Source organism: Crocodylus porosus, unplaced genomic scaffold, assembly GCF_001723895.1.
Source record: "Crocodylus porosus isolate Cpor-Errol unplaced genomic scaffold, CroPor_comp1, whole genome shotgun sequence".
In the NCBI taxonomy this organism is placed as follows: Eukaryota; Metazoa; Chordata; order Crocodylia; family Crocodylidae; genus Crocodylus; species Crocodylus porosus.
The window spans coordinates 30,007,693-30,134,185 of record NW_017728917.1 but is presented as its reverse complement, the minus strand read 5'-3'; the positions used below and the strand labels follow the sequence as shown (position 1 = coordinate 30,134,185).

At 43.3% G+C, this 126,493-nt stretch overlaps 4 protein-coding genes across 7 annotated transcripts; 2 read left to right on the top strand and 2 right to left on the bottom strand.

Moving 5' to 3' along the window:
- Positions 1-859: 859 nt before the first annotated feature.
- TSEN2 (tRNA splicing endonuclease subunit 2) lies at positions 860-19,547 on the top strand. 2 transcript variants are annotated; one of them, XR_002101491.1, is made up of 11 exons: positions 860-1,155; positions 3,613-3,694; positions 3,796-3,832; positions 8,166-8,694; positions 8,896-8,973; positions 9,631-9,681; positions 12,107-12,245; positions 15,893-15,929; positions 16,506-16,617; positions 18,682-18,745; positions 19,257-19,277. XR_002101491.1 is itself a non-coding variant. In XM_019536979.1 (11 exons), the coding sequence occupies exons 1-11, from the start codon at positions 985-987 to the stop codon at positions 19,314-19,316; spliced, it is 1,386 nt and encodes a 461-aa protein (XP_019392524.1). In that variant the 5' UTR covers positions 867-984; the 3' UTR covers positions 19,317-19,547. The 2 variants fall into 2 exon arrangements, 1 of the variants encoding a protein (XP_019392524.1); XM_019536979.1 differs by having other exon boundaries at positions 867-1,155; positions 18,656-18,745; positions 19,257-19,547.
- Positions 19,548-23,909: 4,362 nt separating this feature from the next.
- MKRN2OS (MKRN2 opposite strand) lies at positions 23,910-30,638 on the bottom strand. Its single transcript, XM_019536984.1, has 4 exons — positions 30,348-30,638; positions 29,607-29,656; positions 28,036-28,198; positions 23,910-24,243 (listed from the first exon to the last, which is right to left on the bottom strand). The coding sequence occupies exons 1-4, from the start codon at positions 30,563-30,565 to the stop codon at positions 24,000-24,002; spliced, it is 675 nt and encodes a 224-aa protein (XP_019392529.1). The 5' UTR covers positions 30,566-30,638; the 3' UTR covers positions 23,910-23,999.
- A 215-nt stretch (positions 30,639-30,853) lies between these two features.
- MKRN2 (makorin ring finger protein 2) lies at positions 30,854-49,445 on the top strand. Of its 3 annotated transcripts, XM_019536981.1 has the most exons (8): positions 30,854-31,009; positions 31,104-31,232; positions 32,272-32,450; positions 33,989-34,293; positions 36,508-36,722; positions 37,071-37,181; positions 48,201-48,345; positions 49,138-49,445. In XM_019536981.1, the coding sequence occupies exons 1-8, from the start codon at positions 30,984-30,986 to the stop codon at positions 49,279-49,281; spliced, it is 1,254 nt and encodes a 417-aa protein (XP_019392526.1). In that variant the 5' UTR covers positions 30,854-30,983; the 3' UTR covers positions 49,282-49,445. The 3 variants fall into 3 exon arrangements, with proteins under 3 accessions (XP_019392526.1, XP_019392527.1, XP_019392528.1); XM_019536982.1 differs by lacking the exon at positions 31,104-31,232 and having other exon boundaries at positions 30,860-31,009; XM_019536983.1 differs by lacking the exons at positions 30,854-31,009; positions 31,104-31,232 and adding an exon at positions 31,856-31,947.
- A 3,519-nt stretch (positions 49,446-52,964) lies between these two features.
- On the bottom strand, positions 52,965-113,815 carry RAF1 (Raf-1 proto-oncogene, serine/threonine kinase). Its single transcript, XM_019536978.1, has 17 exons — positions 113,805-113,815; positions 111,585-111,817; positions 103,315-103,427; positions 101,591-101,693; positions 99,446-99,603; positions 97,182-97,280; positions 92,916-93,069; positions 87,088-87,115; positions 86,876-87,003; positions 84,602-84,719; positions 74,205-74,289; positions 72,578-72,754; positions 71,552-71,598; positions 68,549-68,667; positions 57,980-58,111; positions 56,065-56,199; positions 52,965-55,317 (listed from the first exon to the last, which is right to left on the bottom strand). Exons 2-17 carry the CDS (start codon positions 111,789-111,791, stop codon positions 55,177-55,179), a joined length of 1,944 nt encoding a protein of 647 aa, XP_019392523.1. The 5' UTR covers positions 111,792-111,817; positions 113,805-113,815; the 3' UTR covers positions 52,965-55,176.
- Between the last annotated feature and the right edge of the window lie 12,678 nt (positions 113,816-126,493).

Here is a 126,493-nt window from a genome sequence, read left to right as displayed (position 1 = left end):
GGGCTGGCAGCCGTGCTTATTCAGAGGACAACTATTGATGGGAGCTAACAGCTATTGATAATGCATTTTTAATAATATTTCTAACAGTGTAAAAAGCAACTTTGTTTTTTAAATGTTCAGTCAGTGCCCCGACAAAGCACTTGCTTCCCCCTCATTCTTCATCTGTGGCATATTGCAGTTTTTATCGCCATGCATGATGGCGACTATCAATTCTTCCTGCTCATGCTCATGGTGTGTGTCTGGGAGGTCACCCAGCCCCTCACGCACGCCTAGGCGGGAGTGCGGAGGAGCGGAGGCTGCCCAGACCCCGCTTTATGCCACTAAGCCAGAACCCACAGGCCAGACGGCCCCGCAGACACTCGGTGCCTCCAGCTGCAGTTGCACAAACCCCCGGGAACCAGCGCGGGTCAGTGCAGCGCGCACCGGTTCTACTGCAGGGGCCTTTTCCCGCGGGCACCTCCCGCCGCTCGGGCTGCAGCCCTCCGCTCCGCGCTTTTTGCCAAGGCCGCTCCTGCCTTCCCCTGGGGCCCTGGCGAGCGCGTGCGGCGCAGGCCACTCTGCCCAGGTCACGGCTGCGGCGGGGGAGCCGGCAGCACAGCCCAGAGGAGTTTCATGCCGCTTGCTCGGGAACGGGGCTGGGCCTGCACCGGCTCCCGAGAATCCACTGCGCAGGCGCACACCCTTCCCCCTGGCGCCACAGAGAGGCTGCGGGAGGACGCGCGCCCTCGCTCCGCTGCTTTACGGCCCTGCGGTTGCTGTGGTGACGGGAGACCGCTGGGGAAGGGGGCCGAGCCACGGTCGCGGGTGATGATTGAGGGCGGGGTTGCCGGCATCCGCCTCGCCCTGGGCCCACTGCACTCCCGCCCCGCCCTGGGAGCCCGCCCGGCGCGGCCTAGGGCGCAGCCGCAGGACCTGGGCTCTGGGTGGGCCGCGCTTTGACTGGATTTGTGCCCTGGGCCTCAGGGAAAGCGCCGGGGCTGAGACATGGCCGAAGCAGGTTTCCGGGCACCGCGAAGGAAGAGGAGAGTGTACGAGCCGCTCCGGCCGCCCTTTCCCCTGCTTGCTTCCCGGCACTTCGGGCCCTGCCGGGCGGAAATGGTGAACAACCACGTGCTGGTCCGGAGCCCTGAGGACATGGAGCAGCTGTACAGCCAGGTGCCGTCGCCGGGTCTCCCCGGGAACTGCTGCCTTAATGTTCCCCGTCAGACTGATGCCCTGTTTTCTTCCTAGCGGTCGTCACATTCGTGTATATTCACCCTCCCGCATGTCAGAATCAAACTAGCTTTAGTTAAGCACCGTTGCTGCCATTTTGAAGCTCTGGATGCTGACTACATTGATGCTGTGGCATTTTATTTAGAGCTGCTGTCCAGGAGCTGCTCTAATTAAAATGCCACCCCCCCACACACATGTATAGACACCATAAAGTTCTAGTGCCATGGTGCTCAGCTGGGTTGCTGCCTGGGCAGAATGAGTGGCCTGAGGCCGGCTTCCTTCATGGGGTGAGTTTGTAGGGTTGGGCCCCACCCTGTCTGGATCAGGCTGGGCCCAATCTAACACACAGGACCACACTGTCTGGCCTGGCAGGTTCCCCATGGGTCCAGATATTTGGCAGCAGGGGAGCAGCAACTAAGGCACCACCAGTTTCCTGCAGCCAAACTTCTAGACCCCTTGGGAGCCGGTGGGCTGGATAACAAAGCTCCATCGGCTGGATCTGGCCTGCTGGCCAGGGGTTGAGGACCCCTGTTTTAGTGCAGATGTCATACAGGTTGCAGTCATATCATCTGGCCCACTGAGCTCCCAAAGGGGCTGGGATTTTGACAGCAGGGTGAGTAGAGGTGGCATTACATTCTGTGGTTCCCTGAGCTGAAATAGTGACTCAGGCAGCCTCGGGTGTTAACACGGCCACTGCCTGCCCCACTGCTGGAGGTGGGTCCCAGTCTGGCCCATGAGGAACTCTGCAGCCCTGAGTCAGCTTGTGAGGCCAAATGAGCTGGTTACTTGTTAGAATAGATCATCAGAAGCTCTGACATGTAATAGATAGTGTTTGGTTTTATGCCTAATGCTGAAGGATGCACTTGAGAAACAATACAAGTTCACAACATATAGCTCTGTCTCCTTCAGATAAGAATATGCAAAGTTCTGGAATATCACTTAAAGCATCATAAATAATAAGGGTAAAAAAACATAGTCTAAAAATTGTATAAAATGTTAATAACACTTTGAATTTAAAAAAAAATGAAATAATTAAAAAAAAAAGGTGTTGATCCATTTGCCCTATTTACATTTTATATATGTCTGTGACTAGTATCCTCTTACTTTTTATTAAGGTCAGAGACCTACAGCATCTAACTGGCTAGGTTTTATGTACTTTAGGTACACACATGGAGGTCCTTTCACTTCAGAAGGACTTTTTCTTGAGTGATGTGTGTCCTTTTTAGGCCATTGTGTTTTTGGGCATTGTTTTATCATGTGTTCTCTTATTGGATGACTCTATCCCTATATTTATTTCCTATACTGAGATCAAACAGGACTAATACTAAGTATCTGCTTTTCTGCCAGTTGTAATTAAAATAGAATGCTACAAATGTTTATGATTAATGAAGGAAGCAAGCCTAAATCTCTAAACCAGGGGTGGGCAATTATTTTGGTTGGAGGGCTGTTTAATGAGGTTTGGAGACCTCTCTCTTGTTTTACCTCCCCCACTCTTCCAGAACTAGGCCAGAGGTATAGTGTGCCAGGAGCCCCAAAGCTCAGCTGTGGACCCAGATAGGGACTTTGGCAGTGGGTAGGTGGTAGCCTCAGTTGCAGGTTTAATCAGCAGGTTCTGAATCCCGAATGTGGAACCTGCCAGTGGTGTCCACAGCTCATGCTGATGGCTGCCTGGTGTGGCAGAAACTCCTACCTGGGTCCATAGCTGATGCTGCTGGCAGGCTCTGGGCAGGACTGCCATGCTGTGAGGGTGGTGCTATCTGAAAACCACCAGCAAGTTCTGCGCCTGGGCTCTTGAATTTGCCTGCAGCATCCACAGCTGATGGCACCACCTGCCTAGTGTGGTGGAAGCCCCATGTGAGTCCACAGCTGATGCTGCTGGGCACAAGCAGTCCTGCCTGGCACCATGCGGTAGCCGCACATGGGCCAGGTCCAGTGAGTTGGCGTCTGTCCACCCGAGGGCTGGATTTGGCCAACAGACTGTATTTTGCCCATCCCTCCTCTAAACTCTGACCTGTCTTATATTCCAGCTATCTATTGAATTTTGGATGGAATTCTGATTTACTCTATTTAAGCTTTAATTCACTTGGTGCCCTGCTATAATTAACTTTCAGGGAGACACTAAAGCTAGCTTCCTCACTATATAGGAAAGAGAGGACTATTGTAGAAAAGCATTCATTGTTAGCAACCTTAACCTCTGGAATAGGTTTGCAACCCCTATTTAAAGTAGCCCAGAGCACTGTAAGATATGTCTGTATAAGTGGATTTTTATGAAGTTGAGGCTTTGTGAGAGTTCACATATTTTGGATGATTTCCTTATAGTTTAGTTATATATGGGAGGGGTACCTAGCTCATGAATAACATTTAATCAGATAATCAGCCATTTTATTTCTTCCCGTGTAGGGCTATTTTGGGAAAGGTATTCTTTCAAGAAGCCGACCAGAATACAGTATTTCAGACCCTTTATTGGTTAGTAAATGGCGAGGTAAGTCGCACCACTTTTTATTTTCTTGACTGTTTTTATACTAAGTGCTTGGTATTTTTCATAACAAAAAACCTTAAATCTTTTTTTCTCTTTTAATGCAGATACCCAGATAAACATGCCCATTCTAACATCAAAAAAGTAAGTACAACTGTAGTACTGTATCTTGTATTTGTGAAACAACAGTAAATTCTCCGTTCTGTTTTTTTACTCAGCCATTTCCAAACTGGGCCTTCAGATAAGTTGATGCTTCACAGAATTTGGTTTTTCTTCCTTGTTTTAAGTTGCTGAAACACAGTAAAAACAGCTAAGAATAGGATAGGTAATAGGGCTGTGCGAAATTTCGCTGGCTGTTTTGTTTCAACACTGTTTCGACTCATTTCGAGGTCAAAACAGCAAAATCAAAGCACAAAAAAAGGGCGTTGAAATAGCCTTGAAACAAAGGCTAGTCAAAACATTTTGACCATAGCACTGGGGTTGGGAACTTAGCCCAGCTGGGCTGAGTTCCTTTCCCTAGCCCCATGGTCAGGCAAAACGTCAAAACAGTCTCGCTGTTTCAGCGAAGCAAAACAGTGAGGCTGTTTCGACTTTAAATTAAATTTGATGCAAAACACTGTTCTGTCCAGACCTTGAAACTGAAGTCAGAGTGGAACAGTGCCATTTTGCACAGTCCCTAATAGGCAACTGTCCTTGGGGTTGTGAGGTTTTTTCCTCATGTGAACAATTGACAGAATTTATTTTTAATTAAGCAGCTGGAGTGAGAGCAAAGAGGATTAGCTGTGCTGTACATTACTGATGATGTTATTGATTATAAAGCTTTTGCATTTCAGCAACAGGAGAGGTGGAATATTTTATGGCTTACTTTTTTTTAAATAGCTGTCTTGTTTGTTTATTAGGATCATTCAGAATGGGCTAACATAGTCAGTGGTGTTTAGAAAATATTAACATTTTATTATAAGATTTAAATTTTACATAGTGATTTTTTTTTTCCTGAGTGTGCCTGCATGATGGTATAGCACTTACTATTCTGTAATTAGGAAGTTAGGGGCCTTTTTTATATAGTTAAACTAACAAGTTTATGGAAAACCTCTCTGGGCATTGTTATACTGTTTTTCATAACTATAGGACCACAAGTGCAGTCATTTAAAGTGAAATGTATTTTTATTAAAAAGACATGTGCCAAATGACATTCGTATTACTGCTGGATGTAGTGTGATTCATAGTGTTCCATTTGGATAAATAGTGTACAAAATCTGTGAATCGTGAATATGTATTGTATGGTAATTAAGTATGGTACAATACAGATTTAAGTCTGTTCTGTGATTAGGATAAGAAATGCATTATACATCTTATGATTTTTAAGGTAACTCTTTGAAGGTCCTGTTTATATACTGTTCTGTTCTTACAATACTTTGCTTTTACTTATAATTGCTGTCTCTAAACTTCATTGTGAGAAGTAAAAAATATTTTCCAATGATGTCAAAGTTTAAATGATATAAAATTATAAAATATATCATTGTAATTGTCTTCATTATTATGGCAGAATTAAGACTTACGTCCTAAATTAGGTACTGAAGTTAGCTTCTAACAGGAAATGCCATTTGAGGGAATACTGGCTGTGTACACATTTTCAGATGGTCTGGGGGAATTCTGGTGGGTTTGTTTTTCTGGTAGAAAAAACTGACACGGAGATGCCTGAACAGACATTTGAATGCTGATCTCCTGAAGAGCAGAGAGCTTGCAGTGTTGACTGCATAGCAAAGGGTGCACAGATCTTAAGAGTGCTCTGTAGCCCTCTGCCTGCTTGAAGACAGAATGGCAGCAGTGAGGGGGAGGGAGGGAGGTAAAGGAGGAAGGCCTGCAAAGCACCTTGGGATGCTGGAGGACTGTGTTGTGACTTTTCTTTCAAAAGGCAATATGTACAGACATTCACTCTTCCAGGAGAAACCCTCCCAGGAATGATTTAACTCTAGTTGTTCCTGTTTGTTTGATTTTTTTTTTTTTTTTTTCTTCCTGAGTTGCCATTTTTGCTCTAGGAGAAAAATCCTGAACATATGTACTCTTGTAGTTTCTCCTGGGAGAGCAAACATTCTCCCAGGAGAAACTCAATGTCTTTACTTGGCCACAGTCAATTAAAAAAATCCATACTTTTCTGAAAATTCAGTGCCTAGTATTTTTATAAGTAATTCTTCTCATTACAATAACTGAAAGTTAAGAGACTATTTTGAACATAGTTTTGACATTTTCCCTTTACAGTCAGTCAGTTCCCTCCTGCTTTTATGAATGTTTCCAAAAAAAGAGAAAACATATGTGAAAAATAGAGAAATATGATGGCAAAATCTCATCTTTAGCTCAGAGACCTGGATGGCTGAAGCCATCCTTTATTTGGATATAGATATAAGGTATTTTTTTTAAATAATAGTCCCACATTCACTTCTGTACCTTTGGGTCATATTTGTATTGACATCTGTATAGAGGATATTATGAAGTTTAAATAGTCATCTTTAGCTAATGATGAACTGTATCCTCTGCAAAGTCCAGGCTGCTAAGTGTTAAAGAGAGAGAAAGAAACAGAAATCGTTCCTAGGGTTGCCAAAGGCTTGGTAGGAAAGCTCCAACTCCTTTGCTTTTGGAGGATTTCTTGGCTGATTTTGGAATATGTACGCTAGGTTTCCTCATCCCTTTATGAAGAATTGTGGAATGGCTTTTATCTAAAGTAGTCTGGCTTTTTGCAAACAATAATTTAAATAAAGTTTCCATATGATATCTTTGATGTTATAGTCCTCTACCTTTTGGAATGATACAGGGTTCTAAGGCTCTTTTTATATCACAGAAGAGAGAGGGTGAAAACAAGCCCAGTATTTTTGCTTTCTGCAGGTAATATTAAGATACACTACTCGGTGGCCTTTATAAAGTACCTTCGAGCCTAATTTTTTTCAGTGTGAAATGTGAAGGCTGTATGCCACAGTCCTGTGGGATGTAAGTGTATAGAGTTAAAAACATTCCAGAAGGGATTAAGTACCTTGTCTACCATTATGTTAAAAAAATGTAAAATGGAAAGATGCATTTAGGTCTTCATTATGTGGTAAATTACTTCTGAAAAAGTGTCAGTCACATTTACAAGACATCTTAACTGAGAACCAGTTACAATAGTATTTTAATTATCTTAGAAGTGCCTTTGGAAAGGTCATTCAAAAATAAGATGTAATCATAGTTGTTTACATATAAACATATCCAAGGCCCAGTGCCTTCGTATTTTCAGGGTTTAAAAATGAAATGACATTTTTATCAATATCAAAGTGTACTGATGCAAACTGTTGCAATGCAGCTCTTATAGTTGCATGATCCTGTAGGGATAATAAGTCTAGGAGGATCAAAGGTAGGGCAATTTGGCTACTTTGTATAACTAACTACAGGGTGTGCTGGTGTGACAGTTGCGGTGTAACAGCAGATGGGCATTCCCAGGAAGAAGTTCCTCCTCCCTTTTTTTAAGGTGGCTAAAATACAGATTTATTTATTTATCCCCACCCTCATGGAATGATTTTATGTGGGGAATTTGCAAAGATCCTGAGCCCTGTTTCTAGCTGAAAATCTGATCAGAATTTGACATTGGTGGTCTCTGTCTCATCATTCCCTGGCTGCTACTTAAATCAAGATCCTTAAATCCCATTTTCACCTATCAGTATAAAATATAAAGAACATGAATGCTGTTTCTAGAAGGCTTTCACAGGAGTAGCTGATAATCATGTACAACTTAATCAGGAAGTCTTTTCATGGCAATACTTATGTTATGCTAGTACTGTGTGTATTCACACTTTTACCCTGTCATAAATTAAAGCTGTGGTAATGGTAATTTATCCTTTAATAAAAGAGAGGTAGTGATATTGTAATGATGGCTGACTTCAATAAAATAGAAGTCAGCCATCACAGATCAGCTGTCATTTACTGTGGTGTAGAATTGTTTAAAGTTGCATTTCCTATGTAGCTGATATGCTGTATATCACAGCCCTTACTTACCTTGTTTATTTGTTCATGCCCTTAAAAGGTGAATTAGTTCAACCTTATTTTTTAGGCTTTGTTTTTAAGTAAGTTTGTGTTATTGAGATATATGTTAAAGGGGCCATCTGTTTTTCACTCTGTTCTCAGCATCCTCTTTTGGAGCCAATTTTGTACCTAGCAGTAAATATGCAGTTACTTATAACAGCCTTAAAAATGTAATGCCATGATAATTGTAGGTTGTTTTCTCTGTTCACTATCAGAGCATTATAACATAAGAGTCTAAAAACAAGGCAAACTCATTCAGAAACTAGAAAATGATCAATTAATGTAAGAACACATTTTAATGGCATAATTAATCTTTGCTCATTACAGAATCATTAACACTTATTTCTATGCTGTGTGTTGTGTTGTTTTTAAGACACCAAGTGAAGGATGTTGGATCCTAGAATCTTCCACTTGTATTTACATTATCTAGGTACCATTGTCATGTAGAATGGGCTAAAAGCCTTATGCAAGAGCAAGGACTTGATGACGACTCAGTTAAAATTCTTGAAAATTACATTAAGCCAGTTCCCCTGCCATTTATGAAAGAGGAAGGAGAGGCTGACCAATGCAGTGAAAAAATGTCTTCAGAAATAGAAAATAAAGAAGATAGAATGGAACTTGCAAAAGATTCTTCCATAATTAATGGAGATGTGATAGCACCAAATGTTGAATGTCATAAGGAGAGTCTAGTGTGCAAGAAACCCTATTTGGAAGGGGATCCACTTCATGATCCATTGGCTAAGTACGGCTCTAAAGAACTGGATGCAATGGAGTCTACAGCCATGCTTACAGAACATTGCCAGAAACACAGTGACTTTACTATATACACTGGTTGCAAGTCAGAAGGCGACACTGAGCAACAAGTATCTTCCGGATTGGCCAGTTCTATAGAATATGTTCTGGTACAGGAAGAAGAAAGTAGCTTTTGTCATGATGAAGCTGCAAATGAGCAATCAAATGTAAGCCAAATATGTCCCTTTCTCTTGGAGAATATATTTAGCTAAACACAGATTGTTTTCACCATTCAGTTTTTTTGCCTACTTTAATTGTTAATACTATCTAAGATGTTTAAAAAGTTTAATTTGAATGAAAAATATGTGGATTACCTTTAATATTTGTTTGCTTCTTTACAATTTATTTTGATACTGCTCTTCTTTTAGTCAATCAAAAAGGAAAAATTAGTATGCAGAAGAAATCCATTTAGGATTTTTGAATATTTGCAACTCAGCCTGGAAGAGGTATGTGTATATTTTAAATACTTTGCAAGTTTTTAACTTCAAAACATTAACGTATGCTATAATGTATTCTAATTCCTTTTCCATAAATGAAGAGCAATCTTTTGTATTTACAATCTTTAGAATGTTTTGTTAAGTTTACTTATTTTAAAATAATCCATAGATTGCATGGATATGGTGAAAGGAGTTAAAGAGCCTAATCCAATAGACTTTAGACATGTAAAAAGTCCAGTGAATTCAGAGGGACTAATCACATCAGTAAATGATTGCAGATCTGGGCAAATAACATTTCAGGCAGTTTCTCCAGAAATACATATCTTGTTTTAATTAGAACATGATGTCTTTGTCTGCTCCAGTCCTCAGAGTAAATTACAGTCTGGAAGGGGATCCAGTTTATGATCCATTAGCCAAGCAGAGCTCTAAAGAATTGGATACAAAGGATTCTAGCCAAAGTACGTTGTCAGAAATCTGATGATGATGGCAATGCAGTTTTAATGGTTAGATTTAAGATTGTAGTGAAGTTTCAAAGGTAATTCTCTGGCAATTTGTTGCTCTGCTAGTGACTTTCAAATTGTTCTTATGGTACATGCAAGATAATTTTATATCGAGAAATCTCCATGCAATATAAATACAGTAATGTAACTTGCTATTTTTTTTCAGGCTTTTTTCTTGGTGTATGCACTAGGATGTTTAAGTATTTATTATGGTGAGGTAAGATGTTATGTTTTGTCACATGACTTGTGTCCGATAAATGTGTTGTTGATCTGAGTATAGTTCACTGACTTAAACTGCCAACTACTGTGGTAGCATCATGTGCTACTAATCCCAAGGCAGCAATTGGACAAGATGAAGGAAATTTTTTCCCTCAAATAACATTATGCATCTGGTTGTATGGATATAAGAATATTGGCCAGAAATTCTCATTCTTGTTATTAGGAACACCCAGGCAGATGAGCAGATTCATTCTAGAAAAGAAAAGTGTTGGTGGGGAAAAGTGGAGAAAAATGGGTTTTAGAAGAGGTGTCACAGCACCCCAGGGATGGCTGTGATGCCCCAAGGGCTTCATGACTGTGCCAAGTCTTGTTGGTAAAAATAATGAGTAGGGAGGCTGCCCACCAGTTTCTGTGTAGCCATGGTCCTGTTGAACCCCACTAGACCCTCCAGATTCTTGGACCCCTTGCTGGGTCCTGCTCCAAGTTGGTGTTTCATGAGACACCTTAAGCCTTATGGGATAGATGCATGGCTCCAAGACCTTCCCTTTACCACACCCCATGCCTTGCGGGTGTTATATGACTATTGTTCCCTCTGTTGGGGTCTCAGCCAACTGAGCACTGAGCTCTACACAATTGTGTGTGCTCCTCTGGACACTAATGAGGCCTCCACCTCCCCTTATTGGCTCATCCCAAAACCACTGGTGCAGATGACAATGCAAACATAAGCCCCTGGGCTATAAGATAACAATAACTGGAGGCCACACTCTGCCCCTTTAAGAAGACAAACTTCTCCCCTAGCATTGTGTACCTCCTAGCCCTGGGTACCTTGTGAGCTCTTGGAGCGCTATTAGTCTTGCAGGCAGCGGATCAGGCAACCAAACTTCTCTGGGTAGCTCTTTCGTGCAGGATCTCTTTCCCCTGCTGGCTGCCAGAGAACAAACCCCTACCAGCCTCAGCCCTGGGGCTTATGTGTGCCCAGGGCCCTGTCTCCATTCAGTCAGCTGGCTGTGCAAAGGTGCCAACTAATTCCCTCATTAGCCTGCTGCCTGGGCAACCTGTAGCTGTGGAGTTCTACCTCACTTGCAGGGCTCTCTGGCTAGGCTGCTTCTGCCCTTAAAGGAGCAGGCATGCCTTCATGCCCTGCGACAAGGGGCACGTCCAGATGAGCGCGCATATGCCTCTTGCAGTGTTTCAAACCCTGGGGGGAAAATTTGCAGTGTGGGGGCAAAATTAGACCCCTGTATATCCAGAAGTCAAACGATACCTCGGGGGGAAAAAACGGGTCAGGGCACATTCCCGGACCATGACCTGAGGCAACCAGAGGCTTGGTCCTCCACAGAGACACTCTGGTAGCCTGCCAGAGCATCTCTGTGGTTAGCTCTTACTCTGGTGCTGAAGGGACTTGGACTGGCCTTGTGCCAGGTAAGTAGTGGGGTGGGGGCTGGAGGAGGGGGAAGATGACCTTGGCTGAGGCCCCGCCTGGCCCCAGCCTCCATTTGTTCCCCCAGCTCCCTGTTCGTTCCCCCCATCCCCCATTGGTTCCCCAAGCTCCCTGCTCGCTCTCCCAGCACCCCCCCACACTCATCAGCAGTAGCAGAGAAGGAGCAGGAGAATGAGCAGGAGGCTGGAAACAGTAGGGGAAGTCTCCAGCTTATTTCCAGGGGCTTGTGTCCAGCCTTCTGCTTGTCTCCATCCCCCTGCTCATTCTTCTGCTCGTCTCCAGCCTCAGGAGGCTGGAGACGAGTGGGGAATGAGCAGGAAGCTGGAGATGGGGGAATGTCTCCAGCACATTTCCAGGGGCTGTCTCTAGCCTCCTGCTCATTCCCCTGCTCCTCTCTAGCCCCCTGCTCCTTCTCCTGTTCTTCTTCAGCCTCCCAAGGAGATCTGGGAGGAGCCAGGCAGAGTTATTTTGCCCCAAGAGGCACAATTTGCTCCACAACAAAGTGCATGTCTGGGCATATGTGCTGCAGCAAAAAGCCCTGGCTCAAATCTGCTCGCATGTGTGGTGTTTAAGGAATGTCCTTCCCTTTCCCCCCCACAAAAAAATATTGTTTGAGTTCTAAGTGTTTTGTATTCATGTAAAAAATGTTTTTATTTCCTTTGATATATGTGTTCTTATTCTTGAGTCCTGAACTACCAGCCAGGAAACTTAGCAAAACGCTCCTACCTCAACAGTTTTAAAGTTTTTAAGTTGTTTTTTTTTAAACCACTCTTGCTTCCTCAAACTGTGTGGACTTCTGTAGTGTTTCTTTCAAGCAAAGTCAGACTATAATGTTTGTTGTTTCACCAAAATAATCCAGTAAACACAGTATTTGATGTATAGTTTTCTAGGTCTTTCTCAGTTTGTAAGAGCAGCAGGTTGTTATGTTAGTGTAATAATAATATTGGCCATTGGTTAATAATATTTCTGGTTGTGATTTCAGGAGCCTTTAACTGTCTTGGAACTATGGAAAGTTTTTGGTGAAGTGCAGCCCAGTTTTAGAACAACATACATGGCATATCACTACTTCCGCAGTAAGGGATGGGTCCCCAAAGTAGGACTGAAGTATGGAACTGACTTCTGTGAGTACGCTTTAAAAACAGAATAGTTACAACTGACTTTCAGGTGTGAAAGCCAGTGCAGGATTTTTCACACCACTTAAACTTCCTGTTGGAGCTTCATGAGCAGATCAGTCTTTCCCATCTCCTGTGTATAGTAGAAGACATCTATGGCTTGATTGTATACTACCACAAATGACAGACATTGTTGCCCCTGTACGGGTTGAGTGGTGTCAATACATCATTCAAGCAGTTGAAAGACTTGCTTTTCTGGCTTGTAGGCATGATACTGGTGTGGGACTACGCTGGAATTCACTTCCCAGACCCTTACATTGGACTATACTTCCTTTGCTCTTAGAACCTAATATAGCTCCCCCTGCTGTTTCTGCCATTCTTTCCGCTAACTTCAGTAGAAGTTGGATTGGACCCTACAGAACATACTGAAGTTGTAGTTAATATTAGGGATGCATGATGAAGAATCTGTGGGCCAATACTGATGGCAGATTATTAATGGGCCATACCAGGCAATACCAATCCGATTGCCAATAAGCAGCCCGGCATCTTGGACAGCAGCGTCCAGCTGGTATATCTGTTGGTGGGGAAGGGGAATGGGGGGGATCCTGTGGTGAGGGAGTGGGGATGGGGCAGGCGCTGCCCAGCTGGGGCAGGACTGGGCACGGGGCAGAGTCCTGAGATTGTTGTCTGGGGGGCATGGGGAGGGGGAAGGCTGCGCATGCCCCTGGGGCAGGCATAGCGGGGGCGTGTGCCCCCCTATGTGTGCGTGGGGCAAGGGCAGACTGCTGCTGCAGGGTGCAGCTGGCGGCACTGCCAAGCTCTTCCCAGCAAGGGGTTGGGCTAGGACTAGACCTGGGGCAGGCAGCAGTGATGCTTAGGTGAGGGGGGTTACTGGGGATACAACCACCCCAAAATTCATCATAGCCTACCCCCCATAGACTCCCCTCCCAGTGCTGCTGTCGCCTGCCCCAAGCATAGCTCCAGTGACCCCTGGCAGCTCACTCTCGCCCCACACACAGATCAGGGGGTACATGTCTTCCAGGGCTCCCCCAGGGGTATGCATAGCAATGTTCCCTCTAAGGTTTAGAGGTCCATGAGCGTGCTGGCGGTGCATCGCTTCAGTCCTTTCCCAAATTGGTTCTGCCTTCCCCTGTCAGTGTGTGCTGCTTTGATCCAAAGCCTTCATCAGTTGCTCTAGTGTCTTGAGCCTCTTGGAGAAAAACATGTTTTCACTCCCTTTATCTCAGTGGTAATGGGAAACATTTTACCTTCATTTTCCCATCTGTGCATGCCATTATCAGCTGTGTGTCCATGGTCATTCCTTTCTTCCACTGTTTCCTAACTGCTGTCAGGACCTTGGAATGGAAATCGGAGTCCCTCCACACTGTCTGCTTTTAAATCACATGCTCTTCTCTGTGATTTCAGCCATTGCCCCCCACAGAGCCCTGTGATAAGAGAGCCTCTGTTTGGGCTATAGCAACCTGGATCTTTATTTTAAGTGCTGTGGGCTCAGTGCTGCTCTTCTCAACTGTTCAGATTTGTTGCAAAGTTTCCCAAGCACCTGGCGTTTGTCAGTGTCACCTTCCAAATCATGGCTCCACCCAACCATTCAGCTTGTGTTCCAACCTGCAGAAAACCTGCAGAGTTGTTACACAAAGGAGCTACTGCGGGGGCAGCCAGCACCAGGCTGTCTGTGCAGAAGGTGCAGTCAGGCCCTGCAGAGAGCCTGACCAGCACCCTGCCCCTACCGCACTCCCTCCTGCCCTATGGGGGTCTCAATCTGCTTCCCCCTGCAACGCCTAAGCCCAGTGAAACTTACCTGCCTACGGCTGCGATCCTGGCTGGGAGTGCGCGGGTATCTCAGTGTGCCTGCCCCTCACCCCTCCTGCAGCTTCCTGTGGCCAGATTGGGGTAGGTGCACAGCATTAAAAAGTTACTGCGCGGTAAGATTTTTTTCTTGTGTGCAGCTGCGCATGCATGCAGCTTAGAGGGAACCTTGGCATGTAGCAGTGGGATCTGCCCCCCTTCCCCATGGCCCCCATATCCTGCCCTGGCTGGTCAGTGCCTGCCTCAGTCCTAGCCCCAGCCCCACCCCCTCCCTTACCATGGTGGCCTCAGTCTGCCCCCATCACACCCCTTCCCTCCCCCCAACAGACTTACCAGCCGGAGGCTGCTAGGCTGGCTGTGTATTCTGTGGCTGCGCAAATGTATGTGGCATTTATTAGCAACATTATAGGCCACATCAGCCCAATTGCTGATAATGTTTATTTTCCTTTTATTGGTGCTGATATAATATGGACCAATGTATCAGTGTACCTCTAGTTAATATTACCTATTTTTGGTTTAGTTTAAGATAGCTTTTTATCTCTTACAAATTCCAATATTCAGTAGTATCCCCAGATGTGAGACTGCATAGCTCAGTTGGGTATGGTGCTAATAAGACTAAGATTGGGAGTTTGATCCCTGGTTGGACTAAATGATCTCTTGAAGTCCCTTCCAACCTTACTTCTCCATGATTTCTGTGTTCCTATAGTAAATAACTTGACTATTATGCTAATTTTTAATTTCTTGATTACAACATTTTTATGCAGTCAGAAAGAACTGATGATACGATGGTGCATGCTTTATGACCAAAAATTGCTGTATAAATAGCAATAGCATTACTGTATGACTCTTAAAGGCATGGTTTTCACAGTACAGAAGCTGCCCCAGAATTCAGTTTCTTCACTAAAATATCCCAAGTAGTAGATGAGAGACTGGCATAGGATTTATCTGCTGGTCTAAATGTTTTGGTTTTCATGGCACTGACTCTTGATGTGTACCACCCAGTTAATATCTTTAGCTGAATACTTAGAAACGTTCATCCTTGCTCCTCTGTTTCTGAAGTAGCTTGTTTAAATAACGAGCTGGTATATTTGTTAATTATTTATGACTAATTTACAAACTACTGTTACAGTGAGAGTGAGGTGCTGCCTGTCTACTCCCTCCCAAAGGCTGGTTAAGCAGGTTGTACACAGAAGACTCCTTACTGGTTGGGGACCAGACATCTCTCGCTCCCTCAAGCCTGTAGCCAGAGTGGAGAGATACTGTGCAGTCAGCCTCCGGAAGTTACCTCAACCCAGTTGTGGCTTTATTAAGCGGACCTTTTTTATCAGTGAAATGGAGAGAATGAGACTGATAGAACCACCAGTCTCTGCTCTTTACCTTTGTCATCTGCCCTCCAGTGTGGAACTGCAGTAGTTCCATGGCATTTGGGCTTTCTAAGAAACACAAAGCGTTTCCCTTACAGATGGGAAAAGTAAAGTAGTTAGACAACACTTGGTTAGTTCTGTGTGTAATACTCCAGTGGCTCAAACAACTTTGTCAATGTTAACCTTTTACTTTTGGCCTTTTAATCCTTCTCCCCTGCAGCAGTTTCCATCTGTTTTGCTGTTCTTGTCTTCCTCTTACTGTATCCCTTCTTCTTACTTGAACCCTTTTTCTCTTCTCTGCCATCTCTAGGACAGCTTCGCTGTAAGTGGAGTTAAAAGTTTTGAAGTTTAGTAATGTAATTAAGATTTATGAAATGTTTCTTTAAAAAGTGAACCTTGGTACTGAGACAGAATTGGGGACCCCATGATCCTTTGACTAATAATATATTTCTTTTTTTATTGCAGTGCTGTATCGAAAAGGCCCTCCCTTTTACCATGCAAGGTTTGGAGCTCCACAGTTTTTAATATAAAAAGTGTATCTCCCATTTCACTGATGTGCATTAATCTTTCTTCGTTCCAGTGAATTAATCTTCCCTATTTCATGTTGATGTACTTACCCAGTGCAGATATTATTCTCCTGGCATGTTTCTTCTAACCTCAGCTCTGTCATCTCCCACTCTCCACCCCCACAAAAATCTTGCCAGGAATGTTTGCTTAGAATGCATGGTAAACATTTTTAATAAGCATGTCATTTTAATTTGAGTTCATAGAAAAGGATATAGAATTTAAATGAAGGAAACAAATAACCATCATGTATACCAAGTGCAATCAAGAAAAGTAATTTGATCTTGATAACATTGTCCCTTTTTTTAGGGATTTTCCATGTGATTTGGGGAAGAAAGCCCATAACTGATAAGTGGTCTCTCCAATACCTCCTGCTTGTCTGATGGAAATAACCCATTGGTTTCATGACTTGTCTATGTCCCACTCATTTACTATTAGTAAATGTAACCTGTAACCACATATTAAAGTGATCATAATTTCTTTTAGTTAGAGATCCATTGGGTTTATTTTCTAGTTATTCTGTCATGGCTGAATTAGTTAATGATGACTTCGAAGGGTCACTGCGCAGACCATTTAGTTGGAAGTCTTTGTCTGGCTTGAATAGAACAACTACCAATGTGTCTAAGGTAACATGGGATATTTATTCTGTTTCTGGCAATAGTTTTCAATGATAAATGTAATAATTTAAAATCTAGTATGGAAGAGTGGCGTTAGAGTTTGGAACTTCAGCATGTGTCTTCTCTAGGCTGAGAAGCACAGAACAGTGCTGCTGTCAGGTGAACGTACCCTTTCCTATCAGGACTAATGTTGACACATTTCGGAAGGGGCTACTCCAAATTCATCTCGGAGAGATATTCGTAGTCAGTGTTCCCAAGCCTTATTCCAGCCCATGGCCCAAAAAAGAAAAATATTTTGGATACTTTGGCTTCCAGAAGTTCATGATTAGTTATGTAAAAAATGTTACTTTGTCAATCATCAACTGAATCTGAATTGAAAGGGAAGGCCCCAAAACATCTCCGAAATGAAACAAAGCATCCAAAACGTTTCGGAAATGTTTCAGAAAATTTTGGAATTTTAGAACTGGCCTTGCAGGGAAACAGATGTACACTGTTGCCCTGCCATGTGCCATGGCTCTGCAGGGAGCAGAAATCCATGCTGAAGGTCTCCTCGCGGCTGCTAACCACCCCATATTGCTCTGGAGACGCAGGGCTGCACGGGGTGGGCAGCAGCGGTGAGAAGATCCCCAGCATGGATCTCTGCTCCCTGCGGAGCCAGGTCACATGGCAGGGCAGTGCCGGTTCCTGCCACATGACCTGGCTCTGCAAAGAGCGGAGATCTGGGGCAAGCAGCAGCAAGGAGACCCCCGGCGTGGATCTCTGCTGTCTGCAGAGCCAGGTCGCACAACAAGGCGGTGCTGGTCCTTGTTGCATGACCTGGCTCCACAGGGAGCAGAGATCCATGCCAGGGTCTCCTCACCACCGCTGCCCACACAGCTCCATGTCACCAGGCAGCAGGGGTGGGCAGTGGCACAAGGAGACCCCCAGCACGGATCTCTTCTCCCTGTGGAGCTGAGTCATGCAGCAGGGACCAGCAGGCTTGCTCGCCACTCTGCGCTGCTTCCCTGCCCTACGACCTGGCATGACAGGGATCAGAGATCCGTGCCAGGGTCTCCTCGCCTGCACGGAGGGCAGCGACCCTCTCCCGAATGAGCCATCCACAGCCCTATCCTGCTCCCTGCTGGGATTTCGAAGCCCCAAGCCCTGCCTGGCTGGGCAGTAGGACTGTGCAAAGCTTGGAGCCCATTCAGAACAGATTCGGAGGAGATTCAGCTGAAGTGAAACAAGATGGTTATCCAAAACACCAAAATGAATCACTGTCCTCCAAAACGGCCAATTCTGAAACCAAATCAAAACACTGCTGTTTTGCATAGCCGTAATGTCTGCCTCATGGCAGCAAACTCCAGATATATTAGTGGATATATTTTCTCTTCTTAAGCATATCTACTATATTTACTCAAATCTAAGATAAGGTATTTTTCCCCCATCAGTGTGGAGAAAAAAGCCCCTCATCTTAGATTTGCGTAGCAAGCAGAAGGGGCAGGTGGCAGACAACTGCTTGGGGTCGGAGTCAGGCCCACAGTAGCTGCCTACCTTCTGCCCTCTGCAGTTTCTGTGCCTCCTCTGACCCTATGTCCCTGCTTACTGTCAAGTGTGCCTTGGCGCTAGCTTAGGCTAGATTCCCTCTTAGGCATGGACCACATGGAAACTCTGTCCCCTGCCTGGCCATTCAGCAGTGCTGATGCTGCTGTGTGGTCAGCACGAGCTGTTCTTCTATGTGCTCTGGTCCAGGAGTGAACAGAGCCCAAGCAATGTCTGACAGAAAAGGGAGGAGAGGGGAGGGGAGGGGAGAGAGGCAGACACTGTGTGGAATGGGGTGAGGGGTAAGAGGCAGAGAGACTGCAGGGAGAGGTGGGGAGGAGCAAGGATTGTAGGGGGTGGGTAGGGAGAAGAGGCAAAGATTGTGGGGAGTGGAAAGTGAGGGGCAGAGGTTATGGGGAGCTGAGATTGTGGGAGTGGGGGGGGCAGGAAGGCTACAGGGGAAAAAACATAGGGGGCTACCTGCCCCCTAGCCAACTCATAGATAGACATATTTATCTACCAACAGGAGCTTATATTATGCTATTTGATTAAACCGTCTGATATGACTGAAAAAGAAATGTCATCTCCAGAATGTATGAAAAGAATTAAAGTTCAGGTAAGTAAACTTTCTTCCAAATGTGATTATTTATTCATGTATGCTAACTGAGCTGTCCCTGATGGAGTGAGAGTGCCGTCTCTCTATCATAACAGCACCCTTAAATTGTTGCTCATTCTCTGGCATGCTTTATGTTCTGGAAAGCACAAAACTGTGTTATGGATTTTGGAGCATTATAGATTCTTTTGCACCCCGCGTTTGCAGAAGTTCACGGGAGGTCACAGATGCAGCTGGTCCCAGAATTAACCTTTAGTGCTAAGTTGAAGACATGAGGAGTAATAGTGGGCCTAAAGGAAAGTATGAGAACAGGGAGGCCAGAAAGGTAGTGGGTATAAAGATGTGAAGAGAGAAAAGTGGTTGCAAGTAAATCCTCTGTAGTGCCAAAGATCCCTGCCTCAGTTCCCTATGTAGAAGACTATACATGTTTCCTTTAGATAAAGACCTGGCCACTGGGAGATGGCTTCAGTTGTTATCAGTTGTTTTTGTAATAATTGATGTTGTTTTATTTCAGGAACTAATTGTAAATCGATGGGTCTCTTCTCGTGAGCGCAATGAGCAAGATGAACTATAATGAAATAAGAAATAGTGTCAAAGGAACAAATTATTGTAATCAAATTAGAGTATAATCTTATCATGATAGATCTGTTCCACAGAACAGTTACCTTTCCCTGCTAAAATGCGATGCATACTTGTATCAATGCTGTTTAAAATTATACTGAGCAAAGACTATCTTGTGTACTAATACACATAATTGGTAACTGTTTTGTCCACGTGGAAAAAATTAAAGCTTCTTCCCCTCCAATTCATTGTGCACTAGTATTGCTATAGTGCTTCAAAATATGTTCTTCTTTTTAGTGGCTACACTTCATTCACTTCTTTAGTGTAAAACTGTAAATATTGAGGCAGGGTAGATTTGCATCTTTATAAATTAAATCACACATGTATAGCATAAGCTTTTGTAAGCAGAGGGCTTACTTCATCAGATTCTGTCTAACCTGCCTTCTGCCTGCCTTCTGACTAGCACAGATAACTACCTCTCTCTATGGCATTGGGTATCTTTGCTGTGAAAGCACAGGCCTTCGCCACTTGTCTTATCAGTGTTATCCAGGAGAGGAAGAATTATGGCTGATTGTGGCACAGGCTTAGGAGTTGAAAGACAGTTCAGGTTCCTCTTCTGTCATCAGTTTTCTATGTAACCTTGTAGATCCAGAGCAGGAAAGGGACTGGTGCACTAGAACACCTAATGTCTAGGTTCTTGGGCCCCAGAGTGGAATCCAGAGCCCATGCAGTGTATGGCAGGAGTTAGGTGCTTCAGGATGGGATCCACAAAGACAAGTGAACAGACTAGCAGCTGCTCAGAGCTGGCTGGTGGGAAATGCTGAGGGGACAGGGGTATTTTTAAATCCCATCTTTCTATAGGACTTAAGTACCAAACTCTGCTTCAGATTCACAGCCAAGAACCCTCCCTTGAAAGTATATGCTTAAGCTATTTCTTGTGAAAATTGAGAAGGAACCATTCTTGAAATGTGGCCAAGGGTAGTTCCTGCCTCTTGTCATAAAAGAACTTGGTGATTAGAGCATCCATCCAGAACGTAGGAGATCTGCATTCAGTTTCAAGTCCCTCTCTCCCACCTTCAGCATGAAATCCTGAGCATCTGGGTGTAGACTAAAGGGGGTTACTCTTCAGAACTCTTGTGAAGCTGTACCACTGTGCAGAAAAGAATTAAAGACTAGTAGGATGGAGAGATGGAGTGGAGGAGCCCTGAGTTCCAGCCTTGCTCCAGGACAGCTTTTGCACTTTAATGACAGTTAAAGTTAAAAAAGCAATCACGTGTAAAATATACAAATATATTTTATTTATATATTATGATTAATAACACTGATAACAGCACTACCCTACTTGATAAAGATGTGAGGATGAATACATGGAAGATTGTGAGATGCTCCCTACTGCAATAACGGGCATTATATGTACCTTAGATTGTAAAGCTTGTAGTTCTGGTTACTTGTGGCAGAGGAGTTCCCAAACTATATTAAATTCAGCCCTTTAAGGTGCATCTCTGTGGCTTACTAGTGTAGGCACAGTGCTTCAGTAATGTGACTATACTAGTTTGAGTTCCAGAGCTGGCATGCAGTGTTAGCTTAAAGGTCCTTGTACCTTGCTGCCCTGAACCACATAGCAATACCCTGATTGCTTTTAACTTATATTTAAAATTATGGAAAGAAATAACACAGGAAATGTCCTTTCCCAGTTGTATAAATCATGGTGTGTTCAGTAAAGCTAAAAGAATGTGTGTAGAATTACTCATTCTCTTTATGGTTTTTACAATGACTTGCAATTAATATAATTTTTCCCAAAAGTATCATAGGCATGGTCAGGTTGTCCTTGGTGGCACTATGCATATTGTAAGTCGTGGACAATAAGTTGGATAGGCAGTTTACCCACGTTTTAGGGGATAACGCATTCTATTTGCAATGTTTCTGCTTAGCTGGTTCTTCCATGTTGTTGACAGATTTCTAAAACTGCTTTTAATTGTGCCAGTTGGTAACAGGCCTCCTTTGGAAACTGTCTGCTGGAAACTGTTGGGTACGATATGCTTCTGCTGTGTCTCCTCTTGGTTTAGCAGCTTTGCAGTAAAAGACACCATGTCATTACTGTAGGTTATATTATACATGAAAATGCAAGAAAGGAAAAACGTTCTATTGTTTGTATTTTCTGTCGAAAGTGTTTCTTATTAGAAGTGAAAATGTGGCTGGATAATGGTCTCTTCAAGCTGAATGTCAAGGTTTTTATAGAAAATAGATATCAAAAGATTTCTTTTCCTAGTGGCAAACTACACTTAATATTTTCAGTACTTTAACTTCACATTATCTCCTTCAGAAACGTATAACTAGGGATACCACATATTTACTTTTTTATTTATAAAGTGTACTCTGGTTCATAGAAACACAGGTTCTTGTGATCAGATCAGAAATATCTTGGGGTGTACAGTTCATCCATGTAGGGCCTCTGCTCCACTTACATTCTCCTTATGCCTTCAAATAGGATATAAGTGGTACAGATGGTTTTTGCTGACTTGTAGCCTAAGATGAATTTCACTGTAGTGAGAACTGATCTTTCTGTATTGTGATGTCATAAATACCTCCCAAAATGATGATAGGAATGGAATACATAGGCTAAACTATTAAAAGAAAGTTGTGTTTATGTAAATGGCATACCAAGTACAAAGGTATACATTAGAAGCATTTATCAGAACAGCCGAACCTTGGAAAAGCTAATCTTAGCTGAGTGGTTTTGTTTTGCTTGTTTGTTTGTTTTTAGACTGGGAAATAAAGCCAAACTCTGTTCTGTTATACTGTTGCATATCTGAATTAATACCCGTGAAGTTTTATAGGATGTAACACCAGAATAGTGACAGCAATTAGAATTTGGCCCACAGTATATGTCAGTCTGTTTCTGCAGTAGTGCATATATTAAAAATAGTGCATCATTTTAAAAATAGTTTAACTTCTTGTTTGGGGAAATTTTGATGAGTGTTTCTAGTTCTGGGCTGCAAAATCCTCTAGCTAACATACAGTAGTACCCTAGCATTTTGGGTAAAGCAGTACATCCTTCCAGATTCTTTTAAGAAAGACAGAGAGGGAGATCTAGCAAGGAGCCTGGTTTCACTTCAGCCATTTATTTTTGCAACAATCAGTTACAAACAACTTGAGTAACAACATATCTAGGTACAGTAAAGTTAAGAGAGACACCATATTTTCTTGCATACCACACCTTTTTCTCCAAAAATCATCCTCCCCAGATTGGAGTGCCTCCTAAGCAGGAAGCTAATTTTTCTGCTTAAGATAGAACCATCCTGCTTTAGTACCTGTTCCAAATACAACAACCCTGCAGCAGCAGTGGCTTTCTTTTCAGGCAGTGGAGGGAAATCAGTTGACTTAATGGCCCATTGTTCTTCACTCTCCAAGTATTAACAGTAGTCTTTCAGTTTTAATGGTCTAGATCAGGGGTTCCTAAAGTTTTTATGCTGCAGCCTGGCAAACCACAGCCCAGCAGTCACAGCAGACCACAGCCAGAATTTCTGACCAAAAGACAGGTAAGAATACACCCATCGCCTGGGCAGGGGGGTGGACCAAACCCTGCGCTGCCGCGGGCTGTGCAAAAGGAGCCGGGGCCTCTCTGCCCAACTCTGGGGGGCAGCAGTTTGCTGGTCTGCGGCCACTTCTGGTCTGGCAGCTGACTCACTGCGGCCTGGTGCCAGGCCGCAGATGGAAAACCCCTGATCTAGATATTATACCAATCAAGCTAACCTTTCTTCTAGCAGCTTTGTCTGGTAGCTCTTGCTGGTCTCTTTCCTATTTCACAGCCTTTCAGACTCTTTAGCTCTGCCTCTGCTCTGTGCATACGTAACTCTGGAAAAATCTTTTTTTTCCCCTTACATTATTCCTTCCCGACAACAAGTTATGTATCTTACTCTGAGCCACGCTGTATATGCAAGAAAATACAATGCTTTACCAAAAGGAAGTAAAGAAATACTGCTGCCTATTAGTAACTTCAAAATTTTCTTCATAATCTGGTATCCCATATGGTTCAATTTTTAAATGTTTTACCCTTGAGAAACTACATGTTGCAACCAATGTAGAAGATAATGAGCATGTGACCAGTAATCCCAGTGCTGTCTTACTGTTGTTTTTTATCACACATTAATGCACAAGTGCAAGTGTAGTTATACTAGAGGTCAGCAATATTTTTGGGCAGAGTGCCAAAAACACCCACAACCTTGACTTAGAAGATGTTGGCATGCCAGGGGCAGACAACATGTGGGCCATGAGGAGCCCAAGCCATGTTATGGCAGCATAGTCCTGGTCCCCTCCCCACCATCCCCCTCAAGGTGCACATGCCAAGTAAAATGCTGCCTACCCTTGAGTTATAACTTTACTTGAAATAAATGTTATACTATAAGTTTAAATTTGCTACTTTAAATTACTATAGTTATGATCTTTTGCCTGAAAAAACAAAGTGCTGTATGGTGAATGCACATAGGAATATATTTGCTTTTCCATATGCTTCAGAAAATTAAGCAGTTCCAGAGTTTAAAATTTTGTGACACCCAGAGCATCTTCATTACACACCTTAGTGTCATTAAAATAATACAAATTAATATTTTTCATACATGCAGCAGGACATAGCTGTTTTCAAGCATGCCATGAATCTATATTTTGGCTTTGTTTGTATTTAATTCTGTGGTGGTTTTTAATTTAACAATTTGTCCTCCTCACAAGCATCATTTTCCTGATCAGAAATGTCAACAGTGTAGAAACAGTTTTCTGCTATTGCCTGGTAAAGAGTTATATACTTGGAAGCTTTCCTTGTCTGTGGGATCACAAATCTTTCCGTGAATTCATTTTTGTCCATTTGTTGCTTTCCCTGTGCAGCCAATACGCAGTTAATAAATGCCAGTGCATAGGTATAACAATTGTGGTTATGTTCATCATACCTATAAAAAAGATACTGGGTTATTTAAATGATAATTGCATGTGTAAGGCAGGTAATCATTTCTTAGATGAGAGGAAGAAGCACATATCCTTCAAAAGTTGTAAAATTCCCTTCATGCTGGTACTTAAGTGTGTGATGCCTGAAATAATTAGGTTCTCTAACTATGCTGAGATGTTGCATACTGTGGGTATCAAGATACAGGTACCAAAATCCCAAACCACACAATGACAAACTCTGATTTAAAAAATAATTAACTTAGTAAACCAATATTTTCTTAATTTGATATGTGTCAAGGGTATCCTGTTCAGCCAATGGTATCTCCTACAGCTGTGATGAAAAATGTCACCAACATATCTTGAATGCAGTGCTAATTCAGCTGCTGAACTAAGAATCATTTTTTTACCTGTGAAACTTCAGGTGGTAAATTCTACATGTGGCCAACCAGCAGAAATGCTCTTAAGCAAATAATAATATGGAGGTGGGGCACTATGCGGGGGGGGGGTGTAAAATACAGCCCAAGTGGAAGCGAACTGTAGCCACCTGTTCTTTCATCTTGTAAGGTTTTCCACATTCTCCTATATGTTTCACAATTATGTATTTTAATAACTTACTCTTACACATACAGCACCACCTGGCGTTTCCTATCCTGCCCCAGACTTCCGCCATTTTGTCTTGATATATCACTGCACAGACCTTTATAACCACCTCCCACCATCTTACTTGTACAGGAATCTACTCATCCTAACCTTGTGGCTGCTCTCCTTCCCTATGTATAGCTGACAGCTCCATGTTGTATGCTGTACTACCTATATCTTAACAAAGAGCTCTGTAAATGTGCAGGAGTTCCATGTAAATGCTGGGGACTTACAAAATACTTTTGCAATGTCCAGTCTTCAGCAGACCAGTAACATGGAATACCGAGTCTTGTTCAAAGTCTTCCACTTCAAAGCTCTTCTCCTTTTATGCTCATTATGTTTACAGTGACCTATGACTTTTGATTTGCTAAGCATGCTATTGCCAGAGTGTACTTCATTTATCACACCAACTGTTTTTCTAAAGTGATTGTAAGCATATGCCAGAGTAACTGTCATCACTGCATTGCAAAACAACTGGAAGATCGTCTACAGTTTCTCACTGGAGACTTGCACCAATGCTAAAATGTTTGAATTGTCAGGGTTCATGTGCTTAGTGCCAGTTCAGCAAAGTGTGCGCTTAAATGCTTTGGTAAATCAGGACTATTATAGAGCTAACAAGAACTAATAAAAAAGATTTCCTTATTGCTTGAGCATAATTTTATAGACTTTAGTCTGCCATTACTCTATTTATTACACAGATGACCCTGTAACTATCTCCTCATTATCTAATATGTTGTCAAATTACCTTTGCTGAGTATTAAGTATGGCTCAGTATTCAAGTGTACAGGTGAAAAGACAGAGCTGCCAATAATTTAAGGTGCCACTGGAAGGTCTCACTGATTCAACTCAGCTGCTACCAACTGTAGCTCCACTTATTTTTTTAAGTTAGCAGGATGCATTTACTTAATCCATTGCATCTAATTTTACACATTCTTCCAATAGCTATGAAGATATAATTCAGTGCTCCTATGCACAAAACTTAACTTAGATTAAACATCAATAGAGATTTAGAGTAGGTATGTTGTAGCCTCCTCTACATTCTCAGGCAACAAAATAACTATATGGACTTTACTAAAACACTACACAAGAGATTCTCTACCAAGTGTTTTATGGTCTTTAGACACAGAGCTGAGAAATCATGGCTTATTTAAAAAATAGGCTTAGAGCCAGTGGGTTGATTCTTAAATCACAGTTACTCATTGGAAGACATTTTTCACTTTTCCCTTGCTGCCCTCCTAACAATGAGGCCAGCAGCAATGATTCCTGGGATCTTAGCTGTACTTCTAAACTGAAAATCAGATACAGATTTCATTTCAGGTCTTAGAAAAGGATGCCTGAAATCAGATTTTTTTTGTTGAAGTCCAAGATCCTTTATGACCGATAACATACTGTAGCCCTTAAACGGGGCCTGTTTATGAAAGAGAACTAAGCTCTCAGGTTATAAAACATAGTGGCTACAGAATGAAATGCTGTCTTTGGAATCAGGAAGATAAATCACAAATATTATCTATCTTAAACAAAACCAGCTGCTTATAGTTACTGGAGCAGTCAGCACAGAATTTGACAGAGCAGCAAAATACACATCACAGCTCTGATTCAAACAATGACAAGGTAGAACAACCATCAGAGCTATTTTCACAATTCACCCAGATGTTACAGAGGTTTTACACACCAATCTTAACAGCTTGAATTTGGCCAGGAACAATAACATTTTCATCAGCAGATGAATATATCTGCTTCAACTCGAGGTCAAGCCTTTGATTGTACACTTCTGAAAACTGGGAGGCAAAAGAAAGAACTAGAACAGACTTGGCCTGATCTCTGATGAGGATCAGAATGCAGAATTAAAACTGGTTCACTATATGCCTGATTTTTTTTTTTTTTAATCCACAGAATCCAGCTAAATGATCCTAAAAATTGTAACTAAACCTGTATAGCTGAAAAGCTCCAACTGCTACTCTTAGTTTGAGTATGTATTCACAGTAGGTGCAAACATGTTTTGGGCAAGCTGATCACTTGCTTTCATGAACAGGGTATCTTGGAATTAAATATTCTTGAAGTATACAGAGAAAGCTATGAAGTAGTTTTCTGGGGGAAAATGTAAATACCTAACCCTCTTCCCTCCATTATTCTGTTTGACATCAAATTATTTTCAAGAAGTAAGTGTGGAAACTTAACAAGTGCCAACGTTATTAAAAATCAGTGGAAATTGTGCTCCTCAGGCAGGCACTTTGAGAATTCCATCATAAATCAAGTCCTTTTGGCTTCAATCAAAATATGGGGAAAACTATGCATGTTGAAATACATGGCTGCATCAGCCAGAAACACAGTGATTCAAGTTGGGCTTAAAACTAACTCCCATTCACTTCAGGAGTCCTCATGATTGGGTCCAAGCAGGCTATTTCATAAATTCACTTTATCCAATGCATGTGTAAAGCACTGGTCTTCTCAGTGAGTTTATTAATAAACTTGGTGATGTGGTGGTGTATATTCGAGCCTGGCCACATCTCTTGTTATGTCTGCATCTGACATCCGCCTCAATGGAAGCTAAAAGGAGAAATGACCCCACAATGATGGCCATGCCAGATTTGCTCAAAATGTTTTGGCAGAAAAAAAAGTATGGCATTACAAGCCAGCTGGAACTAGATGCAAGTCAGATTGAGCATTTTTTCCAATCCTCACCATTGACATGGAATAAGTCATCAAGATGTATGCTGCATACTCTTAGATTTCAGCATGATCAGGAATTTAGCTTGTAGAGCCAGGAGTACCCATGAGAAGTGAATCCCACCAGCTGTAGATTTGACTAGAGTTGTGAAGAATCGGGGCTTCCACAGTTAGCCACAGGTACTTCCAGAGCCCTGACTCAGGAGGATCTTACTGCTTCTGTACAAAATTCTTCTGTTGTTGGAGCAACTGGCTCTGATGTAAGGGCTCTGTGTTCCAGCAGGCATATCTATTCCTTTGGCCACTCCCTCAAAACATATCACTGTTTAACAAAGCTGTAGATTTTCAAGCTGCTAATTGTTTGAAAGGACCTTACAAACTGTTGCTATGTGATCCAAGTATATGAAACCAGCAGTGAGCCACAAACTTAGTACAATTCAATCCTGAATTAACTCTTTCACCTGTTAAAGTTATCTGCTGAACTTACATACCTGTGAGGAAGCCAGGCCTCTCCAGCAGAGAATTCTTCTAGGTACTTATCCCACCGTTGAAGCAGCCCATACATGCCTGGCTGTACTAGTGGGATACTAATGCATTGTTCCCACCCAAATTCAACTCTGTGAATGCCCGTTTCATTGTAATTGTATACAAGTCCTGGAAATACAAACAGCAACATGTTATTAGCAAGAGCTGGAGAATTAGAAGTAAAGTTACAGTTCTGCTAACAGAATGAAGCAGCTGCTTTCCATAATGGTACTTACTCCTCATTGCAATAGAGCAGTTACCAAAGCGTGTAAAACTGTCCTCTCACTCCCTCCCCCACCAAAAACATCATATTCTGTCCCACAACTAATCTGGACTATGAAAGTTCTTAGATGTTGTAATTTGAGTCTCAGTTGATTAAAGGGACAACAAGCAAAATTTATTTATTTATTTTTAAATAAGCTCTCAGAACATGCTGAGTAGTTTTTAATTTCAAAATAAACAATCCAGTGTTGTACCTGCAACACAAGTGCTGCCCCATTCTGTTAGTGCAAAATAATTCAGTGAAAGTGGGTTGGAAAGTGAAACTAATAATCTACTTTCATTGTCTAGACTGAGAAAAATGCAAAAGATGAACAACACATTAAATTCAATTTTTAAAATTCTATCAGATATAATCAAAAAGGTTGTTATAATCTGATAATGTCCTGTTAAGGAAAATGTATTTAAAGTGGCAGTAAAAATAACTGTAAAGCAAACATTTTCTAGTATGTCTTTCAAAGGCTGCCTACCTTGTTAGCATTTTGTCCTGAGAATAGACAAATAGGGCTGGGTTTGGTTTCCAACATGAGTTCCATTTTATTGGAATCTTAAAAGTTTAGGATTATAATGATAGGTGGTTTTGGTTTGGGGCTCTCTCTGGTCAGTGCTGAGATGTTCAGACAGAATCCCATGTTGAAACTGTCAACCTCAATTTCCTTTGACATTAGCAGAGCCCAGATTTCACTGTAGATCTCTGGTAGTAGAGCCAACAGGTTTGGAGAGGATGTTTTTCAACAGCAAATCTCAGACACCATGGAGCTATCCAATTAGTTAATGGAACTGGCTGGCTCCTAAATGAGCACTATTCAATCCTAACCCCTAAAGCACTGGTTCGTATCTTTTTTTGTACCAAGACGCATTTGTAAACATCAATGGCCAGTCCCAACCCAGTGCTCCTCACTCCCGACCTGCTGTCCTATCCCATGTGTGGGGCAGAGGGACCCAAGCAGCCCCTTGCAAGCTAGATCTCTGCCAGCCTGCAAGGGAAAAGCCATGGTTCCTCATGTTTTTCTCCTTTAAAGGAGAATCCATTTAAGTATGTGGATCCATTTTTAGAGTTTGTTCATGACCCTTTCATATATTCTTGTGACCCACTTTTGGGTCATGACCCATGTTGAGAAATGCCCTCAAGGAAGATCAAGAAGGTAGAGAGGAGTGAAAACAAACTTGTATATATAGTTTAAATCCCAGAAATGTACTGGAGATACACAAAGATGTTGCATATTTAAGGAGAGATTAATTACAAAACTCTTGTTACCATTAGTACTGGTTATTCCAACATGAAGATCAGATTTCCCATCATACTCTCTGAAAGAAAAATGGTATAAAGTTTTTATGACTGAAAAGACCTTCATGCAGGGGCTGCTTAGTCACGTTAAAAAATACTCTGAAAGGTCTCCTTCCCGAATTGCTGGTACTTTTGACTCCAGCTGAGACTAGAACGTGAGGGAGCATGGATGCAGACATCATTACACACATCGGATGAAATTTTTAATTTTCAGAAATGGCTGTTTAGATTTTGTACAAGTGTCATTTTCTTTTCACCCCAAACACCCCCCTGCTGGACCAGAACAACAGCACAGCAGGGCACAAGCAACAGGAGGGGGAGACCACAGGGGGCTGGGAAGGACAGGCCACGCTGTATGGGAGCTCCAAGGATGAAAAATTAATGCCCGGATTTCCCCTCTCTTACCACAAACCCACAGGACAAGAACTTAAATGAAAACTCAGCTTTTAACAGCAGTCCATGCGCGCATACAGTATATGCTCGCACTTCTCGTCCACTAAGGAGACAAACGGGCCAGGTACATAGGTCGCTACACACCCCGCACCCATTCTGTCAGATCGGGCTGCGCCCAAGCGACATTTCGCACCAACTGTTTTACAGAAGACAAAGTGCAGCAAGACCCGAACTGGGGACCAGGCGGGACACGCGCGCCTGAGAAAGGCCCGGGGCCGGAGCCGGCGAGGAAGGCCGAGCGGCGGAGCGCGGCCGTACCCCAGGAAGGTGCCGGCCGTGGGCCGCAGCAGGAAGGCGCAGCGCCGCGTGTGCCCGTTGACGAAGGGGCTGGGAACGCTGACTGGGGCCTGCTCCAGCCCGCGGTATAGGAGGTGGCGACCGCAGGCGGGGCAGTGCGCGGGCACGTGCGGGCCGAAGACGAGCTTCCCGCAGTGGCGGAACCGGACGACACCGCCCGCCGGCTCCCAGGGCTGCATCGCGCCGGCGGTCAGCTGGGACCCGGCTCGCAGAGGGGGCGGGTGACGTCATGCAGACTGGCAGCCCGCCCGGCCAATAGCTGCGGGAGCGCGCGGTGACGGGTGCTGGTGTTCGGGCGCCACCGCTCCGTCGCAGGCCGGGCGGGAGCAGGCGCCTGCAGTTTGAGTCCGCCGGGTCGCACGTCCCGCCCCCACCAAGAGCGGCGCTCTGCCCCCAACCGCCTTGTCTCGATGGCTCCCACCCGCTCTCCCTGGCCCCGCCCCCCGCGCGGGGCGGCTCCGGTCCGGCGGGGAACAGAATCCCCCCGCGCCCATTCCCACCACGGCACCGTTCCGCGCGGCTCTGCCCCTCCCCCCGCGCGCGGCGGAACTGAGGGCTCAGGCGCGAGCGGGTCGGAGAACGGGAGCGAGGCCGGCCATGAGTACCAAGCAGGTGACCTGTAGGTGAGGCCGCGCTGCGGGGGCCGGGGCCGGGGACTGTGAGAGGGGCTCCTGCGGCCTCGGCCGGCGTGTGACGGCGCCCGTTTCCCGCCCGCAGGTACTACGTGCATGGCGTGTGTCGCCAGGGCAGCCGCTGCCTGTTCTCCCACGACCTGTCCGCGAGCCGCGCAGCCGCCGTCTGCCGCTTCTACCAGAAGGGACAGTGCGCCTACGGCGCGCGCTGCAGGTGAGAGCCCGCGGGGTCCCTCCACGGCCCGGCCCAGCCCGGCCCGGCCGAGGTGGGCGGGAGCAGTCAGGCCGGGCCGGGCCGGGCCGAGCCGAGCTGTGCTCCGCGCTGCAGGGATTTCCGGCCTTCCGGGCCTTGCCGCCTGCCCCCTTGCCGCGCCGGGGGGTGGGGGTTAAGCCTCCCTCAGAGGCGCTGGTGTTAGCTGCAGCCCAGGCTGTGGATTTTGGCAGGGCTGTGCCAGTACTCCTGCTGGGACCAAAGCTGGAGGTTCCTGGCCTTGAGCAGAGGGACAAGACCCACTAGCCAGAGTGATACCATATTTGGGGTGAGGAAGGAATTTTACCCTGTGGTCAGATTGGCCAGAGCTCTGGGGGCTTTTGCCTTCCTCTGCAGCAGGGGCTCAGCCTCTACCCAGGGCCTCTTGAGCATATATTCACAGTATTTTGTGAATTCCTGCTGCTGCTGTGGTTCCCCTACTTTGCCTACAGCAAATCAGGTGTTTGGTGTGTTGTGTCAGGATTGAGGGTACTTTTACATAGAGTTTAGATTATGGTTTGTATGGGATGGTTTGGATAGGAATGATCCTGCCTCAAGTGGGGGTTGAACTAGGTGCCTCTGGAGGTCCCTTCAAGCCCTGCTTTTCTATGATTCAGTGACTTGCCATCTTAACTAATATTGCCAGAAGCAAAGAGGAACTGGAGCAAATGGTACACAGGTACATCACTGGAGGAATGCAGCCCCCATCTCATCTGAGCAGGTGCTATGAGAGGGGACCTCGTACAGGATGTTGGCAGGATTTTCGGTTCCCCCACCTTGGGAGGAACAGTTTTCCTGACTGCTGTCTAGACTAGTTTGGGGGACTGTTCTACACCTGCACGTAAAGCTTCATTGGCAGAATGTATGGGCAGGGGGGATATGAGAGTGATCCAGTCTGGACTGTCTATGTGGAGTCCAGTAGTTTCCCGAACAATCCTAATTATGCTTTCAACCAGAGCTTAGTCCTTGTAGCACAAACTTTTACTTTGCTTTCTCTTTTTAGATATGATCATACCAGGCTTCCTGCTTCTAGTGGTACAGTGGGCGCTGCACCACCCAGCCTCTCTTTACCAGTGCTCCACAGCCCAAACCCTCCATCAGAGCATAGCACACCTGTAATCAAGAGCAAAACACGTGAACCTGGCAAGCGTGAAAAGAAAACATTAGTGCTGAGGGACAGAAGTGAGTTGAAATAGTTACCGTGCTTATTGATGCTGGTAGTTTTATTGCTTCCCTTCTTCTCCTTGTCTCTTTCGTTTATAGATGCCTAAGCAGAGGCAGTTACCTTTTGTAACATAATTCTGCAAATGCTTACATTTGTTAATTTTCTAGGGGAAAACTTTCCTTCTGCTCCATGCATTCCCCAAATGATTCTTCTGTGTCTCCATGTGGTCCTTTCCTGCCATCTTCCAAGAGCAAGGCATGAGTGGGGATTTGGGGTGGTGCCAGGGGATTAGCACTTGGAGGACTGACCCAGTATACTTGGGCACAAGTATTGGGGGAGTCCTGCATTGCCTAATGCTGCAGAACGGGGGTCAAGCTCCCGCTCTCAGCAGTCCTCTGTTCCTACATGCATACCCAGCTTGGTCTCCCCAGGTCCACTATAAATAAACCCTTCCCTTCTCCATATTGCTTTCACTATCCTTTGTGAGGCTGCAGTGCTGGGTTATCTTCCTTCTTCTTCTCTCAGCCCTGCACAGTTGCCCTACCCTGTCAGTGCCCCAGGCCACTTACTGCTCAGCCTGTCTTGGCGGGGTCTCTGGGCTGAACCTTGATGGATGCTGAAGAAGTTGGGTGGCAGCTTCGGAACAGTGTGTGTGACCAGAACATAATCTGTCTGTCTCCTTTTCCTTTCAGCAATAAAATTCCAATAAAATTCCTTTTGGGAGTTCATGGTGAAAGTGTGACATAATGGCTGCTGACAGACATGGAAAAAAACCCAGAAAACCATCACTTGACCAGAAGAGGAAGTGTGTTAGTTCAACTCAGCTCCCCAGTGTTTGTATAGACTGCACACTTCAGTGGGGCTTTTTGACACTTTTATCTAATTAACGGCTGATTTAATCAGCTGTTAGAAAAAAGTACCAAAAAGCCCTGCTAAGGTGCATGATCTACAGACATTGGGCAAGCTGGGTCAAATTAATGCAGTGTTTCTTCTGGGCATGTGCTGCAGCGAGCTGAAAGTAAAGAGCTGGGGGGGTTTTTCCAGGTCTTAAGCAGCCAATCTGTATGTACTGCATTTGAAATATTATGCAAAATCAGAAGTTTCTAATAATACCAGGTCTTTTATTTACAAAATATTATTCAGAGGGGAAATTTCCAAAAAGGGTCAGGGAAATCTGTTTTGGAGCAATTCTTTATGGGCACACAAATGCAGTAGGCCCCTGAATTGCCAAGAAAAGCAGTTGTGGAGAACACATTTATTCATTAATTTAGTTAAGAATCAGGAGGATTTTAGCCTTGCTTCAAGTGCAAATCTGAAAGCAGTTCGAAATGTGTATGTACCTGGTATTTTCAGGCTTTGCAGTATATAATTTTGATTGTAAAATGCTGCTGAGTTTAGGCATAGAAGGAGCTATATATGTGGATTCAGCTGGTGAGAGGACCATGGTTAAACGGAACCCTTTAATTCATCAGGTAGCCTTTATATTTAAGAGAGATTCCTTTGTGGCTTTTATGCCTTCATGATCATTCAATATATTGTGCTTTTTTCTTTTAAGATTTACGTGGTTTGAATGAAGAAAAGACGAGACTCGGTGCAGCAAGTGACCTGGCTTGTTGCAGTGACAAAACTGATGATCTGGAAATGAAGCCCCATTCATATCTAGAAGCTATTTGCACTGGGCTGGAAGATCCAATGCCTGGAAGTTCCACTGCTGATGGACAGCAGCTGTGTCCCTATGCAGCTGCTGGGGCATGCCAGTTTGGTGACCAGTGCCCTTACCTCCATGGAGAGGTGTGTGAGATCTGTGGATTGCAAGTGCTTCATCCCTTCGATCAGGAGCAAAGGAAGGCTCATGAGACGGTAAAGATTAACAGTATTTTAAGATGACTCTTAAATACCATAAAATTCTTGTTCTAAAAGCCACAACCATTCATGTATTTACAAGGAAACCATGGGGCATTTGAACTCAGATTTCAAATTTGCTAAGGCAGTGCTTGAGTTATAGCTGTTATAGTCTTGCCACCTGTTCAGCTTTGCCTGTATTGTGTGGCTTCTGTCATATAAGTATAACTTTTCTGCACACTTTTTCCATGGCTTTAACTACTAAATACAGTGTGAATTTTGAAAATGTAATTGAACAAGAACCACAAAACGTAAGTTAAATTGTTTGTAGTCTTATTAAGAGAGCCAAACTGGTGACTTCCTGTTTATACCATTAAATATATTTTGTTTTTACTGCATTTCAGCAGGGGGGGTTTCATTGCCATCATACTGGAAACCCTGAACATTGAAATCCCAACTGCAGCATGTACTAGCATAAATTTCTATTGCTCTTTTAATTTAATTCTTTGTAAAAGTTGGACTGTCCTTCCTGTTTGATGCTTACAGTCACCTTTGGAAACTCCTAAACTATTTCTCCCAGGCTGTGCTCGCCCAAGACAAGCGGGTGTTGCCCACAGCCACTGAAATGCTGCTGGATGGGTAACTTCCCATCATTACCAGTCTCGGTATTTAATCTAAGGAACGTTGGTCCATTTTGTAGCTGCTTTTTTGAGCTATCCAGTCTCAATCCAACTAAAACTGTAGGCTGTGTTCAGTTTACTTCTGTGTAGACCTCTGTAACTGCTACTGTTTAATTATGGTGGCACATAAGGTTCTCATCCCCTTGGGTATATGTATTTACATCAGTGTTAAAGATGAGGACTGAGGTGTGGAATAGAGATGAAGGCAAGTAAGTGGTGGGTACTGTGGGGGTGCACAGGGGAAGAGGATTGAGGAGGAGGACACCTAGGACCGGCGAAGGTTGGAGGGAGAAGGGGTAAGAGTGTAAGCAGTGAAATACAGGCCTTTTGGACCTGGAATCAAACTTGAGGTTCTTGGGTCTCGTAATTGCTCTGCCGATCTCAAATATTGTCAAATGTGTTAGCAGCATCTTTTCCCCCCTCTGCTGCTGGTCCATAATGGCCATCTTCTGTCAGGTTTTGGATGAACATATACTTGCAGCAGCTTCAAAAGGCAAGCAAGTGTTAATCTGCAACTGTTATGTATCCATGAGCCTTTAGTGATAAGTGGATGAATTCAGGTCAAAGCTGGAGTGGGTTTGCTACATTTATATTGCTCCAGGTTTAATACAGGGGTAACTGCTACAGGGTGCATCCGCACGAGACACTTACTGCAGATCTGACCAATGAGCTCCACAATAAAGCATACATGTGTTTGGCAGTACTATCCTAGGGCAGAGTTAATTAGTTTACTCCAGCTTAATAGCACCACAAGTACTGTCTTACAGCGGAGTTATTTACTTCACCACAACGCACGTGTAGATGCTGATCGGGGTTGGCTGGGTCATAAGAGTGCTGCAGCCTGGGGCTGCCTGCTGGCTAGCCCTACACCATAGCACCCTTGTGGCCCAGCCAGCCCTTAGCTGCACTGGAGCAGCCCCAGGTTGGCAGGCTGCCCCCCACCCCAGGCTCTGTGCCAGCCAGGGCTGCTCCATCCTGTTTCAACATGCTGTCATTTTTGGGTGCACATGTAAATGTTGTGCAAAAGAGCAATAAATTCTGGTGTGAATTGTACCGGAGTTTCTGTCAAATTAATTTCATGTGTAGATGAGCTCACAGTGTAACAGCAGCTGCATCTCTGAAGTAGCTAGTCTTCCTTCCCTTTTTAAGTTGGTGTCAGTGTACACGCTACCATCAGTTAACTTGGGTGGCAGAGGCTTGTGTGTTGCTCTGAAGGTTCTGTTCTGCTGATGAATCATGGGTGTCATTTTGGTAAGTGTTACAGAATTTAGGTTTTTCAGTGTTTGACTTTTAAAAAACCCCCCAAAAAAAACTGAATCCCAAAACCACATTAAAATCCAAGGTAAAATCCTATGTTCTCTTGAGTGCTAGAATAGTTAACGAAAGTTGTTTTCTGGCTGTTACATAGAAGTGTATGGACTAAGCCCTTTACAGAAATAGATGTACGTGTACTCATTTCTTTCTCCTCACAAGCCTGTTTCTAGTTTATAAGATACCAGCCCTGTACAAATGTGAAGTGATTTTTTTTTTTTTCCTGTCCTGTTTTTGACAGATGTGCATGGCAGCTTTTGAACATGAGATGGAGAAGGCTTTTGCCTTCCAGGCAAGTCAGGATAAGGTATGCAGCATTTGCATGGAAGTGATATATGAGAAACCATCAGCCTCTGAACGGAGGTTTGGAATCCTTTCCAACTGCAGTCATACATACTGTCTGTCCTGCATCCGACAGTGGAGGTGTGCCAAACAGTTTGAGAATCCAATCATAAAGTAAGTGAAGTTCTAACTGGTCACTCTGTTCGCTTCTGCAAGTGACATGGTCCCTTCAGTAATCCTTTGAGAGAATAAATTTTATGATCCTACATTTAAAGGTAGCCTTATTTAGATTTGATTCAAGAAAATTCATATCCCAAGGGCCAGGGAGTTGCAGAACCTCAGATTCAGATGTCATTAGAGAAAATATGATTGGGCTGAATTGGCTTTCTTCAATGGAAACTTTAAATATTTTATTTGCATTTGAAATGTGTACTATTTTGGTCTGAAGTAGCTGTTTATGGCTAGGAAATGAGCTGTGTCAGTTGTTAATGTGGCACATACTTCTGTTTCAATTCATTTAAGATCCTGTCCAGAGTGTCGAGTTATATCGGAGTTTGTAATTCCCAGTGTATACTGGGTAGAAGACCAGAATAAGAAAAATGAGCTCATTGAAGCATTTAAGCAAGGAATGGGGTAAGTTTGCAAAATTATAAATTTTACGTATTTCTTAGATTAAAATGCTGCTATAAACCAGGATCTTTGATAGTCTCTCAACTATCTTTCTTGTATACTATACAAATAAAACTGGAAAAATATAAACCAATATTCATAGGTAATGAGAGCTGAGAGAACTTACATCTGACTCCAGTCCTCTCTGGGATAGTACCTACAATTTCAGTGGTAATTAGATAGACCCAGTGAAAAAAAATCTTCTTCAAGACTCCAATATAGAAATTCTTCTAGCTTCCATTGGATCATTAATTCTTCAACTTTCAAAATGGGCTGTTGAGGCTATTTAGACTCAGTGGCTAAAACTGCACCCAACTGCCCTTTCCTATTGAATTGTTACAGCTGTCTGGAATATTGCAGTCTTATATCACTGGGCATGCAGGACGTTGCATTGCTGATCTGAACTTCAGGTTTCTCCTTTCTATTCTCTCTTCTGTAAAATGGAACAAAATGTTACAGGGTGGTTATAATTAGTTATAGTGTCATCTTTTGAAAATGTAATGGTTTTTACATATATTGTGATCTTGAACAATAAGACATGACTGGTGATGAAAACTGCTGAGGTGCGTGATGAACAGGGATCTGGGTTTTCCATTTCCCATGAGAAAATGAAGTAAACGTCAGATTTTTGTCTTTTACCAGAGGCAAATGTGGATTTCTCATTTTACCAGAGAAAACCATGGATATTTCTGTTTTGCAATGAGCTCCCTGGAGGCTGGCAGAGTTCCAGGCTGCAGGGAGCTGGGAGGGAGCGGGAGGAAGGCGGAAAGACAGGGGTGCCATGTGCATAGGCATGCATGTGGCCCCAAGCAGCCTGCAGAGCAGCTCTGGCAGGTAAGTGGGGGGGGGCCAAGGGCCCTGTAGGGAGAAGGCTGGGCAGGGCTGGGGCTGCTGCCCAGGTAGGTGGGGCTTGGGGCCCAGAACTGCAATGCGCGACTGTAGGTCCCCAGCAGGGAGCAGGATGGGGCTGCAGGTGGATCATCCAGGGGAGGGGGACGGCTGGTTCCCTGGTGCTGTGCACACTCCTGGGGGGCAGGGGAGATCCACGTTCCCCAGATCTGTACCTGTGGCAGGCACAGCCTGCAGGCTTGAGCTCCTGTCCTGCTTCCCTCCCCCGGGGCCTCTGGAGCTGACGGACACGACTCAGCACAGCTGGGGACAGCGGGGCCATGCAGAGATTCCTCGCTGGTGTGAGCTCCATGTGCCCCCCCTGCTGCCCTCGTGACACGTCTTCAGTGCCTGCAGCTGCTTTGAGGAGTGCAGGGGGAAAGCGAGGACAGGGGGCTGCGGATCCGGTTCCATACCCCTGGCAGCTGGGAGTCCCTTCTGGCAGGGCTGGGGGGAGCAGGGGCTGTGGATGGGGGGCAAGGAGCATCAGCAAGGCTGTGGGGGCTGTGGGTAGGGAGTGAGGTACAGCAGCAGGACCAGAGGGGAGCTGTGGGAGGGCTTTTAATTTTAATTCCAGTTTTGGAGGCTTTTAGAAGAGAATTTGTGATTTCTTTATCTAGGAAAACCAGGATTCCTGGTGATGAAGGATAAATACTGTTACAGCAGTCTTCCAAAGCCCTCTTTGCCTGGGATGTGTTAATTTCCATACCCCCCTCAACTCCCAGTGGGAGAGTTGAAACATTGATATTTTCATCATTGTCCTTGTAAAGGGCAAGTGTAGGGGGAGAGGGAGTCATTTGGTGGTGGGCGTGGAGTTTTTTTGTGTGTGAGCTGGCAAGTTTTCCTGACCATTCTGGAAAGCTGTGCTGTTACTGCTTGAAATGCTTGTATTTCCTGAACTGGGTGAGCCCCATTAAGGAATGGATATGTTTACTTGGCACCATCAGCAAACCTATGACATCACTCAGCATTTTAGAAAGCACCTGGTCTCCGCAGCCATGTTATGTAGCAGAAAGGATAACTAAAAATAGATACTGCTCCATTGCTGTTAAGAGCTGAGTCATCCATTTGTGTTCTTCATATTTTGTTTCTTTTTCAGAGAAAAAGCATTCAAATGGTTACAATTAAACATTTTAGAACTAAAATACTCTTGCTACTTTAATATAACTCTTATACCCTCTCTTTGTGTCCTCACTGCCCTGCAGCTGTAAACCCTTTTGAGTTTAAGCTGACTTTGTGTTCCACACTGAAGCCATACAATTTTAAAATAGCCACAGTCTAAACAAAAGGCTGAGGTTATTATGAAGACAATTGGGGAGGCTTAATTAGGATGGTGCAGCCAGGGGGCTCTCTTGGCATTCCACATTTAGAAATACCTTGCAGAGAAGAATTAGAAAACAAAAAGAGGTTTCTATTAAGCACTCAGCTCAAATTAATGTGTGGTGCTGTATATAGAACTTGTGCCAAAAAGTTTTCTATAACCAGAACTACCAGCAGCTTGTTGAACTTGCTGATGTGGCACTTCATAGAATGAAAGAACTGCTTCATGAAGTGTTCATTAAAGAACCAGAGTTTAAGAGAACCCAGTGTAAGCATGCTTGGACTACCTGTGCCAATTCTATGGGCTTCCTTTTTTCAAATGTATTTTTAAGGTGTCAGAATAAAAGGAAATCAAAAACTGGAGCTTCAGAATCCCCAAAATCTGATACTTACAAATGCCATCAAACTAAGATCAGAAAATGTAAGAGAATTCCTTAACAGAAAGTATTTGGATTTTATCCTCTTAGAAACTATTTTCTACTAAAAATATTTAGTTAAAGACTTGCAGTAAGCTTGGTGTAGTAATAAAGGTTCATTTTAGATATGGATGAAAGCACCATCACTGCAACTCTGCCAACTTGATCTTGAATATCAAGTTTGATATTCAACTTTGATATATTATATACAGTACTTGGGTATATGAAGTAATTGAAGCCTTAATTTAGGAAGCGTTTTACATCCAGTGTTTGGTTTTAAAGCATATGATTTTTGTCATTCTTTTATTGAGTTCTAGATGGTAGCTTCTGTGTTTGCTTCAGCAAAATGCCTCAATTTGAATTCTGACTTGCATTTTCAAAGCACTGATCACTTTAGCACTGGAATGTCAAACATACCAGTTGCCCATGGTATACAAACAACAGGTTGGCCACTACTACTATAAATGGTTACATTAAACAGTTTGGAGTGAGAAATCTATGTCACGGAAATCACGTTAGTAGACTTCCTAGAGATGACCAATAAGTTTTTGAATTTGACTCATGGCCTTTTTTACAGGGAAGTAATTATTTTTTTCCAGAAAATACATTCAGTAAGCAAAAGTAGAAAAGCTTTTTAGAACTTGAATCAGCAGAGCTGACAGAAATATTTCTTTTGACAAATATATGTGTAGTTTCACAGAACTGTCCAGAAAGGACAGACTGGAATCCCTCTGTCTGTGGTGGAGCTGAGGGGGTGAGAATGGGCCTCCAGACAGGCAGAGTTAAGGCTGGGGCTGATTCTTCATGAAGTGTGATTATTTTGCTGATTTGTTTCAAGGTGAGGGATGTCCTGTTGCTAGCCCTAGCAAAGGGGTGGGCAAAATACGGCCTGCGGCAGGTCTTTGTTTGGCCCAGGGCGGGTCCCTTGGTTCTGTCTGGCCTGGGCACCATCCAGCCATGTTGCATCCTGCTGCCCCGTGGGCACACAGCAGGTGCTGGGGCGGCTCTGCAGCTGGACTGCCTTTCTAGGCAGCCCAAATGGCAGTGTCTCCTTCTGGCTGTCACTGGTGGCCCCAAACCCCACAGTACCAGTAGGGACCCAAACTGGACAGCTCTGATCCTGCATGCCCTGCGCCTGCTCCAGACTCACTTGTCCAGGCTGAGCAGCGGTGGCACAGGACAGAAGCTGTTACTCAGTGGGGGGGGGGGGGGGCCCCTCCCCCCCACTGCTGCTGGCCATTCCTTCTGCAGTTGCCAGGAGCCTGTACCCAGACTACTCTGCACTGCCACTGCTGTCCCACTGGGCAGCTCAGAGGTGGCAGTGACAGTGGCATAGATGCAGAGCAGTTCAGTGCAGCATGGACTTCAAGCAGCTGCAGCAGGAATGTCAAGCATCAGCGAGGGAGAGGGGCCACTTTGCCTCCGTGCTGAGCAACAGCATCTTTCCCACACCGCTGCTGCTCAGCCTGCACAGGTGAGTCTGGAGCAGGAGCAGGGCCAGAGCTGTGCACTATGGGTTCCTGCTGGTACCATGGGACTGAGGCCAGTGGTGTCAGCGGCTGGAAGGAGCCGCTGCCACCTGGGCTGCCTAGGAAGGCAGTCCAGCTGCAGAGCTGCCCAGCCCTGCTGTGTGGGTGGGCAGCACACAGCAGCCACAGGGCGGGCCAGATTGGGACTGTGCTTGGGTTGTGACTGATCCACTCCAGTAGTGGTGGGGGTGGGGAAAGCTGGGGGTTGCACACTCTTGGTGGTGGCAAGGGTGTGTCACAAGGCACATGGGCTCCAGGCTGTTGCGGGGAGGGGTCAGGTGCTGACCTGCACAGGGGGATGCACGTGCAGGGAGCTCCCATGCACACCCCACTGTACCTGCAGACCCCATAACCACACCCTTCCCCATGTATAATCATACACCCCACAAATACTGCACCCACCCACGCCCCTCCCCACATACCCCCCCCCCACACACCCCTTCGCACTTCTGGGGGGAGCCCCACTCACTGCTATGCCTGCACATCCTGCCACACACATGCGCCCACACCGTGCACCCACCTACCCGCACATCTCCACAACTCCACAGCCTCCCCCACAAACTCCAGACCCACCCATACCCCCTCCCCCTCCACACACACCCTTCCCCACAATATACAAGAATAAGATTTCTTTTGAGCTATTATATGATCACCTCTATAGACACCACACAAATTGGGATAAAATATTTTAATAAAATTAAAATATGCTATTGTCAATGTTTGATTTTTAGTATATAATTTGGTTTTTTTTCTAGTTCCAAGTTGGCAAACCTTCCCAAAAGGAGTACTTCTGGGGGCAAGGGGAGGGACTTCCAGTGGCAAAGGTTAGGGGGTAGGACTTCCAGCCCCAAATTGGCAACCAGGGGGCGGGGTAGCTGTCAAGGGGCAGGGCTACTCTTGCAGCCCTTAACAGCTTACCAAAAGAAATTAAGCGACCCTTCATCTAAAATAATTGTCCCTGCCCTCGCACTTAATCTTTTTGGCTATTTTTAGCCTACAGCATAGTATTAACATCACAGTTAGGTATACATTTAGTAACTTGTGGCATCTGTCCTTTTCATTAGATGGCTTTGCTTGGAGATCAGCATTAAGTTAGGGGAAAAGGCTGTAGTGTGATGTTTCCAAACTTACAGACCTCCCAACTTGGGAAAATATCTTTTTCCATCTGTGCCTTGAATGTTCTGACCTTGCAGTTTTGTGTACTCCTAGGAGCATAAAAAAGACTATTCACAAATGGCATGCACCTTGCATTTAAGCAGGAAAGCATGATGTCCTAGAGCAGTGTGGAATGGTAGTTTTTGTTGTCTGGCATTTTGTCAGTGTCGTTGTTGCTGTTGTCCTTGTCAAGTGTTATTGATTTGTTGTGAGTGCTGAAGTCTCAGGAACTGCAGTGTTGACAAAGTCAGTCAGGAGATCCCAACACCAGTCTTGCTTTAAAGAACAACCACACCAGAGACATGGTTTGGTGGCAGAGATTCAGCCAAGTTTATTGCCTACAAGCACAGCCTGTTACCTAGATTGCAGGTAACCTTGTTGGGTAGGCTGCTGATAAGAGGCAGAAACAACTTTTTATTTGCTTGTACCTTAAAACGTGAGAGCAAACATTTATCCCAGAGTGTCTCTGGCTACCTGCAACAGCACAACATAGATTCTCACCTATTCCGGCTGGAGAGATTTGCAAGGTGGGAGAAGGGTGCCACACGGATTGGCAGCAGGTCTTCTTGAATTTGCTGAGTTCTCCAAATTTCTCTCCAGCCTATAGCCAATATTTATAGATGACTGGTTTTAATGTTCTAATAAATGAGTTCTGATTTGGTTTTATTTAAATTTCTCTTCACTGAACTGGACTGAACCAGATCTCTTATGGACTTCAATATCTTTGCGGGACAGGGAGGGTTTCTTATCTCCTTTCCTTTTCCATTGTTGAATGGTATTTCTGTTTCTTCTTTACCTTACTTTATGGTCTTCTCTAACAGGCTGCTTTCTACAAATTATCTGAGCATTTTAACAAAAAGATATCTATTATAGCAAAATGACATCTAATACATTAGGTTACATCAATCACTACTAGTACTTTAAGATAAAGCTATGATATAGCGTATATGGATTATTTAATATATAATTTTAAGGCCTTGTGCTTTGTTTAATTGTTTGATGGTTTTCTTTTACTTTCTTACCCAGGTATTTGTCACATCTTCAAAGGTTCACACTGTGGTTACTCAGAAACAGGTTCTGGACCTTCTGTTTAGCACAGCCCTTCTGCAACTTGGCCTAGGCCCCTTGAAAATGACCAAGGCTCACAACAAGCCCTGACGTGTTTTGGCCTAACAAGTACATTTGTGCTTATGACAAAGCAGTTGGCACAACACCATGCAGGTTCCCCTAGGCTGCTACAAAGTTCCCATGTTTTCTAGCCCTCCTTTTATACAATGGTCAAAACAAATTATGTATTGCATTCCATTTATATCTTAAATGTCTCAAACTGTCCTGTACCATGGGTTTGTTTCACATCTTGACCTGGGTGTTCCTGTTCTAGTCTGGTCTTACGCAGGCAGGGGACTATCCTACAACTTGTACGGTCATCTCTCCCTCCCATCTTCTGGCAGGCGTGCTTGTCTGGCCCACATGCTAAGTTTTGCTTGTGTAAGGAGCTCATGCATCAATCAGGTTTGCTGGTAAGGACTGCTCTGGCCAATGCTTTAGCAAGCCTTTGTGTTAGCAGTATATGGATTGATCATTGCTCCAGGAAGGCCTACAGCTTCCATTCCAGCAGCATAGAAAGCAGCAATTTCATAACTGGAGAGTTATTTTAGAGCCAAATCTTCAGTTACTTTGTTGGATAGCTGGAAAAATCTCTACTTCAAGTCTAAGTGCAGGAAAAGGAGGAGAGCTATGTTTAAATCCACTGTAAGACTCACAAGGCCAGTAGTTTTACTTTTGTCTGAGCTGACTGTGATCCATATTTGTCAGAAGTCACTAATCTAGTCCTATAACAAACACGTGATCAAATACTAAAGTTTCTTGTTGAGGTTTTGGTGATGATCAATTTAAATTTTGTATTTGTTTCAAAGAATGCCACATTCTCATTGTTTACATTACTTCCCTGCATTTATGTCAAGCATATGCTTATCAGTCTGTTCTATTAATATTACAGGAGCTTGAACATACAGCTGCTGATAGTTACAGCTAGCTCCATGTTTCTGCCTTACTCTGTATATTCAATCTGGTTTTCTGCAGGCTTAATCATTTCTTATTCCTGTGGAATACTGAAATGTAACAGTTAGGGCTGTCAATTAATCACCATTAACATGTGTAATTAATGCATTAATTGGTTCTTGAGTTAATTTTTTTTGTGTTAATTGTGCATGTGGTTTTGGAGCCCATGTCTGGGCTCCACTCTTCCACTGTCACCACCAGCTCTGAGGTACTCAGCAGGGCAGTAGTGGCAGTGCAGAAGAGTTGCAGGGCAGCCCAGGTGTGGGCTCCGGACTCCTGCAGCAGGAAGGCTGGGTGGGAGTGGGGGGGGGCAAGAAGGATGTATGTGCACACACATAGCTGTGTACCAATATATCAGGACGCTGCATGGAGCCCCACAGCATGTAGAGCAGTGCCCAGCAGGTAAGTCTATGGAGGGAAAGGGGCAGGGGGCAAATTGAGGCCCCTGTGGTGAAGGAGGGAGTAGGGCAGGGCAGGGGCTGGAGTGAATGGGACCTTGGGGCTGGGGCAGGTCATGGGATGGAGCCACAGGTGGCTTGTCCAGGGGCATAGAGGTGGGGACTGCTCCTTGGTGCTGTGCACACTCCTGATAGAGGCATGGGGTCATGTGTCCCCTGGATTTGTGCATGGGACAGAGGCAGGCTGTCCACTGTGGGCTGGGGCTCTGCATCCTGTTGCCTTTGCCCTGGGACCCATGCAACACCATGACATGCCTCCCACTATGGGGCAGGCAGGGGACACACAGCCAGTGCACAGCTCTCAGGGAAGAGGCAGCAGGGTACAGAGCCCCAGTGTTCAGCAGGTAGCCCACCTCTGCTTCATGCACAAATTCAAGGGCACATGCCTCCGCCAGGGGTCTGCACAGCAGTGGGGAGCCGTACCCCCACCCACGCCCCTAAACGAACCTCCTGTGGCTCTGTCCCGCAACAGGCCCCAGACCTGGAGCCAGTTCATCCCAGACCCTGCCCCACACCCTCCTTCACCATGAGGGCCTCCATCTGTCCCACCCCACCACAAACTTACCTGCTGGAGGCTGCTCTACATGCCACCAGGCTGCATTGCTGTAGGGTTACAATACTTCCAGTTTCAAAAGGGACACCTGTGGCAGGAGGTAATATGATTGTGGGGTGGGGAGGGGCAGTGATATTCCTGTGCCCCTCACTCCCAAGCCACAGGCCCTCACTGACGTACAATACTCCACATCCTCCCAGGGTGTGTGGGGGGCCCCCCCTGCCTGGGCTTCAACCCCCCACACACCCCCATATTCCCCCACACCTTCACAAATTACACACACACATGCACACACCAACCATACAAAGTACCTGCATAATTTTGAGTTTTTAGCTGTGTGATTAAAATCACAATAAATTACAACTAACTTTTTTAAATCATGCAACTAATCGCGATCAAGTTTTTTAATCACTTGACAGTCCTAGTGACAATATGAGAATGTTGTTTGGGGAAGTATAAGCAGAGGAATAAGCCAGTTTGGCAATAGCCCTCCTGACCTCTGGTTCTGTGTAAGCGCAGATGTTTGAAAAAACAAATGCTTCCAGGCATGCATTTCTGCCCCACAAATAGCTGGATAAAGTAAAACTTGCGTTTACCTTTCATATATGTTCCTTTGTACAGGTCTGTGCTGAAAAGTGTCTTTTTTTTACTGTCGTAGGGTCAATTCCTGTTGAAATGGTTGGAGTCAAAGTGCTTAAGGGGCATATAGTTCTGGAGGGATCCCTTATTGTTCCATTAATGAAAATTTATTTTTGGACTGGATTATGGCAGGTTTTTGTTTTAGTCTCTGTGTTCCTGTCATCTGAGTTCTCATCTTCTCTTAGCTTTGGAGATGATTGCTTCCATCCAGGTAGAAGGATCTCAGATAAAGGAGTAACAGGAGTGAAGGCATCTTCTAATTTATATGGGGAAGTGCTCATCCACAGAATGCTTCTGTAATCCAGATAGGAATTTATTGATTGCTACTTCAGCCCTGGACTAAAGTCTGTACCAGAAGGGGTTAGCTGAAAACATCACTCTGCCAGGTTCTGCCTGGTTTCATTCAGCTAAAATCAAAACACAGGTGAAAGTTACTCCTGTGTGATACAGCAGTGACCTCTGAGTTAAGCGGTGTGCATGCATCTACTACGTACATCCTAAGGGCTTGTGATTACACTAATGTGAAAAGTCAGAGGTTAGATTGGGAGGATTTTCCACTTGAAAATGTTTCCTCTGGGGACAATTCTCCCCTTCTTGACCATGCTCCTAAGGAGAGTGGATCCACTCTCCCACTTCATTCTATCTTCTGTTGGAGGTCTGGATCTTCAAAGAAAACACTATGCTGGTTTATTTTCAGTTTGTTTGAGAACTGTTTGTCCTTGACACTTGTGAAGACAAGCACTCTGATTGATAGTTTATGTTCCTGAACATAGTTCTCATTAGGAAAGGTTGTTGCTTCTCGCCATTTCCAAGCCATAGAACAAAACTACAGGTTTTTAGAATACCTAGTTATGTCCTTTTAGCTTACAGTGTGGTCAGGCTAAAAGAAAACTTCCTCCCTATCTATCCAGTGTGGGATGAGTTCCCAAAGCAGGAAGCATTTAATCATAAGGTGAGTGGGACCCATGGTTGGTTAGTACTCTTATTACCTAGGTTCCACACAACTTCTGCTCTTGGTGTTAGCATGCATCTCACCTGAGGCTCACCCAGTCATTCTTGCAATTAGAAGTCAAATGCCACATCTTTCCACAAAAGGAAGAAAAAATAATGAAAAGTTTGTCCTCAGTTGGGTCCTCTTGTTTTAATTTTAAGTGAAAGATTAAATAGTGCTTTGAATTCCTTCCTCCCCAAGGTGCTCACTAGGCCTGTGCAAGTCAGCAGCGATCTGATCTGGCTTCCGATCCGGCCTAGCCATCCCTGCTCATCGTAGTCCAGGTCTCCGAGCCAGGTGATTCCCACCCGGACCATCCCCTGGCGAGCCTCGGGCAACACTGCTGCCAGGACCGCTAATTGCAGGTTGTAGAATAGTGGCTTGGCCAGTAGGTCGCTGTCCTCAGCCCCGAAGTGGCTCTGAAGTGCTTCAGAAGCCCTGAACTGCTTTGGAAAGCCTAACAAAGGCAGCACTTTGATCCAGAAATGCTGTTTTGGATGCTGAAGCGTCCAAAGCTTCCCCGGATCTGAAGCCTCGCGCAGCCGTAGCGCTCACAGCTAGCAGCTTATGAATAGACAGCAAAGTAACATTTTGGGGAAGGCAGGCTTAACCCTTCCTGTGAAAGTTATGTTAGAGAGCACAGCAGAACTAAGTTACTGCCTCAGTTCAGTTCTGTACCTGTGTGTGTGCTGTCAGGAGTGCAGCTGAAGTTAGTAAAATCTAAGCAACAGAAGAGGTGGTGACAGATGGAGAGCTGTTGCTTCTAGACAAGGTAGTGGCTGCATTCTCTGGCAACCACCAACTAATGTGTGTTCTTGCTTGACTGAGATGAGTCAGTCTGGTGCAGGGTTTTTCTCCAAGAGTAAAAGAAAAAATTGGGTGGGTAGCACAAGAGTGGGTGTGTGTGTGCATGTGCACAAGGACAGTAGGAGTTTTTTCTAATTTTTATTGACAGTATTTTCTTGTCTCTTAGGAAAAAAGCCTGCAAATACTTTGAACAAGGGAAAGGAACCTGCCCATTTGGAGGGAAATGCCTTTATCTTCATGCCTACCCAGATGGGACAAGAGCTGAACCTGAAAAACCACGGAAACAGCTCAGCTCTGAGGGAACTGTGCGGGTAAAGGGACTCTTCCTTCGCTTCAGAGTCAGGCACTGTTTCTCTGCTTGGAGGCATGTTTAAAACAGACCAAGATTAAAAACTGAGCAGAAAACAAGAGTCCTTGACATCTCAGTCACGTTTTAACTTTGCCATGTGGTAACAGTGCAGTTGTGTGGGATGCAGCTCTCTCAGTTAAGAGTCCACAACATGCAGCTAAGTGAGTTCACACAAATAGTTGTGGGACCAGGGCTTTGATTAGTGCTGTGAAGTGACTTCAGCTCTCTAACATCTTGTACCAAAGCTGTTGTGCAGCTGACATTTAAGACCAGCCTTTGGATGATACTCAGCAGGATGAGATGGCCAGAGATTAGGCAAGTACATTGGCTCATAGTTTTGATTTTTCTAATAGGTTTACAGTTCATCTTAACTGGAGCCAGTTAGCCCAAAGAATATCTGCTAACACTAAAACCTTCAGTGGTGGGGGCAGGAGACATGCTCTTAGCTCTCCCAGGGGGAATTGTTCCTTTAACACTTAAGAATGGTCCTATTTGTGTCCTAGAAGCAGGACAGCTGTAGTCTGTTACTCAAGTCACATGGATAACAGTGCCACTGTTTTGCTGTAGTCACACATTCCCTTCCAGAGTTGCTCTGTACTAGAGTAAAACAGCCCAGTCATCTGTAGTAAGAAAATACCTTTTAGGTTCATACTTTCGCCTGGGGAAAAGCTGTTACCGCAGTGTTGAAGCTGCAAGAACGTCATGCTTCTCCAGCAGTCAGCAAGGTGTTCACTTGTGCTCTTTTCTCTTACAGTTCTTCAACTCTGTTCGGCTCTGGGATTTCATTGAAGATAGAGAAAGTCGGACTATACCCAGTGCTGCTGATGATGTGGCAGAGCTTGGGGAGCTTTTCATGCACCTCTCAGGGGCAGATGAAGAGTCTGCTACTTCTCAATGAGAAGACCTGAAGATGTTTTTTCTGTACCCATCTAGCTATTTATTTAGCAGTTTTACTTTTTACTGTAAACAGAATGTGTGGCTTGCTGAGGTTCTAGCACAGTTTTAGTATAAGTCTTTGTACTACAACAAAAATACTAAAGGCTATTAAAGGTAATTAAGTGAGATGCATGGAAAAAAAAACTTAGTGATCCATAAGTCCTGTAGGGGGAGGAGGTAACTTTGTAAGCACATCTTGCTTTTCTTTTCCATTTCAGAAGCCTGATTTAGGGTGGTCTCATCCAGCCCTCTAGGCTTTCTAGGTACCTGGAAATTTGGTGGTGGGGGAAAGCTTTGGCAGTTTTAACTGCCTCTTCCTGATGCCAAACCTCTGGATCTGCAGGAACCCTGCATGCCATATCTGGGCATGCATGGCTTCATCTGTGGATCAAAGCTGCACTACTTATCTGTCCCACAGAAACAGACAGTGACAAACTCTTAGGAAGGCTAGCTCTTCATTTAGAGAGGGACTGCCTGGTGGATGTGTTGGAGCCACTGTTGTTGCAGGGGTGGTGTTGGTTTGCTTTGTAGGTAAAAATCTCACTACAGGTTAACCAATGAGGCATTTTAGTACAAAGCACAAGAATTCAGAACAAGTACAGGAATTGTATGTTACTGCATTATTCAAGCTGTAATATCGTTCCTTCACTGTAGCTAAACACTGGGGATTTTAAACTGTGGGAGCCAGTGTGACATTTCATGTAAAGATGCACCTTCTGTATCTGCTCTCCATCTTGGGGCACTGGCCAAGGGAATTCTAGCTAGATGCCACTGGTCTTAGCCAGCTGTGCAAGGTACTGTGGTTGCGTTGTGTGATTTATTGCTGTAATTCCTAACTGATAGTGCAGGATCATCTAGATTGCAAGGTGAAATGAGGGAAAGCAAATGGAGGAAAAGAATACTTTTTCACATTAGACTCTGATTCAGAACAGTGTACATGATACAGCTGAAAAGTCACAGCCTAGTTCTAAACTGCAGCAGTGAATGCCAAGTTTATTCAGACTAGAGCATTAAGTTCAAGGCAAGTCTTTATCAAAACATTCTGAAGAACAAGCTTTGATTAACCCACTACAGCATGTTTCTAGGGCTCAGGTTATACCTGGTTCAGGTACCAATTGCAAGATACAGTAATGGATCTTATACTTAAAATCAAGTGCAACTTCTACTTAGTGCCATTAAGACAAAAGTTAATGATATTGTAAAGCTCTCCCCACTTTACTTTCAGCATATTTAAGATGTAAAACATGCTGCCCCTGCCCCCTTCCTGCAAAGGGAATGCGTTTCTCCACCCCAGCTACCTGGAGCCTGGGACAGTACGCTGTACATCACTGATAAAGAGGCTAGAGAAACTGCCATTCTATAAATAATCTCCTTGGCATGGTCGTAACGGAGACCTTTGCTCCCGACACTGCATTTATTATGCAACCTATCCCCCAGCAGTTTTCAGATCTGTTTCCTTGTTCGGTTTCAGATCACATTTTTAGCATTGGCATCTGGCTTTGCATATAACAACTTCTTAGTCTCCTAGGAGGACTCTAATTACTTGCACAAAGCCTCTGGCCCCTTAGTGCAGATTAAAGGCTTTCTGTAACATTCCCAGAGCTGTAGGAGGTATTAAAATGGACTGCATTTCTTCCTCACTCCAGGTTACTAAATTGCTTCTCCATTAGTCATTGCTGTTGTGCTCCATGTCTTTTAGTTTTCTTTTAAAACTTTGGCTTCTGTTCTAGCTTGAGAGTATGTTGGAATAAGGGATAGCAAATAGCCCAGCACCTGGGCATGGGTACCCTTCCTTTTAAGTTGGTTGTTATGGGAGGTGGGGGGCAGGTTCCCTTTAGCTAGAAATATCAACCTAGATTCAAGAAACTTCACTATATATACACATGTGTGGGCTGAATCCATCTCCTTATTCTATGGATGTGTAACACATAGTATAACCTGATACCTGTGGTAATCACAATCTAAACTACAGAAAATAAGTGGACAATGGGAGAGAAGATGAAGGAAAGAGCTGTACTACATTCAGCAAGATGGTCAAGGGTTTTTTAACAGTGTATTCAGATACCCAGACAATGCCAACCTTTTCAGCAGGCATGCCACAAGTTAGCACCACATCCTCAAGTGGCACTCTGATCCCCCTTCCCCTGCCTAATCAGGTGCTGTTTTCTGTTCCCTGCCCTATCTGCCACTATGCTGCCTGTCCCCTCCCCAACTGTGCCACTTGTGATTTAAGCAATAGACATGCACTTTAAACACAAGCAACAACTGTACTACTAATTCTCCCTGTGGCTTATTTCCAACGCTGCTGCACTGCATTTGACAAAGGACACTCATGTTACTTCCAAATATTAAAGAATAGAAGCACAGGACAAGTAGCTGAGTTTTGGCATTGTCCTGCTTTTGTCTGCCTTTAATTTTGAACTCTCACATGCAAGTCAATTCTACAGTTCCTAGTGTCAGTAAGGAGCGAGTCCCCTTATCATACTGGTACTTTAAAAACAAGATGATTCTGGTTAAGATTTTTCAACATTCCCTTTTAGGGTAGATTTATTTAAATTGCAAGTAAAACCAAGCTTACTCATTTTGGAAACAGGTCAAGCAGATAATACATGATTCTAGTCCTCTTACAAGCTAATTGAACAAAGATTTATTCTTAAATTCAAACATTTTATTAGTGTATGAGTGATGGTTATAGTTAAGTGATCAACCTGAGTTCCAAATGTGTGTTAAATCATAAGTGTGACCAGTAAGTTCATTTCCCTGCTTATTCAGTTTAATGCATAGACTTTATAGTAAAGCTGGATTTAAGGGTCATAAATTATATCAACCTTAAGATAGTGATGTTGCTGTGATGGTCCAGAGGTGAGAGGCAAAAATGCTTGTGGGTGATCTCTCTTGTTAGACCAACTTTATGGCTTGAGGCCTGAGAGAGGGTACAGGCAGTCCTTGACTTGCAGCATTTTGAGTTACAGTGTTTCGCACTTACAGCCTTTACAAATTGACACCGTTTCAACTTTATGAAGTGAGTTTTGACTTTACAACACTTGATCTGATGCCAGGCCACACCAGCCAACAAGTTCTCCAGGGAGATGGGTGATGCAGCGAACATCTGTCCAAACTTCCTTGGACATTTTCATTAAGGCGGCAGACGAGATGCCAGAAAAACTTGCAGCCAAGACTCCTGAGAAGACTCCAACCAAGAGCCCTTCAAAAAGTCTAGCAAAGTCACCTCAAAGAAGTCCTTCCAAATCAATGTGATTGCTATTTACAATATAAATACGTTAATGTAGCTATATTACTCATCTATAATTGATAGGCTACAAAATTCTGAGGTATTTGTGGTGAAAATAGGGTATCGGGCCTTGGTTCAGGAACTTGTCCCCCATTTATAACATTGTTTCTTACAAGAAAATTGTTTCAGGGTTACAATGTTTCAACTTAAGACACTGTTTTCAGGAATCTATTGCATCATAAGTCTGAGGACTGCCTGTACTGTGATACCCAAAGGCTTGCTTAAGCCTATGCCAACCATACACTTGGTCTAATAAAAGATATCCTTTTCAAGAATTCTTGTTTCTGGCACAACCACCTTAATGATAAGTTAACATGGAGAAGAAGAACTTTGCTGGTCTTTAATTTTTTAAAATTATTTAAATACATTTTCTTCTGATAGGCTCCTTTGCTTTGTGCTTCAGTAAGTTTTTACCTGTGGCCTTTTCATAGGTAACAAAGGAAGGAGTCTTTGGGCAGAGAGAGCTTTGGTACTATAAGCTCTTACATCTGTCACATCCTCCATGATTCTACAGTGATGCAAGTGTAGAAAAAAAACATTTCAAATTTAACTTTACTTAATGCAGGTCAAAGTTAGGGCAATTTAGTCAAAGTGTTCCAGTATAGGATCATGTGAATGTAATAGTTAAAGGGTAACAATGGATTCCAACACCCATACCCTAGGCCCTATGCTTCTAAAGAAGCATTTTTATGTATATTTGCTCATAGTCTTTGTCTGCCAACAGTTTGTTGAATACAGTTTTGAACAACTCACAGCAATATATTCAGCACTTGCCCTACTGAATAATTTTAGCTAAACTGTAGCTCAGACATCTGCTATCACACAAAGAACTGATCCGGTTTACTGTCTTCAAGTTATATTATGGCTATTCTTCTGGACTGAATGAGGTAGTACATTTTGGAACAGCTGAAAGTCAAGGTAGGAGAAAAGATGGGAGCTATATAAAATACACAGACAGCTCCTGCCACTTCAAGCGTTTTTGTTAAGGAAGACTAGAAATAAACAGGAGAGAAATAACGAATGACCTATGGTTTGAGATTGGGTTCTTTTGCCATTCCTAATCTTTGCCATCTTGAGTTTACTGGCCACACTGTGCATCTGCTTTCCAAGGGAAGAAAGACTAATGGAAGAGCAGAAGTGGGCCAGCTAATGCTTCTTGAAAGCATGAGAGACAGCATACATTCCATGGACTTACATTTTTAATCAATGCTGTAGTTGTCATCAGAGGGATAGTATGGAAGTAGAAGTCAACGAGGGAGGGAACTTTTAGGCTCTCTTGCCATCAAAGGTCAAAGTACTGCTTTACAGGGAGCTCCAAGTTGCTAAATGTCTAATGACAACACAGTACAATACAGACATGCATGATATATGAAGAACATGCAGATGTTTGGAAACTTATGGCAACTCTTGTTCCTGCTAGTAAAGAGCATCTGATGTAATAGAGAATTGCTGTAGTGTCTTTATACTGCCTATATGGGCAAGTGAACAATTTTCTTGGATGTATCCATCTAAATAGACTTCTTGGAACTGTAAGATGCTGCACTAAAGAATGACTCTGAACTTAAAAGCTTAAATTTAATTTATTTTATTAAAATAAGATAATCAGAGGAACCTGGACTTACAATAAATGCATTTTTGTGGAGCAATAAAAACAATTAAAACCCAAATCAGCAAGAAAAACTGTATATACTCAGTTTCTGCCTTATAGTGCATCTCTCGGAAGACAGCTTCAGGTGGGTTGAAGACCACGTTTGTTTTGCAGAAATACACTGATTTGTTACTTAACCACTTCTCTTCAGCAGAAGTCTGTCGTTCTGCACTTGATACCTCATTGGGCTGCAAGAAGCAAGTCCAAAGTACCAATATAAGCTGCTTAAGTTACTAAAGATGACCATAGCGAGACTGTGCTAGCTTCCTTCTCTGAGCAGCACTGTTCATAATGCATTCCACCCCACTGCAGTTTTTTTTCTTCAACGTGTAAAATCAGATGCCCAGACCTGGCATTTAGTTTTGATCGATTTCATCTGCTTGATGAATGTTATTCACAGGAATCAATTCCAGGCTTTTCTTTGTCTGCTTCCCTCAGGCGAGTTTATAGATGCCCATTTTAGTCAAAATTCACTCACTGTGAAGTAGCACATGGCTTGGGACACTCAAAGAACAGCATCAAATCGGCATTATTCCTCAAATGGTGAGCTATCCTTGCTATAAAATACCAATTTATTCAACAGAATCAAATCAAGACAGAAACACTTCCACAGAAATGTCCCTCTTCCACTTATGGGAAAGTAAGGCTCAAGTGCATCTATTAAAAAAAATAGTAATAGATTTTCTTGATTATAGTCTCAGTTAACTCTATCCCAGTAAAAGACACTGTAGAAAAAGGCAACATGGAGCCATGTCCCTGCAGGACTAGAACCAGAGCAATCCTTAAGCAGCTGGTTCTAAAACCTGGGATGTAGAGAATCTCACTTGCACTGTGATCCTGTACACTGAGGCATTAAAAAGCACAACTGCTACAACTTTCTCATTATTGGGGAGAGCAAGGGCAGTAGCGTGCAAATCCTAAAACACAGGTAGTCTTGTGGATGTTAACGTGCATGAATTGATGTCCTCTGCATGGGCTGCGCGATGCAGAGAAGGTTCAGAAGCACTTCGGTTAATTTTGGGTAAAGAATGCTGCAGCAATTCAATGGAAGACAGAATCTGGAAGGCAAAGCAGATATTTGTTGAAATCAGAGGCTGTTATAACAACCTACGTGCACTTTTTTTTTTAATACTTAATTTCTGAATCTTTGAGAGCAGTTGCCTGGCTTACTGCAGCGCCAGTTAGGAACTACCTTGGTTCTAGTGAAATGCCAGGAAGGGAATCAGAATTGAGCATGAGCATGAGGTTGGAAGGGCTGCCTTTAAGGCAGACAGTTTTTATCTTAATTAAGTGGAGAGCTGGAGAGGGCAGTGGGGTTCATCCTTGTTATGATCAGCCATTTTTTCCAGAACGTGCCAAAAAGGTAGGACTGCACACTGCACCTGCAAGCTTGTACATAAGGAAGCTGCATTTAGAGAGGAAACCTCTCTAAAACTTTTCTTCTGAGCAGAAAAATGGCCTCCTGTTTCTAACAGACAACAAGGAAAGGATATGGAACTCCTCATGCGCAGGCTGGACAGCATTTCTGTCAACATGTGGCTACATGAACAATGCAGGCTCCCTCAGATGTTGGGTTTTTTTTGCTTTTTTACTTTGAATATCACCTCTAAAAAGTAAACTAGAAATGGAAGCAGTAGAGCCCATCAATTCTACAATCAGCCAGTTATTAAAAATGAGTAACTGTGTGAAGACTTGTTTTCCCATCTTTGACTACTAATTTGATATTTTTAATATTCCCTGGAAACTGAAGCACAGAATGCAAGAACTGTTTCTAGGATTTAATAATAAAAAGACAACACACTTACCTGTGGAAACAGAGGTCTTTCTTCCCTAACTTTCTTGACACAGTCTGCTACAAGCCTCTTCATAGCTTTGGGACAGCTCTTGTACAGTTTACTGAGGTCTGGAGACGCGTAACCTCGACCAACCATAAAAATGATCTAAGCAAAGAAGTACAAACAGTTTGAATACCAGTGTTAGATACTATTTTACTGGCTGACAGCTTTGCTGTCCTGCAGTTATCTTTAACATTGAAGTAATGAAGGCAAAGAGTCTACTGTTCTTCCAAGATTTGACAAAAATCAGTAAGCTGGAACAGGCCCACTTTTCTGATCTGTAACACTATCTGTCCAACTGCTAAGTGACACTGCAAAGTTATTCCATAATTTACTCATTTATTATCTTGCATATAATTTATCATAGCAACAAGCCCTCCAAGGCACTTTCTGACTGATAACTTGCTGGAGTTAAAGGATGCAAGTTCTAAAGAACCCTTAAAACAAGGTCATCATTAGCAGCCAGAAGTGCTAAACCCATCTGACTGATGCTTAAGTTACCACCATATTGACTGGCCAGTCCCAAATTGCACTTGTATGGTCTGATCAAAATCCCTCACCAGAACACATGTCCATTTATCATCTGTGGGCATAAAGGGAAAGGCAGTTTCTTATGCCATTCAAGTGCGTCTTTGATAGTTTGCAGTTTCCTTATATTGCCAGCTAATGAGGAAAAAAAACCCGGTAGACTGACTTCCCCCACCATCTCAGGTAAGAGAAAATGTACTACTAAGATTTTAGCAAACCACCACTATGGTTTGCTGAAGGCATTCACGAATATTACTGAAGTAATTAAGATGACTAATGGACTAGTGAGATCTTGACTGTGCTTAAGCTAATGTTTTAATTCCAAACTTTCTGTATACGCATTAATAAAAATATTACAACTATGCTACATTTATTTTGTAACTTCTGAAAGCCCCACAGACAGCCAACTGCCTAACAGTAAATAAAGCTGCTGAAATAAATCTGCCAACAGCACATATGGAAGTGTACCGACTCATCTCAGAAATATATATTTAGTAGACAGCTCAGATTCCTTGTAAATCAATGTTTTGCACTACCAGGAATGGCTGTTCAAAGCACAGACTTCCAGTATTACGGAGAGGAATGCTGAGTGTTATGCATTTAAAAAAAACAAAAGAAAACCCCACACACTTCCCAGTTCTCAGATTTGAATCTTACCTAAAATGGCAAAATCATTTAAAAGAAACTAATAGAACTGGTTTGACTACAGCATATGAGGTATTATGGGACTTTTTACCAATAAACTGACCAGCTTTTCCCACTGATCATTACTAAAAATAAGGAAACAGTAAAATTAAGTTAAGGAACTGCCTTGGAGGTACAGCATAGAGGAAAACACATTTAAGAAAAGTAATACTACACTTCAAAGAAGTCAAGGAAAGAGGATTTCCCCTCTTTTTAAATTTGTTTAACTAAAAATAGTTCCAAAAGTTGTAGGTGTTCATGTCAAAATTTTTACCTTGTGACAACTACAGTTACTTTTAGTAAGATGCACCAAATAGATCCATATCAGACCAGAAGTCCCATACTTGATTTCTCAAGTTGCTTTAAGTTCTTTAGACCACCACATGCAAATAGAATATTTCTTAGTATGACAGCACTCTGCCAAGTGAATTGCTCAAGTACCAATTACATATTTTTTCTGCAGAATAGATACTTGATTGCTTCCAGGTATATTTGTCTCCAAAAATACACAAAGATGGCATCAAATACAGAACCAAGCAGTAACCTATTCAGAAGAGTGATGCTCTTAATACATATAATTTACAAACATGCAATATAAGCCACGTCTTCAGGAAAACCGAACAGATTTTCCTCAGAAGCCACAAATAACATGGTACTGGAACGTGTTTCTCACCTGATCTCGGTCGTTAATGTGAGAGTATGGCAGCTCCCCTGTCATTAGTTCGTATAACACTATTCCGTAGGAGTAAACATCTGATTGAAAGCTAAATGGGTTACTATCCTGCATCCGGATCACTTCTGGTGCCTTTAAAAATAAAAACAAAAGTAAAAATCCTACAAGTTATGAACTAAATTATCTGTAAGGAGAGTAATAGACATACAAGATAGATAAAATGATGTGCATCTGTTGTTAAGGCCTTTACAGCTATAACAAGTTTTGGTAACTGCCCTTTTCACCCAAACCCATTACACTGATAGCAACTAATACAGAAATAACATTTGTATTTGTACTTTAGCCTTAGGTAAAATGTAATAATTATTGCATACATCATTATACTATGACCAAGTAGTAAAAAAGTGTTTTGGTTTCATCACTGTGAATTGAAATAACCAGTAAAACAGAATAAATAATCTGCCTAGCTGAAATAACGTGTTACGGCCTAGGACCAGCAAGATGTATGAGGCAAAGTAAATCTCTTATATTGAACCAACTTGCACAGGAAATGGGAGACAAGCTTTTGGACTGCAGAAACACTCCATCAGCAGCCACAGTACAAACTAAGTACAAGTTGGAACTTTCCAAGAACTGACGAAGGGCACTTGCAGCCCGAAAGCTTGTTCCTCTTCCCCAGTTATGCATGTTGATCTAATGAAAGATATTCTTTCCCCTCACAAAACCTCTTCATACTGCTGCACCAGCATAACTACCAAACTACTATAAAGTCCAGACAGGCATGTGAACATGTATAAATTACATCCTTGTATAAATAACATCTTTGAAGTGTTTCTACCTTTTCCAATATAGCTCATCAATATTATAACAAGATGCATAAATTGGATAGACCTGGAATCAGAAAGGAATTTGCACACAGGTTCACATCAGAACCTTGCATGGGACTTGGGCGGCTAGATAAATCTTAAATACTGGCCAGAGTCCTAAACTCCACAGGCACTTAAGTTTTTGCCAGTAAGTTCCACAACTGCCGAAGGATTTGCTTCTGCGTTTGCCCAGACAGGAATAAGGAGCTTAGAACTAAGCCTGCATGGAATCTTTAAAGCAGATTGGCACCATCTAAATCCCCTCAGAAACCCCATCTAATCGACATACTAAGAGCTCACTGAACACACCCTGACAGAAGGAAACTCCATATCACCCCCCCAGGCCATTTTTACTCAAAGCCCTGCTGGGGATGGTGATGGTGACAACAGCAATGATGGTAACCCTTTATTATCCAATAGGTGAGTGGTGAGTGGTCATAGGAGACCAGTATTCAATGCCAACCACAGCCTAAGAAAGTTCTAACTCAAAGTTTCTCACCAAGGCAATGCCCCACCTGCCAGGCTACTGGCTGTGCTAGAGTGGAATTACTGCAGTGGGACTCTGCCTAAGTTGAGAAGGGAGGTCATTCAAAACAGGTCTCCTACATTCTAGGTGTGCATTTGTCACCAAGCTGTTTTATAAAGAAAAGCACCACCATTATTTTTTTTAAAAACCTACAACACAACACAACCCTTCCATTTTTTTTTAAAAAGGAACGATACAGGAGCCTAGCTCCAACCTGTGAATCTTGATCTCTCACAAGCAACTAAACTCCCAGAGGTGAGGGATGAAAGAATAGTAAGGCATCTCCTCTCCGTAGCATTTTATACTTGCTAGTTCAGGCAGTCCTCTGCCCTCATTCATTCCCCCAGCTCAAGGTACTGGCTGTTTTGAATATCTGTAAGCACCTAACTCTCGCTGCATTGTGTAAGAACCTTAGGTACCTAGCTCAGGCACTCCCTTCCAGGAGCCAAAGGCCTGAAAGTTTGGTGCCACCAAGCTAAACACCATGATGCCCAGGCTTTCTGTGGATCTAAGCATGCTTTTGTACAGGTGTCTATTATACTTTGGAGTACAATCATGTAATGCATCCAAAGCAGTACATGCATGCAGAAGATTCACAAATAAAAAAAAATGTAATGGTTAGCTGGCTGTCCCCCGTCTTCATTCTCAGAATTCAAATAGTCTTCAAGAAATGGCTTTTCTACCTTCTAGCCCCCAAAAATCACATATCAGAAGTTAGTAAAAGTTGTGTCACCTATTTTAAAAAGAAAAAGGCTGAGAGTCTGGATAGCTTGCAGTTCGAAAAAGCACTGTTGTTCCCTAGCAGACTGCAGGCTGCAAGTACTTAAACAAACCAATAATGTATGTAGAATACTACAAACTCCAGGTTGAAAGATAAGAGAGTGTTCTAGGATCACTACAAAAACAAAGGAAAAAATCAGCTTGTATTCCAACAAAAGCAGAGACTGGGAAAACTTAAAATGATTCTCCTCTTGTAAATCCAGATCTAAACTATCAAAATAACTGTTCTTGATCCATTTCTTCAGCACTCTTATACTAAGATATGTTTGACACAGTTTCTTTCCCTCTCTTTCCTACTTCAAATCCAACCCCTTCCCCGCCTTCCCTCCCCTCCAGAAACTCAAAATGGGGTACTAATAGGCATAATAGGCAACAGTGCAGAGAAAGAGCACCATAAATGAATATCCGAGACATCAGAGATGGTTTTGAACTTACTGAAAGAATTCCTATTCCTTATGCAAAACATTTTTCGATCTGCTGTCCTATATAGCTATCCCACTCTAATACTGTATTGGAACTATTCAGTATTAGGGTGGGGATAAATGTATTCCTATCCTAATACTTTACTGGTAGCCTAATTGTTGGACCCGTATTGTAAACACTACGTGAGTTCAGGTTCAACTTAGCAAAGACATCTTTCCCCCTAACCAATATCCTTTTTTAGATATGTGGGGAGTCAAAGGAAAAGCAAGGGCAATAATGGACCCCTGCTAAATCTAGACAGGACAACTGACAACCAATGCCCAGGAAAAAGCTAACTTGCTAAATGGGTACTTTGCATCAGTTTTTCACCAGTCCCATGGGATACTTATGCCCATTACAGGATGGGAAGGCCTGGGTGAGGGAGATTTCCTGCCCTCCATCAATGCTAACCACGTGAAGGAACACCTTGACAGGCTGGACACCTTCAAGTCAGCCGGTCCTGACAATCTACACCCCAGAGTACTCAAGGAGCTGGCAAGCATCATAGTTCAGCCCCTGGCATGGATCTTGAGAACTCCTGGCGCTCTAGTGAAGTGCCCAAAGATTGGAAGAAGGCCAATGTGGTGCCTATCTTCAAGAAGGGAAGGAAAGTGGATCCGGCAAACTACAGGCCCATCAGCCTAACCTCTATCCCAGGGAAGGTCTTAGAAAAGATTATCAATGATGCCATTCTTAAAAGACTGGCTAACGGCAGCATCCCAAGGGATAGCCAGCACGGGTTTGTTTCGTCTTGCTTGACCGGGTACGTCTTGCTTGACCAATCTTATTTCCTTTTATGACCAGGTGACCTATCACCTGGACAAGGGAGAGGAGATTGAGGTCATATATCTTGACTTCAAAAAAGCCTTTGATCTGGTATCCCACGACCAGCTCTTAGCAAAACTGGCCAACTGCGGCCTCAGCCTCACCACAATCCGCTGGCTGGGGAATTGGCTCCATGGTAGGACCTAGAGGGTGGTGGTTGATAGAAGTCAATTGTTGTGGTGCCCTGTGACCAGTGGGGTCTCTCAAGGCTCTGTCCTTGGGCCTATGCTATTCAAGATCTTCATTAATGATGTGGACAATGATATCAGAAACAGACTGGCTAAGTTCACCAATGACTCCAAACTCTGGGGTAAAGTGTCCACACCTGAGGAGAAAAGGATGATCCAGACTGACCTGGACAGGCTCAGGAAGTGGGCGGACAAGAACCTGATGGTGTTTAACACCAAACAATGCAAGGTTCCCCACCTTGGGAGGAAAAACCTGCAGCATGCTTACAGGCTCGGCAGCGCTACACTGGCTAGCACTATGGACGAAAGGGACTTGGGGGTCATGACTGACCACAAGATGAACATGAGCCTCCAATGCGATGCTGCGGCTAGTAAAGCAACCAAAACACTGGCTTGCATCCATAGATGCTTCTCGAGCAAATCCCGGGACGTCATTCTCCCGTTGTACTCAGCCTTGGTGAGGCCACAGCTGGAGTACTGCATCCAGTTTTGGGCTCCGCAATTCAAAAAGGATGTGGAAAAGCTTGAGAGAGTGCAGCAGAGAGCCACGCGCATGATCAGAGGTCAGGAAAACAAATCTTATGATGAGAGACTGAGAGTTATGGGACTCTTCAGCCTGGAAAAGCGCAGGTTCAGGCATGATCTGGTGGCCACCTATAAGTTTATCAGGGGTGATCACCAGGATCTGGGGGAATGTCTGTTCACCAGACCACCCCAGGGAATGACAAGATTAAATGGTCACAAACTCCTCTATAACCGTTTCAGGCTGGACATAAAGAAGAACTTCTTTACTGTCCGAGCCCGCAAGGTTTGGAATAGACTGCTGCCAGAGGTGGTTCAAGCACCTACTTTGAACACCTTCAAGAGACAGTTGGATGTTTATCTTGCTGGAATCCTATGACCCCAGCTGACTTCCTGTGCCTGGGGCAGGGGGCTGGACTCAATCTTCCAAGGTCCCTTCCAGCCCTAATGTCTATGAAAAGTAAACCACTACTCTGGTGGGATTTTGTCAGGGCTAGAGGCATACCTGGGCACTGCTGCACCCTCAGCAATGGTGCACAAGGCAACAGTGGCTCAGCTGAGTTGCAGGTGTCCGCAACGGTTGGGCCGTCACTTCAGCAACTACAGTTTTTGCACACCTGTTGCTCCTTAACTATGCTACTGCTACTTCAAATGTCAAGGAAAGGCCCCAGGTGTTAAATCTATTAAAAACTATACTGAAAAAAATTCTGATTTGGTGTTTGTATGGCGTGTGCAAAATATTGTAAGTATAAAAGTCTATACTATCAAGGGCCCAGTTGTAAGCGAACTCTGTAGGTCAAATGCAATTCTTACGGTTCTTTTGGATGAGAAAAGTCTAACTTATAATTGTAACAATACAGTACATTTCCTTCAGCTTTGCATTGACATCTCAGGGTGTCACAGAATCCAGTCACAGAGGGCACTGAGATCCAAGAAGTCCTGCTGCAATGTTTAGGATCCTGTGGTGCAGAACATGCTGGGAAGTCTAATGGGCAGCATTCATTTCATTTTAGTTTGTTAAAGTTAGCTACTGATATTAAATAAATTCAAGGGAAGACTGGGTAACAAAAGCCCCTGTACTCTATTAGAGTCTAAATTCTATAGGGCTGTCCTGGAACTTTGCAGCACTTTTGGACAGGGAAATTCTATGATAATGTTTAATTAGATATGAAGATTATATTTAGTTTGGAAGACAGCCTTCATGTTTTTAAATATTATGTAATTGTTTCACTTTTCTCTACATTTACACTTTTCAATATCTTACAAATTTTGGTAAATTTCACTGAGAATATTTTAACAATGTATGACAATACTGACAACGTTTTGTTCATCTTACAGAATTTGGCAGCTACACTGGTAGTTTTTCCACACTTGAAGAGGGGTGGGAAATAGTTTGGAATTGTAGCAAACACCAGTCATGCCTCTCCTACATCAATCAACAGTTAAATAGTTAATTTTCACATTTAAATTGTTAAAAGTTTGAGTTAACTCATTCATAACAAAAAAGACCAAAACAAAATTCTCTAGACTGTTTCAAAGCCATCTGCAACAGGTCAAGAAAAGTATTGATTTATTCACACTTTCTGTTCTTTCCTTCACAGCCATGACATCTAACGATATATGTTGGCAAGTATTTTATTTTTAAAAAACCCTCAGATTCTGTGGCAGAATTTTGTGGCAAAGGCAAATTAATATGCATTTTATGTGAAACTGAACATATTAAAATATTTTCCAAAAGTTAAATCTGCATTTCTGAAGGATGTAAAAATCAGCTAATCTGCAGCATTTATGCCCTCCACAAACTCACATGACAACAAGGAATTACTTGTTTCACACTACTGCACAGAGTTGCAAAATAAGTATTTCCTTACAGATGAAGCTCAGTTACTTGCATACAGAAATACTGGCTGCTACAAAGGCCAGTGTAACAGGGAACAGAAACATGTTTCTCAAAGCAAGAACAGGTCTCACCTAATCTAATTGAAGGAGGAATCTGGCAAATTAAGAGTGCTGACCTGACTGAAGAACGTTCAGTGAATCTTGACAATAAGGACTGCCAAACTGACGCAAACAACTGTCGGTACCTTTTACACAAGGTGTTGCTCATAAAGCTACCAATCCCAACACACAATGCTCCATATTGATGAAAATAGTCCTCTATTTGGTGGGAAACATTCTACCATCACTTTTCTGTCAATACTATAAAATCATTCATTAGTAAGTCCAGACAAATTATAAAAGTCTACATATCTATTAATAAAGTTCTTCCAAGGAGTTAATGAGTGCTGCTGCACTTTGTATCAAAACTAAAACACCATCATATACATTTGTATAACTTTCCTGTTCAATTTGATGAGGGCAAAACATGAGCCTATTCCTGGCTAATGAGAATTTACCTTAAGGTGATACATCATCTAACCCAGTTTCTAATAAATTGTTGCTAGTCCTTATGGTTTCAAGTATAAACCCAGTGAACCCATATAGTGCTGTCTTCCTCAATAGGTAGAAATGTCAAGTAAGAACCATATGTAGTTCAGATCCTGGGCTTATTCCTTTAGGCCAAGTACAGACCGTCAAAGAGCCTGAGGCTGAATTGATTCAGTCTTTTCAGGTTAGTCTAAGATGAAAACCAATAAGCAAATGAACAAACATTCATTCTTGATTCAGGAAATTCAGCCACAATGGCTCAAGCCACAAGCCAGGGGCGCCAGAGCACAGCTTTCTGGCACTTAGCCAACATGGGCTGTGTGTTTGCTGCTTCTTCCTGCTGCCCCTGAGGTTTCTGGGATTTGCAGTCTAGACTAACTGTAGCAGGACTCTGCAAGAGTTCCTCATCACTTCCTCTTCCTACTTCCAGGTGCCTCTAGGATTTGTAGTCCAAAGTTGCAGCCAGCACTAAGCAAACAGGGCAGAGCAGAGCAGCTTTGTACTCAGGAAAAGGGAAGTTTAACTCTCCGTCCCACTCCCTGGCCCCAGACCCCAGCTAGGTTTTGCCTGGAGGGACCAGTGAGCCAGTCCTCACTGCTCCAGCCAGGAAGCAGAGGGGTGGGGTCAGCCCTGCTCTCTGGAGCAGACAGCATGTCTCAATCCAGGGCTCCAAGTGCTAGGATGCTGGGAAACTCCAGTTTAACTTGAACCAGGAAGAGGTCTGGGACAGAAGTTCCATAAACTGGTTTGACCTAAATCAATCACACCAAATTCAACCAAATTCAAATTCAACCAGGTTCATCTTAAACCAGTTTCAGCCATTTTGAACCTAGTTTATGTGCACTGAGCTTCTATTCTGGTTTAAACCAGTTTCTGGTCATCTAAACCGGTTTATGTGCAACTTCTGTCACTAATTCCAAAGTCTGAAATGTCAGACTCGTGCCTGGGGGTTCCTCCATGGCTGCAAACAGAATCCCCGGGATCCACTCCCTTCTAGCTTTCTGAATCAAGAGTCTCCTTCCCTGGTGTTCCAGTTTCTAAGCACTTGTGGTATATGTGAGCATGTAAACATCAAACGAGGCATTTGTTTTTTAGCACTCAAAACACAGTCAGATATATTTCCTGTTCTAAAAGTTCTCTCAGAATTAATGAACAAAACAGATTGATTACAGAGAAAATGGACTACAAAAGCAACAACACTTCCTAAAACCAATCGATTTAAAGAACAAAAATGTTCATGGCATCAGCTGGTACACAGGTCTTAAACTTTCTTACTATATTTACTCTTTAACCATTACAACTGAAAATGCATTGTCAAAGTTTGGTTATCTCAAGTAGCCAGACACATTCTATTTGTTTTCCAAAGTGACGGTTCCTTTATTTCTTTGGAGCCACTTGGTCAACTTCTTAAATGGACAAATACTTGCGTAACACTAAAGTTAATACGACAAACCAGGACAAACAAAACACGGAATGAAAAGTTATCTGTAATTTTTCAGTAACTGTTAAAGCATTATAACAGAGGAAAGTGTTAACATTCTGCGAGGAAAAACCCTAAAATGTAATCAAGCCACAAAGCTACTGGACTGAACTGGACTATAGTCAAAGTAGGCACAAGCCCCCATGTAGATATAAACCATCATTCAATCTGAATAAACCACGCCACACACACATAAGAGATTTTCCAGAGTCCCTTAACTACAAGGTTGTAACTGTCCAGCTACTTTATAAAATATTTGTATATTATTTGTAAATATAATATGTATGAAATGATGTATTGCATTTAAAAAAGCAAAAAGTATCTTTACAGCATTAGCATTTTGGTTGGATGAGAAATAAGATAAGAGAAAGCAAAGGCTAAGATAAATAAATTAAGAAAAACTAGGGTGTGTGTCTTAATTTTAAGGAAATACAGAATCAAGCAAACATTAGATTGTAGAGGGACCAATGCTGTAAAATATTGTTCACTAATGAGTCCTTAAAAAAGTCATGTCACCAAACTATTTACATAAGCACCAATGAACTAGAGACTGTCTGAATGAGTAGTTTTTTGAACAAAAGTGGGTCCCTGGGCTTTTAGAAAATGAAACAGTTGGTCTAAATTGAAATGAATTGAATTTGCATCCCTTTTGTTTGTATGAACATCAACTGTATGATAACACAGGCAATGTTCAAACAGTCTGAGTTCATCGGTTCTCATGTTGTATGTTCAGTCATTAGCCAAGACGAAAGTTATATAAAACTTAAGCAGACTTAAATCAATCTTTAACAGGAGTCCAGTTTTTCAGGTCCACTGCAAGCAGTTACCATGTTGCAAGCACAAGTAACACTTAGCAAATGATGCAATGCCCAATCAAGGGTAGGGAGATAACTTGGTGGTGAAATTCCTGTGCACAACAAGGAGGTAAAAAGGACAGAGTAGGCCTTAACGTCCATTCACTTGAGGGTTTGACTACTACTGTAAAATCTTTGCCCGTTTTTCCTTAGAAATGTATGCAATGATAGAAAAGCACTCAAAGTGCTGTGTTATTTCTGTTTCTATAGAAGTGTAACAGACTGTAACAGAAGGGACATTCATCTGTAGGGGGTGTTTCATGGTGAGCCAAGACCAGGCTAAGCCTGGGAGATTTTTTGTCCCGCTGAGGACACCAGAACAAAAGATCTGGAGCAATCCTGCCTACAGGCCCTGGAAACAAGGTCCCTCTCAGAGCCCCAGAGTTCCCCAGCCGGGATGGGCGGCCGCCAGGGTCTGGGGCAGCAGGGTGACAGTTGGGAGCGGAGGGAGGGACCCACCACTGTGAGGTGACTGCAGGGATCTCTCTGGAGGACCAGATCCATGAATGAGGGAAGTGAGCAGAGCCCAGAGGCGAGCCTGGCTCTGAGTCAAGGGGAAGCACCTGGGGCCTAGAGTTTGCAAACAGGCATAGCCCTCTCATCTTGCAGTGAACCCTCACATGGGGGACTCTGAGGGAGTGAGCAACCAGGACCACAGACCCACCAACCTCGTCTGAGGGGCAGAAACTATTGTAAATAGTTACCTATTCTGTCAGAGTGCGTTTACAGGCAGTATCCCCGTACTGGGATCCTGAGGTTCCTCATTAGCCCGAAGGAACCAAGAGGACGGGTCTAGCTGGTACCCCACGGTTCCACAAACTGCCACGGGCTGTGGTTAGCACCCCGCAGCGGGGTGTTACGAAAGAAAAAACTCTATGCTTTGATCCAGCTATTGCTTTTATAGACACGAATCATAACTGAAACAAGTTTCTTAAATAGAATTAACCATGGCCCCTTCTGTTAAAGGCACGTGTAGCTAGTGACACGTGGACTGTTATAGTCCAGAGCACAAATTACAATTTTATAAAAAGAGAAAGCTGAACTAACCCACGACCAGACAACAGAAAGGCTACGTGAATAAGGAATTTTATACCTGAACACGTTTGAAAGAGAATACCATATTTTATCACATAACACACACCTCCAATAAGACGTGCATTCTTCACTCTGTTTTCCTAAAAAAAAAAAGATTTTTCCAGAGTTACTGCCACCTAGAGCAGGACCAGAGCCCCATCTTCAGCTCCTCTTTCTGCTCAGGCAAAAACTAGTTTTAACCCTTTCACAGCAAAACTGTCAGCAGCTCTTGGTTGCTCAGCCAAAAACTGAAACTGGAGCTGCTGCTGAAGACTGACCTCCATAGAATCTAGGATTTTGAAAAAAAACTAAAACCAGTCTGGAGGACTGTGAAATCAGAGACCAGAAGCCACGAGTAGCTAACAAACAGAAAAACTGTCAAAGAAATTAAGCATGTCAGAGCAACATCCATTTAAAGTTGTCCTTTGTCATATTATTAGGATAATTTTTCCATACTATTGTCAGCATATAATTTCAAAGTATTTTGAGTTGCATTCACTGACAAAGTAAATGAATTTACAACAAAAGTTGGGAAATGCCTGATCTTTTAAAATATTTTTCTTACCATCCACAAGATTGAACCCGTAGGCTGCTCAACCTGCTGTGATCCACTCCATCTGGATTTTACTGTTGCCAGACCAAAATCTCCTATTTTAACTGTACGGTCCTCATGAAGAAATATGTCTAAAATGTCTATTAAGGAATTTTTATCACGTAAGTCAGCTTGGTCCAATACATTTCAAGCACTGTCTGATTAGGACAGCAAATACCATTTTTAAGTTTAGAGTCTTCCCTGAAACACCTTCAAATAAGTCTGCCTCTTTAATCTTTATTTTATTATATATACACAGAGAACATCTAACACTCAGGGGAAACTATGATATTCAAATAGAGAGGATAGAACAATAGGACTAGCCAGTTCCAAGTTATTATTTAATGCACTAAACTTATCTCCAGATAGCAAGTTAAATAAAATTAACCATGGAGCTGACCAGTAAAAGTATTCTTTGAGGAAGCTTCGGGAGACAGGGAGAGGTAAAAGACAATGAACATCCATTTTTAGTTTGAGAACCAGAAAATTTCAATTCCAAAAGATGCTACAGATGTGTGAGAGGCAGATCTCTCTCACTTTAAGTCATCTAGTAGACCTTAATGAGAAGAGCAGACTAAATTATGTTAATGAAAAATAGTTGCACTGTAAATGTCCACAGCAATTCGCTGGTCTTGCAATGAAAATGAGCTCTATTTGCTTAGAAAACTGAGGTTGGCAGATGTTCTACAATGGCCTTTAATAAAAAAAACTTCATTTTCCTTTTTATAATGGCAGAAAGTTGTTAGAAGTAGATGATATTCAGTAAATAGAATGTTTATTCTGTACGTAGTTGGTTGATATCTTTGATAGGAACTTACTAGTGAAACCCTATCACTTTTCTTCATCAAGTTTATAACAAAAGAAAATTTGTGGCTTAGTTACTGCCAAAAATCACACCCCCCTTTTTAAAGTCATCTAGTCATATATGGAAAATATAAATAAGTAGATTATGATTCCCCTTCAAAACATTTTTGGAAGAAGGTGATATCCTGTGAAAGACAAGTAAATTTGGTAACTTCTGGAGCATCATTTTTGTATTCCAAAGGTGTCTATGCACATGGGTAGCAAAGAATGAGCATATAAACTCCAAGCCTCTACCTGCCTCAGAGATTATTTGTTCTTTTAAAAAATTACGGTAAAAAAAAAAAGTGGCAGGGAGGGAGGGAGGGAGGGGAGTGGGAGGGAGAAGGCAGGGGGGGCAAGGTGGCAGCACACTACTGCTGCCGGGCCCTGCCAACAGCTGGGAAGGAGGGGAATGGGGTGGAGGCAGGTGAATGCAGACCACACAGACCCAAAGCGTGGGAGTGGGGGGGAGCGGCACAGGACCCGAAGCAGGGGGGTGGGACCTCTATCCTGCCCCCTTGCCCTTCATTCCTGTCAAAACCATTCTGCCCCGTTGTGGTCTTTCTTAGTTCTTTACAACAGAAAAATTGCTCTATTTTTTTCTGTAGGCAAAAAACAAGTGAAAATGAAGAGCTGGCATTTTCTGAGGGATGCCTAGAGTTGAATGAGGGGTGCTGAGTCAAAAATGTTTGAGAACCACTTTTCTAAGACGACAGAGGATGTATAAATTTAACCTCAAGTCTTACCATTGTTTCTCTGGCATGTGAGCAACACCTCAGTCTTTTACAGGTTAAGAGAGAACATGTTATCTGTATTACCGATATTCTATTTTACATCCATCTTTGCAGTTTAAATTGTAATATATAACTTTGGATACAATGGTATGATTTTGATTAAATAAATTCTGTCATCTATTTTTTAGGCATTTCAAATGCACTGCATAGCATATGTATTTACATACCTTTTTATACAGTCATTCATGTTAAATTTATTTTCAAGTTTATAAAAAAGGTTTAACACATTTTTGAAGTTGCATTTTTAAAGCTCTCATTTTTCTCCTTTACTACTTCACAATGGTTTAGAGATTATAAATCAAGATTTTTAAAAATTAAACCAATTTTCTGTCTACTATACAGGGTGATAAAAAAGTCAGGACCCATGGGCATTATAACATTTATTCTAGTAAATGTTCAAACTGACTACCATTAACTTCAACACATTTCTCAATTCTGTTTTGAAATGATGCTAGGGCTTTTCTTTCATTAATTTGTGGCATTTTTCACCTAAAAATGACAAAAGAAAATCAATATGTTATAATGTCTATGGGTCCTGGCTTTTGGGCCATCATGTATATCAGAGCCTCCAAAACACATTTTTGTTAAAATAATTCATGATAGGATTAGAGGAAAGCAAACACAAAGAATATTTTGTTTAAAAATGTGTTTTAAAATCTGCTTTTTAACCTGTTATCCAATTGCTAATCTACAGCCCCGAAGAGGGGGTTGGGGGAGAAGGGGGGGGGAAAACAGGCCTGGCCCCGAAGCAGCAGGGGTGAGGGGGGAGAGAGCAGACCTGTTTGCCCCTGCCCCCGACTGGATGAGAAGAGAGGGCGGAGCCAGGACCGGACAAAGGACTCTGCCCCCACCCATGATGGCAGGGAGTGCACCACTGCCACCACTGGCCCCTGACAAAAGCCAGGACAGAGGGGGAGGGAAGGCACAGTGATGGTACCCCACTGCCGATGCTGGGCCCTGCCAACAGCTGGGAGGAAGGGAAGCGGAGAGGAGGCAGGTGAACCTGGGCCAGGTAGACACAGAGCACGGGGGTGGAGGGAATGGGCCTGGACCCCAGGGTAGGGGATGGGGGAGCAAGGCCAGACCCAAAGCATGGCAGAGGAGCCAGAAACAGGCCTCTGTCCCGGCCACCCCCTCAATCATTCTTGATGGGCAATTGGCTAGTGAACATATAAACTCTAAGTCTCTATCTGCCTGAGAGATTATTTGTTCTGTTAAAAAGTTATGGTAATTATAACTGGGATGTTTCAATTTCACAGAAGATTTTTCCAGCAATTGTACGTCAGTTATGCAGATGCAAGTTAAAACAATTGAAAACATTAAATGAAGAAAAGGATACTATTTGATTTCATGTCTCTGTGGATGATATTCTTTGCATGTAAATAGCTGTGAAAATAAAAAGTACTTCTAAAATTTCTAAATTTGAACATGTATTCATACTATATAGGCAAGTTAAAATTAATACAAATAAAAGCACAAGAATTATAAAATTACCCTGAATTAATTATAAAATAACAATGGCAAATATTTCAAGGTCATAATTCTATTTGTGTTAAAATCAAAAACTAGATGCTGTACACCCTTAATAATGCACATTAGTTTTAGTTTTAACTTCACCTGTCCATAATTAAGATTAAAGTGACAGAATACCTATGATTTCTGTAGATTTTTCATAAAGAGATTTATGATTATCTTCCATTTTGCTGTTTAGGCAGTACCAGTGAAAATTTTTCCTTCAATAGGAAGAAACATTATAGGAATTGTCATTACCCTTCCCTATGGGTCTTTTTATCCTGAAACAGTCACAAAAAGTAAAGGGAATCCATCATGAAAGTAAAATCAGTGCTGCCTATTATTGTATTAATCTATGTTTAATTATGATTAGATTCCTTAAGAATTTATACCTGCAAAACTTATATGAATTTAAACTTGCTTTGACAAATTAAGATCAAAACTTCCATCTTCTCCTTCGGAAAGCAAATCAAACAACTGTGTACTTCTCTAATTCCAAGCTAACTAGAAGTCTGCAAACTGACATCCTCTAAAAGGACATCTTGCCACTACCATCCCATCTTACATGTAAAAACAAAGCACTGGACTCTACAGCATTTTTTTCTGCATAACTTTTTAAAACTTACTTAAACAAAGGTATTTTAGGTGTTTTGAAATATTAAATAGGTATCATCCACAATGTCATTTGAAAGCCCCTTGATAACATTATCTTTTTTAATGATTTATAACAGATGGTGGAGTATGAACATCATTTTCAAACCCCATGAGTTTTAAGGGCAGTGAATTCTCTACATTAGTTTTTCCTAAAGATGATCAAGGGATCAGACTAGATCAAACTGCCAATCCTACTCACTCCATTCCTTGTGCCGTCTGTCGGGCAATTTCAATACGCTGGAACATTTCGAATTTGGTCTCTTGAACGTGAATATGTTTATACAGACTGCTTCCTTCACACCACTGCGTAACAATAGCCAGATTATCTTTCGTCATGTAGCCCATGAATAACAAAATATTTACGTGTCGTGTTTTCCTAATGGAAAAAAACAAAGAAATGAATGACTATCTTCTATTTTTTAAATTCCCTGAAGTATGTATTCTTGGCTATGGAGACACTGTGAAAGTTCCCAATCAAAACTATACCCTCTTCCCTCAAAACTATTTATGAAATATACACGTGTTAAAGGGTTCTTTTTAAATCGTTAACAAAACATAACATAATTACCTGTTACTAATCAAGAGAAAAAGCATGCCTTCTAAAGTTTGTGGTTTTTTCCACTTGGTTTTACATTTGATGCAAGAACATTTTCAGAGCCCAAATAAATACAATTATTACTTAATACAATCATCCTAATGCTACAGGTTTCCTTTGTTTTACGTGGTTTCTGTATGCGCCAATTTTCTCTTATGCAATGACCCTTTTAATACCAAAAAATTGTTATATGCGAGGTAAATTCACTCTTATGCTATCAGCATGGTGGAAGCCCACAGTCAGCATTGTGGGAACAGCACGCAACAAAACCTAGTTTCCTGTGCGGATCTGTGTTCCTTGCTTGTCATCTGTGACATGTGTTTCTGTAGTTGCTATCCCCATTATGATAGCATGCCCTGTGTGTACCGTCTGCTGTTAGCGAGTACCAAAATTGTCTTGTAAAAAAGTGGTAGAAACATTTTTAAGGGTCAGTACAGTGGAGGTCTTGGAAAGTATCCTTATTTGTTACATTGCAAAATAGGTTCTCTTATGCGAATTTAAGTTATGCACTGTTTTCCAGGAACGCATATACAGCATAAAGTGAGGGAAACCTATACTAAGAAATGTATTACTCCAGTATGTTTAATTTATAACCTAAATAATTCACAAAGGTGATAACAGTTGTTATCTCATGCACTAACTGGCTCTTAATTGTAGGATTCAACTTCATTACAATGGACTGTCCAAAGTTGTTGGGCAGGAAACAGACAGCAATTAAAAGCACAGAGGTTCAGAAGTGCACTAAACTGTTAAAAACATATAAATCATGACTAAGCAGAGAAGTAACACACCTTAAGCTTAATGCATTCTTTCTAGCATTGATGATGATCTTATCTAAAGAAAGCGTTACTGAAATACTCCAGAGCAAGGTAAATTTAAAGTATGTCAGTCACTACTACAGAGCAGGAATGGGCACCTTATGGCCCACAATCCAGCCAATGGATGTGTGGCTTTAGCAGCATTCAGCAGTGGGACAAGTGGCAATGGGAGGGGTGCTCTCACCATGCTGCTGCATGAACAGACTACCACACAGGGTGTTCTACCTGGGCCACCATGGGGACAGGGGCAGCAGCAGGCAGGTTTTAATGCCTCAGCCACCCACTTCTGCCTCAGAGTGAGTCATTCTGGTCTATGGACAGAAAATGTTGTCTACCCTATCAAATAATAGCAATTTTTCCTGATAAAAAAAGTGAGATGGCATAATGTTGCAAAATGTTATCTGTCAGCTCACCTTAATACAGCCACTTCATTTCTGAAGGCCTGAAACTGTTCTGGGGTTGGATCTACAACCTTTAATATCTTCACTGCTACATCCCCTGCAAATACATTTACCACAAGTTACCAACAATGAAATAGTTCTTAAAAAAAAATAAATAAAAATCATTGCATCTACAATGACATGCCCTGAGATTTTTGGACAACACCACATCTTTAATAACCTGTATAGAAGAAAACATTTCTGGAGACTAAATAAATTCTTGAGCTGCAATTCATTTGGTTGAGATGGGGTCATAAAACCCAAACTAGAAGAGTTAGTCTTTTAAATAGTTAAAGAATGTGTTCTATTCATTTACTGACTAGCTAGTAAATGGCCCCAAAAGTCATGTGCATGCTATTTCATACAAGTTGCAGAACAAGTAACTGAAGTCTAAAAGGTAGGGGTGCACGGACAAAGATTTTTTTGGCTGATACCAATGGCCAATTATTAACCAGCCATATCGGCCAATACTGATCCGCTAGCTGATATGCAGCCTGGCAGCTTAGAGAACAGCTCCCTGCTGGTAAGTCTGTGGAAGGGAAAGGGTGTGGGGGGGAAAGCAGATCAAGGACCCCATGGTGAGGGAGGGAGTGGGGCAGGGCAAGCGCTGCCCAGCCAGGGAGGTGAATGCAACCCCAGGAGTGGGACAGAGCCATGGACAACTCGTCTGGAAAAACATAGAAACAGAATGTAAGCCTGTCTGCAGCCTCTCCGTCACTTTTGTGAGCTGTTTCTGCCTGAGCAACAGTGTCTGAAAAGTACTACTGGACTGGCTTGGCTTCCTAGTCAGTCTCCTGCTAGTTTCTGTTCTTGGAAAGGACTGGATACAGCTTACTAATTAGAATCTCTCTACTTATCCATATCCAAACCATTTTTTCAACTTATTCTTCCCCCCAAAATCTCATTTTTGTTCTCGTTATTTCCAACCCCCACACACACTTTAAAAGAAAGCTGTTTTCCACAGCAGTGTGATCCATCACTGTGCAGGAAAGCATATATATTACACACTCACACACACACACAGAGAAAAAGAGATATTAATATTATTAATTACACACACACACACACACACACACACAGAAGAACTGATCGTACTAGTCAGACACATACAGTAATCAGAAAAATAGTAAATATTAGTTACACACAAACACAGAAGAGATATTACAGCTGCACATGCACACAGACATTTTCCAGCACAGGAAAAATTAATATGAAGTGTGCTGGAAAGGCAGGTACCAGGTCTTCTGGCAGGGGAGGGAGAGGGGCTAAAGGGAGTAGGGGGAGAGCTGCAACTTCCCCCCCATCTCCCCCAAACAGGTCTCCTTCTCCAGAAAGCATCTTGGAAGACGCTGAGGTTGTGGAGGTAAATGGCTCAGCTGAGTCAGCTCCTGTTGCTGTGCCTCAGCCAGCTGAGAAGGGGGATAAGGCAGGATCCCCACCCTCAACCCAGAAGCAGGGGAGTAGTGTAGTGTGGGATCATTTTGAGGTGGCAGATGATCCCAAGTATGCTATCTGCCAGCACTGCCAAAGGCAGATCACCCAGGCCAAGGAGGTGAAACACTTCACCTCCATGGTGATGCTGCTGCATCTCAGGAGGCAGCACCCCCTTGCCTTTGCTCCTCCTGAGCCTGGCACCAGTAGGAGTGTGCCCAAAAAGAAGTCCCTGTCTCGCTCCAAAGCCCCCATTCCCATGAAGCAGAGGCAGGCCACTCTGGACCAGTGGGGGAAGCCACAGATAAAGAGGGGCACATTGCAAGGGCAAGCAAAGCCACACAGAACATGGTGGAGATGCTTGCTCTGGATGGCCAGCCCTTCTCCTTAGTTGAGTGGCCAGGGTTCAGGTGGCTCATGGCACTCATGGCCACATCATACCAAGTGCCTGCGCGTACCACCTTTAGCAAGACGGTGGTGCCCTCCCTGTATGAGGCGTGCAGCAAGTACTTGAGAAAGGAGCTGCACAAGGCAGGGCCGCAGGTAGCCTTCCACTTCACCTCAGACATCTGGAGCAGCTGGGGTGGAGATCATGCCTACCTCTTCCTCACAGGGCACTAGTGCAACCAGTCATGTCATTGGTGGGCTCTCCTTCAAGCCAAGGTGATGGATCAGTCCCACATAGCAACAAAGATCATGGGGGCCTTGAACCGATTGGTGTAGGGGTGGCTTGTTGGGAAGGAAGAGCTCACCCGTGGGTTCATGGCCACCAACAACGGGGCCAATATGGTCAAGCCGGTTCATGATGCCAACTTTGTTGGCATCCGCTGTATGGCACACATGCTGCACCTCACAGCCAGGGATGCCTGGGACAGGGACAGGGTTGCTGGTGATGGCACTGTCACTACCACCCAACTGATTTCAAAATGCAGGAAGGTGGCAGGCTACTTCCACCGAAGCATCAAGGAGGGCAAGATACTGCAAGACAAACAGAGAGCTAAACATCCCACAGCACAAAAATATGCAGGATGTGGAGACTTGGTGGAACTCCACCAACCTGATGCTGGAAAAGCTGGTGGAGCAACAGAAGGCCACCCATGAAATGGCCTTGCTTGGGGAGATTGGGATCAGGAGCCCCCTTAACAGAGCTGAGTGGGACATCATCTCCCAGATCTTCATGGTCCTCAAGCCATTCCTCGAGGCCACCAAGACCCTCAAAACTGGCAAAGCCCTCCTTAGCCAGGTGATTCCTGTAGTCAAGGAGCTTGAGAACCAAATGGAGAAGTTCCAGGGGCTCAATGTTCCTGGCTGGGGCAAGCTGCTTTCACTAGAGGTGCAGGCACTGGTGAAGCGGCTAAAGGAGGGCATCAAAAAACAGCTGGATCCCTTGCAGTCAAGTACGGCCCATGTGCTGGTGGGCACATGCGACCTGAAGGTAAAGGGGAGCATGTGCAGCACCAAAACCCTCCACCGTTGGATGGAGGTGCTGGTGAAAGAGTCAGGGAGGCAGAAGGGCAGAGACAAGGAGCTGTGGAAGAGGGGGATCCACTTCCCTGTGCCAGCACTCCCAGCACCAGCCCCAGCCAGTCTCCTCCATGCCAGCCACTGCCAATGTGGGCCAAAGGCATGGCTTCAATGCTGGGGTCAGACGCACAAGACCCCAGCCTTGGGCAGACAGGAAGCCACTGAAGCCTTGGAGCTATTCTCACCGAGGATGTGGAGCCACTGGACTGTGACCCCTTGGCCTACTGGGCACCCTGCAGCCAGGTGTGGCAGGATCTGGCCAGGGTTGCCTGGGAACACATGTCCTGTCCACCAACCAGAGTTCTGAGCAAGAGGGTATTCAGCATTGCTGGAGATGTTGTGACGCTTCATCGCATCTCCTTGGATCCTAGTTTGGTGGAGCAGCTGGGTTCCTCAAGCTGGTGTTCCTCAAGGTGAACCTCCCGCTGCTGGGGTCCCCCAAACTTCACCTGGAGACCTCCTCACTCCGTCCACACCTGTTTCCATTTTTTTTTAAACCATTTAATGCTCCACTCTCAGAGCAGGAGGGGGCACTCAATGCATCACCAAACAACAGAAGAAAAACATGTTCCTTCTGAGCTCCTGTGCCAGGACAAACTTGGAGGCATGGACTGGAAAAATGGGAAAATCGGCTAAAAACGAATCTGAATTGAATACTTGCCACTTCACACAGGCCTAGTATCAGCACTGATAAAAGGAAAATTGACATTAAATCGGCAATTAGACTTTTTTTCGGCTGATGTGGCCAATAATGTCACCGCTAAATGCCACGTGCGTGAATGCAGCTGCACATATGCACGCAGCTAGGAATGCAGTCCAGCAGCTTGGACAGCAGCATTTGGCTGGTAAATCTGTGGGGAGGAAGGGGCAGGGGGAGGAGAGGGGCATGAAAGGGACAGACTGAAGCCCCCACAGTGAGGAAGAAAATGGGGCAGGACCAGGGGCCCACCCAGGGTGGGGCAGGGCACAGGACAAAGCCATAGGCATCTCATTCAGGGGGCACAGAGTATGAGACCACACAGGGTGAGGGCAGGCTGCCCAATGCAGGCTTGGAGCCAGGGGCTGTGCTGGCCTCTTCCTGGCAGGGTGGCTGTGCTAGGGCTGCACTTGGGGCAGGCAGGGCAGTCTGTGACAGCACGGGGGGGGCTACCCCATACCCTCCCAGTGCTGCTGCACCCCAACCTACCTCAAGCACAGCCTTGGCCCAGCCACCCCACCAGGAAATGCCACACAGACCCTGGCTGAGCCTGCAATGGGCAGTGGGCAGCCTGCCATCACCCCACACACAAATCCAGGGGACACATGCCCTCCATGCCCCCCCAGGGTATCTACAGCAGCTCTGTCCTGTGTCCTGCCCCACCCCACCTGGGCAGCACCTGCCCCTGCCCCACTCCCTCCCTAACAGTGGGGGCCTGAATCTACTTCCCGTAATGCCCCTTCCCTCCCCCCCACAGACTTAGACACTGCTCTCAACCTGCTGGGCTGCATAGCGGCCATCAGATCTGTATCATCCAATATGGCTGGTTAATAATTGGTATCAGTATAGTCTATAAAATCTTTATCAGTGTACTCCTATTAGTGAAACCCCAAAAGTAAGACAAAAATCAACTAAACCACTTTTGACTTCACAAAAACATGACAGATAGTCAGCAAAATAGGATAGCATCCAACTGGAAAACTTCAGGTACATCTGATTTTACCTTTAATTACAAAAACTCTTTTCTTCAGCTGTTACTTCAATATTCATATGGGGCATATCTACATGTGCACTTTAATGCATATTAAAGCATTTTAATGTGCATTAAAGCATCACAAAAAAGTGCTCTTCGGGAAATGTGCAAGAAGTTTAAAAATTATATACTTTTTTGCCCAGTATTTCATTTACTTTCTATATTTCACTTCCTTTGGACAATGAGAAAATAGTTTAATTGCTTAATTAAATGACATGGCTCACATGGTTTAGCTATATTTACAAATTGAGGTGTAAAATAAGCAGGAAATATTTTCCTTTAAAATTTAATATTTAGTGTCCATTGATTTTGGGGAGTCCACTGTGACTCCAAGTGACCAGGAGAGAACAATCATGCAAGCAGTTCCCAGGTCAGTTTACCCAGCTCACCCCACCCCCCTTTGGAGGGGAGCCTTTAAACTTGGTGAAAGGAAGCAGGGAAGAAGAAACTTTTCAGGGCCAAGGAGAGGAAGGACTGCCCAAGGCAGTGCTAGACTAGGGAGAGGACATGGGCTCTCAGAGTAGGGGAAGGTGGAAGCTTGTGACCTCTCACAGCAAGCAGAAATCTTCATTTCCACCTGTAAAAGCTTGTCTGGAGAACAGATATAGAGTCCTAGCAACAGAGAAGGAGGAACATATTCCACTGGCGAAGGAGGAAAGGCCAGGCCTCCCCAAGGTTGGAAGAATCGAAACCACTGCCACCAAGAAGCAGCACTGGGTGGTGGTGGTTGGAGACTCCCTTTTGAGGGGGACAGGCATCTATTAGCCAGCCTGACCTGTTGTCTTGGGAGGTCTGCTGCTTGCCTGAAGCCCAGATCCAAGATGTCACAGACGAATTACCAAGACTCATCTGGCCCTCTGACTACTACTCCAAGCTGTTCATCCATGTGGGCACCAATGATACTGCTAGCAGAGACCCTGAGTAGATCAAAGATGGCTACAGGACTCTGAGTGCAAGGGCGAAAGGGACAGAGGGCTCACGTGGTGTTCTCTTCAATCTTTCCGGTCAAGGGGAAGGGCCTAAGCAGGAGCAGATGCATTCTGCAGACCAACACATGGCTGTGCAGATGGTGTTGCCAGCAGGGGTTTGGCTTCTCTGACCACAGGATGTTGTTCCAAGACTAAGGATTGCTAGGAAGAAACAGGATCCACCTGATAGAGAGAGGGAAGAGCATCTTCACAGGCAGATTAGAGAGTTTTAAACTAAGTTTGCCAGGGGATGGAAACCAAAGCCCTTAGTAAGTGAGGAATTGGGCAACCAACAGGAAGTGCAAGCAGGAAGAGGCAACAGGGGAGACCTTCTCATTCTTCCTAAGTAAGGAAATCAGCTAGGTATCTTCACAAATGCACAGAGACTGGGAAATAAGTAGGAAGAACTGGAAGCCTTCACATAGACATGGATCTATGATGTGACTGGAGCAGGGACTTGGTGGGTAGCTTGCTTGACTGGAGCACTGTCATGGTTGGGTACAAACTGTATAGAAAGGACAAGCAGAATAGAAGATGAGTTACACTTTTCATAAAGGAGTCGTATGATTGCTCAGAGCTCCAGTAGAAAATTAGAGATATGCCTGTTGAAAGTCTATGGTCAGAAGGCAGAGCAACAAGGGTCATGTTGGCGTGGGAGTCTGCTATAGACCACCAGACCAGGACGATGTGGTGAATGAGGCTTTCTTCAAACAGCTAGTGGAAGTTTCTGTGTCACAGGCCCTGGTTTTCACGGGGGACTTCAATCACCCTGACATCTGCTGGGAGGCCAAAATACAGCAGTTTGCAGGAAATACAGGAAGTTTTTGAAGTGTGTTGGGAGCAACTTTGTGGTATAAAAACTAGGGGCCGTGCTCTTCTAGACTTGCTGCTCACAAGCAGGGAAGAATCGGTGGAGAATGTAGTAGTAGATAGCAACTTGTGAAGCAGCAACCATGAAATGATTGAATCCAGGATCCAGAAGGAGGGAAGGAAGGAAGGACAGCAGAGTATGGACCCTGGACTTCAGAAAAGGAGACCAACTCCCTCAGGGAACAGATACACAGAATTCCCTGGGAGGCCAGTCTAAGGGGGAAAGAAGTCCAAGAGTTAGCTCTATTTTTAAGAAACCTTGCTGAGGGCACAGGAACAAACCATCCCAATGTGCAGGAAGACTAGCAAGTATGGCAGAAGACTAGCTTGGCTTAGCAGCAAACTCTTCAATGAGCTAAAACACAAAAAGGAAGCTTACACGTAGAACCTTGGACAAATGACTAGGGAGGAATATAAGAATATTGCTTGGGATGAAATCAGAAGGGCAAAGCACAGCTGGAGCTCCAGCTAGCAAAGGATGTGAAGGGTAATAACAAAGGTTTGTACAAGTATATCAGCAACAAGAGGAATATTGGGGAAGATCTGGGTCTCTTACTGAATGGGGGAGGCAACCTAGTAACAGAGGATGCAGAAAAGGCTGAAGTGTTCAATGCCTTTTTCACTTCAGTTTTCACAGGCAAGGTCATGTGTCTCACTACTACACCTGGCAGGAGTTTGGGGAGGAGGTCAGCACCCAGCAGTGACAAATGAACAGGTTAGGGACTATATAGAAAAGCTGGATGTGTACAAGTTCATGGAGCCGGACAGGATGCACCCAAGGGTGCTGAGGGAGTTGGCTGATGCAACTGCAGCTTATCTCTGAAAACTTGTGGTGATCAGGAGAGTCCCAGATGATTGGAAAAAGGCAAATATAGTGCCCATCTTTAAGAAAGGGAAGGAAGAGGATCCAGGGAACTAGAGACCAGTCAGCCTCACCTCAGTCCCTGGAAAAACCCCCAAGGAGCAGATCCTAAAGAAATCCATTTCTAAGCACTTGGAGGAAAAGGTGATCAGGAACAGTCAGTATGGATTCACCAAGGGCTGGTTTTGCCTGACCAATATGATTGCCTTCTATAATGAGATGACTGGCTCTGTGGATGCAGGAATAGTGGATGTGATATATCCCGACTTTGGCAAGGCTTTTGATACGGTTTCCCACAACATTCTTGCAAGCAAGTAAGGAAGTCCATGTTGGATGAATAGACTGTAAGGTGGATAGAAAACCTACAGACCACTGGGCTCAGAGGGTAGTAGTCAATGGCTTGATGTCTAACTGGCAGCCAGTATCAAGTGGAGGTGCCCCAGAAGTTGGTCCCGGGGCTGGTTTTATTCAATATTTTCAATGACCTGGAAGATGGGATGGAGCGCACATTCAGCAAGTTTACAGATAACACCAAGCATGGGAGAGTAGTAGATATCCTGGAGAGCAGGTTAGGTTCAGAGAGACCTCAACATATTGGAGTACTGAACCAAAAGAAATCTCATGAGGTTCAACAAGGACAAGTGAAAAGCGTTGCACTTAAGATGGAACAATCCCAGGCACCCCTACAGGCTGGGGGCCAACTGCAGAAAGCAGCAGCTCTACTGAAAAGGACCTGGGGGTTACAGCAAACAGTAAGACGAATACGAGCCAAAAGTGTGCCCCTGTTGCCAAAAAAGCTAGCAGCATACTGGGCTGCATTAAGAGTCTTGCCAGCAGATTGAGGAAAGTGGTTATTCCCCTCTATTTGGCACTGGTGAGGCCAAATCTGAAGTAGTGTGTCCAGGATGTGGATAAATTGGAAAAAGTCCAGCAGAGGGCAATGAATATGGTAAAGGGGCTGAGGCACATGACTTAAAAGAAGAGGCTGAAGGAACTGCGCTTATTTAGTCTAACATTTAGTCTAACAAGAAGCAGGGAGTCCCTCAGCCGGTTGAAGAGCAGGGAGGGGGGAAAAAGAGGGAAATCCCCTGCACACAACAGCAAAACCAGAAGCAAAACTGGAAGTGCCCCTGCTTCTCCACACTGCTGCTGTATACCCCCTGGGGCCTTCCCAAGTACCCCTCAGTGGTGACAGATGACAGAACAAAGGAGCAACATTCTCAAGTTGCATCAAGGGAAGTTTACATTAAATATTGGGAAAAAAAACTCTTTCATTAGGAAGGTAATAAAATACTGGAACAGGTTACTCAGAGAGCTTGTGGACACTCCATCCTTGGGAGGTTTAAGACCCAGCTAGACAAAACCTTGCCTGGGATAATCTAGTTGGGGACAGTCCTGCTTTGAGCAGGGCTTTGGACTAGAAAAGTTCCTCAGGTACATTCCAACCCCAATTTTTTTTTTTATAATTCTATGATTTTTTTTTTAAGCTATGGAAACAGTGCTACTGATTTTAGGTCTTCATATTTAAGCATATGCCCTAAATCTGAGACAAACCAAACTTAATAGGGTGCTTAAAGTTATAGTACTGCAACCAATTTTCTACAAGTTGTATACAATTTTGGCTCATATCAACTACTCCCCCCACATCCATATAAAAAATTCCATAGCAAAGTGCATTTATGTTTGCTTCCTATTGCAGCAACCAGAGCAAGATGACAATACTAATTAAATCTCAGAACACAAAAATTGTCCCAGATTTAGTTTTAACATCAGAATTTGAGTTTCTCAGCACAAATTCCATTACTGGACATCCTTTTCAGAAAGTGAAGCTGTTGTACAATTCATAGATTGTAAGGCTGAAAGGGACCTTGGAAGATAATTGGGTCCAACCCCCTGCACCAAGCAGAAAAGACAACTGGGATCAGGTGACCCCAACATGGTGACCATCCAGTCTCCTCTTGAAGATTTCCAGGGTAGGCAATTGCACTGCCTCTGGAGGCAGCTTATTCTACAGTATGGACACCCTAGTTGTGAAGTAGTTTTTCCTACTGTTGAGTCTGAAACGCTCTTCTAGGAGTTTGTAACCATTACTCCTAGTTTTCCCCAATGGTGCCGTGGTGAACTGTTGTTCATCGAGCCTTTGATGTATGCCTCTGATGTAGTGGTAATTCCCCTCTCAGCCTTTGTTTTTCAGGCTGAAGAGTCCCAGATCCCTCAGCTTTTCCTTATATGGCTTGCCGTGCAAATCTCTGATCAGATGGGTGGCCCTTCTCTGAACTCTCTCAAGCTTTACCATGTCCTTGTTGAAGTGCAACACCCAGAAATGGACACAGTACTCCAGCTGCAGTCTCACCAATGCCGAGTAGAGTGGAAGAATCACTTCTTTGGTTTTGCTGGAGATGCATCGATTGATGCATGCCAGGGTGCAGCATCGCACTGATGGGTCATGTTCATACTGTGGTCTATTATGACCCCCCAAGTCCCTACAATTTGTAGTGCTCGTCAGGTTGGTGTTGCCAAGCCTGTAGGTGTGCAGGGGATTATTCATCCCCAGGTGGAGCGCTTTCCATTTCTAAACATTGAACTGCATCTGGTTCTGGTCCATCCAACTTGCCAGTCTGTCTAGGTCAGCCTGTATCTGCAGCCTATCTTCAAGCATGACCACACTTCCCCATAACTTGGTGTCATCCAAAACAATATTAGACTGAAGAATACAACATTCATTGCTTTACTGAAGCAGAGAACTGCAAATTGTGAAATTTAGTTTTTATCATCTGCTCCCTCATTAGTGTGACAAAGAAAAGTAATTTTTGTGCCACAGTTTGTCCATCTATAATTAAAAAAATAAATCAATCAACATGTAGCACTCATTTAAAAGGTCAAAATTATTAAGTGAGTGTTGGATTAATAACTTGTTTTCAGGCCAGATGACTTACTAAGCTGTCAGCATTTTCAAAAGAACATAGAACCGTGTTCAGTACTTACCATGCCATTTGCCTTTGTAAACAGTCCCAAAAGAACCCGACCCTATTCTGGTAGAAAGCATAACTTCACTTGCTTCTATTTCCCAATAATAACTTGAATCTCTTTGTTCACGAGACCTCTGAAATGCAAATAAATATTTAAGGCACAGGTATGTCATATAAATGACAGCTCTCAAGTTCTAGGCTACTAGCCATGTTAAATGCTTTTCTCACAAGTTGCGCCTCATATGAATCCAATTTCTGTTAAATTTAAAAGGTGAATGCAAAAATTTGAGATACTTGTATAGATACTCATTAATATATATGATACTTATTAATATAGACAATTTATTCTAAAATACATTCCTTGTTAAGACTCCATTTCAAGATTCTATTTTTCTCCTACAATAGTTGCCTACAATAACTCCCAAAACATTTTCATGGATTTTCTTTTTTTTCTTTTTTTTTTTTTTTTTTAGCAGCTTATGGTATTATCTACTATTGAAAGGGAAATGCAAGAACCCTGACCTTAAATTTTCAAGTGCATATCTATTATATTTTTAAAAGAAGCATTTGAAGACATTTTTAATGTTTTAAGAACCCTATCAACATGTTTTAAATTATAAAGAGCAGTTACTTATTAGAAACATCTCTTGAACACTTAGTATATCTGGATATTTCAAAAGCTATTTACTCCTATTTATGGTAACTATCAAGACCTTAGGGTGTAAGGGTATAATTTTCAGAATAGTTTAATTCCCATTTAAAAATGCATAATAAAGAAGTCTTGTATCCAGGTTATAACTAAAGAATTTTTTTTGCAAAAATCTTGTTGGTCTAATAAGATATCTCTACTACAAGTCCTGATTGCCTTAATAAAAGTCTTGACTTTAAACACCTGTGTTCCCAGATCACTTTGCAAGCTTTTGAAAATCCCATACTTCTATTAATTTTCTGCTGAAGCCAGTTAAAATACATATCTAATTGTTGCCTTAATTTTTAGTTTTCTCTTATGAAATGTGCAATTAAGCATTTGGATTTGTAACAGATGCCTTTAAAAAGATATTAAGAGCATTTAAGATGTCTCCAGCAATTGTTAGGGCAAAATGACCTAAATCTCCAAGAACACAGACATCATAACTAGAAAAGCATTTACTAGAAAGTTTAGGGAACAAACACAACATGAATGCATTTAGACAAGACCATGACTGAAGCAACCTTCTGATTTTCACCACCTTTACTGAATTTACTTTTAGCACCTCTGAGATTACAACATAGACAGTGTGGAAGGGCGAGGGAGGCGGAGAGATAAAGACTGGGAACAGGACAAAAAGACAGAGAGAAAAGAAAATGGTTTTATGGTTTGCTATCTTCTAGGTCCCAGCCTGAAATCTTATCCACAGAATGATTTTTCCTCCTGATTCAGAATAATTGAAGTTGGCTTTTTATGTTAAATGCCTCTACCTCTACCCCAACCCCAAGAAAAGCCATTGGCCACAGGTTTACACCTCCTGTAGTGAAGTCTCTGGGGAATGATTCTGGGGTTCCCTCAAATCAGCCCCCAGGGGCTAGTGCCCCACTTGCTCCCAGAGTTATGCTACTAATCACAACAAGAGCAGTGAAACTGACCATGAGAGTCCTGAAAAAGTATTCTCTCTGATCTCTTACTATTGCAGTAACTGTAGGTAACATCAGATTATACAGAAGAAAATGCAACATCAAGTTGACGTCATTCCTGCAATTACTTAGCGTCACATTGATTTATTTTAGAAAAGAAAATGCAGACAGCACAACAATGCCACCATTTGTAACCTAAACAGCTAGACCATGATTTAGAAAGGATACTTGGATTTTTTAAAATTTAACTTGCATGAAAAATTTAAAATTTTGCTACTGTAGTGAAACAGACATCAAGATTAGCTTTCGATAAAAAGCCATAATAGCAAGTTTCAAATGAAGATAAACAAGAACAATCTTTAAAACAAAACAGTAACTTAAAAAAAGCCACACAGAAAAACTTAAAAAAAAAATATATCCTTAAATTTTCACAAAGGCTTTAACACAGAATCTGAAATTCATGTTACACACACAGCCTGCTGGTATGCTGTTCTGATATACAGGTAGTTAACAGTAGCTCTTAAATTAAATTAGTGCAAATTATTTAATGAGTACAGAAGTGAACAAATTCCCAATAAGCAGCTTTTCTATCCTTCAAAAAGGAGAAATTTGTCGAAGAGATTCATTTTCTTTTTGCTCCCATTCCATTTAATTTGAAAACATACATTGCAATACTTACAATTTTGTTTTTTTCTTGTGTATTGGATCCAGCTGCTCTCTCTCTTTGGACTGGGACTGGAGTTTTGGGCTGAGACCACCCAGTTGGACTCGTATTGTTGGGGCTCCCTGTCAGAGCTGAGGGTGATGCTTAACATAAAGGAAAACAGGAAAATTATAAACAAGGGAAAAAAGTTATTAAGATTGTAATTCTTTTATATTCTGAAAGCTTACCTGATTCGCTGTGATTCCGAACTGCATCCTATAAGTGGAGAAAATTAAAACAAAAACAAAAACAAAAGTCAACACTTCAGAGCATGGGGAAAGAAAAGTAAATTGGAGCATGCAGAACACTAGCAGGGAACGGAGCTGGTGCAAATTCAGGCCCAGCAGATGAATGGTCAGTATCTTCCAAAAGAACACTAATAATGTAATTAATGTAATTATTTATTATTATTAAGGGTCATGGCTAAATGCCATGCTCCTGAAGACAACATAGCACACATACAACCATAATATAAATAAGTTTGAATGAAGTAACCAAACTACAAATGTTATACTAAAAACAAATCCCACCAACATAAAAACATTATTAATATAAATATAGTAGAAAATCAGGACATAATCTATAATACTGTTGTACAGACATCCACAATTGAGACAATAAAATCAAGTCTAATGTTAAAATGCACCACTCATATCAGTAATAAAGAATATTTAACTCTAATTGCCTCAGCCTTGTAAGCAAAACTTGTGAGACTGTTTACTACTACACTTGGATGTGTTTGCTGAAGAAGCCAAATTAATTCCTCTCTATTTGAGAAATGTATCAAGTTCTGCAAGTACGGCAATAAATAGGTTTTCCTTATGTCATTATATAAAGAACATTCTAATACATAGTGGATAGTATCTTCCACAAGTCCTAGACAGACTGGGCAACATCTTTTAGCCCTTGAAATGGAAAATCTATGTCCAGCCAGAACAGCTGTGGGCATCTGTTCAGTCCTGAGCCTAGTCAAAGAGGATCACCATTTATTACTGAGATCCAACTGTAAATATATTTCTCCCCCACCACAATCTAATTTCCAAAGAGTATATAGAAAGGGGAAATGCAAGCAGCCCTAGCCACCGCAAAATCATTCTGCCTGGCAATACATTTCATATCCTCAGGATACGAAACCTTTCTGATGGGGGAGAAAGATCTTTCATTATTTTTGAGATAGTATCCCATCCCAGAAAATGCAAAAGTACAGAAAAGAAAAGCTAACCAGGGTGATTGGAGGGGAGGGGGATTATTAATATTTTCGATGTAGCATAATTTAAGCAGGCAAGGTGGTAAAAGGGGCAGGATTTTAAAGCAAAATTCAACCATTCAAATAATAACTTTAGTTAAAATAAAATCCATTCCCATCTCTAATCTCAAAAAAGATACAGAAGTTGACAGAGGAAGACCCAGAAGAACCCTAAGAAACTTTTTCTGCGGTATGTCTACATCATTACTACTGGCATAAACCTATACTTCAGCACCATATACGATCTGAGAGGTAACTTTGGTTTAGTATGCTGATATAGGAGCTTGGACTGATCGTACTGCTGTGGTTGCATAAAATTTCTTTATAGCCACAGCCGATTGGGCTGCCTTAGTTTTAACTGACTGAATATGATGTTTCCATGACGGAGAAGCTGTGAAGAAGGCACCCAAATATCTATAGGTTTTGACAATTTCAAGTTTGGTTCCCCTCATATTCCATGGATATTTTTATCAAACAACTTCCCCAATACATTATTTTGGATTTATCATAATTTATCTTTAAGTTATTTGGTTCACAAAGATGCTCAAAAATTCCAAAAGAATAGTACAGATATATCCTATTGTTATTTGTTAAAAACATGTAGTTCACCCCTTCTCCAAGGAGACTCCCATCCTAAGGTTGCCAGTCAATTTTACAGAAATGACTTGCGAAAGATAAACTATAACTATACAATACATCTTCTTATCAAAAGCAGCACCTTTTGATAGGTGCTTTTGATAAACTCAGACATGCACTGTGGCATTTCAGATTTGCACACAACTCCCATCTCAGTGTTTTGCCTACTGTGGATGTATTTAGAAAACCATTTATTATTTTGGCAGACTGCACTGAATTGAGAGAAATTTCTTCTATGTAGAAAAGGAAGTGCCTTTAGAACTTACAGAAGACTTTCCAAATAAGCAGGAATTTCCAAAGTGTACCCACCTGTCACATTTGAACCTACAAAATGTTGAGATCTATACTCTAATACAAAAGCAACAGTTCTCATAAGATTTATACTGACTAAAATACTACCCCCTTCAAATATGTGAAAATGTTCTACCATATCAGCTCTAGCGCAGTATAACCTACTTCTCCTCTTGTCACAGATACTTTACAAAGCTTAATTCTCCAGTCATGCACATGGTCAGCTCAGCTCGATAGGAGAATTTTGAAACGTGTTCCAAATGTTAAAACTTTGTTCCCAAAAAGGTAAGTACAGCACAAAAGAACATGCATTTAAAAAATATCAAATACTAAAAGAGTTAATAGGAATAAATTAAAAACTTCCAGCCAACTAACAGCAGAGAATAATTTAAATCATAGCAGGACAAAATAGTCTAGAGAAACACCATGCGATGGTTCTTGAATCAGCCATTCTAATTGGATTAATATCTTGTAAAACTGACTACATCACCTACCATGTGTAAAGATTTATTTAAAAAGGTATGACTAGCAAGCTACATTTTGACCTACCATCTGTGCTTTGAATCAAAACATATCCCTGCTGTGCTTCTTTATTCCTAGATAGTTAAAAATGCACATAAATCTGATTCTGAAGCATTTGTGCAAATTACATTATACTGTTCAAGGAGGGGGGGAGAGGAATACTTACAAATCCTTTAGAAGCATTTAGAAATGTTTTACAAGAATACACAATAAAACAGTAATTGACTTTGACACAGCTGTCAAAGAGTGCAATCTTCAGGCAAACAAGTTGTAACACATGATATTTTAAAAATCTATTTTAAAAGAATGTATAGTTTCACACTTATGCATTTATGTTCCTCCTGGATTCCTCATAAAATAAATGATTTATTTCAGTTCAAAAGTTTTGCTGTGTTTGAAGGAAAAAAAAATTATATTGTTCTGCATGCAAGTCTTGGGAGCAAAAACAATGTACCTCAATTTTATTTTTAACACACAACCCAATGCTATACCCTGCCACTACCTTTACCTGAAGCAGAAATAAGCACTACATACCATTTAATTTGGCTTTCTGTATGGCTATGCTATGAGTAGCCATGCTATAATTCACCAAAACAAACCACAAAAAGGCCATGCAATGTTCCAAAAACATTTAAAACAGATTTTAAATGCAAGGGGACCAAATGCATCTCTAATGAACTTACTGATCAGGTTTACACCATGAACAAAATATCATGCTGTTTTACAGAATTATCAAAATAATCCACAAGACAGACTATATAAACTAGCTATGACCTTCAACAACTGTATTCAGAATTTAGAACAGCTAAGAAAACAAACATGCCATACCATTATTTTTATTAAATCGACATTAGATTAATAGATTCACTTAGGAGTTGCAACAATTTACTGTTTAAACAATCCTGTTAATGCCAAGAAAGCAATTCATCAGGAAAAATACCTACTCTTCCCCTCAAACAAAATCGCCTGCACCAGGAACTGGGAGAATCATTCAGGGTATTATTCTATTCCAAAGCAATATGAAATAAGAGAAAAGAATAAAGATAGTAGTTAAAATTTCAGCTGTTGGGAAAAATAAGAAAAGAAAAACCTGAAAGAAAAAGTAGCTTGATATGCTAACTATGTGCAGGTTACATTTCCTTCTCTACTAAGGGTAATTTTAGCGTACAGTAAGAATACTTAATGCATATGCTTCTTTATCAAGCTGTTTTTCTCCATTTAATACCAAAAAGGTGTTAAACATCATCCAGCAATTCTTTTTGTAAAAAGTTAATTGGTTACTTAAGGGGTACTTTTTTTGTTCACACAATGGTGATAGAGGGCACTGTATCCTGTAAGGCCTTACGTGCTACACAATCATTTGGTTATACAGATAGATGTAAAAGTCATTCTCCCATTTGAAAAAAAAAAGTGCTCTATCATTATTGTCAGCCAAGTGGCTTGGTACAGAAGTTAGAAACCAAATGGTACTTTGCTTTACAAGGCCAAGCTGGAAGCATCTTCCCCCAAAACAGAGTTTAGCAGTTCTGCTGCACAAGCTCCTTTTTCCAACTGTAGAGCAGACAGCCTTCCACCTAACCAAGTCAAGCCAAACCAACCTACCCTTTTCTATGCAGCCAGAAAGGTCTGCAGCTAGGGATACAAAATCCTTAAAAGTTTCTGCCTTTTCCCAGAGTAAAGATTATGCCCTGGTGTAAGTCCTGAAGATCAGGTTCCTCCTCCTAAAAGCCTTCCTTTGCACCATACCTCACTTCACTTCACTTTTACATTAATAAAACTGAACTGGAGCTTCTACATATAAAGCCTGAATCATGAAAGTCACCCTCTCTCTCCAGTGCCAGTCTACGGAAAAAAATATTTTGAAAGGAGGTACCAGAAAGAACCCCTCACCAGTGACAAGTCTTGCCCCATAAGTCCAGGATCCTTGCTACCTTAACACATATCTAGCATGCTGCATAACACAAGTCCTTGATTTAACACTGACTTTGCAAATGACATCTAGGTAAGCACTCCTCTAGAATAATTTATACATTTGGATATGGATTTACGGTTCTTAAAATTGCCAATAACATATTCCAAATGAAACACCAATAACAAGTTGTTGTGTAAACAAAATGGGTCTTGCTCTCCTTCAACAAGAGATCAGTCAAACTCCTGAGCAATCTCCTACGCTCTACCAATTCTTTGTGAAGAAAGGGGCAAAGTACTAATGAAGACAGATATACCCCAGGGAATAATGTGCACAAAAATTCAAAATTGTGCAAAATTTTATTTATTTATTTTACATTTCATCTTATAACCTTAGTATCTGTAATGGCATGGCAGCAGCAGCCAGCCCTTGGGTACTTATGGCTGTGGTAGGCAGAATCCCCACAGCAGCATGCAGCTCTCGCTGAGCTGCAGGTGCATGTGGCGGCATGAAGCCAGCCTGGCCCACCAGCATGCAGCTTTAGACCAGACCAGGCTGGCTGTGCCAGCATGTGGGGCTCACAGCACTCCAGGCAGAAGTCATGCGCCAGACCGGGCAGGCTCCATACGTCCACATGGAGCTTCCAGCACATGTAAGGCCTGACTCACGGAAGTCACCCTCTCTCTCCAATGCCAGTCTATTGCCTGGAAGCATGTGGATCCCTCATGAAGTGCTGCAAGCCCCATGTGCTGGCATAAAGCCAGCCCAGTTTGGTTCAAAAGTACATGCAGCAGGCTGGGCTGGGCAGGCTCCATGCTGCCATGTGCAGCCCCCAGGACCCAGCTGGAGCCACTCTCCCTGCCACAGCCATGAGCTCCCTTGAGGGCCCACTGCCTCCTGCTGCTGCTGCCGCCGACAGCCTGGGCTGTGCACCATGGACAGGGACGGCATGGATGTGTGGCAGGGGGGCCTATACCCACCCACAAACCCCACACTAACTCCCACCTCCTACAGGCAGGAGCTCCTCCCTTCCCATTCACCAGCTGTCTAGTCATGCACCACTGCTCTCAGTGCCTCCACATGGGGCTCGCACAGCCAGGGGGCCAGGTGCCCAGCAGAGGTAGAGGCGCAAAGCCCACCTGGATTACATTATGCAAAATTATGCAATTATGCAGGTCATACATTTTATGGACAAAATTGCACAGGCACGTAATTGTGTAATTCTCCAGGCTATAGATAGAGGCTGTGAGTATTAAAGACAAGATGCTCATGCCTCAAAGCAGACACTAGTCACCCATACATTTCATCATTTATCAACTAAATAAAAGATATTGGGGGGGCGAAAAATTACTACTAGTTATATATCTAGTTATTTTAGCCAAGTACATACTGTTTCTTATTCAGAGTATTACCTCAATTATCCTGCTGTCTACCGGCACAGTAGTGCTGACCATGTGAACATTTGGGGTGGACGTAGATCTCTGCCTTTGAGAAAGGGAGCCCTCAGACGAAGGATTTGATGCGTTGAATGTGAAGGCATGAGGTGTAGAATATCTGTGTTGAGAACTATAGAGTAGAGAAGACAGTTAAGTCATAGTTCATGATTTCCACTAATATTAGTTGTGAATTTAGTTTTCAGTAAAGATATACTAAATTGCACAGAATTCTCTATTAGAGGAAGGGTTAATACTATTTGATAACTAAAACTATTTAGCCAGCTGGATCTTGCCCAGCATAGTTTAGGAACTAAATTAAAGGGTTTTAAGCAACATTTTGACAGCTGGCATACCTACCTAGCACATCCATCAGCGATCTATGCTATTTGTCAGACTTTTAAGCAAGATCCACTCAACTGAGCAAGTTAAATCAGTTTGTGGGGTTTAAAAACACCTCCATTATTTACTGTGAAAATTCAAATTTGTGAAAGGAGGAACAAGTTGATGCAACAATTCAATAGCTCTCAAGGCAACGGTGAAACCCAAGTCCATCTGAACAGAACTCAATACAGTTCTATGAAATATTAAACAGGAATACAATTATTTTAATATATGGCTCAACAGTAAATTATACCTGACAAAGAATTACCAATCATGGGTAATGACACAAAATCCTATTAGTCTTAAATCACATGACTAGCCATACTGAAGTCAATTAGTTCTCAACCTTTTTTGTACCAGGACCTATTTGTAAGCAGCAATGGCCACTCCTAAGCCAGTAAATAGTTTAAGTAGAAAACAGTCCCCTAGCCATGCCTGTGCCCCTCACTCCTACCTCACCCCTGCCCCCCAGGCCTCACCCTCCTAGTGTGAGGGGCAAGGGTTTGTGGGACAGATTTGTTCACCCACAGTAGGCAAGGGGCTGCAGCCTGGTTAGACTGGTACAGGCAAGGAGCTGCCTCCATGGCCCAGTATGTGGGATTTGGCACAGAAGGGCAGAGCAGGGTGGAAAGACACAATGCTGCCACTGCTACTGGAAAATCTGCACCATCCATGGCACCAGCAGCACAAGAAGTAATAAACCGGGGGGGAGGGCAGAGGGGAGGCCATGCTGCCCTCACTTTCTCCCACCACCAGCCACTTGAGCACCAAGCTGCAGCTCTACCCCACCACCATGGCCTGGCCGCCATCATCACTGCCCTCAGGCCACAGCTCTACCCTAGAGAGGAGACGAGGAGGCAGACAGTGTAGCCTGGGCTCTTCTGCCTCATACAGACTTACCTGTGGGGAGCTGCTCACCACACTGCCTGGCTACCATGTGCTTGTGTGCACATGAACATGACACCCGCTTGCTTGACCACTGTCCTCCTGCTCCCCTAGCCCCAAGCAAACCGGAACCCTACCAACTGCATGGGGAAACCCATTGATTCCCACATTTTTCTCTTTTAAAGAAGAATCTATTTTTATAGTTTGTTGATCCATTTTTTAAGTCTGTTCACAACCCTTTCGTATATTCTTGCAACCCACTTTTGGGTCTTAACCCATGAGTTGAGAAATGCTGAGCTAGACTGCTTGCAAAAAGGTAACTTTTATGTTAGATAAAATATATGCTTTTAACTCACTTTACAGATGACGAAAGTACAGGAGTGGGGAAGAAGATCAAAAAATGTTAACACATTATGACATGTATAATGGTTTCTCTCTCAAAAGTAATTCAGTAGCAGTATGGACAAGAGGAAGTTTATCTGCCTTTGCTGGGGAGTAAGGGATATAAAGAGTCACCTTCAGGGAAAGCCTGAAATGGTAGAGGGAGGGAAGAAAGTCAGTCCTATTTGACCACATGACAGCATAACACAAGTCACTCCAATGAAAAACACGCATCAAAGTTTTCCAGATGAATTTAAGCTGAAGATTGTGGGCCTTGCCTTGCCACAGTGGTGGCTAACCTTTTTGGAAGGTGTGCCACAGATTAAAACTCCAAATACCATTCTGCCTCCAAAAGGCACATCTAACAAGAGGTTGCACCCTAAGACACAGATGAGAGTGGTGTCACTGCCAAGAGCCAGTGACCTTTCCCTGGCCCTGCAACTACCAGTTTTATGGGATAAGCAAGGATCCAAACCCTGAATTCAGTGAAGGCTGCACAGCTATGGAAGTGTTAACCTAGATCTCTTCACAGCAGTATCCTGCCCCCACTACCAGGTATTTGAAGGCTCAAGCCCTCTCCCCTCCCCTCCCCCCCACACACAGAGGTGCCTCTCTTTATTGAGTGCCCAGAGCTTGTTTGCCACATACAGCAGCTGCCCATGCCACAGACTAGTCAACCCTGCTTTACCACACAGAAGTTGTACTGCAGGACAAGAATCTGCACTCTCAGAAAGGCAGAAGATAAGAGATTATTTGAAGAAACTACCACACAGAAAGCATGATCTCTAAATGAGGTACTGTTAAATGATCCCTACTGAGGCTAACCTGGAAAGGTGGGTATTGGTGGACATAAGCCAAGAGAGAAGTACCAACAAATGAGGGCCAGAGAAATGCAAATTAATGACGCTGAAGGTGGCCCAAGCTGTGCAATAAATTTATGAGGCACAAGTCATTACCCATGTATAATCATACAATCTTGCATGAGCAGCTGTTCCACTGGCAGAGAAAAGGTTAAGCTCAAAAGACATCATATCATATTCAAAAATGGACATGAAATTGCAAAAAGGCTTCTATGTTTATTAATAAAAGACGTTGGTTTAACAATGAATTAATGATAAATTGAACCAAAAAAACCTATTGGCATAAGTAGCCAGGAAGATTTATTTAAATCCACAAAGCTGTTTTGTGCTGGCTGCAATCTACCTTTCCTCAAATCCAAATGGCAAAGAAAAATTTCAGAGCTGATCTTGATTTCAGGAAGCTTGCCCAAATTCCTATAGTAATTTGGCATAGCATGAATCACAGTTTTAAAAAATCATTGTCCACCAAATGTGAGAGCAATGGATGCAGGAAGGTATGCACGAATATAAATGGTGCAGCAATATGAAGTGAACTTTCAGCCACTGTGGATCCAGCAGCAAAAGCTGTATGAAAAATGAATGCAAATCTTCATCACTATGATCACCAAACTCAACGTTCAAGACTCAGCCAGAGGAAAAAAAAAAAAAAAAAAACTAATGTAAACCTGAAAATGCATATCCAGGTCAACTGTGAATTAGAGATAGAGGAAAAATACAGTACAACTCTTAATGCTGAAGTGTTATTTATATTTTGCAGTAACAGCTGCCGCCGAGTTTGGTGGTTTCAATGAAAAACAACTGCATTCAATTATACTTATTTTATTAGTAAGCATGACAAAATGTTGGGCAGGTAATCTGAGGCTTTCTAATTTCCCAGAAACACTACTTTTAAAATGGTGTGAGGCATCTGAGAAGTGAAATTTACACATGAAAATATGGTAATTGCTGCTACAGCTCTCCAGATCACATGCAAAGCAGCTTCTTTGTACCCCATACCACTCTTGAAAAGACAGAGACTTGCCAAGAGTTAGCTGAGAAATATACACTTTGCCCTGGCCTGGCCTAGTCTAGCCCTTATCAGCCTCTACATGATAGGAAAGACTAGCTGGTTAAGAATCTATGCCTCCATTCATCCATTATATTCATTGTAGGCTTCATAATTTATTATTTCAAGCAGCAACAATTTTTTTTAATAATCATTTTATACTTTGCTTCCTTTATTCCCACCTTGAATCCCTCTGAATAGGCTTCACAGTAAGAGCAAATAATAGTGACAAAGGACTAGTGCTATTTTAAAAACACAAGAGTCCTGTAATAACAAATATCATACATCCTCATGTTTACTACATAACGGACTGCAAGTCAAATAGGACAATATCTGAAGAAATTTCAAATCCATGTTACTTTTGATTAATTTCCCTTCCCCTTTCTTCTCAAACAGGAAAACACAGAAGTCACCAGAAAAATGCAAATGAAAAACCACAAGATTATGAGTTCAGTTTCAAATACCAACCCAAAATTTCTCTTAAAGTTAAGAAAAATCAAAAAAGGTGGAGACTTTGCACTTGATTAGCTACTTACACTTGTACAAAACAGGTATTAATATTTCTGCTTTAAACACTATGGTTGTATTTACCGCATACTCTTAACCATCATTTATTACTTAATCATTCCAGTTTTTTTCCCTTAAATCTGTATTATTTCTCAAAACAAGTCATAGGAAATACCTGCTTACCTAACAGGTAATCGGGAAACAGACTCCCGCATCCGCCGCATTGTCAACGAAGGTAATGTAGGGACACCACTGTCACTGACGTTTGAATTTGGGAACAACCTGAAATATAAACAAAAAGAATGCTTTTGGAAGTTTCAACTGGAAGGGGTTTTTTTTGCATTATATCATACAGTCTACCCATTCTTATTTAAATCATTTGTTTTCTGTTTGAACTTTAAGCTTGTTTATTATTACTCTGTCTTGAAAAAAAGTTTGGGTTTCTTTCAAGCATGTACTCCCTGACTAAAAATTCTAAAATCATTAGCCGTAAAAAGATATCAAGTACTACTTCTAAATTAAACTTTAGATACAATTTTTTTAAAAACACATTAGACATTAAATTTTCCTAGCAAAATATTCAACACTGTTAGTACAAAGTTAATGGGGGAATTCTATTAAACCAACTTGGCAATAAATCTTATAATTTATTCCATAATCTTAGGACTATATACATCAAAAAATTTAAATTTAATCATGTAGATATAATTTCCACAGATGCCACCCTTAAATTTAATTTAAATTAAATTAGGTTGCAGAACATCTGCATAAGGATTTCCATGAGTAACTAGACTTAGCTACACTGATGACGCTTTTCTACTATTGACCCTGAATAAAATTTTCCAAAGCCCCATATTACCAATGGTATTTTGAATCCGAGTTTTGAGTGCACCAATACAGATTTTTGGAGCCAATACCAATAGCCAATTTTTAAGGAAGCATATCAGCTAATACCAATCCAATTTCTGATACGCAGCTTTTCATTGGGCGGGGGGGCAGCAGATCACGGCCTCTGCACAGACAGGGAATGGGGCTGGGGCTGGGATAGGCTCTAACCAGTCGGGGCACGGAGCAGCATAGAACAGAGCTGCAAGTGGGTTATTGGGGGAAGATAGGGAAGAACGTGCCCTCTGGATCTGCTCGGTGCAGGGTGGGCTGCAGCTGCAAACTAGAGCCAGGGCAGATGCAGGATGGAAGCTCCCACCGCTCATCCAGGAGGGCATGGGGGGGGGGGGCATGTGCCCCTGGTTCTGACTGGCCAGGGAAGAGCCCAGCTCCAGTCCCCCCTGCCCTGGGCAGATCCAGGGACACATGCCCCCCACCTCCCAAGCCCTCCCAGACAAGTGGCAGGAGCTGCCAGATAAGCACCGGACCAGTCACACACTATAGCAGGAGTCGCCCCAATTCCTGCACTCCCCAATGAGCCATGCCTCCATCCTGCCCTGGCCCCAGCTGGGCAGCCCCTACCCCACATCCTCCCTCGCCACAGGGGCCAAGGCCCTTCCCATGCCCCTTCTCCCTCCCACCTCCCCTTCCACACCAGACCTACCAGCTGCACGCAGCACTCCACGCTGCCAGCTCTACTTCTCACTGCCTACATGCAGTGCACATGCATGGGCATTTATTGGACAAATTAATCGGCTACACTGGGCCAATTTCCAATACAGAAAGTTTTCTTTATATTAGTGCCAATCCAAAAATTGGACATATGTATCAGTGCACCTCTAATCCGAGTGTTTCTTTTATTTAAATAGTTTATTTATAGAAGAAACTTCTGCACCCTTCCACGTTCAGTGAACCTCAACATGACTTTATATCTAGGAGGTGAACCCATCTTAGGCCCCACTGCAATATCCCCAAGGTCAGCTGGAAACAACCTCCTACAAGTACCATCAGTATGCCAAGTCTGCTTCATAAAAAACACAGGCAAATTGTTCCACAGCCTCAAACTCCAGATCTCTTAAGGCCTGCCAGAGCTCAAGCCCAGACATCTTTCAGAAGTAGTGCAAGACCTTTCTGTTTGACTTGATATTGAGCAAACAAAGCTAAGCCAATAAATCATTTAGTCAGATCTCAGCTTTATTTTGTTATTGCATTTTATTCATGCTATCTGCCCTGTTAAATCGTTCTAGTTCTGTTCCTGTAAGCTGCCCAGAGCCTTTGTTGGGAAGGGTAGGATATAGCATTGAAATAAATAAATGTCTTAATTTATGTAGCCCAGGATATCAGTCTACAATGAAAATCTAATACTCTTCAGAAGTCTATTTTGACGATAATACAAAATGACCTGGGACAGACACTGCAGGCTAATATTACCAGGGCAAGACAAATGTTTTCACAGACTATATTATTTCACTGCTCAGGCAATCAAACAAGCTGCAAAGATATGGAGACGAGCCAAGTCTCTGCAGTCGCACAGAATCATTACTAGTATTAAAAGTCCTTACAGGAGTTGCCTGATATTGCTCCAGTCCACACACATGGTTGGAACTTTCGTGCTGCAATGCTCATGGAATTTGTAGCCACACGTCTGACACCGGAACCCATTTAGCAAGAACTTCTGGCAGATGTCACAGAAAGCAAGTTTTAGAAAGGTTTTCCGAGCCTAGGAAAAAAGTTAACAGTTATTTTTAATCGGTATTTACATGCTAGTTCTGTTGAGGACTCAGATGAACACTTTTGGGGTTTGACAAACAATGACAAAATCTTCAGTAAAACACCAGAGTTGTAATTCTGATCTAAGCTACATATTGATCTTAACACTACAAATAACAAAGCTTATATGTTTTTCATGTCATTATTGTCAAACCTTTACAAATATTTAAGGGTATCTTTACCTAGCTGCACAGCCCTGAAATTTAAATGAACCTTGATCAGATTCATACCACCAATTTGTTCCTAAGAAAGTGTCATTCTGTCATTTAGTAATATTTAAAGCAAGTTTCTTTAAACAAGCTTTGATTTTTAAACAACTTGCCCTATGTTTTACAAGACTTCAGTTAGGGAAAATGAAAGCAGGGAATAGAAGACTTCACAACATGCTACAAAAGGCAAACTCCAAATCTAGATTCCCATTGGCTCAAGAAAAACAATTTTGCATTTTATTCTGCGTAGTCATAAACAAGACCATCTGTTGTCAACACCAACAAGAAAAAAAATGTGGCTTACGGCTTTTACATAATTCCTAACTTTAACAGTCCACTAAACATTCTTTAGCCCTACTAAAAGGATGAAACAATGAAACCCATTCTGCTATAACATTCCCATTGAAAAAGTCACCTGGACAAACAAGAAACTGAAGTTCCCCATGCATTTTGTCAGGGGTGTCAAATATAGCCTGCAGGCGGCACCCAGCCTGCAGAGGCATTCTATCCAGCCCACTTGGCAGGCAACCAAATGTTGGAGGGAAAGGGGGGCAGGAGGCTGCATGGCCAGGAAGGAGTAGCCTGCCACAGACTCTAGGACCCTTGGACCCTGGTGATCATGGCAACCAGCAGCAAGAAAGTGAGCAAGGATTGATACAGCTCCAGTTGCTGCCACCACTATGGGACTATCTCCTTGGCCACCTGGACTCCTGCCCCATGCTCCCTACTGAAGCCAGAGATGCCTTCACCAAATGGCTCAGGCCCCAAGCAAAAAAGTCAGAGACACACAGCAGGAGCCAGAGCTGCTACTGCCTCCAGGTGCTCCAAGCTGGAGCTGCTAAAAAGATGAACTCCAGCCCATCTCTTGTCTGAGCAAAGAGAACCTATAACATGCTTTGAGAGGGAAACTAGATTAATCTCCCAAGGACACAATTCTGTTAAATTGTGCACATAATCTTATACACAACCTGGTAAAGGTATGTCATAAATTTGAGAAATATGAACATGCTGAGCACTCTAAAAAAATTACAATCTGAATAAGCCTACATTAGAGAATCTGCTAAGGCAGTAAACCTACTGGGTAACTTAATCAGTAATTTATCAAAATGGAAAGTCCTATTCTGTATCTGAACTATCCCTTGATAAGACTGCATTCTAAGAAGTCAGTTCATTATTTGGGTCCATCTGTATGTATCTATCCACAGAAGATGGACAGTCATCAGTGCTTGGACAGAAACTTTGTAGAGATTTGCATATTTTTCTAGTAATGACTAGTGCCTAGCTGGTCATTATGGACCAAAGAAATTAAATCTTTCCTCTAAATCCACAAGATGCATAAATAGTTTTACACAATATTAAGAGGAATCTATTCAGTTTCTCAATGTGGAAACTAGGATGAAACTTTATTCTCTTTTAGTATTAAAGAATATTGTCAACAAGTATGTAAAGAACACTGCTTAAAGATCTGACAGTGCCTACCCTTTTTATTATTGCAACTAAATTAAGTAGGGCATTGCCACAAGTTCTTGGTAAGCTACATTGACTTCTAGAGGCTAAAGCCTGTTAACAATTACTGCCTTAATTACTGTATTTTACTGGGACAGATGCACTGTAGCATCATGATCTAAAGCTTCTCCTTGTGCTTAGAAAGCCGATTATACTTATGATGGAATATCTGCTTCAACTGAAAGCATAAACATAAAAAATAAGAAAGAAAAATAAACTCACAAAGTTGTGTGTTGTGAGTGGAACATGATCAAGGAAATCTACTTGCAGTTCCTCTCCAATCAAACTGGCAGCATCTGTACTCCAATCCAAACGTGCTTTTTTACTAAAAAGGAAAACACATACTTAGGAAAACTGAGAAAAAACCGGTATGTTCAAGAACATAAATAGTGCACATGCCCCCGTAACAGGAAAACAAAATACAACTAAACTTTTAGAGTAAGTCGTATTTCAGTTATTGTTACAGAGTTCAGACTACCAATTTTGCAACAATATCAGATCAACTTAAGTGGTTTGGATTATAGTTTCTAAACTAAGGGTGGGCAAAATACAGCCCACAGGCCAAGCCATTCTATGCAGCCTGTGGGACCCATAAAAATTTAGAAAATTAATACTTATCTGCCCCTGGCTACCTGTCAAAGATGACAGGGGTCAGGGACAGTAAGACCCATGGGAAGCCACGGCAGGATCCTGCAACAGCAAGGCCCACCCAGAAGACCCTGCCTAACAGAGGTTTCTGACCTGGGACCATGGGGCTGTTCATGCCTCTCTGCACCAGAGCAGGAAACTCAGGTAAGAAGGGTGGGAGCAGGGAGGCACGGGAAGATGATGGGCAATCGCCCCAGTCCCCAAGGCTAGGCTGGCTCTTGCTGAGTCCTGAGGTCCAGCCATGCAGCTGGGAGCCACATGGTGCAGAAGTGGCAGGCAAGACAGGTGAGCCTGAAGCCAGCACGGGGCATGCAGGGTCACGGCTGCATGCGCTGGTCCCGGCCGCTACTGCTGCATGCCCAAGGGCAGTAGGACACACCACGGATGGGCAGTGAAGAGCAGGTGCAGGGTGCACTGGGGCTGCACACTGCTGGTGGTAGTGGAAAGGTGGTGCAGGGTACTTGGGCTCTAGGCTGTTGCGGAGTAGGCGCAGGTACTGACCAGCTCAGAAGGGTAGCATGCAGGGATCTCTCATGCACACCCCACTTACCCTCAAACCCTTCCTGCAAACCCCACAGCCACACCCTCCCCCCCACACACAATCACACACCCCACAAATACTGTACACACACACACAAACCCCCCCATACCCACTCACACCTCCCTGACACCCCACACACTATACAAGAGTAAGACTGCATTTTGAGCTATTATGAAATTATTTCCACATATACAGCACAGACACTAGTCAGGACAAAAATATATATATATTAATTAAATTAAAAATATATTATTATGGGTGTTCAATTTTTAGTATAATTTATTTTCCCCTCGTTCTAAGATGGCAAACCCTCTTCTCCAAAGGAGTACTTCCAGGGGCAAAGGGAGGGACTTCTGGTGGCAAAGGTTAGAGGTTGGGGATGGGACTTTCAGTCCCAAGATAGCAACCAGGGGGTGGGGCACCCGTCAACCCTAATGCCCCGCTCCACCCCCGCAGCAGCTCCTTCCCACACCCACTTTTCCCCAACTGGGCAGTGCCTGCCCCTGCCCTAGCCCCACTCCCTCCCTCACTGTGGGGCCCTCGATCTGCACCTCCATGCCCCTCCCCATCAGAATTACCGGCCAGATACTGCTCTCCAAGCTGCCAGGCTTGCATATCGGGAATCAGATCGTATTGGCCAATATGACTCGTTAATCAGCCATCAATACTGGCCCAAAAAAACCTTTATTGATGCACCGCTACTGCTTAGGATGATGAGCCTAAGTAAATTTAAAATATTCTGAGTGATGAGTCTTACCCTTTTTGTTCATTAAGAAGCCGAAAAACTGCACAGCATTCTGACTGCAAGCCTCTTACTTTGAGGGCCTTCATAAGACAATCATGGAGAGTCGTTCCATTTCGCACATTCACCTGTGAATTAAAGAAAATGTTATACAGGAAACCCTCACTATTCGTGGGTTTGGCATTCGTGGTTTCAAATATTTATGAATGCCACTGGAACTGTCCCCCTCCCACAGCTGCCGGGGACACTGCATTCATGAACACAGTGCCTTATTTGGGGATTTTGCCATTCACAGGGGATACAAGAACGTATCCCCCCCCCCCCAAATAGTGAGGGTTGCCTGTAATTTAAAACAGAGAAGAATATCAAAGGGTTAAAAATTCAGATCCTCATGTTCTGCATAAAAAGAGACACACCACATACTATATACCACTACCATAAAGGATTACTTTATTAATTCAGTGACTCAAAGATTAATGGAGTTGTGGCTACCCAGTGGTAACTCATAGTTTCATGTTCTTCTCCAAGTTTGCTGTGGGAAGGAAAAGGGGGAAAAATGCACACATTTCTGAAAAGTCAAGAAGAGTTAAGATGCATACCTACTATGATATTAAATTCTTTCCCCCTCCCTAAGGTGGCACTGACCAATAAGAATTATCTGCATGTAACCTGAGCTGAGTTCACTGTGTGTTAGATACAGCTGAACCAGGGGTGGGCAAAATGCGGCCTGCAGGCCAGATGCAGCCCACCAGGCCATTTCATCTGGCCCACAGAGCCCATAAAAAGTTAGAAAATAAATATTAATCTGCCCCTGGCTGCCTGTCATGCAGCCCTTGATGGCTTGTCAGAATTCAGTAAGCAGCCCTCTGCCCAAAGTAAATGCCCACCCCTGTGCTGAACAATAGATGGTTTCTGTGGCAGGGCACCTTTGGTGCCCGCCACTAAGAGCAGCAAACAGGCAGCTGCCAGGTGCCTGATGAGGGTAGTCTTTTTGGCCCAGGGATATAAACTGGGCTGCAGTTTGCTGCAGGAAGGAATGAGGCAACTGGTGCCTCCTTAGCTGGGGCAGGGGGCACATGCCCCACCATGACCAATCTCGCTGACCAGGGAGGATCCCCTCCCAGCCCATCCCACTCCCACTCCCCAGCCAGCACTCACGGCGGGGGAGGGGCCCCCACTGGCACTCCCGCCTGACCCCCCCTGCCCATTGCCTAAGTAGCCAGCACAACTTGTCAGGGGGTGTACTAGTGCTCTCAGAGGGTGCATGTGCACCCCCATGCACCCCCTACGTGTTGCCATTGGCAGGAACTATGGGGAGGAGGTAACCCCTTGTCCTGGGTAAGATGTAAAACTGCACCCATTAGGGAAGGGTGGTCTGGTGGGGCTCCTAGTGGAATGGGAGCCACCAGGAAATGCCAGGCCAGTTACCTGCCAGGTGAAAGGCGGGTCGGGGCACTTAACCCTAGCCCCACATCCCTGGTGGTAATCTAGCGAGCAGGGGGAGCCCAGGGCTCAGTTCAGGAGCCCTGAGGCAGAGCTCAGCCTGGAGAAGGGATCCTGTGTGAGGGTGAGTGAGGAAGCCCAGTGGGGGTATAGCAGCCCGGGGAGGGGCTAGGAGCAAAATAGGCCTACAGTCATACAATCTCTCAGTCAATGATCAGGTTAGGCTAGCCGGAGATATCCAACAGACTGTGCCAGGGCTGACCAAGGCAAGGAGCACCAAGCCTGAAGCCAGGTGAGGCTGGGCGGCATGAGTGTGGCCCCTGAGAGAGGACAGTATGAAAGAGGCTGGATGAGGCCAGCGGAGTGAGCGGATCCCTGGTGAGAGAGGGGTAGCGTGCGAGTGGCTCTCCGGGGCTGTGGAAAGAGCTATAATTGTGTGCCCAGTTTGCTCTGGCCATAGGCCAGAGCAGTAATATCAGAGAAACATCTGCAAGGCATGGGACCCATGGGAGGGGAGGTCGGAGCAGGTATTAGGCCCTTGTCAGCAGGGTGAGTAATGGATAGCCTCTTGCCTTTGTAACTCCTCTCATATTTTTCCATCAAGGTGTGGCAGGAGAGCAAAGCAATCGGTTACCCCAGAAGCAGTGCAGCTGGCAAGAACCTGAGGAGGCCACCCTACTACAGTTACATTGGAGCAGTCTAACAGGAGTTGAAGAGAGGGAGTCTATCTCCTCAAAAGACATAGCTCAAACCTTAAATCCATTTCCTTTGCTTCAACTGTCTTCTGCATATTGTGTCAGCAGACAAGTGCAGGGTATTCTTGCCTGTGCAATTACAGCTGTGAATTGTGAGATGAGGTAGCTTAAGACATAACTGGGAAGTACAGAGTTAGATTAGGGTGGACAAAATTCGGGCTGCAGGCCAGATCCAGCCTGCCAGCTGACTGGATCCGGCCTGCGGGCAAGAACCCACCTATTGGTTGTATCCAGCCTCACCAGTGGCTGCCCCTGCTGTGCTACGCATGGGGCCAAGTCCCACCCATGATCATCTGGGGCAGCATATGCTGTGCTCCCAGCCTCCCCTGCCAAAGTTGCCAACCTCAGCCAGTAGGCACAGCTTCAGGGCAGGGCTGTTGCTGCTGCTACTGCAGCTGCCCAGGGAACTGCTGGGGGCTCCCTCAGCCTCCAGCAACTCCTAATTCTGTCTCTGCCACAGCGCTTTGGGCAGCAGGTAGGGAGGGGAACCTGCAGCACTGACAGGAGTGGGGTGGGCTCTGTCTGCAGTTCACTTCAGTTCTGCTCATGCATAGCTGGGCAAGGGAGTGCGTGGGTGGAGTGGGGGCATGAAGGAGCTTGGCTGCTCACAAAGCCCCACCAGGCAGGCATGGGACAGACAGGTGGGGTGGGAGCAGCAGCAAAAGCCAGCATGCATTTAGTGTGGCCCCACTAGGCAGGCACATGGGATGGAAGCAGCAGCAGGAGCCAGTGTAGGCTCAGCTGCAGTCCCACCGGGCAGGTGTGGGACAGACCAAGAGGGCCAGCAGCACCAGGCTCAGCTCCCTGCCCCTCTCCCATTCTAGGGGCTTCTCTTACTGCCTGCCTGTGGAAGCTGCTGTCCTGCCCTTTGCAGTGTGCTGCGAGCCAAGCTGGCAGCGCTGATCCCCCTCCCCGTTCCTACAGAAGGGCTGGGCTCAGCCATGTCAAAGGAATAGGCGGGGAGGAAGCCCCACATGTGCACACCCAACCTACCCACACCCCACACATGCACCCCCCATCATAACCACACACACTCGCAATGTCCCTCACACCCCAGCCACACACTCCAGCCCCCAACCTCCACACTCTCCCAAGTACCTCATCACTCCACCATAACCACACACATCCAACACTGTCCCCTATACCCCAAACATACATCCTGCACCCCTCCAGACACAGACACTCCCCCAACAGTCCCACACATTTCACCTCAGCCACACACCCCCAACAAACACCAATCACACACTCCCCCAACCCTCCACACAATATACAAGCAACTCTCCCTTCCCCACCACCTCCTAAAAGGCATACTTCCTGGGCAAGGGAAGACACTTCCAGTGGCAAAGGTCAGGGGGTGGGACTTCTGGTCATAAGATGGTGACCAGGGGGTGGGATACCTGTCAAGGGGCAGGGCTACCCTTTTGGCCCCTGACATCTCACCAAAATTTAAGCGGCCCTCCAACTGAAATAACTGCACACCCCTGAGTTGCATGGTATTGCATGCATAAGAGAAAATAAGTTGTGAGATTTAGCAGATACGAAGTTCCTTCTGGGAAGGCAGGTCACATGTCTGACTTCAGGACAGGTCTACAAAGTCTTATCCAATACAGGTTAAAGGCAGAGACAGACTGTAAGATATGGCCATATCCGGCCACTGATCTGCAAATGTATTTGGTTAATGTCTTTGTAAGACACAACACCCCATCAGGCAATCTTAACTCTGTATTAACAATGCTTTTTGGTCACTGCATTTTTAATTTTAATCAGGAAAAAATGCTATTTGTGGGAGTTATGTAAGTTATGCCTAGGGAAAGGAAATTGTGCAGCTGCCAAGTAGCACTGCACTAATCCTGTACATTGTTACAGAGGAATGAAGATTAGGGTCATGCTAACTCTACTAACAAGGTTGATAAAAGAAATCACAGATAAGAGTCCTGGACAAATCAACAGTTGCCACAGCACTTTAAATTGCTGCTGTGAACAGGCTGGAGTGCTAGAAACGCTTTCAGAGGCACGCTTTCTAGCCAGGACAATAACTGAGCTGCTCAGCCCTGCAGCTCTTTACCACCTTGGCTCATGAGAGGCACCTGTCAGTGAACCCATGCAATGACAGCCTACCACCACCCCTACAGGGGCACAAGCATGTACAGATCCCCAGGGCTCAATGACAGCAAACATGGCCGCCTGCCTTCCTGACCCCCACCTCATCCTGCACCAGCAAACTTTCCCCTACTCTCCCTCTCGGGGCTGGCAAATGCTGTTATCTCACTCTGCAGGGACAGGGCAGCAGACCGAGCACTGTGGGAGGCTGGGCAACAGAGACCCTCCCATTGCGTTATAGTGCAATGTACATGTCACATGTAGCACTATAAAATGTAGTGCTACAGAGAAGTCCCTGCCTAGCTCAAATGCCCCCCAATTTTGGATCAACAACATTATATTGATCTTCATGAGGCACACCAAATTTCAAAGTAAACAATCAACCTGTGGGTATCCAGGCAGTTGGAAGAGATGACTTTTAAAGAGAAAAGGGTTTTCAAGGAGGTGTGAAATAGCACACCATGATACTCCTAGCTACATGAAAAATGTCCAATTGATTTTAACAGAGCCGGAAACAAATGCTGTGCCCAAATTCTTTATATACATCTCTCTACCCCAATGTCAACAAACAAAAGCTTGTCAAATGCATCAGGCATATTTGTTCTCAAGTCTTCATCTCTCTCAGTACTTGGTGGTACATGTATACAAAAAGGGGCAAGAGTTTCCCAAATACTGAACGAAAGAGACATCATAGGAGTGACAAATGCCCAGAAGCTGCAGTATATGCATGAGGAAAGCTGGAGGAGATCATACTCACTGCACACGTGGCAAAACTTCTCCCCCTGCATCCCAGTTACCACATGGGGTGTAGGCAGAGTGGCTCAAAGACCCTCAAAATCCCATTTCCACAGAAACAGGCTCAGATGCAACTAGAGGTACTGCCCACCACCTTCATCCTATCATTTATTCTAATACCTAGCCCCCTTTCCAGCATCCCTCTCCCAGTCACAAGCTTCCTCCTTTTTTCCTTTCACTTCTTGCATACTATCTCCATTTATTTTATTTTGCTTTGAAAATGGTTTGGGATCTTCCTGTGTTTTCTGATATACTGAGATTATAAAAGAATACAGCCCCTTTGATATAGGCAGATTGTAAATAGCAGGATGCTTTATTCTCCATTATCAACCTACCAAACGACTACTCAGGATCAGTTTACAAAACAAAATAAAGGCTGGTTGTAAGTCTGATTCAGTAGTGACTGCATGTCCTTGAACCACCCAGGCTCCTGTGAAAACTGGCAAACTAAAACAGTGCCTTTCAACCTTTTTCAATTCAAGGAACCCCTCAAAATACCAGCTTTTAGCTTTTGCTCTTTTTTTACTATGGAAAAATAGGGCCATTACTTTGTTGCAAAGAACTCATAACAGGTTGGAATGATTTGGACACAGTGGATTCCTATCTGAAGTCTCCAGATTTATCTCATGAATCACATGTAGGTGTTTGAACATCTAACAGTGATAATATTGTGCCACACCCTTAAAATGATCTTGGGGTACCCCAAGTGAGAATAACTAGGAGTAGATGTTCTTTTGACTACTCCCCCCACCTCCCCATCAACACCCTATATTGAGCACCATACTATTTACTGGATATCATTTTCAATTTTGCTTCCCCAATAGGTTGCAAGTGCCATGGACCATATGAAGTTTCAAGCAACTGAAACATGCTCAAATGTTTTAAATGTCTCCCTATCTTCTGAAAACTGAATAGAACCAAAGAAGCTGCAGTAGCAGAGTACAATCATCACTTCCCCAGAAAGGATGCATATTCTGCTCCTCAAAGGGCACAAAACTTGTACAGACTGAGTCTTTAAAAGATCTTTTTGCTTATGGCCCAGGTTGGTAGGTTTAAACTGTGGTATAGGAGTAGAAAGGCTGAATTAAAAATGTCTTCTTTATGTGCGAATCACGTAAGTCAAAAATAGTAGATGACTGTTGGAAGGTTCAGCCCCTACACTACATGATCAGTGAGAGGCTCAGAAATTATGCCTCTGACCTTTAAGCTAAATATGCCTCTTGAGCTTGGCCAGAAATGAAGCTAAGAGGAAGAGTGAATGATATATAGACTTTTTAGGCAGTATTCTAAATTCAGCAAGTGTCATTTTATTCTTTTGTTTTGAGATGACTTAATCAGTTGTAGAAATTGTCTGATGAATGCAACAACAATCCACAGTCACATTTGGATAGCCCCTCCCCTTTAAAAAAAACTCCAAAGATTACTAGATACTACTTACTTATAAATAAAGACAGTTCTATATTTAAGTAAATCAAGCATTTAGACCCAAAACAGGTTTTGGGCTGTATGTTCCATTTGGTGGCTCTTAGATTAATTCTCAACATTTAGGTTGCTATTTTCCTAGCAATGTAGAAGCAAAAAAAAAATTCTCAGAGAAAATTTGAGGCAATTTAATACATTAAAAGGACTGTTGAGGGTGGGTGGGGTTGAGCTGTATTACAACTCACTTATAAGGATTGGCATAAAAGTGCAGTAAAAGTGCAGTATGCAACAATAGGCTTACTGAATCATCGCGTAGTTGGTTCATGGCATATTAAGCAACTCTGTCAGACCAGAATATTTCATCATGCTTACAGCAGCAAGTGCATGTGAAAGGAACTTCTGACCCAATTAATTATTTATTTTCTTTAAATGTACTATTTTTTCTGTTGAACAGGGTCTGTTTGTTTTTTATTTGACCTACACAGGAAGACTGCTCAGTGATAGCACTGTAGACTAGCAGTGCTCAAAGCTTTGACCCTCCAGGCCAAATGAATGGTGCCTTCTGGCCCAGCACACAGGGATCAGGCCCTGCACCCCATAATGTGCCCAACCTAATGTGCAGGTTCACAACCTGTGGGGCTCCCCATGGCCTCTGCAAGGTGGATAACAGTACTGGTGGCTAGATCTGACCCCTAGGCCAGGCATTCAACACTTCTATTGCAATTAGCATTACCTTGAAGGAAGGGAAGGTACAAATTAGGATTTCAAGCAGTCTTGTTAAAAGTTTTGATAATTTTTCTTGCAGCTTCCAAGGAAAGAAATTCAAGGTTAGCCCCTTATCACTGTATTACATTGCAGACATCAGTACAGATCAAACCTATATTAAAATCACCTTATATTCTAGATTTCACAGAGGAACAGACACCTGCATGAATGAAGCGTGTTCCCAGAGGCTGGGGGGCGGGGGGGGGCATGGCAACTGCCCATAGGTAGCAGCAGAGGGGGGTGGGGGTGCGGCGGCAGCTGGCAAGTGCCAACTGGCAGTCAGCGACCACCAGCAGGCACCACCAGCAGTGTCAGCGGCAAGTGGGGGGAAAGAAGGTGGAGAGCAGTGACCTCCCACCGGTGCTGCAGGCAAATGTCAGCAGTACGTCTTTCAGGGGGTGCACCACCAGTATCAGGAGATGCACATGCACCCCCTACACATCACCAATAGATACCTGTATTGCAGGTTAGGTTAGCCTATTCCTGAAATGTCTTTATCCTTACGTATTTGATTGTAAATGGCCCACGTTAGAACCTTTTATTTTTCAAACAGTATTACTACATTCTATATTACAGTAAAAGCTGTATTATCCAGCACTTCACCATCCAGAATGCTTCATTAACCGGCCTCTGTTGTTACGATCATGGGTCTTCCAGTTTTGCCAAGTCCCACTTCCTCCTTGAGGAACACAGCCCAGGGCAAAGCAGCCCGCACGGGGGCCCCCCCGCCTCCCCCGGCACACTGATGCCAGGGAGTGAAAGCCCTGGTACACCAGCAAAGGTGTCTCCAACCCGCTGAAGATAAACTCTCAGATAACCAGCATATTTGACTAACCAGCACCCCTCATTCCCCATGGATGCCAGATAGTAGTACAGTAAAAACTCTGTTATTTTAAAAATAATATTACTACAGCCTTTAGCATTAAACAGATGGTGACTCATCTAGGCATGGAAAAACTTTTAGCAATAGAAATGTTAAATAATACTGAAATAAGTCAAACTTACCACCGTGCGTTGCTTGTTAGGCAAAAAAACCCGAATAGTACTGCTAGTCTTGGAGGTGTCTGAGAGTTTGCCATCATCAGACGCTCGGCGCTGATAACCAAACTGCTGAACAATAGTGGGCGAAATACAGTTCGATCCATCAAAGACAGAATCCTTGAATCCAAAACCATTACTGATGGTCTTCCAAGCTCCCTGAATATGCTCCATTGATACAGTTTAAGCAGTAACAAAATCTGCAATAAAACACAGGAAAAACGTTACATCTTCAGTGTCAATTTTAAACAATGGGTATGGACAACAGGGATGAGAATAGTTAAATGATTAATTGTTTAATCCAGGGGTAGACAAAGTTTTTGCCGGAAATGCAGAAAAAACCTCAATGTCTAGCTTGTAAGGTGCCAGAATGCTAGAAAAACAGAACCGGGGCAGGAAGTACATCACAGAACACACTACATATTAATATCATTAATAATCGAAGTTTTAGTAAATACCAGGTTTTCTAAAAACCGTAAACCTGGTGACAATAAATAAAACTTAATATACTACGCATGCACACAAAACTAGACACGCATGCAGACACAGGGCTGGGCTGCTGGGCCGCAGGACCAAGTCGAGCCCAACAATGCCCTGGGCCTGTCGCAGCCCCTGTGCTTCTTTAGGAAGCTGGTGCTCAGGCTGCAACGTGGCTCACTGAGGCCTTGGCCCACAGCCCACCCATCAGCCAGCTGCAGGGGCTGAGCTCAGAGCAGGGTGGGCAGCAGTGGTCCGGGCACCACTGGAAGTATGGCTATGCGAGGGTGGAGGGAGTATCAAGGCAAATTTTGGGGTGGCCATAGCCCCCCCCACTGCTGTCCCTTTGATCTCCAGACCCCAGCCAGGCTTAGTGCCAGTGGCTGCTGCGCGTACCACCTGGTGGATGGCAGCAGAGGGGCCAGAACAAGGCCCAGGCAGGCTGGGGCAGCCATGGCAGCAGTTCCTGGGGTCAAGGCAGCTGTCACGGCTGGACCCTTGCACCTGGGGTGGCTCCACCCACCTTGTGCTGTGCCTGGCGTGCAGGGAGGCCAAACCCAGAACTGGGAACCTCCCCAAGCCTGGCACCCTGCCCTGGCCAGGCAGTGTCCACTCATGCGGAGAGTAGCTGTGTTTCATCACCAGAGAGTTGCATGGGCAGGGCCAGGCCCCGCCTCAGGTGCCACTGGGCACCCCCGCCTGCCTACCGTGGCCTGAGCCCACAGAGGCCCATAGTAGCCACACTTCCCATCCAGCCCCTGCCTTCCCAAGGTGCTGGCCAAGCTGGCCTGCCTATGGCACCTCCCCCCTGCACCTACTTCTCCCTGTGCCGCCTGGACCCCGCCCTGAGCACCAAGCCCCAGTGCTGCCCCCGCCCAAGTGGGACAAAGCATGCATCTGCCTGGGCCCAGGGCTTGCCCACCTGCTGGGAGCCTGCTGTTCAGCACCCCGCCCCTGCCCCCACACCACCATGGCTCCCCTCCAGAAATCAGGCCAGGCTGGATGACACAGCCCAGGGACAGGGGCAGGGTCAACAGAATACAGACAGCGTCCCTGCCTGTGGTCTCCTGACTCTGCCCCCCACTGCCCGCTGTGGTGTTGGGACCTGTGGCTGCTCCAGAGAGCCTGTTTTAATATAAAATAAAATAAAAAATTCTTCACGCACCTTCTGGTGTGCAATAAAAAAATGTCTCTATGTGCCACAAGTTGGGACATGTGCCAGGGGTTGCCATTCCCTGGTTTAACTGATAAGCCCAGTGATAACCGGTTATTGTTTAGCAGGGAAGGGGAGGGAAAGGGAAGCTGTGTGGCACCCCAACAAAAACAGAAGGCAGCAGGTGGGAGAAAGAGAGGAGCAAGAAGGAAAGGGGGAAGGGAGAGTGACTACTACCTATAGCTAGGTTACACAGACCCAGGTGCAGCTGCTTGCAGTCTCCCCATCACCTGCTACAAGCATCCCAGATGCAATGCCTCCTGTTGCTGCAGCTGCCACTGTTGGTGGTGCCCAAACACACCACCCAGCCAGACCTACAGCTGCAGGGCCTGGCAGGGACAACGTGGAGGTAAGAAGGTGTGGGGCAGCTCCCCCAGGCTCAACCAATTGGCATGCTCCCACCCCACCTGCACCCAGAGAGAATCTGCCCACCTGGCTCACTGCAAGGTGCAGCCCTGGGGAGCTCAGGCCTCATGGAGCCACTGAATCCATCACACCTCAGGGGGCTGGAAGTGCCCCGCTCATGCTCAGGATGCCCAACAGGCTGGGCCAGAGCAGCCCCACGTGGGCCAGGTCAGAGACTGCCATACCAATTAATCCTTTAACTGGTGCAACTATAACAAGTCAAATTAATATTTTTTTAATCAGTATTTATGTTCCTAACGGCCAAACATGCATTTCATCTCTTTTAAAAGAGATAGGGGAGCTGCTGCCACTACTGCACAGAAGCCCCCAGTCATCTACTATACCATAATGTCTTTATGATCTTGTGGATATATAAATTAGCTAAAACCCGAACCGTCCCTACATGAAGCAGGTTTTAAAGTTGAATCAGCATTGCTATATTTGTATCATTACAGAATCAGGTACAAGGTAACCTAGGGGATAGTGACCACCAGTTGATAGGATTCACTATCCAGCATAAGGTAAAAAAGACAACTAGTAGTGCTAGACTTCCAGAAGGCCAACTTCAATGAGCTTAAAGATTAGTTAGGGCAGGCCTGAGGGGAAATCACTTCTGTGAGTTGGGAGTCCAAGAAGGGTGCAAGTTCCTCAAGGGACTGATCCTACAGGTGCAGAGGGGTACCATCCCAGTACACACAAAGGGAGGCAAGAGAGCCCAAAAACCTTCTTAGCTGAACAAGGAAATCCAGGAGAGCCTTCAGATGAAAAAAAGAGGCATATAGGCTGTGGAAGCAAGGGGCAGCCACCAAGGAGGAGTATAGCTGCTTGGCTCACACTTGCAGGGAAGCAGTAAGGAAGGCCAATGCAGTTACAGAACTCAAGTGGGCAACAAAGATTAAGGATAACAAAAAGTCCTTCTTTAAGTATGTAGGGAGCAGGAAGAAGGTGCAGGGTAACATAGGGCTGCTACAGAATGGACTAGGGCAACTCATAACCAATAGGATGGACCAAGCAGAACTCTTAAATAATTTCTTTGCTTCCATTTTCCTGGACACGGATACAAATACTCCCAGTGAGTCTTTAGTCTGGAGCGTGAGTAATAGCAATCCACCAATGGTTAGCACTGACCTAGTGAAGGAGCACTTGGAAGGGCTGAACATATTTAGGTTGGCAGGCCCCGACAATCTTCACCCAAGGGTACTAAAGCAACTGGGTCATGTCACAGCAAAACCACTGGTGTAACTGTTCGAGCACTCGGGACAGGTCCCAGAGGACTGAAAAAGGGCAAATGTGGTCCCTACTTTCAAGAAGGTGAGGAAGGAGGACCCAGGTAATTATAGGCCAGTTAGCCTCACCTCTATTCTTGGCAAGACTTTAGGGGCGGAAAAAAAAAAAAAAAAGAATCACATTTGCAGGGGGCCAGCAAGCCATAGTATGGTAAGGGGCAATAAGCATAGGTTTATAGCAGGCAGATCCTGCCTGACTAACCTGGTTTCTTTTTATGACAAGGTCACAAAGTGCTTAGATGCAGGAGTAGAAGTAGATATTATTTACCTGGATTTTAAAAAGTTTTTTGACACAGTGTTGCACCCAATTCTTATGAGCAAACTGAGTAGCTGTGATATGGATTTTTTTCACAGTAAGGTGGGTAAAAAGCTGGATCACGGGACACACCCAGAGAGCGGTGGTGGATGGGTCAGTTTCTCCCTGGAGCGATGTGGGCAGTGGTGTCCCCCAAGGCTCTGTCCTTGGACCAGTGCTGTTTAATATCTTCGTCAGTGATTTGGATGAAGGTGTTGAAAGCACCTTGTCCAAATTCACAGAGGACACTAAACTATGGGGTACAGTTAACACACTGGAGGCCAGGAAGCAAATTCAGGCAGATCTGGACAGACTGGGGAAGTGGGCAGATCAGAACAGGATGCAATTTAACAAGGATAAATGCAAGGTGCTGCACCTGGGGAGAAAGAATCTCCAATACCTATAGACTGGGAGGTACAATTCTGAGTAACACAACAGTGGAAAGAGATTTCGGTGTCCTGGTTGATGCAAAAATGAACATGAGCTGCCAGTGTAACAAGGTAATAAGCAAAGCTAACTGCACTCTTTCTTGCATCAGCAGGTGCATCACCAGCAGGTCTAGGGAAGTGATAATTCCCCTCTATGCTGCATTGGTGAGGCCGCAGATGGAGTACTGCATCCAGTTTTGGGTATCACACTTCAAGAGGGAAGTGGATAACCTCGAGAGGGTCCAGAGGAGGGCTACTCATACGGCTGAGGACCTGCAGGCAAGACCCTATGAAGACAGACTGAGGGACCTGAATCTTTTCAGCCTCTGCAAGAGAAGGCTGAGATGCGATCTTCTGGCTTTCTCCAAAAAAACTCATGGGGAGGGGGAAGCCAGCAGGGAATAAGGGGCACTCGGTTTACCAGGGTGCCCCTCAGGGTTACCAGAAATAATGGCCACAAACTGAAGAACAGATTTAGATTGGACATAAGGAAGAAATTCTTTATGGTGGGGGTTGCTAAAATATGGAATGGGCTTCCAAGGGAGATGGTGCTTTCCCCTGTTTTGGAGGTGTTCAAGAAGATAACCCCAGATCACTTAACCCCAGAGCTCTTTCCTGCCCAAAGCAGGGGGTCAGACCCAGTGATCTCCCAGGTCCCTTCCGACCACAGAATCCTAGAAATCATGCAGATGTTAACAGTTGCACAAAACAGTTTATCAGTACCCCCTGATATTTACTGGTCTTTAAAAACAGAATGCCACCTGGAAACAGTACAATAACTTGTATAATTCCTTATCAGTTGACCTGAAGCACTTTCACATGACATCAAGTATGAACTACTTATACTATAAAATATATTTAACATTTAGACAGCATCACAACACATTTGCTACCAATACATAACAAAAGTTCTCAACAATTAGAGCAAACTCAGTTATGTTTCTTCCACTGCCTGGACCACCATTTGGATGCATCTCTGTATCTCTTTAAACCAGCATATTGCATGCACTAAAAATAAGGGCATATAATGATATATGCTTTTCCAATAATGGCATTTCTGATGTAATTTCCATCTAAAATTAAAGCACGCGCCTCATTCAGAACTAAGCCAGTGCAAAGTCTGAAACCAAAAATTAAGTGTACAAGCAGTCCTCGGACTTATGACAATTGGTTCCTGAGAACCGTGTCTTAAAGTGAAATGCAACTCAGAACCAACTTTCTCATAAGAAATAAAGTGATAGACAGCACTACCAATCCACATTTAACAAAAAGTAGCAGCAAAAGTGAGTCTTAAAAGTAGAAATATACAGTTATTTGTATATAGTACACATCTTTTACCTGCAGTTAGATTAGATGCAGGCAAGGATGAACTACACAAACAAGATGTGACATACATTCCAGTTTGTTTACCCACAAACTATTAATCTGTAATCCAACTTTTCATCTGCAGTTTTGCAGTGGCAGTCCATTTATAATAGCTGAAGTGAGAGCTTTTGTATTTCATCTCCCCTTTGAATTGAACATTCTGGTGCTCAGAGTCAAAAGGTACTACACACAAATGCCAGTCCTAAAAAAACCAGTTCTACATGTAACAATTCAAAGTACGGGAGAAACGTTAGGTTCTAATTTCAATTTTTCAAAGTGAAAAAGCATCACAGAAAGAGATGCATCATAATACGTTAGCTACAGAGATAATGGAAAGATCCATTTTGCGATAACAAGACCAACAGTGTAGTTGGGAAAAATGAGTAAGGGCAACTGATGGCTTACAGCTTGTTCAACACCTCTCCCAACTATACAGTTAGTACAACAAAAGATAACAAAACACCCCCGTTCGTCTCATACACTTCCTGTACCATCACACTTACACCACCAGCAGCTATACTACAATACAGCCATTTTTTATGCAGTTTTCTGAACGGTAAGTCGTGTGTACATTTTTCTTGGCCCACTCCATGTATAATTATCTCTAAAAAAAAAAATTTGAAAAAGCATGATCATTCAGTCTCAATCTTTGCTTCACTGGTTCTTTGGAACCTCTTTCCTATAATTACTGGAAATCTATTGTATTCTGCAACCACGAGACACTGAGATGACTAGATTTCATAATCCAACAGCGTCAGAACTTGGGAAAAAAAGAGCCAAGATTACAGGAAAAAAGAAGGGAAGTGAGGGATTCTGTACTGCACGTGGTACTTTTCCTCAGATTCACTAATGAAACAAACCCTGGGCTTGGGACCCTCAAGTAACAAATGCCTTTCCATCCAATCTGAAGATCCTACAGCGTTTCATATGTTTTTGTTAATTGTGTTTCATTTCAATTGGGGTAACTATAAAGTTTGTTGCTCCTGTAAGCCACACTCATTGCACACGGTAAGGCCTCCTTGAATTCCTCTACTTCTTGCCCCCCCTAAAATACTCATGTGACACCCTGTGTATACCCTTCTATTTCAGAGACACTTGTATTTCTCCTGAGCCTATAATAAAGTTCCCCATGCTCCCCATTCATATCAAGATCTCTGTATACTCATTCCCTATACAAGATCAGGGTCCCCCATTCCTTTCCATGATGGGTTCTACGTGACCTGTCTTCTCACTGTTTTTATCTGCATTGTCAGTACAACAGAACACAGACTATCCAGAAATCAATTACCTGGAACAGCAACATGGGAAATGCTGGATTTCCCCATGCAGGCTTGCAGTGTTCCAGCCTGCAAGGGGCTACTTGGGGCTTGCTATATTTACAATGTTAAAGCAATCTGGATCCTACCAGTGTCTCTATCATCATTATAAAATAAATCCTAAGTATCTATGTTTGTTTTTGGTTTCTTTATCACACAGTGTGATGGGGGGGATGTGGGGTTTGCAGGAGGGGCGTGAGAAGGAGGGTGGGTGTGTGTGTAGGTGTGGGGGGAATGTGGGTGTAGGGGCTACTGAGAAGGGGCAGGTCCCCCTTCCCTCCCCCAGGGCACAGCCCCCTGCCAAACACAGCACATGAACTACCCTGCCTGCAGGGTCCCAGCCCCCCTCCCCCTGTCCAGGGGCTACAGCTCCCTCCCCAGCCCCACCGCTCATCTCCAGCCTTGCCTTGGAAGGCTGGAGATGAGCAGGAGGATGAGCAGGAGGCTGGAAACGAGCCCCTGAAGATGAGCTGGAGACGTTCCCCTGCTGTCTCCAGTCTCCTACTCATTCTCCTCCTCATCTCCAGCCTTGGAGGCTGCTGCTACTGCCGGTGACTGTGGGGGAGGAGGAGCTAGGAGAGCAACCAGGGAGCTGGAGGAATCAACAGGAGGTCAGGGGAAACAAAGGGGCTGGGTGGGGCCTCCCCCACTGTCCCCTCCCACAGCCCCACAACCCTCTACTTACCAGTAGGGAGCCAGGTCGAGGTCCCTGCAGCTTGCACGGCTGCCTGCCCCACAGGAGCAGGCAGCTTGCTTCAGCACCAAGGAAAAGGAGAACCACAGAGATGATCTAGCTGGCTACCAGAGTGTTGTTGTGGAGGACCAAGCTTCTGGTTGCCTCAGCTCACCATCTGGGACCGTGCCCTGCCCTGCTTTTTTCCCCTGGAGTACTGTTTCACCCCTCTATCTAGGGGTCTAATTTTGCCCTGTGCTGCAAGTTTGCAGCGCAGGGAACATTTTTTTGTTCCCCCACGTGCCTCCTGCAGCATCTCAAAGGGGCTTGAGACGCTGCAAGAGGCACGCGCGCACTCGTCCAGATGCGCCCTACTACTGTAACTTTTACCCAGGCTATAGCTATATAAACTTTTTTTTTTTTGGAATCTTTAGACCACCTCTTGCTGTATTAGTCAAGACCTCTAGTTTAGACTAAGATGGCAATAAATTTTGCTGTCCCACTTGCATCTTTTAGTTTTTAAATCATTCTCTTTTGATGCTATGTATGCTTTCTGGACACAACCTCCCATGGAACAAGTTGAAATGAATGGTTTGTTAAACATACTGGGTACCTTCAGTTGTCCTTCTATCCTTATGTTCTGTATTTAAGTAATCATAATTTAAGCATCTATATTAAAATGAATAGGAGAGTTCTGTATCGGTCTGGCTAGCTTCAATTATAACTGATATCCTACTATCTTTTAAAGAAGGTATGTTTTATATAAAAGCTGTCATTGTAAAGAGCACAAAAATCAACAGAAAAAATGTAAATTCAAGAATTTGGACTGCATACAAAAGATCATTTTAAAACTAATAATCTTAACAGCTTTTAAGGAATGTTTGTAATAAATGTTGACAGTCATTTAGTATTCACAGAACTGGTGTATTTGGTTTAACATTGATTTGTGAAACAGCATTCAATGCATCTTTTCTGTACACCCCCAGAAGTGCATGCAACAGTAGGGAGCCACCAACCCCCCCCCCCCCCACCCCCACACACCCTTTGGATGAGTCACCTATGGCTTCATCCGACACCCCACCCCATCCCAGCTCAACAGTGCCTGCCCCAGCCCGCTCCCTCACTGCACAGGCCTCCATCTGCCCCAGCCACGCCCCTGCTTCCCCACCACCACCCCCCACAGACTTACTGGCTGGATGCTGCTCTCCAAGCTGCCATGCTGCATATCAGCTATCAAACTAGTATTGGCCGATAAGCCTGGTTAATAATTGGCCATCGGTATAGGCCAAAAAATTCTTTATTGGTGCACCCCTAATGCCAACTGGATTCTAATAAGACTATATCAGTTATGTCAACTGGATTTCAATTAGACCTCGCCCAAAAAAGCTAACCTTCCAAGAGTAGACAGAAATCTTAGATTTGCACAAAACAATTGATTTAGAATACTCTTCAGTGGTTCTACTTAAGAAATCAAAGATGTTCTATACTATTTAGATTGTCTCCAAATTTTTCAAGAACCAACAAATTCAGTCAAGGGAAAACAGTCTAATGGACCACAATCAGAAGTACATTTATATTATAAATGGTAGGAGAAAGAAAAATGTTTTATAATCATGCCATCACAAGCATATCTAGTTTACCCTCAATCCTGAATCAGTAAATTTTCTCCTTATTCCCAACAGCTGCTAAAACATTTTTAAATGAAATCATTCCCTTGTGACAAGTACCACATAAATGTCAAACTCCAGTTATTTCTCCCCATTTTAATGTCCTTATATACACGGCTATAAATGATTGATTTGCTTATAGATGTATCTTTTAATTTTATTTTAAATGACCTTTTTATGTAGAAACAGAGGTAACTGCTGATTTGGGTACATGTTACTAAAAAGTAATAACAGCATCAGACCTACATCTGAAAGCCTAAAAAAAACAGTGACATGAACACAGCAAACCTGAGCTAGAGGCTGATATGGTCTGTAGGCAGCTATGCAGGATTTTCCTCAGATAGAAAAAAGCCTGAATCAGGAACAAACACCATCATGTTTCATCACTGTTTATGCTATTCTTTTCTGCCTTCTTCAGAGTCATGTTTTTTAAAAGTTAAAATTAGGTTTCAGATTTTTAAAAACTGAACTGTCCATTATATACTCATGCTTCTATAGCTTAGTGTACTTGAAGCTATTGTTTGTGGAAAATTGGTTATCTATATGGGCACTGAAACTGAATGCACAGAAGAGGCAACTATTTGGCATACCTTTCTTGGTTAGTCACCAGTTCCTGGAAGAGATTATTTAATGAGCAGTTCTGGGACTCCCTCTTCAAAGCTAATTCAGGAGAATGTCAATTCTAACTATATGCAGCCTCTGCCAGATCACAAAGAGACTAAGTGGATGCACTTTAATGTTCCCCGCACCCCCAACATCAGAGGATAACCAGACACAGTGTAGTACTGTACAACTGTGGCACTAGCATGCTTTGCAAATAAGCAAGGCAACTGCACAGAGTTGTAATTTGCTCAACAAAAAATTAACACTGAACCAACATGTCTTTTATATTAATATGAAAAGGCTATAAAGCAAGATACTTCTCATAAATATTTGTTTAGGACAAAAAACATGGTAAAGCAGCATTATTTAAAGTTTAGAGACATCTGTAATCAACTCCTACAGGCTTTACTAATCATTAGTTTGGTTTAGATTTACTTTATTATATTCCCTGCAGTGAGTTCCCCCTCATAAATAAGGTGTGGACAAACAAAAGTCTTGCATTGCTTCTTGAAGCTTGAAAAATGAACCAACTATGAACAATCCTAAATTATTAAAAAATGGGTCTGTACATTTACTTTGTTGTATTTACCTTACCTACTTGTTTTTTTTACCTTGGGGTATGTCTATATTTAAAAAATTCTACCAGCCTAATTGCATACCCATAAGAGGTATGATTTTTTTTGCTGACAAAGCTAAACTGATTAAAACCCTAGCATAGCTGCAGTTATACTAGCATGAATTACTTTAGAGTAATACAGCATATTTCAGTTCCTGAACATGAATAAACTATACTAGTATACCTACACATGGGGGAGGTCTTTCCTTCTTCATTCAGACATAGTTAAAGCAAGAAACCCCCCCCCCCCAGGCTTTTAAACATAGTCAGTACTCCAGAAATACTGCATTTACTTGCACACATTTCCCAGCCCCCCCCCAAAAAAAAATCAGTCAGGCAAAAATCAGGGAGTATTTGAGGTAGCTGTTTTTAACACCAGAATGGATGCACAGGTATTCTGTAATAGCCACAAGCGGGTGTGCTGCCCTTTTCTTTCTTTCCCAGCTGCATGGAGGAGGGATGGAAACTGCTGCTCAGGTCATTCCCTCTCACCTTGAAAGCTCCACCGCTCAAGCTTTAACCCCGACACAGTGGCTGCAGAACTGGCAGCCACTGACAGGGTTAAAGCTTGAGCCAGAGAGCTTGCAAGATGAGAGGGAATAATGCTGCCACATTGTCCAAGCAGCCTCATTCAGTCATGACACTAGAGAACCTTTTTTCATTCTGCCTTCTTAAACCAAGGCGTCTTATTCGGAGGTATACAGTATATGAGAAAATAAGGTCCTAACTCTGGCCTTCCTTTATTTGACCTTTTGGAGGTCTTAGAGATGGTATTATGAATTAGTTCTTGTATTTTAATTAAAAGGGGCAATGGTATAAGTCAGAAATTACTCTCACTGAGCAAAACCAAAAATCTTCTAAGTGTGCCATTATTGTGACTTTCACTTGGTTTCCCGTCCTCTTTATCCTTCAAGCTAAATAGGACCTCCATTTCTAATGCAATTAACAAGCAAGAAGGGGGTGGAGGAATCTGTTTCCGAAGGAATTTGGCAGAACTCTTCAGGATCCTTTATACATCATAAAAAAAGAACCACAAGCCCAATCTTCATCCTTTGCCATTTAATTCTAGAATGTTACTGAAGTCTTAAGTGCTTTCACTCCTGGTTCAAGTCAAACAAAGTTTACTTATTTCATGGTCCTCTAAATCAGATATTCTTCTTCATTAAAAAAAAAGATTAAATCTCATGTCTTTTCAATTTAAAGAGGGAATTTTATTTACTAGAAATATAATTAAATAGTTTTTAGGCATAATATACAAGAGATGGAAGAACGGAAAAGCAGAAAAGCACCTCAAGAGTAGAAAGAATAAAGCAAACAATCAAACTAAAATGGGTCTTACATGACATGAAAAAAATAAATCATCATCTCCCTGCTGTTCTTCAGGAGATAATTCAAGGGATATTCTGTTACCCTGAAATTAGGTCAGGAAAAAAGATGCAGGGTATTCCTGGGTTAAAGTAAAGTAAATGTTTAGTCTGAACATCTAAAAAATGTTAGACTACCTCACAAAGGAGTGTTTAAACTGGTAATCAAGAAGTCTGAAAGCTCCCATAATATAAATTAGCACAAAGTTTAAGTGAAGTCTGTAAAATGCTCTTTTCTAGCTAAAAAATGAGAGACTGTTTAAAATTTTGAAGAAAACTCCCTCCCCCAAACCAGTTATTTCCACCTGGCTGGTCAACTGAGTCACATATTTTTTTAATCAGACAAAAGCAAAACATTATAGAAAATGAATATTGAAACAGAATTTATGAACAAGTAAAATTATTCTATGGGCTAACAGCTTTAAATATTGTTGAAAACAATGCATCACTGTCTCTGAGTCACAAAGATCAAAGGATCCACCAACATTTTCAGAAGTTTGATTAAAATGTGTGGTCTTTTTGATAATAATACACTTCTTGTTTCTCCAGTATACTAGCTACGAATTGAGGTCAGCAGTTCTCCCTCTTTCTGTTTTTTTAAACAGAAAAGCTTTGTGAGCCCTTATACATTGTAGACTAAGAAAAAGATATTAAAGTAATGCATGCATTTCTTAACACTATGACTAAAGCCATGCTCCACAGGAAAACACTTTGAGTGTACTACAAGTGTTCTGTATCTAATGGTAATTAGTACAAACCTAAAAAATGTCCATCTCTCAAATAACGCTGCAAGAATAAAATCTTGATAGGTTGTTTGTAGAGATAACGCCAAGAGAAGAACTGGTAATGCACATGCGCAAACACTCTCTCCCCTCCAAATCAGTCAGACATTTGTTTTCATTATTGGCAATAACATTAATTTTAAGAACGAGTGACAGGTAAGCATTTAATTAATTTGTACGTATTTAAGGTAATGTAGTTTCAACAATCTTGTCATCCCTTGGGGCACTCTGGTGAACCCGCCTGATAGACTTATAGGTGGCCACCTGATCGCCCCTGAGCCTGCGCTTTTCCAGGCTGAAGAGCCCCATGAGTGTCAGCCAAGATGGAAGAGTCACAAACTTCTCTGCGACAGATTCAGGCTGGACATGAGGAAGAACTTCTTTACTGTCTGAGCCCCCAAGGTCTAGAATAGACTGCCACCAGAGGTGGTTCAAGCACCTACTTTGAACACCTTCAAGGCACATCTGGATGTTTATCTTGCTGGGATCCTATGATCCCTGATGACTTTCTGCCCTTGGGGCAGGAGGCTGGACTTAATCCTCTGGTGTCCCTTCCAGCCTGAAGGTCTATGAAATCTATGAATATATGTTAATCTACTTGTTCGGTTAAAAAAATATATATACATATGCATATGCACATCCATACAATCTCTCAATTTTTACTGTTGAAACTACATTTTTTTTTTCACTTTATCAAGTTTTGGGGGGCGGGGTTTGAGGTTTTTAGTATCTTCATTCACATTTCTCTCTATGCTTTTGAACCACTTTCTTCTTAATGATTATAACAGCCACCAAGCGGCTACTAAAACTTTAAAATAACTCTGTTTTTACAATTAAGCCACTTCATTCACCTGCTGCCTTCTACCAAACATAGAAGTGAGAGGGGCAGGTTTGCAACCTTGGATCTAGAACACTTCAGATGTGATGGACCTAAAAATAGGTATGAAGATGAACGTAAACCAGGAAATACACTTCAGTTTTACGGGGCAAAGATGACAAATTTAAATATATACTTATTCTGGAAAATACAAAAATTCTGAAGGAGCTTAAGCTGAAAAGGATGTTAATACTTCTATTAGAGCATTCTGAATATTATGGGGTATACAAAATCTTACCCAACACATATTAAGCCAAAATCAAATATAAAATGGGAGGGCAGGTGAAGTGAGTTTCCAGGCAACAGCAGGGTCTTCAGGCAAAGAAGTGGCTTCCTTTCCCCAGTTCCAATCTGGGGAAGCGCAAGAAGCCCTGTCACTTTTTTACTCCCATTCTGGACAAGATTGGAAGGAGAGCATACAAGCATTCACTCTTGCAACAGAAACTCTCAAAGGAGAACTTCCAGGTGGGTGAATGCTTGTCGTTTCTAGTGGGAGAATGGGAATTTTCCTAGTCGAAAAGTAACACCTACACATAATTACACAAATTCTTACACGGATTTCATTTTGCTACTGTTAAAAGACATTTAAAGTGTCTGCCCACAGATTCATGAAGTAGCGTGTTGCAGCTGACTGGTGAAGTATACTTTTTTGAAGTTTACCGCATTTATAAGATAAACAAGATATTTTTAAATTAAAATTAAAAGGTGCAGAACTTTTCCACTGCGTTTCCATCTTTACGTTGGCCTTCCCTTCAGACAAAAAGTAGCAGTGGGCTGTGAAGGAATCACTAAGTCATCCCAACCCCAACAAAAAAATTGTGAATGATAAAAAAAAATAATTTTGCAAGAATTCTTTTTTATCATCAAAGTATTATATCCGAGTATACCTATTTCCCATTAAATAATTACAAAAACCATCTTTCAGATAATACCTGGAAAGGAGCACAGATAAGCAAAGGCTACCTGCAGTCTGTTATTTCATCTTACATTTTGACAGCAATTCATTTTACCGTTATATAAAAATGGGCTGATAAGGGAAGAAAAAGGACTTTTCACTTGACTTATTTCAGTATATTCTATGGCATACTGAAACTGACCTTGGCATATCTGAATATACCCATTACCGATCTTCTTGGGATTCAGAATATTGGTATTGTGAAGTCAGTGAACATAGTTCACTGATAAAAACAAAACCCTGTGCAATGTTCAGACTATTCACATGCCTAGCATCTTCCACTGCCCTTCTGAAATACAAGTTTTCCCACAGCTGACAACTGACTGCACAAGAATCCTAGATCATCTTAGAAGTCATGCATGGGATGTGCCCGATTTGCACACAAGCAAGTGCAGAGATGAGAGATAATAAAGCAGATAGTAGCAGTGCACCAATAGAGGTTTTTGAGGCTGATACCAATAGCCAATTTTTAAGGAGGCATATCAGCTGATGCCAATCCAATTTCCATTACCAGCCCAGGAACTTGGACAGCTGCGTATAGCTAGTAAGTCTGG

Coding starts and splice junctions, on each gene's coding strand:
- MKRN2 (XM_019536981.1), top strand. CDS start 30,984: ATGAGTACCAAGCAGGTGACCTGTAG. Junction 36,723..37,070: donor TTTGAGAATCCAATCATAAA/GTAAGTGAAGTT, acceptor AATTCATTTAAG/ATCCTGTCCAGAGTGTCGAG. Junction 48,346..49,137: donor GCTCTGAGGGAACTGTGCGG/GTAAAGGGACTC, acceptor TTTCTCTTACAG/TTCTTCAACTCTGTTCGGCT.
- MKRN2OS (XM_019536984.1), bottom strand. CDS start 30,565: ATGCAGCCCTGGGAGCCGGCGGGCGGTGTCGTCCGGTTCCGCCACTGC. Junction 29,657..30,347: donor ACGGCCGGCACCTTCCTGGG/GTACGGCCGCGC, acceptor TTTTTCTTTCAG/AGAGTATGATGGGAAATCTG. Junction 24,244..28,035: donor GAGGCCTGGCTTCCTCACAG/GTATGTAAGTTC, acceptor TCTTTTTTATAG/GTATGATGAACATAACCACA.
- RAF1 (XM_019536978.1), bottom strand. CDS start 111,791: ATGGAGCATATTCAGGGAGCTTGGAAGACCATCAGTAATGGTTTTGGA. Junction 87,116..92,915: donor TAGACAGCAGGATAATTGAG/GTAATACTCTGA, acceptor CTCCACTTATAG/GATGCAGTTCGGAATCACAG. Junction 87,004..87,087: donor TCGGAATCACAGCGAATCAG/GTAAGCTTTCAG, acceptor CTTTATGTTAAG/CATCACCCTCAGCTCTGACA.
- TSEN2 (XM_019536979.1), top strand. CDS start 985: ATGGCCGAAGCAGGTTTCCGGGCACCGCGAAGGAAGAGGAGAGTGTAC. Junction 9,682..12,106: donor TAAGTATTTATTATGGTGAG/GTAAGATGTTAT, acceptor TTGTGATTTCAG/GAGCCTTTAACTGTCTTGGA. Junction 18,746..19,256: donor TGAAAAGAATTAAAGTTCAG/GTAAGTAAACTT, acceptor GTTTTATTTCAG/GAACTAATTGTAAATCGATG.